Genomic DNA, 111,447 nt, shown 5'->3' with positions numbered 1-111,447 from the left:
AATCACAGCGCCAGGGACCCGGGTTCAATTCTGGCTTTGTGTCACTGTCTGTGCAGAGTCTGCACTTTCTCCCCGGGTCTGCGTGGGTTTCCTCCGGGTGATCGGGTTTCCTCCCACAGTCCAAAGATGTGCCGGTTAGGTGGATTGGCCGTGGTAAAATTGCTCCTTAATGCCAAGGATGTGCAGGTTAGGTTACAGGGTGTGGACCTGGGTAGAGTGTTATTTTGGAGGGTTGGTGCACACTCGATGGACAGAATGGCCTCGTTCTGTACTGTGGGGATTCTATGACTCTCATCCACCCTTTCCTAATAGTTACAATTCTCCATTCCTGGCAACATGCCTGGAAATCCCCTCTGTGGCCTCTCGAATGTGATCATCTTTTTGCTGTTGTTGGGATGGAGGTGATTATTGCCCTGCCCTGGTTCCTCCTGAGTTGGTGTCATGTTCCCATGATGGGGTTTCGGGATTGTTTTAAGCAGTGAGTCAGTTTACTTCATGTGAAGTTGTAACTGCAGCAACAGGCGGCTCTGTAGAGCAGCTTTCTGGAACCTCTCTCTCGCCCCTGCTTCCGTGTAAGTTGTGCTCAGGTCAGTAAAGTTCTGGAGCTTGTTTTATTTTAAGCGTTAAACTTTTTTTTTTTAAACTTGCTTCTCATTTCTTCCATGTCTCCCACTCCCAGTGACCGGGTTGGGCCGGGCCACACTCTCTGTCCAGCTTGGAGCTGCTGGTGCTCCGGGCTACCGGCCCAGGCACTCCCTTCAAAAGGAGCAGCCCCGGTGATCACCCCGCAGCCCAGCTGGGGAAATGCTCAGATCACCCAGCCAGACAGACAGGTTGAGGAGCAGCCCAGAGGGAGCTGAAAGCCCGGGGCCAGTAACAGGGGAGAGTAACAGGAACATCTCTGCAATGTCGCTTCCCCAGTTCCGCTCTTTACGGCTTGCAGACTTTGCTGAGAAATCCCCCAGAGATAAATGAAACCCACATCTGGGAGCTAGTGACCGCACTCCTGTTACTGCTCCTTCCTCCTAACTCTCTGCAGCTGAACTATTCTGGATAACTTTTAGCTATGAGTAAAGATTGGATAGTTATTTTCTTTGGGACATGTTGGGAGTTGTATTGAACTTTGAGGTCACAGCTGGGGTACTATGTACAATTCTGGTCGCCACATTATAGGACGGATGTAATTGCACTGGGGGGGGGGGGGGGGGGGGAAGGTGCAGAGGAGATTCACCAGGATGTTGCCTCGGATGGAACATTTAAGTTCTGAAGAGAGGTTGGATAGGCTTGGGTTGTTTTCGTTGGAGTAGAGAAGACCGAGGGGCGACCTGATTGAGGTGGACAAGATTATAAGGGGCATGGTCAGGGTGGAGAGGGAGCAGCTGTTCCCCTTAGTTGATGGGTCAGTTACGAGGGGGACACAAGTTCAAGGTGAGGGCCAGGAGGTTTTGGAGAGATTTGAGGGAAAACATGTTTACCCAGAGGGTCTGGAATGCACTGCCTGGGGGGGGGGGGGGGGGGGGGGTAGAGGCGGGTTGCCTCACATCCTTTAAAAAGTACCTGGATGGGCACTTTGCACGTCATAACATTCAACGCTATGGGCCAAATGGGATTAGGCAGGCTGGTCAGGTGTTTTTCAGGTGTCGGTGCAGACTCGATGGGCCGAAGGGCCTCTTCTGCACTGTAGTATTCTGTGATTCTGAGGCTACCTCTTTTAATCCCCCACCACTAAAAAATTGAATTCCTCCCATTTTCTCGCTGCTCCTGCTGGAGTCTTGACTCGACCTCGTCACCTCACAGTGCCTCCTCCAACCCCTGCCCATCTCCTCGTCAATTTTCCCCGGCCCCATCCGCACCAAAATACTTGCCTCCTCGCTTCCACCCAGCCCCACTGGGTGGCCACTACCCACTCCAGACAATCCCAATTGAAACGCTGGAAAAACTCAGCAGGTCTGGCAGCATCTGTGTAGAGAGAAACAGAGTTTGAAAAAAAATTTAGAGTACCCAATTATTTTTTCCAATCAAGGGGCAATTTAGCGTGGCCAATCCACCTACCCTGCACATCTTTGGGTTTGTGTGGGTGAGACCCACGCAGACACGGGGAGAATGTGCAAACTCCACACGGGCAGTGATCCGGGCCTGGGATCGAACCTGGGACCTCGGTGCCCTGAGGCAGCAGTGCTAACCACTGCACAACCATGTTGCCCACGGGAGAGAAACAGAATTACCTTTGGAGTCCACTCTCAAATCATAAAGAAATGTTGGTTCTGTCTCCTCTCCACAGATGCTGCCAGACCTGCTGTGTTTATCCAGCATTTTTTGTATTTATTTCAGATTTCCAGCATCCGCAGTATTTTGCTTTTATTCAGTTTATGACTGATATAAAATTCCACCTTAAGCAACAGCAGCGGGAAAATTTAAATAATGTGTTTTAGAATCATTGAATAGAATCTCTATAGTGCAGAAGGAGGCCTTTTGGCCCATCGAGTCTGCACCGACGATTGGAAAGAGTACCCTGCCTAGGCCCATGCCCTGACCCTAATCTTTTGGACACTAAGGGGCAAATTATCATGGCCAATTCGCCTAACCTGCACATCTTTGGACTCTGGGAGGAAACTGGAGCACCCGGAGGAAACCCACGTAGACACGGGGAGGAAGGGCAAACTCCACGCAGTCACCCAAGGTTGGAATTGAATCCATGTCCCTGGCGCTGTGAGGCAGCAGTACTAACCACCATGCCGCCCACGTGTCTAGACAAACACAAATCAGGAAATCAGTCATCACAATCCGAAGGTCACTGATGGGCCACATTTTAGTATTTGTACTGGAGGCAGTTTAGAGACTTCACCAGGTAGATTTGTCTTTTAAGGAAAGGTTGTGCCTATTTACTCAATGGAGTTGAAAGAATGAGAGAGAGTTTATTTTGAGAGGTGTTGACAGGGTAGATGCTGAGAGGGTGTTTCCCCTCCTGGGGAAATCTAGAACTAGGGGCAGTTACAGAATAAGAGGGCCAATTTAAGATGGAGATGAGGGATTTCTTCTCTCAGAAGGTTGTTAGTGTTTGAAATTCTCTTCCCCAGTTAGCAGTGAAAGTTGTGAGACATTTAATAATAATATTATAATTGTCACAAGTAGGTTTACATTAACACTGCAATGAAATCCCCTAGTTGCCACACTCCGGTGCCTGTTCGGGTACCCAGAGGGAGAATTCAGAATGTCCAAATTACCTAACAGTACGTCTTTCAGGACTTGTGGGAGGAAACCGGAGCACCCGGAGGAAACCCACGCAGACACAGGGAGAACGTGCAGACTCCGCACAGACAGTGACCCAAGCTGGGAATCGAACCCGGGTCCCTGGCGCTGTGAAGCAACAGTGTTGACCACTGTGCTACCGTGCCATTATTGAATATACTCGAGGCTAAGTTAGACAGATTCTTGAATGTTAGCAGAGTCGAGGGTTATGGGGATAGACAGGAAAGTGCTGTTGAGGCTAAGCTTAGTCCATGATCCTTTTGAATAGCAGAACAGACACGAGACCAACTCATGCCTCTATTCCATATGTTCTTTGTGCTCATCTTGTGTCCTTAAGGATATAGGCTTTATAAAACACATCCAGATTTAGTATCAAATGTGACAACTTAATGAACAATTAGTGAGAAGAGAACCTGCGTGTATGAAACCAAATTGTGGCTGCGATTCTGTTGCGATTCCCCAATTCTGTTCTTTTGTTTGAATAGCCACTCACCCAGGAAGCCCAGTTCATGATGAAACACTGATGTAGACTTCAGACTCCAGTATGGTTAGTTATAGTTTAGTAAAAATGTTTTATTGGTCTTGTTCTGAAGAATCATATATCCTGTTAGTAGGTGAGAGGAGATTCACAAGGTTTAAAAGTGGATGGCTGCTGAGATTTCCTCCTAACGTTCAGTAGTTCAGCTATAATTTGCGATACGAGTTACCGGAGTAGAGCTGAGGGCAGGTCAGCACCTGTGTGTTTATTGCTTTACAAGGCTTCAACAGTTCAATACCGCCTTCCCTCCTTGTACCCAGCAATAATAAATTATCTTTATTAGTGTCACAAGTGACTCAACACTGCAATGAAGTTACTGTGAAAATCCCTTAGTTGCCACACTCCAGCGCCTGTTTGGGTACACTTGAGGGAAAATTCAGAATGTCCAATTCACCTAACAAGCACGTCTTTCGGGGCTTATGGGAGGAAACCGGAGCACCCGGAGGAAACCCACGCAGATACGGGGAGAACATGCAGACACTGCACACATTGACCCAAGCCGGGAATCGAACCCGGATCCTTGGTGCTGTGAAGTAACAGCTTTAAAAAAATATAAATTTAGAATACCCAATTCTTTTTTCCCCTCCAATTAAGGGGCATAACCTCAGAGTTGAGAGTCCTGTCAGCAGAGCTATGGCTGTGGATGGATTACATTAACAAGAGAATGGCATTAGTGGAAAGATTTGTGGTTAGTAGAATATGCAGCCTTTTTCACAGTGGTCAGTGAGAGTGCTGAATGGGTTCCGGGTGCGGCGATGACCAGCTGAGTCGCACGTTTCGGCAGCTCCCGGTGAAACGGACTTTTGGGCTCTTGATAGGAGCCCCAACGGCAATTTTGACGGCTAAAAACACTGTGCGGTAAACCAGAAGGGAATCCCCCCTGGATACGGATGAAAAAAGGAGGAGAAAGTGGCCGGATTGCAGTGGATCCTTTAGAACAGCGGCAAGGAAGGCAAGCAAAAACCAAGATGGCGTCGGAAGGTGGCAGTTTAACATGGGGCCCTGAACAACAAGAGTTCTTGAAATGCTGTGTGGAAGAGCTCAAAAAGGAAATGAAGAAAGAGCTGTTGGCCCCGATACTACAGGCGATCGAAGGGCTAAAGGAGGAACAAAAGACCCAGGAGCGGGAGCTTCGGGTCGTGAAGGCAAAGGCAGCCGAGAATGAGGACGACATACAGGGCCTGGTGGTGAAGATGGAGATGCATGAGGCACATCAGAAACGATGTGTGGAAAGGTTGGAGGCACTGGAGAACAACGCAAGGAGGAACAACCTGAGGATTCTTGGTCTTCCTGAAGGTGCGGAGGGAGCGGACGTCGGGGCATATGTGAGCACGATGCTGCACTTGTTAATGGGAGCGGAGGCCCCGGCGGGTCCGTTGGAGGTGGAGGGAGCATACCGAGTGATGGCGCGAGGACCGAGAGCAGGAGAAATTCCCAGAGCCATAGTGGTGAGATTCCTCCGTTTTAAGGATAGAGAAATGGTCCTTAGATGGGCAAAGAAAAATCGGAGCAGTAAATGGGAGAACGCGGTGATCCGCGTTTATCAAGACTGGAGTGCGGAGGTGGCGAGAAGGAGGGCGAGCTTTAATCGGGCCAAGGCGGTGCTTCATAAAAAGAAGATAAAATTTGGAATGCTGCAACCGTCAAGACTGTGGGTCACATATCGAGGGAGGCACCACTACTTTGAGACGGCGGATGAAGCGTGGACTTTTATTGTGGAAGAAAAACTGGAATGAGCGGGTTATTAAAAAGAACATTTGAACAAAGTGGTGGGGCGAATGTGGGGGGCGAAGAGGGGGGTTAAAAAGGGGGGAAAGAGGAGTTTTATGTACTAATCCTGCGATGTGGTAACTGATCTCTCTTCCACAGGTGGTGATGGGGGAGGAGGGGAGGTGGAGGAGATGGGGCGTTGGCCATTGGGGGCGGGGCCAAGGGAGAAGCGCGGGCTTGGTTCCCACGCTATGATAATCATGGCGGGAATAGAGAAGCAGGAAGGAGGGGGCGTCGCACGGTGCGAGCCGAGGTCACGGGGGGAAGCCGAGGTCGGCCAGAGTTTGCTGACTTCTGGGAGCAACATGGGGGGAGTAATTACGCTAGCGGGGGATCTAGCGGGGGGTGGGGGGGTGGGAGGGGGGAATTACTGGGTTGCTGCTGCTGGGGAGAGGGGGGAGCTGGTATGGGAGGGGATGGGCGGGGGGGGCACCGCCTGGGGGAGATACAGCTGCGTGGGAACCGGGTGAGGAGCTGGAAAAAGGGGATGGCTAATCGACAAGGGGGGGGGTAGGAAGGCCCCCAACCCGGCTGATCACGTGGAACGTGAGAGGGCTGAACGGGCCGATAAAGAGGGCACGGGTACTCGCACACCTTAAGAAACTTAAGGCAGATGTGGTTATGTTACAGGAAACGCACCTGAAACTGATAGACCAGGTTAGGCTACGCAAAGGATGGGTGGGGCAGGTGTTCCATTCGGGGCTAGATGCTAAAACAGGGGGGTGGCTATATTAGTGGGGAAGCGGGTAATGTTCGAGGCAAAGACTATAGTGGCGGATAACAGGGGCAGATACGTGATGGTGAGTGGCAAACTACAGGGGGAGACGGTGGTTTTGGTAAACGTATATGCCCCGAACTGGGATGATGCCAATTTTATGAGGCGGATGCTAGGACGCATTCCAGACCTAGAGATGGGAAAGCTGATAATGGGGGGAGATTTTAATACGGTGTTGGAACCAGGGCTGGATAGGTCGAAGTCCAGGACTGGAAGGAGGCCGGCAGCAGCCAAGGTACTTAAAGATTTTATGGAGCAGATGGGAGGTGTAGACCCGTGGAGATTTAGCAGACCTAGGAGTAAGGAGTTCTCGTTTTTCTCCTATGTCCATAAAGTCTACTCGCGAATAGACTTTTTTTGTGCTGGGAAGGGCGTTGATCCCGAAGGTGAGGGGAACGGAGTATACGGCTATAGCCATTTTGGATCACGCTCCACACTGGGTATACTTGGAGATAGGGGAGGAAACAAGAGGGCGCCCACCCTGGAGAATGGACATGGGACTAATGGCAGATGAGGGGGTGTGTCTAAGGGTGAGGGGGTGCATTGAAAAGTACTTGGAACTCAATGATAATGGGGAGGACCAGGTGGGAGTGGTCTGGGAGGCGCTGAAGGCAGTGGTTAGAGGGGAGCTGATATCAATAAGGGCACATAAAAGGAAGCAGGAGAGTAAGGAACGGGAGCGGTTGCTGCAAGAACTTTTGAGGGTGGACAGACAATATGCGGAAGCACCGGAGGAGGGACTGTACAGGGAAAGGCAAAAGCTACATGTAGAATTTGACTTGCTGACTACGGGCACTGCAGAGGCACAATGGAGGAAGGCACAGGGTGTACAGCGGGAAAGGCCCCGGGACCGGATGGATTCCCAGTCGAATTCTATAGAAAATATGTGGACTTGCTCGCCCCGGTATTGACGAGGACCTTTAATGAGGCAAAGGAAAGGGGAAAATTGCCCCCGACTGTCTGAAGCAACGATATCGCTTCTCTTAAAGAAGGAAAAGGACCCGCTACAATGCGGGTCCTATAGACCTATTTCCCTCCTAAATGTAGATGCCAAGATCCTGGCCAAGGTAATGGCAATGAGAATAGAGGAATGTGTCCCGGGGGTGGTCCACGAGGACCAAACTGGGTTTGTGAAGGGGAGACAGCTGAACACGAATATACGGAGGCTGTTAGGGGTAATGATGATGGCCCCACCAGAGGGGGAAACGGAGATAGTAGTGGCGATGGATGCCGAGAAAGCATTTGATAGAGTGGAGTGGGATTATTTGTGGGAGGTGTTGAGGAGATTTGGTTTTGGAGAGGGGTATGTTAGATGGGTGCAGCTGTTGTATAGGGCCCCGATGGCGAGCGTGGTCACGAATGGACTGGGATCTGCATATTTTCGGCTCCATAGAGGGACATGGCAGGGATGCCCTCTGTCCCCATTATTGTTTGCACTGGCGATTGAGCCCCTGGCGATAGCGTTGAGGGGTTCCAAGAAGTGGAGGGGAGTACTTAGAGGAGGAGAAGAACACCGGGTATCTTTGTATGCGGACGATTTGCTACTATACGTGGCAGACCCGGCGGAGGGGATGCCAGAAATAATGCGGATACTTGGGGAGTTTGGGGATTTTTCAGGGTATAAATTGAACATGGGGAAAAGTGAGTTGTTTGTGGTGCATCCAGGGGAGCAGAGTAGAGAAATAGAGGACCTACCGTTGAGGAAGGTAACAAGGGACTTTCGTTACCTGGGGATCCAGATAGCCAAGAATTGGGGCACATTGCATAGGTTAAATTTAACGCGGTTGGCGGAACAAATGGAGGAGGATTTCAAGAGATGGGATATGGTATCCCTGTCACTGGCAGGGAGGGTGCAGGCGGTTAAGATGGTGGTCCTCCCGAGATTCCTCTTTGTGTTTCAGTGCCTCCTGGTGGTGATCACGAAGGCTTTTTTTAAAAGGATTGAAAAGAGCATCATGGGTTTTGTGTGGGCCGGGACGACCCCGAGAGTGAGGAAGGGATTCTTACAGCGTAGCAGGGATAGGGGGGGGGCTGGCACTACCGAGCCTAAGTTAGTATTATTGGGCCGCTAATATTTCAATGGTGAGTAAGTGGATGGGAGAGGAGGAGAGAGCGGCGTGGAAGAGATTAGAGAGGGCGTCCTGTAGGGGGACTAGCCTACAGGCTATGGTGACAGCTCCATTGCCGTTCTCACCGAGGAACTACACCACAAGCCCGGTGGTGGTGGCTACACTGAAGATTTGGGCACAGTGGAGACGGCATAGGGGAAAGACTGGAGCCTTGGGGGGGGTCCCCGATAAGAAACAACCATAGGTTTGCCCCGGGGGGAATGGATGGGGGATATGGAATGTGGCAAAGAGCAGGAATAACACAACTGAAAGATCTGTTTGTGGATGGGAAGTTCGCGAGTCTGGGAGTGCTGACCGAGAAATATGGGTTGCCCCAAGGGAATGCATTCAGGTATATGCAACTGAGGGCTTTTGCGAGGCAACAGGTGAGGGAATTCCCCCAGCTCCCGACACGAGGTGCAGGACAGAGTGATCTCAAAGACATGGGTGGGGGATGGTAAGGTGTCAGATATATATAGGGAAATGAGGGACGAAGGGGAGACTATGGTAGATGAACTAAAAGTGAAATGGGAAGAAGAGCTGGGGGAGGAGATCGAGGTGGGGCTGTGGGCAGATGCCCTAAGCAGGGTAAACTCGTCGTCCTCGTGTGCCAGGCTAAGCCTGATTCAGTTTAAGGTATTACACAGGGCGCATATGACTGGAGCACGGGGGGAGGAGGGGGGGAGGGGGGGGGGAGGAGGGGGGGGAGGAGGGGGGGAGGAGGGGGAGGAGGAGGGGGGGGAGGGGGGGAGGAGGAGGGGGGGAGGGGGGGGAGGAGGGGGGGGAGGAGGGGGGGAGGGGAGGGGGGGGAGGAGGAGGGGTGGTGGGGGGGGAGGGGGGGTGGTGGGGAGGGGGGGTGGTGGGGGGGGGAGGGGGGGTGGTGGGGGGGGGGGAGGGTGGGGGGGAGGGGGGGGAGGGGGGGTGGTGGGGGGGGGAGGGGGGGTGGTGGGGGGGGAGGGGGGGTGGTGGGGGGGGGTGGTGGGGGGTTGGAGGGGGGGTGGTGGGGGTTGTGGGGGGGGGGTGGGGGGGGTTGTGGGGGTTGGGGTGGGGGGGGTTGGGGGGGGTGGGGGTGGGGGGGGTTGGGGGGGAGGAGGAACCAGAAGGACTCTCAGGGTTGTTAATATATACTGTATAATATGTATAGGTCGTTGCGACAGATAATTATATATCGGACTGTTAAATTATATTTTTGGAGAGTGTTACTTGTGATAAGGCAGTTGCCATTCAGGGTTAGTTTTCATTTTTGTTTCTTTATTATTTATTCATTTTTTGTTTATAAAATAGGTCATTGTTATTTGTGTTGTTATAATATTGTGTAAAGGATGCACAATGTACTGTGTTGGTTGACCAAAAATTTTCAATAAAATATTTATTAAAAAAAAAAGAGAGTGCTGAATGGTACATCCCGTAAATGAAAATAAAATGTTTCCCATGTTGCCAGGGTGGAGGACATTACAGAACTGGCAGAAAACCCTCCCGTGATACAAGGGAGAGCAGCCAAAGAAGCACACATTGAACCCGATAAAATTAAGTTTATTTGACAGTCATGACTCATGAATCTGCCTGGAGACAGTAGTAGAGTATTCAAAGGGCCTTAATTAGACAGAGTCTCTCTCGGTAATAAGTTTGGAACGGCAGTTTAGATAATAATCAAGTGTGAATATCTTGCGGAGGAGAAACAGATTATAGACAACTGGGAAGGTCCCTGAGATATACATAAGTTAATATATAGTTAAGGAAGTTGATAGGGGCTGACAGCCAAATACACAGAAATGAAATAGGGTTGTTAAGAAGGCGTAAGGTGTGTTGGCTTTCAATAACAGGGGGATTGAGTTTAAGAGCCTGCAGCTTTATAAAACTCTAGTTAGACCACACCTGGAATATTGTGTCCAGTTCTGGTTGCCTCATTGTAGGAAGGATGTGGATGCTTTGGAGAGGGTACAGAGGTTATTTACCAGGATGCTGCCTGGACTGGAGGGTATGTCTTATGAAGAAAGGCTAGGGCTTTTCTCACTGGAGTGAAGAAGGCAGAGAGGTGACTTGATGGAGGTGTACACGGTGATGAGAGGCATGGATAGAGTGGATAGCCAGAGACTTTTCCCCAGGATGGAAATGGCAGTCACGAGGGGACATAATTTTACGGTGATTGGAGGAAGGTATAGGGGGGAGATGTCAGAGGTAGGTTCTTTACATAGAGTAGTGAGTGTGTGGAATGCACTGCCAGCAGAGGTGGTGGAGTCAGAGGCATTAGGGACATTTAAGCGACTCTTAGACAGGCACATGGACAGCAGTAAATTGAAGGGGTGTAGGTTCGGTTGATCTTAGATTAGGATAAATGGTCGGCACAACATCGTGGGCTGAAGGGCCTGTACTGTGCTGTTCTATGTTCTAAAACTATACACCCCCATGAACCAGTGTTCAAAGTTGGGATACCCTCGCAAATAACATCAGCGTGCTCTGAGAGGTCTTCCATGGGAAATTTAAGGCGTTATATGGACTGAAAAACAAGGCCAGAAGGAAGGTAATCTCTGGATAAGGGCTGTGCCACATAATGCACAGGTTAAGTAGAGGAAGATTATGAAGGGCAGCTGTAGCACAAGAGGGGAAGAGATTGACATTCTTGGGTCATTGGAGTGAGATTTCGAACTAGGACAAAAACTTTCATCTGAAGCAAAGTGCTTACAGAGTCCAGCAAATGGGGAAGGAATTAAGATACCATGCTTAGGATTGACACTAAAGAGGAAAATCAAGAATGAAGATGTTGACACAGTAGCAGAAGGCTCATCCCGGGAAATAATAGGATAATAATACATGTGTCAAAACAGGAAACTTAATGTTCTTGCTGGAAAACTGACAATCTTGTGCCTCTAAATTCAAAGACATCACCTAACTTTCCTATAGTTTATTCATTACCAGATATCTTTAACATGGTTTCATTTTAATAGATTTCCCTCTGGCTTACCTGTTGGGAATATCTGGGATCTTGCCATCAGTACATGGAGTGATTTGGACCTATCCTTTAGATATATCTTGTGCTTTCCTTGACTCTTGTCTAAGTGTTTACTTTGATTGCAAAATATGTTGGAAATGCATCAGGCGGGGTTTATTTGGCGTTTGGTTCCAGTTGGTGTTGATATTCCCCCCGAGCTCTCCCTATTTTTCTGGGGCATTTGCGTCAGTTTTGTGACTAATTGGATTGTTGTCAGTCAGAATATTCAACTCCTGGTCTACATTTAGTTATGATCCTCTTTTAGAGAAAATAATTCCAGGAGTCATCACATGGTGGATATTGGTGATGTTCCTACCCTGAGGTTTTGGTAATGTGAACCCTCCCTCTGATGGGAGGAGCTTCCCTGGCTGCTCCTGACGAGGACGATGGCTAGAGAGCGACAATTTTCTCAGCTGGCTGGAACCTTCCTAACTTTCTCTGCCTTTGTGGATTTCGGTTCGATTTTACTGACGCTGTTTGTCCTCGGAGATGTTTGCTGCACGGGTATCTGAGAAAAACAGACTAGCATGATCTGTTTTACTCGGATGTTTGGGGAATTTCAGTTCCTGTTCGAACTTGGCTTTACCTGGAGTCCTTTAATTCCTGCAGTTCTTACTTCAGAGTGAACGATCCTTTTGCCTTTCAGCTGGTGTCACCATATTTCTTTCTCGGTGAGTTTCCCTGCAGTATTGAATTTCTGGCTCCTATAAATGAGTTGAGCTGAATTTCGACTTAAGGTTTTGTAACACCTGGGCACTAGTATTTCCCTTTGGGAAAATGGTTGATTTATTTACACTGTGCTTTGCTTTGTGCGAATTGTGGTTTTAAATTTCACCTCCCTTTGTTGGGCTGTTTCTTCGGTCCTTCTTTGAAGTTCAGCCTCAACATCCCGATTCCGGCCTTTTTAAAGTTTTAACTTTGCAAGTCCAAGTATATAGTCCTTCTGGTTCAATCCAGCGTTTTAGTTACTTGCTGTTATGTACCTTGAGAGAGCCATCCAGTAATTAATCTAATATTCCTGTCATCCTGTTCATTAACTATAAACATTGGTTGTTTGGCTTTTAATTTGCTGAACCTAATTCCTAGCTATAAGCATTTACTCTCTCCAAATGTACAGACTGGAAATATACTCTGCTTCTCTCTCTCTACAGATGCTGCAAGACTTGCTGAGTTTTTCCAGCATTTTGTTATTATAAAAATAATATTGTTCGGTTTGTGCCAGTTCCCCACGTGGAAGATATTTGCAATCTTTGTAGACAATGTCTTCTCTTAAGCCACTCTTTAATACTTCAGCTGATGCAAGTTATGTTTTCAGTAATATCAATTCAGCACCTTATTTGTTTCTTCAGTGGGGCTGGTGTTTATTTGTGAAAGTTCTACAAGTAGAGAACTTTATTCAGCTTCTTACATCTTCAGTTCTTGGCCCAAAGGCAGATCCCACAGCACCAAAATCTCCACCATGGTTAGGGGCAGAAGATAGGTCCCGAATCCACTCCCACCGGAATAGGGATCAAATTCAGTGGCACCAATCTCATCCACATGGTCTTGAAGTGATTTATATCCCTAAATCCTTGTTGGAGCCATCTCAGGTCAGGAGCACCCCCTTAATAATCACCTTCACCTGAGTTTAAAAGAGTCATTTGCTGCAGATACTTGATTTGGGTCTAAGCACCATTTCTCCGTCAAGGAAGATAACCAAGGCATATTGCCTTCTTCCAGATAGCCTTTATGAATCATTATCAGCCAGGATGCATATAATTATCCAGATATTATTATTTTTCCAATTAAGGGGCAATTTAGCTTGACCAATCCACCTACATCTTTGGGTTGTGGGAGACCCATGGAGAATGTGCAAACTCCACATGGACAGTGACCCGGGGCCGGGATCGAACCTGGATATTTGGTGGCGTGAGGCAGCAGTGCTAACTGTGCTGATCCAGGTATTTTAATGGTGGAAGGTCTCTCTTCATAACATTGTAACTCTCCACTTCAGGAGCATACGAGAGGCATGGTGGCACAGTGGTTAGCACTGCTGAATCACGGCGCCGAGGACCTGGATTCGATCCTGGCCCCGGGTCACTGTCCGTCTGAAGTTTGCACATTTTTCCCGTGTTTGCGTGGGTCTCACCCCCACAACTCAAAGATGTGCAGGGTAGATGGATTGGCCACACTAAATTGCCCCTGAATTGGGAATTTTCTTTCTTAAAAAGGAGGATACAAGAGGGGGCCCTCAAAGTTGCACACAGAATACTATGTGAGATGTTATATTTTACTAAATTATTTTCAAGTTTACTAAAGAACTGTAATATGCATAACTGTTTAAAGTGGATAAGGATATCGCAACATTAAAAACTACAAAGATAGAAAATATTATCTTGGTTTTAATATAGAATCCAGTAAAAAGACTAATGCTTCAGAAGGCAGCTCACCAACCTCTCAAGGGCAATTTGGGATGGGCAATATATGCTGGCCTAGCCAGCGACACCCACATCCCGTAAATGAATGAAAAATGTTGTGGGATAACCATCAAATATTTAAAGCAAAGTGTTGCCTTAAATTCTGAGTGGTTTAGCTGTCTGAATGAATAGCAGGACACAGAAACCGCTCTATTCACCTGGCCAAGCTCTTCAACAGCTTCAGAAGCACTGGACTGGTTACTGTTTCTACTCAATACTTCTGAGTTTCCGTGCCAATCTTGTATCCCATTGAACTAAATTACATCCTCCTTAGCAGCTATGGATGTTACTTCATTGTTTAAGCTTCTTTTTTGATTAACCTTTTATCATTCACTATTAGTGATCATTATTTATTGCTTGAATATTGCCTTATGTAAACGTTGTGAGTGTTGATCTGGTCAATAAATGTTTGCAATGTGTTCGAATCACAACCCTAATTCATTTCACTTGTTTCTATACTTCAATAGTGATTTTTAAATTTGAACAGGGAAATTATAATTTTTAATGATATTTTTTCCTTTTAGCTCAACTGGGGAGGCAGTGGTGTAATGGTATTGTCACTGCACTTGTAATCCCGAGACTCAGGGTAATGCTCTGGGGACATGGGTTCGAATCCCACCAGGGCAGATGTGGAATTTGAATTCAATAATAATGTTTTTAAAAATCTGGAATGAAAACCCTAAGGATGACCATGAAATCATTGTTGTAAAAACCAATCTGGTTCACGAATGATCTTTAGGGAAGGAAATCTGACGTCCTTACCTGGTCTGGCCTACATGTGACTCCAGACCCACAGCAATGTGCTTGACTCTTAACTTCCCTCAGGGATGGGTAATAAATGTTGGCCCAGCGACGCCCACATCCCATGAACGAATAAAAAAAAAAGGCTACTCTTATAGCATCTATCCTTTGTAAAAGATATCAGATAATGTTCAATTCTTACTCTTGGAAGCCCACTAACATAGAATTTACAGTGCAGAAGGAGGCCATTCGGCCCATCGAGTCTGCACCGGCTCTTGGAAAGAACACCCTACCCAAGGTCAACACCTCCACCCTATCCCTATAACCAGTAACCCCACCCAACACTAAGGGCAATTTTGGACACTAAGGACAATTTATCATGGCCAATCCACCTAACTTGCACATCTTTGGGCTGTGGGAGGAAACCGGAGCACCCAGAGGAAACCCACGCACACACTGGGAGGATGTGCAGACTCCGCACAGTCAGTGACCCAAGCCGGAATCGAACCTGGGACCCTGGAGCTGTGAAGCAATTGTGCTATCCACAATGCTACCGTGCTAACCTTTCATTTCCTGGGGCTGTTTACAACAGGGCTAAATCGCTGGCTTTGAAAGCAGACCAAGGCAGGCCAGCAGCACGGTTCAATTCCTGTAACAGCCTCCCTGAACAGGCGCGGAATGTGGTGACTAGGGGCTTTTCATAGTAACTTCATTTGAAGCCTACTTGTGACAATAAGCGATTTTCATTTCATTTCATATCCTGAGCTCGATTTTAAGAATCCTTTCTACTAGAATCTAATTATGATTATCAGGTGTTACCACCACCTTTTTAAACATTCCTTTGGTAAAGAATAAAGTATTTAAAATTGTGCAAAGGTAGTCCTTATCAATACTTGTGTCCAAAAAAGGCCTTTCCAAAATTCCAGTGGATTGTACACAAAGTAATGTTCATCTATCTTAATTAAAATCAGTGCCTCCTCTCTTTCCCCCCCCCCCCCCCAAACCCCCGATGTGTGCCCGTGTCCTGTGCCGTTGTGCGAGAGCTTCTGGGTAAAAAGCTGCCCCTCACCATTTCATCAGTTTAAAGTATAATTATTTATGAATTCTACCTAATAGCTATATTCTACCTAACTATCTCTATAATCCAAGACAGGATGTCCAGCCAGCCAAACACCAAGACATCACTATGGCAATGTGCAGTGGTCCAGAGTTATAAATAACAGTGGAAGCTCCAATGTCCTTTTCATCACTGACCAGGAATCTCTCCCGCTCTTACTGCCTTTCATCAGCATCTGCTGGAAGAATTTGTCACTTGGTAGTTTGGCCACATTATTCCTTGGCCTTCAAGTCCTGAAGTGGGATTCAAACGTGAAGCTTCTGGCTCCCAGGCAGGGACGTTACCCACTGCACCAGACTTCCTTTTATTCAGTAAATAAATAATGAAGAAACAGGTCAAAGAAACATTTCTTAAAGCCATACCCTAAATCTCCCATAAGAACATAAACAAGAACTAGGAGCAGGAGTAGGCCATCTGGCCCCTCGAGCCTGCTCCGCCATTCAATGAGATCATGGCTGATCTTTTGTGGACTCAGCTCCACTTTCCGGCCCGAACACCATAACCCTTAATCCCTTTATTCTTCAAAAAACTATCGATCTTTGTCTTTAAAACATTTCATGAAGGAGCCTCTACTGCTTCACTGGGCAAGGAATTCCATAGATTCACAACCCTTTGGGTGAAGAGGTTCCTCCTAAACTCAGTCCTAAATCTACTTCCCCTTATTTTGAGGCTATGCCCCCTAGTTCTGCTTTCACCTGCCAGTGGAAACAACCTGCCAACATCTATCCTATCTAGTCACTTCATAATTTTCTATAAGATCCCCCCCTCATCCTTCTAAATTCTGAGTACAGTCCCAGTCTACTCAACCTCTCCTCGTAATCCAACCCCTTCAGCTCTGGGATTAACCCAGTGAATCTCCTCTGCACACCCTCCAGTGCCAGTACGTCCTTTCTCAAGTAAGGAGACCAAAACTGAACACAATACTCCAGGTGTGGTCTCACTAACACCTTATACAATTGCAGCATAACCTCACTAGTCTTAAACTCCATCCCTCTAGCACTGAAGGGCATCTTCAATGAAAGGGGACTGACGGTAGAATATTTGGGATTCAAACTAGCTAGAGGAAAAAATTAATATACAGGGTGATCAACATATGGGATAAGGGGTTCTGGATATGGCGGACAGCAGGGATTGAGAGGATGGGGGATATGTTTATAGAGGGGAGCTTTCCGAGTATGAGGGTACTGGAGAAGTTTGGGTTGGCGAGGGGAAATGAATTCGGGTATCTGCAGGTGCGGGACTTCCTGCATAAACAGGTGTCAACCTTCCCGCTCCTACCGCTAAGGGGGATTCAGGACAGGGTAGTTTCCAGAGGGTGAGTAGGAGAAGGAAGCATCTCGGACATTTACAAGGAACTTATGGGGTCAGAGGATACACAGACTAAGGAGCTGAAGCGCAAGTGGGAGGAGGAGCTGGGAGGAGAAATAGAGGATGGTCTATGGGCGGACGCGTTGAGTAGAGTCAACGCGTCCTCAACTTGTGCCAGGCTCAGCCTGATACAATTTAAGGTCGTTCACCGGCTCACATGACAGTGGCCCGGATGAGCAGATTCTTTGGGGTGGAAGACAGGTGTGCAAAATGTTCGGGAGGACCAGCGAACCATGTCCACATGTTCTGGGCATGTCCGAAGCTCAGGGGATTCTGGCAGGGGTTTGCAGATATCATGTCCACGGTGTTAAAAACAAGGGTGGCGCTGAGTCCCGTAGTGGCGATTTTTGGGATGTCGGAAGACCCGGGAATCCAGGAGGAGAAAGAGGCAGACGTTCTGGCCTTTGCTTCCCTGGTAGCCCAGAGACGGATACTATTAGCTTGGAGGGACTCAAAGCCCCCGAAGTCGGAGACCTGGCTATCGGACATGGCCAGCTTTCTCTGTTTGAAGAAAATCAAATTCGCCGAGAGGGTCACTGTTAGGGTGCGCCCGGAGGTGGCAACCGTTTGTCGACTTTGTCGCGGAAAATTAATCGTCAGCAGAAGCGCGGGGGGGGGGTAGTTTAGCTTAGAGTAGGGGGTTAATAAAGGTGGGACCTGGAAGGGAGGGAAACAGCTTTTGCACTATGTTTATAGTTTCATGTACATTGTTTATTGTGTTGTTATAATACCAATAAATACCTCAATAAAATGTTTATTGAAAGAAACATATGGGATAAGGAAGGTAGTGCAAGCAAACACCCTTAATTTATTTAGAAGCACCTTGGATGATGCAATTGAAGATTCTAATGATTGATGTGCTAAAATAACCTAATGATTTTCCTTATCCATATCTGACTTGTCAGTAAAAAAAAATATCAAAACTCACTAAACTCTTGATCTCAGTTGATGTTTAATGTGGTGGAGGGTGGGCTTCACTGGACTAAAGCTACAGCAGATTATTTCCTCACTGTTTCCAACTATTTTTTGAAACAAAATTAAATAAACATACACACGATTGTCAGGTACAGGAATCTCGGCTGTTTTCCCCACCCGCTACATTGTTGAGACACTGAAGCTAATTATATCATAATGGCCTCCATTACAGCTAAGATGAGCTATTTCAGCACAGTGCATTTATCGGAAGTAACATTAGACACCAAACCTTTAATAGCCTGATTTATAATGCATGAAGATATGTATCGCATAATGGTTAGGAGTCAGAGCTTTACCTTATCAATCTTGTTCCCCTCCACTCCAAACCCAGAATTTCCAATTAATGTTTTAATGTGAAATATAAGAATTGCCCTAAATTTCTCTGTGCAAATCAGGTGATTTGGTTAGACAAGAACAAATCTGTTCTGCCCCCAAATTTGACCACACCCTCCCTACAGCTCATCATTTCAAATCTCCCTGCGCAACCAAGCTTAATGTAGGAGATCAAAAAAGGAATCTCGTCAACCTCCTGAGCACCCGACACATCTCTGACCACTGACTTCAGCTTCAGACAGTGGCGCTCATTTTCATCCCAGTTCTACCATTATTCAATCTCCCTCCATCTTGGAGAGGAGTCTCCCAGGGTCCTGGCCAACATTCCTCCCAGTCAAATTGACCAGAAATAGATTAACTGATCATCTGCTGTAGATGGATCTCACTTATTCGTCCAAACAGCAACAATAACGACATCGTTTAATTATGTGCATGAAACATTTTGAGAATCTTTGCGAAAAGTAGTAATGGATTTAAATGACTCCAATGCCGTTGCATTACATCAGATGATTTTCTTTTATTTGCCAGTTTTCATCTCGACGTCTCAAAACATTTGTTTGCAATTCACTAAACCCAGTAACCACCTGTGACTAGAGTCAGCAACCTTTGTGCCACTTTAACCTGTTGTTGCTCTCCACCCTCCACCCAATAACGGCTCTCTCCCATTATTCAACATCCAGGTAAGAAGAAAGATCTTCACAAGACATGTTAACCTGTGTGCTTTCCTTTCAGGTCCAAATTTAATTCAAAAGTTATACAGAGAGACTGCAGGTACCACAGGAGAATTTTTGTTCCCAGAAGCTCCAAGTTTGGAGTCATTTGTGTCAAAGTGGGAATATGGGAGGATCGGCCAGCCACCTCTCAAAGGAGCAACTTTCTGAATATCAGGTGAAATTTTACTTTCCAAAGTATTTTATTACAACTCTTTCAATAATCGCTAAGCCAGTCTGGATGGCAGTCGGTGGCCATTCCAGTCTTAGTTTAATATTGGATCAAAGTCTCATAAACCCAAATATGAGATGTTGGCTCCTATTAGTATCTTAGCCAAGAGAATTAGGCTGCGCAGCAACAGCATCATTAAGATCATCAGGAGCAGAAAATATTCCCTTGGAAGGTAAACAGGACATCCCAAAGTGCATCTCATCACACCCACTACTTTTTGAAGCGCAGTACTTGGTGTAAAAGCAGCACACGGTAATATTTCACAAATAGTACATGAGATTAATATCAGTTAATGTATTTTTGACTGTCAAGGGAGGAGAGTGGAGCAATGTTGACCAGGTCACTGGAGCTCCCTATTTTTCTTTGTGATAGTTCTGCAGGACCTTTTGCATCCACCCAAACAAACTAACAATTTCTTTTAGAGTACCCAATTATTTATTTTCCAATTAAGGGGCAATTTAGCGTGGCTAATCCACCTACCCTGCACATCTTTGGGTTGTGGGGGTGAAACCCACGCAGACACGGGGAGAATGTGCAAACTCCACACAGACAGTGACCCAGGGCCGGGATTCGAACCCGGGTCCTCAGCGCCATAGGCAGCAGTGCTAATCACTACAAACTGACAATTTACCATATTGTCTGATAATGCTGCACAGAGGGTCAGCCTGGGAGTGGCGCTTGATCCTAGAGGCAAAAAGGTCAACTCTGCCAAACTGATAATTAATTGAAAAGCAAAATCCTATGGATGCTGGAAATCGGATGGAAGAGCAGAAAGTGTTGGGAAATAATCAAGTCAGGCAGCATCTATAGAGAGAGAAACCAAATTATTGAAATGTTAACTCATCTCTCCATTGATGCTGCCTGACCAGCTGAGTATATACAGCATTTTCTGTAATTGAATTGTGATAGGGGTGGGTACAAGGCGTTTTTCTCTCTTGTGCAGCAAAGACCGAGAACATCCATCTTTAGTCAGTTGTTGGATCATAAATAGCTTGACTTGCTCGAGTGACTCAGACTGTAACAATGGTTAATCTTTGTGGCAGCAATGTTGAAGTGTTTTTTTTCTTTCTCTCCCTTTATTTTAGGAACTAACGTTTCTAACAAAGCAAGACATTCTGCAGTAAGTAGAAGATTTTATATTTTGTTCCTGGAGAATATTGAAAATATCCATCAAATCACCACAGTGGGATTTGACATCTCAGCAATTGCTGAAGCGCTGTGGTGCGGGCCTACTCGCTAAATACACGTCCTACTATAGCAATAGCTCTTCCAGAACAGTAATAGTCAAAGATTCAGTCCTTGAATTATGCTGCTCTCAGCAAAGTTAGCAGCTCTGACAATGCAATTGGCTGCTTTGTTCCTCAATAAGGAGGAAGAAACATCAGCCAGAGTTCTTGCTCCTCTTTGCTCTATAGTGACCATTGCACATGTGTAGCTGTACAGTGAGTATAACAGGCTTAGGATGAGGCCTCCACAGTCAAATAACCATCACCATTCACTATCCGGGCTCACACAAGAATAGCTTGGGTGAGGTAACAGATGAATTTCTGTACCTGTGGAACTATACCTCGGAAAGGAGTTAACACCACAGGTACGGAGCGATGGATGATAAATACAGCTGCTTGTAATGATGGTGATCACTTCATGAATTCCGCCTCTTAATCAGCAGCTTTTTCAACTGAATCAATGCATATTCCCATGGACACAAGTGCTGGAGAATAATGGTTCTTTGCTTTGCGTTAAACATTCACGTGCATTGCATTGTGACTGGCAGTTCTGGTTTTAAAATTTTCATAGATTGTTTTGTAACATTCCAAAGACAAAGTTTAACATAGTAATGTCCATTTAACTCTTCTATCCACTAAGTGCTTATCGAATATTCACGGAACTGCTTTCAAAAGATTTGGTTGACTTCCAAAACATACGAATTGCAAAGGAGAGATTCTGCGAGTTACCAGAACTGAAGGTATGGAAAGATCCCAATGCAGTCTCCAGAATTCCAGTAATGTGAGATGGTCGGTCTGTGGACAACTCTCCTTTTGCTCCAATAGTTTGCAACTGGAAAGCTCTTCAGCAAGGGCGCTAATGTTACCACTCTGGCATCTGTAGTGTTGGCGCAGAAATTAATTCTGTGTAAGCAAACGGGTTCGAAACAGAAAATAGGCACAGGAGCAGGCAATTTGGCCCTTTTGAGCCTGCTCCGCCATTCATTATGATCACGGCTGATCATCCAACTCCAAAGCCTAATCCCCCCATATCCTTTGAACCCCTTCGCCCTAAGTGCTATATCTAACTGCTTCTTGAAAACATGCAATGTTTAGGCCTCAACTACTTCCTGTGGTAATAAATTCCACAGGTTCACCACTCTCTGGGTGAAGAAATGTCTCCTCATCTGTGTCCTAAATGGTCTACCCCGTTTCCTCAGACTGTGACCCTTGATTCTGGACGCACCCACCATCGGGAACATCCTTCCTGCATCAACCCTGTCCAATCCTGTTAGAATTTTATGGGTTTCTATGAGATTCACCCCTCATTCTTCTAAATTCCAGCGAATTCAAGCCTAACCGATTCAATCTCTCCTCATACGTCAGTCCCGCCAGCTCAGGAATCAGTCTGGTAAACCTTTGCTGCACTCCCTCTACAGCAAGAACAACCTTCCTCAGATAAGGAGACCAAAACTGCACACACATTCCAGGTGTGGCCTCACCAAGGCCCTGCAAAATTGCAGCAAGATATCCCTGCTCCTGTACTCAAATCCTCTTGCTCTGAATGCCAACGGATCATTTGCCTTCTTTACCGCCTGCTATACTTGCATGCTTACCTTCAGTGACTGGAGTACGAGGTCACCCAGGTCTTGTTGCACATTCCCCTCTCCTAATTCATGGCCATTCAGATAATAGTCTGCCTTCTCGCTTTTGCTACCAAAATGGATAGCCCCGCATTTCTCCAAATTATACTGCGTCTGCCATTCATTTGTCCACTCACTCAACTTGTCCAAATCACACTGAAGGATCTCTGCATCCTCCTCACAGCTCACCCTTCCACCCAACTGGTGTCATCTACAAATTTGGAGATATTACATTTTGTTCCCTCATCTAAATCATTAATACATATTGTGAATAGCTGGGGTCCTAACATAAATCTCTGCAGTAACCCACTAGTCACTGGCTGTCAATTTAAAAAGACCCGTTAATTTCTACTTTATTTCATGTCTGCCAACCAGTTTTCTATCCATCTCAATACACTACCCCGAATCCTATGTGCTTTAATTTTACACACTAATCTCTTATGCCACCTTTGTCAAAAGCCTTCTGAGAGTCCAAATATACCATATCCACTGCCTCCCCCTCATCAACTCTATTAGTTCCATCCTCAAGAATTCCAGATTTGTCAAGCATGATTTCCCCTTCATAAATTCATGCTGACTCTGTCTGGTCCTGCCACTATTTTCAAATTGCTCTGCTATAAAATCTTAGCCATGATGTGGAGATGCTGGCATTGGACTGGGGTGAGCACAGTAAGAAGTCTTAACAGCTTAAAGTCCAACAGGTTTGTTTCAAATCTTAGTCAAATCTTGCTTCAATAAAATCTTAGTTAATGGATTCTAGAATATTTCCCATTACCGACATCAGGCTTACTGGAGTTAGTGTTGAAAGTTTTCTGGGTTCAAGAGGAGGAAATGTCCTGATTGCTTCTCATTATCTGCTGGAATCTGCCTCTCTAGACACTGAGAAGAGGATTGATTTTGGCTGTGTTGGCCCTAATGTTAGTTCAGCCTCTAAGCACTTATGGTCTTGAGTCTCCTACAGAGAACATACAAACTAGGAGCAGGAGGAGGCCATTCAGCCCCTCGAGCCTGCTCCGCCATTCAATTATAGTTGATCTGATTGTAATCTCAACTCCATATTCCCGCCTAATCCCCGATAACCTTTCACCCCCTTGCTTAGCAAGAATCTATTTAGTTCTGCCGTAAAAAATATTCAAAGACTGCTTCTATCAAATTTTAAGGAAGAGAGTTCCAAAGGCTCATGAGTCTTAAAAATAAATTCTCCTCATCTCGGTCTTAAATAGGTGATTCTTTACTTTTAAACAATGACCCCTAGTTATAGTGTCTCCCACAATAGGATTCTTTCCACATTTACCCTGTCAAGACCCCTCAGCATCAATCAAATCGCCTCTCGCTCTTAGAACCTCCAGCAGTCTGGCCAGCCTTTCCTCATACGACAACCCGTCCATTCCTGGTGTTAGTCTAGTGAACTTTCTCTGAACTGCACAGAATGGCTGCTGAATGTTCCTCTGATGATTTAGGACAGAATTGGTCTTGGATGTGGATAACCTCCAGACGGGTAACCAATCACCACTCAGTCAAGACTGCATAGATGAGTCACAAAGGCAGTAAACTATTTTAAGTTACTTTGTTTTTGTATTTTGATTTTAGGCTAACCCTTTTCGAGAAAGAATCTGTCTGGTGTTCTCGACTGCGATTGAAAAGGATGGCAGTGTATCCTTTGAGGATTTCTTGGACATGCTCAGTGCTTTTAGTGATTCGGCAACTCTTGAGATCAAGTCTCACTACGCCTTCAGGATTTTTGGTTAGTCTGATCTTTTAGGCGGGGTTAGACCTTTTTATTCGTTCATTGGACGTGGGTGTCACAGGCTGGGCATTTATTGCCCATCCCTAATTGCCCTTTAGGGGGCAGGTAATAGTCAATTACATTGATGTGGGTCGAGAGTCACATGTACGCCAGACCACACAAGGACGGTAGATTTCCTTCCCTAAAAGACATTCAATGCAGTGCTCCTGCAATACAATGAGGTCCACTTGCAGGCCACCCTGGTAGACATGCTCTGAGCTTCTATATGTAGATCTGTCTGTCTGTGGGTTCCTGACCAAGTTCAGATTCAGTGCTGAGCCCTGTGTTCCCAGTAAGAGGAAATATAAGAGAATTCCTATCTTGTATTTAGGGACCAACTGACTGCCCTCCATTAAAAGGTTAAAGCTAAGATAAGTAGCTGAAATAATTGTTCCTGTCCCTGCAGGGAAACTGTCTGACCTCTGCACAGTGGATTAAAATGGAGAGCACATGGGTACATGTATGAGCCCACCTATTTGCCGCACAGCATGATGGGATTGTTTGAGAGTCAGCTCCACGAGAAAAGATTGCAACTGTGGTCTGTGAGTGACACGGACCTAATGTAGAGCATGTTTAAAACATTCATTCTTTTGACACTTGTTTACAGATTTTGATGATGATGGCACTTTAGACAAAGAGGATTTGAAGAACTTGGTGAATTGTCTGACAGGAGGCACATCTGATACTCAACTGTCAGAGGCAGAAATGAACCAGCTGATTCAAAACGTAAGGGAAACTCTTCTTGAAAAACTGCACATTTTAATACTAAAAACTAACAGCGTCATTAATTTAAACTGGAAACCTAGGTACAAAGCCAGAACACTGACTTCCCACTCGAGAAGATAGTGATGCCAACTGTGGAAGTGCTTCCTTCAGTCTTCTCTTCCTCCTCCCAAGCCCACAGATGTAGGAGGAAGGAAAGAGTTAATGGGTGCTGGGAAATAATTAGAATCGGAGGCAATGGAATGAGCTCAGTGAGAGTTTAGAGAAGAGCACTAGAATTGTGTATTTATAGCTCAGAGAGGGAGATATTAAGGTAAATATTAATCCCAATTTGCTTTGCACAAATTGGCTGCTGCATTTTCTATATTAAAATCGTGCCTACACTTAAAGTACCTCAATCAGCCACGCAGTGCTTTGCTACGTCGAGGTCATGAAAGGTGCTATTTTAAATCACGCTCTATTTATTTCATCTACAATTTTGTCTGGTTTCATCATTCTTTATGCATCAACTTCCCCCTGATATTGCAGGCCAATAACCTGCTTCTTGGTCTCTGAAAATATCACTGTCAATGGAGAGCTGGAGCGATGAGACAGTAATGTATTTAAATATTTCATGATCTTTTATAGTGTAACTGCACCTTTGGCACAGGTTATTCCAATCAAAATATAGTTGGACAACAGTTACCTGAAGGAAGTACTATAGAGGGTCATTGAGTAGCCACAAACGTGTAATTAGCCAGGCTAGTTACAAGTTCTGCCACCATACAGACCGAGAAGGAGGACATCAGACAGTATTACCGACCCCATTGGGATCGGAGTTCCGGTGCCGGACCAGAAGTATAAGAAATGAAATGAAAATGAAAATCGCTTATTGTCACAAGTCGGCTTCAAATGAAGCTACTGTGAAAAGCCCCTAGTCGCCACATTACGGCGCCTGTTCGGGGAGGCTGGTACAGGAATTGACCGTGCGGCTGGCCTGCCTTGGTCTGCTTTCAAAGCCAGCGATTTAGCCCTGTGATAAATCAGCCCCTCATGGACACTGTTATAGAAGAGCCCAAGTGGGCCGCCCACCCACTGAGAAAAGCCACCTATGTGGCAACACAGACCTTCTATAACAAGAAATATAAGAATTTGATTGTGAGAAGAGTGACTGACCAATGAGGTCGACAAAACACTACGCTGTGAGACATCCGAGTCGGGCACCTTCATTGAAGGGGTCACAATCAAGACAGGACATCAGTCAAAGAGGTGATTATCCACCACCCCATTGACGGGTTGTTTTGCAGGCTACGCAGCACCCTCCTCCTCTCAGTCGGCTTATTTAACATCCATATGACCAAAAGGCACCAGGTCAAGAACCTCTGAACCAAATGTTCACGCTGCTGCAAAACTGAAAAATGCCACGCCACCTCCTGCCATTACGCTAAATATAGCAGCGAAAGGCAACCTTTTCCAACAGAGGCCTAATGCAGTGAGTCAAACAACTATTCACAACCAAGATTGGTCTCGGCCAGCATGAAAGGCATAGACATGCCGGTCCATGAAACAAAAAATGCCTCAAAGCCTTGAAACCATGTCCAAGCCAGGAAGGAGAGACTACAAGTGGTCTGAGGAGGAGGATGCCCTCCTACGGGAACTTGTAGTGAGATGTGAAGGACGGCAGTATATGAACAAAGAAATTACAAGTGTCCTTAAAACAAAAGCCACAAAGCAAATCTCAGACAAACACAGAAACCTGAAGAACACCCAGATGGAGGCCCAAATAACAACTACAGATTTCCCAGAAACTGAGCCACAAGCAGAGACCAGCAACTCTGACTAGTTGGGCCCACAAGAGTTCTAAGACCTCCGGCTACCATCCCGAAACATTGGGGCGTAGATGATCAGCTCACTCAAGCAGAGGTCCTCATGGACGCGAAGGACGACCCCGACAGCCGGGCTCAGGGCACTGAGCTAGTGGAGAGTATCACCGAACTACTGATGGGCAGGGGCCAATCTCCAAGGTCAGCAAAGAAAGAATAAGACAGAAAAGTGCAATGGTTTCACCGGTGCAAAGAAAAGACAGGAAAAAAAATGTTAAATACTATTTAACATTGCATGGGATCCTCTGGTATGCTCCCTGGAGAAGACCAACCATGATCCTGGGGCCGCAGATGAGTCAAGTGCTCTGCATTGGCCTTCGAAGATGACATTGCCCTTCTGAGTGATCCTCCCGGTGGGATGAACAGAATCTGTTGGTTTTGCCTAATCAATAGTCGATTACTTTGATGTCACCTATTTCCACACGGATGACCCTTAGAAGGGGCCTTCAAATACTGTCAATCATGTCAGAGGTGCGCAGCTCCAAACAAAACTATCGCTCACATTTCTGGTTGCTGCCCGTGTGTAAATAATGTAAGGATTAAACAAGATAAGAACATAAGAACTAGGAACAGGAGTAGGCCATCTGGCCCCTCGAGCCTGCTCCGCCATTCAATGAGATCATGGCTGATCTTTGTGGACTCAGCTCCACTCTCCGGCCCGTACACCATATCCCCGAATCCCTTTATTCTTTAGAAAGGTATCTCTTTTTCTTAACTTTTAAAGAAGGAGCCTCAACTGCTTCACTGGGCAAGGAATTCCAGAGATTCACAACCCTTTGGGTGAAGAAGTTCCTCCTAAACTCGGTCCTAAATCTACTTCCCCTTATTTTGAGGCTATGCCCCCTAGTTCTGCTTTCCCCGACCAGTGGAAACAACCTGCCCGCATCTATCCCATCTATTCCCTTCATAATTGTATATGTTTCAATAAGATCCCCCCCCGCATCCTTCTAAACTCCAATGAGTACAGTCCCAGTCTACTCAACCTCTCAACTCTGGGGTCAACCCAGTGAATCTCCTCTGCACTCCCCCCAGTGCCAATATGTCCTTTCTCAGGTAAGGAGACCAAAACTGAACACAATACTCCAAATGTGGCCTCACCAACATCTTATACAATTGCAGCATATCCTCCCTAGTCTTGAACTCCATCCCTCTAGCAATGAAAGACAAAACTCGATTAGCCTTCTTAATCACCTGTTGCACCTGCACATCAACTTTTTGCGACTCGTGCACCAGCACACCCAGGTCCCTCTGCACAGCAGCATGTTTTAACATCTTACCGTTTAAATAATAATCCATTCTGCTGTTATTCCTCCCAAAATGGATAGCCTCACACTTGGCAACATTGAATTCCATCTGCCAGACCCTAGCCCATTCACCTAACCTATCCAAATCCTTTGCAGACTTCCGGTATCCTCTGCATTTTTTGCTTTACCATTCATCTTAAAGTGTCGTCTGCAAACTTTGCCACATTGTACTTGGTCCCCAACTCCAAATCATCTATGTAAATTGTGAACAACTGCGGGCCCAACACTGATCCTTGAGGGACCCCACTAGTTACAGGTTGCCAACCAGAGAAACACCCATTTATCCCCACTCTCTGCTTTCTGTTAGTTAACCAATCCTCTACCCATGCTACCACTTTACCCTCAATGCCATGCATCTTTAGTTTATGCAGCAACCTTTTGTGTGGCACCTTGTCAAAAGCTTTCTGGAAATCCAGATAAACCACACCCATTGGCTCCCCGTTATCTACTGCACTGGTAACGTCCTCAAAAAATTCTACCAAATTAGTCAGACACGACCTACCCTTTATGAACCCATGCTGCGTCTGCCCAATGGGACAATTTCCCTCCAGGTGCCCCGCTATTTCCTCCTTAATGACAGATTCCAGCATTTTCCCTACAACCGAAGTTAAGCTTACCGGCCTATAATTACCCGCTTTCTGCCGACCTCCTTTTTTAAACAGTGGTGTCACGTTTGCTACTTTCCAATCCTCTGGGACCACCCCAGAGTCTAGTGAATTTTGATAAATTATCACTAGTGCATTTACAATTTCCCTAGCCATCTCTTTTAACACTCTGGGATGCATCCCATCAGGGCCAGGAGACTTGTCTACCTTTAGCCCCATTAGCTTGCCCAATACTGCCTCCTTCGTGATTACAATCATCTCAAGGTCCTCACCTATCATATCTTTATTTCCATCAGTCACTGGCATGTTATTTGTGTCTTCCACTGTGAAGACTGACCCAAAAAACCTGATCAGCTCCTCAGCCATTTCCCGTCTCCTATTATTAAATCTCCCTTCTCATCTTCCAAAGGACCAATATTTACCTTAGCCACTTTTTTGTCTTATATATTTGTAGAAGCTTTTACTATCTTCTTTTATGTTCTGAGCAAGTTTACTTTCATAGTCTACCTTGCTCTTCTTTATAGCTTTTTTAGTAGCTTTCTGTTGTCCCCTAAAGACTTCCCAGTCCTCTAGTCTCCCACTAATTTTTGCCATTTTGTATGTTTTTTCCTTCAATTTGATACTCTCCCTCACCTCCTTAGATAGCCACGGTCGATTTTTCCCCTTTCTACCGTCTTTCTTTTTTGTCGGTATGAACCTTTCCTGAACACTGTGAAAGGTCGCTCGGAAGGTTCTCCACTGTTCCTCAACTGCTTCACCATAAAGTCTTTGCTCCCAGTCTACCTTAGCTAGTTCTTCTCTCATCCCATTGTAATCGCCTTTGTTTAAGCACAAAACACTAGTGTTTGATTTTACCTTGACATCCTCCAACTGTATTTTAAATTCCACCATATTGTGGTCGCTCCTTCCAAGAGGATCCCGAACTATGAACTAAGATATGGAACAACTATGTCAGTATGTCCCTAAGAAACACTGGACATTATACCAGAAGCCGAAGCTCGTGGCCAAAGATGTTCCTTATGGAAACCCGATATATCCAGGAAATATCAAAGTTGCGTTGGTCGATGTCACAGTCTGGTACGAAGGCAAAAACAAGGCAAACTCCACAGGGACAGGGACCCGAGGCCGGGATTGAACCCGGGTCCTCGGTGCCGTGAGGCAGCAATGCTAACCACCCAGCAAATCTTCAGACTCTCAATATCCCTGACGCTTGAAATGCTGCAAATCTTCAGTAACAGGTAAGCTGGATTCCATCTCTTTATAGCCCAGCTTCATGCTGGTTGTGACAAGCCAATCCTCGGTTCCAAAGTGTGGCCTTCCGATCAAGGACAGCATGTGGTGGGCACCTACACGGAGCAAAATGGTGACCGAAAAAACAAACTGGTGGCAGAAGACTTGCAAATAATTGGTGCAGTTAATTAGTTGGTGGCGGGACGTTGTTACGGCACATTCAAATGATGAGATTTGTGGTAAAAGTCTTTGAACAACTAACCCAGACGGTGCTCAGGTACGTGCTTCTCCAAACTGAACAACACGCCTGATAATACTGAAGAGGCGGTCCTAACCAGTGTCCCTCAGAACAACACACCTGGTACCTCGGAAGAGTCAGCCCAAATCTGTGTGACTCCAGTGATCCCTACCTCCCTTGCTGTGGCAATGCTAGAGGTTTAGAAAATGTGGATGAACCACGTAACGACTCGGATAAGGCACTCGTGTGAGTGTTTTCAAATAGCCATGAACATAGGCTTGTCAGCTTATTCTTATTTGCTGGGCATAAATAAACTTCCTTACTTTTCCCCCCCTTTGTCTGAATCTTCTCCACTCTTCTGCAATACAGACTGTAGCTGGGTTACGGGTACACAGGTTTCCATTCTTTGTGAGCAGTCTGCTAACATTCACAAGCTAAGTAGAAGAAGCACACCAACCAAGCTAGGTCCTTGTCAAAACCACATGTACACTTTCAACAGGAGTCACTGGCCTATGAATGACTGATAACCATATTAAACTGGAGATAAATTTCTGTTTTATAATGAACAACAGTTGTACAGGAATAAGTAACTTTCTTTATACCCATCGGACAGTAATTTTCAAAGGCAGTTGTTATGGAACCTACAGGAGGTTTGTGGTAGTGAAGGACAGAATTCAGCAAATCATTCACTGCTTCAGTAAGAAAATCAGCTGAGATTTCACAAGTTACAGTAAGTAATTCATTTCATGGGAGCTCCTAGTGGTTTACTTTGATGCAAAATAATTTTAATTTTATATATAAATTCAATCCTCCCAAGAATTAAATATATTCCAATGGTTGGATCCTTGGGTATACTCGAGTCTTCGACCTCCCTCACATAGAAACTGCAACAAAAGTAAAATACTGCAGATGCTGGAAACACTCAAAATCTGGCAACATCAGTGACAAGGAACAGAGCCTCTGGTTGATGTGAGGCTACTGTGTCTGATCTCTTAGTTTAGTTGCAGCTAGTAGGGTATTAATTAATTCTGATACCCTTGATTCCACAAGTAGTTGACCGTGATTTTATAGCTTCAAAATTGAGGACTTATGTTACTGATGTTAAGGGGCGGCACAGCGGTTAACATTGTGCCTCTGTGCCAGGGACCTGGGTTCAATTCTGGCCTTGACTATCTGTGTGGTGTTTGCACTTTCTCCCAGTGTCTGCATGGGTTTCCTGCGGGTGCTCCGGTTTCCTCCTAGGGTCCAGAAAATGTGCGGGTTAGGTGGATTGGCTATGCTGAGTTGCCTCTTAGTGTCCAAAAAGGTTAGGTGCACTTATGTGGATAGGGTGGGGATATGAGCCTAGGTGGGGTGCTGTTTTTTAAACAATGTTACTGATGTTAAATTCCATTATATGGAGTTATGCAGATTTGTATTTTTATTTTAAAGCTTCTGTATGTGCCATTGAGATTTTGTTTATTTCCACATGGAAACCACTGCTGTGACTGTGTAATAAGCCTACTAGCATAGACAGTGGCTGTGGGATAGACATACTATCTCAAGCTTCATGATCAATGGAGGATTGGTGGCAAGTGTCAAAGGGCAGATATTAAAATTAGAAACAAGAGGCAGTTTGCCTTGTGTGTGTAACTAATCAATATTCTGTGAATAAAATGCCGGCTTTGGCACATTTAAAGTACTAGTTTATTGCTGTTCATTGATCATGATTGTGATGTTTTGATGCTAATCTGGTTTGTTCCTTTTAAGGCCACTAGCAAATGAACACATTAAGGTTAACTGTCGCTAGCTATAAATTTCAAGATCCAGGTTGGAAAAATCCAGAATTAAATAACTAGCTTTTATTCTCCTTTTTTAAGACGGTTTTGTCACTTTAGCATCAGGGAGTGACATGGGTGTATGCCTGACCCACTTTTAAAATACTTTAAATATACTTATTGTGTCACCCAGATTTTGGAAGAAGCCGATATTGATAAAGATGGGACTGTGAATCTCTCAGAATTTCAGCATGTCATCTCCAGATCGCCTGACTTTGTGAGGTATGGTGAACAGAATTTAATGGCTCTTCTTCTTTCACGAACGCACACTTTAACTGAAACACAATTTAATCCTATCAATAACCTGAGCAGGAGCAGAAAGGGACACTAAGTCAGATATATGGTTTCTGAGAAATGAAATGCTATTGCGAATACTAAATCTAAATTGATCAAGGGACCAGGTTTGATTTCTAGTCAGTGATTCATCAAACATAACTGGGCCAACAGTTCAAGAACTGTAATTGGTCTCTGGTGAAGAATGTGTGTGTGTATAAGTGAATTACTCGCTAGGACACAACTAATTTTAACTCGCTCTGTCCAGCATAAAGTGGGCAGTAAATGTCCTGCGAAGCTGACACTCTGATTCAATCATATTTCGACTGAATGAAAGCAGGGGTGAAAATAGCCAGAGTGCCTGTTCCAGATGAGATACCTCTAGCAATAGGCAAGTCAGGGTCACATGGCACACCTGAAACCAGTTTCCACTTTAAGGTACAAATGGAGTGTGAGCCGCACACTTTCATCCTCTTGTAAGTTTGTTGTACAGCCAGCTGAGGCCAGGAAGAGTAATGCCACCTCCTGTATCCACAGAAAGCACTGCCTTGCCTCCCACCCGCCCAAATAGAAATAGTTCAGGTGCAGATTTCCTTCTTTAATGATTTTGATGAATGTTTGTTTGCCTTTCAGCTCCTTTAAGATTGTTCTATAAATAATCGCGGATCATCAGTAATGGGGAAAGTCATTTTACCTCCCTGGAAATCTTTGGCCTGTGGACAAGATTGGTGTTCTCCTAATTCCAGAAACACTCTGCCTTTAATATTTTTGGAGTGGCGAAGGGAATTTTTCATCTGTATTGCATCGACATCAATTTCTAAAGCTACAGTTACAGTATTCAAAATATTCATGTTTCAAAATGTTTGATTTACACCAGGGGGGGGGAGAAAAGAATCTTTTATATTTTTGACTAGAATGCTTCCAATGACAAACTCAGCATTTTTACTGTGCAATAAAAGTATTTTCATTCTAACCATTCACTGTGCAAGACGCATTGGTTTTAAATCTAAAATTCCATCCCCCATTCTACAAAGTGTTTTACCAATTGATGTCAGTTAGCTCGGGCTAAATAGGGAAACAGTCAAGAAGCTGATAATTTCTCAAAACGGCAAAACAGTTGGAATGTTTCTAAAAGTATGAACGAGAGCAGGATCCATGCAATGCTATAGGCCACTGAAACATACCAACACTGTACCTTGGGTTACAGGACAGAGACAGGCTTAGAAAAAGCTGAGACTGCAAAGATCACCTCACCACATCAAGCCAAGTCATAAAAAAATTATGGAATGAAAAAGGAAGCATGCCTTCACATGCCAGCACAACCAGAACCATTTTGTCAGGAACCTAAAGAATAATGGACTATAATCAAACACAGCTTTCTTGGCCCAAATAGTTGTTGCTGCTGTATTGCAGAATGGGAGAGCCCCAGGAGAGGCTCCCATGACCAAATAGAAGCTCAGGAAAGCACTTGGGAAACAATGCTCTTGGCAGCTGGGATACTCACCAAACTGTTGATGCTGGGCTAATTCCTGAGGTGTTGGAAGCATAAAATGAATTGTAAAATCTGGTCCACAAATCAGACAAAGATCCTTGTGATTACCAACCTCATTGTGGTCCGCTGTCTGGGTAGGTGCTGGACAAAGTCACCACATTCTGTCTCTCGTAACGACCCAAGGACATTGGTCTTCCACTCCAGCCTGACCAGTGTTAAGGAGAGGAAGCACTAGAGTGATACCTTGCAGCAGCTTTCAGAAAGTATCCTTAAAGGGCACATTGGATTTTGAATTTCCTGGCAGAGAACACAACTGGTGTGAAAAGGAACGCATTCCACCAGGGTTTTACTGAATGTTGGGAATTCCACAGCGCTCACTGATCATCTGTATCTTTCATGTCGCTGGCAAGGACAGCATTTGTTGCTCATTCCTAAGAGCCCGTGAACGGAGTGGTTTGCCAGCTAGGCCATTGCAATTAACAGTTCACAACTAGATTTCTTTCTCGAAAGGACATCAGTGAGCCAAATATTGACAATAATATTGTTATGGTCACTATTGCTGAGACTAGCTTTAAATTCCAGATTTGATTAATTGAATTTAAATTGCACCAGCTGCCTGGTCAGCCTCCATATGCGACTCCAGACCCACAGCAATGTGATTGACTCTTAACTGCCCCTCAAGCGCAATTAGGGATGTGCACAGTATCTATAGACATCAAACAATAGGGTAAGGCTTCAGAGGACTCGAAAACATATGCAAAGCAAAGCCTAGTCCAGAAAAAATACACCAGGAAAGGATTACCCATCACCATCAATGTTGATAGAGGAAGAAGGCAAAATTTCACATTTACAGCAGGTGCTGACTTTGGCAAAAATCTAATCTCAGGGATTCTTTAGCAGGACCCAGCAAAGCCGATGGCAATAAAATTTACTCCCCAGTCAGAATAACGTTGCAAATCCCAGTAACCATATAAAAAGGATGTGAAAATGGCAACAAACTTTAGGCTGTCCAGTAAAATCAGCATTATGCACAAATATAGAAGGAATGAGTGAATCATAGGCTGGGTAAAAAGATCTCAGGGGATGGATTCAGTCCACAAGCCATCAACTTGGACACTCCCTCACCACAGAAGTGATGAGTGAGCGATTCGATAAATATGCCTGCAAACTAATTCACAGACAAGTTAATTCAGTCCACTGAAAATCGAATGTTAGTTTAGTTTGAGCGCATGAATGTTAGGGGTTGATAGAAAATACAATTCCATTGATATGAAATATGTAATTTTAATACTGCGTTAATATTTAGGTGCACATTAGGGTTCAGATAATGTCCATGAGCTGAGAGTGCGCGTCAGGAAACAGCTTAAGACAAGGTGATCAGATAGGGTTTTTTGAAGGTAGAGAGATGAGGCAGGTTGGAGGGGGGGATAGTGAGGAAATCAAAGTAGACCAGAGTTGAGACGTTGCAACAATATACATGTGAAACTAAGCAGTATGGCAGGAAATCTGATTCGTACACAATGTGTGCTACATCAATAGAAATTATTAAGTTAACCAAGTCTCCAGCTTATTTTTGTCTTTTATAAACATTTTCTGATTCTCGTCAGTTGCTCCATTCCAGATCAGACATGTTGTTCTGGCACCAAAGGTTTAAATTTGGCGACACTTTCTTTTCCCAAAAGTGCTAACTTCTGCAGGTTCACAGTCCCATGAGCATTTTAGTTCCTCCAATACTTCATCCATGTGATCATTCTTCTCAAAGTCTAGATAAAAATCATCAGCAGACTAACTTTATCACAGAAGTAACCACAATTCTGTCCTTATCAGATGCCTGCATATGTACAGCTTCATATACAGGTCACTGGATAATAAATCAGCAGCAGGAAACAACGTCTATTTGCCTCCTTCCTAACCCATGACTATGCCAACTAGTGCCCTTGGACAGGTAATAACAGCATCGATTGGGGATCAAAATACAACAATTCCAGTTAATGTGACTCAGTACATGATTACTCATGAGGCCACTGAGCTAATTGCCACACGATCGTACACACACTGCCAGTGATTGACAGAACACAATTCATCCAACGTTTAAAATTATTCCTGTCGTGCAAACACAAACGTGTTCCATGGTCCACAGACAACATCCAGAACAGAAAGATGGTTTTGTACAAAGTACTCAACAAGCTGTGGAAGATCAGAACTATCAGTATGTCCGTGGCCAAGTTGCCCATAGGTACCTGGAAAATATAAATAAACATTCTGTAAAATTTACTATGAAAACAACGAGCGGGATTCTCCGACCCCGTGGCGGGGGGCCACAGGAATCGCGCCACGTCGCCGGGATGTGATTCTCCGGCCTGGATGGGCCGAGCTGCCGTGACAAAAAACACGAGTCCCTCCAGCGCCGTTCTAACATGCTCTGAGCCAGCGGGACCTCGGCGTTGAACGGTCCGGGAACAGCCTGTGGGGGGCGAGGGGGCGTCCGACCCGGGGGGGGGGGGGGGGGCGTCCGTTATGGCCTGGCCCACCGATCGGCAGGCCGGCCTCTCGGGCCGGGGGCCTCCTTTCTTCCGCGCCGGCCCCTGTAGCCCTGCGCCATTTGGCGTTGGGGCCGGCGCGGAGAAGTGAACCACTGCGCATGCGCGGCCCCCACGGCACCCAGTTGACGCCGGGGTCAGCAGCTGGAGCGGCATAGGCTGCTCCAGCGCCGTGCTGGCCCCCTGTGGCCCAGAGAATCTGGTGCCAAAAGGCCTGTTGACGCCAGAGTAAAACACTCCCGTTTTTACGCCGGCGTCAACACTTAGCCGCATGATCTGTGAATCCCGCCCAATGTACTTGTATCCATACGGGAAAGTCTGAAGACACTTGATCCATGAATTGTTTCTGAAGCACGGTGACTATTATACGGGAAATCGTAGTAGTCCCCATGCTACATCAGCAAAATCCCAGCACCCATGCTACATCAGCAAAATCCCAGCGCCCATCACTGAGATGGTTGGCTCAATTAGTCGGTTTGATTTGGTGATGATTGGGCTGAAGGACACAAGGAGAGTTGCACACTTTTTTTTTAAAAAGAGTACCCAATTTTTTTTCCCCCCAATTAAGGGGCAATTTAGCGTGGCCAATCCACCTACCCTGTACATCTTTGGGTTGTGGGGATGAGACCCACGCAGACACGGGGAGAATGTGCAAACTCCACACAGACAGTGACAAGGGTCCGGGATCGAACCAGGGACCTCAACGCTGTAGACAGCGGTGCTAACCACTGTGCCACCTTGCCGCCCAGAGGTGCCCACTCTTTAAATAATCATGATATCTATTATCTATAGAAACTGATTTGCAAGAGAGTATCTAGAACAAAGCTGAATATTACATGATTGGCAAGTTAGGTTAAAAACTCAAACTCACAACTTTCTAGTCCACAGAAGACTGCCAAAATCAACACTAAAGCTTTTTTCAATTGCCAATTTGATTAATACTTACCCCAGCCCCAGGTGAAGAGTTTACCTCCTCCTGGAAAAGAGGGAAAATGACATGGTTATGCCTGAATCTATTATTAAGGTGATAGCAGGATATCATAATGGGATACAGCAAAGTCAACATGGTTTTATGAAAGGAAAATCATGTTTAATTTATTAGAGTTATTTGATGAAGGTAACAAGCAAGGTGGACAGGATAACCTATAGATGTAGTGTACTTGGATTTACAAGACACTTGATGAGTTACCATATCAAAGGTTACTGCACTAAATAAGAGCTTGTGGTATAGGGAGTAACATTTTAGCATTGATAAAATATTGGTTAGCTAACAGGTTACAGTGATCAGGGATAAAAGCAAATTATGCAGATGTTGGAATTTGAAACAAAACCAGAAAATACTGGACAATCTCAGCAGGTCAGAGAGAAGGGAGCTAACGTTTCGAGTCTGGATGACTCTTTGTCAGGGATAAATGGGTCTTTTTTTGGGTTGGCAAGCTATAATTAGTGGAGTGCCACAGGGATCAATGCTAGGACCTGTTTGCAATGGCTTGAATGAAGGAACTGAATGTAGCTAAATTTGCTGATAACACCAAGACAGATAGGAAAGTAAATTGTCAAGAGGAGATATAGAGTCTACAAAGGGATGTAGATAGTGGACAGAAAAATAGTAGATGGAGTATAATGTGGGAAAATGTGAACTTATCCACTTTGGCAGAAAAAATAGCAAAGCCGTATACTATTCAAATGTTGAATATTGTGGTGCAGAGGGGTCTGTATATCCTGGTACATGAATCACAGGATGTTAGTACGCAGGTACAGTAAGTAATTAGGAAGGCAAACAGAGGGGCAACATGGTTGGCGCAGTGGTTAGCATTCAGGACCTGGGTTCGATCCTGGCCCCAGGTCACTGTCCGTGTGGAGTTTGCACATTCTCCCCAAATTTGCGTGGGTCTCACCCCCACAACCCAAAAAGATGTGCAGGGCAGGTGGATTGGCCATGCTAAATTGTCTCTTAATCTACTCCAGTTCCTATAAAAAACATTTTTTTTTAAGGCAAATGGAATGTTAGTGTTTATAGGAACTGGAGTACGCCATTCAGCCCTCCGAGCCTGTGATCTTACATCCTGAGGGGACTTATAGAGTGGATACTAGGAGGATGTTTCCTCTTATGGGCCCAGGTGCAGTCGAGACCACAATCAGATCAGCCAGCCATGATTTTAATGAAAAAGCGGAGAAGACTTAAAGAACCAAATGGCCTACTCTTAAATCCTAGGTTCCCACGGTTTAATAATCAAAATTGAAGTTATGTCAAAACTACTTAGGAGCTTTCTCTGAGTTCTCATGTTAAAATCTTATATAGTCATACATACAAAATATCAAGATTAGGTCACATTTTGCCAAGTCTACAAACTGAATTTCAAATGCAAATTCAAATTCTATGGTTTGTTCGCGATTAAACCAATGATCATATCTCAATAACTAATGCCTCCACATGATGAAAGAAATGAAAAGAAATCCAACAATTTTTAGAATGGACTATTGCTCACTGATTTATCCCATAGAAATTTCTAAACAGTGTATTCAAATAGCAACATCTTGACTAAAACTGCTTCTACAGCTCACGACCAACACAAAAGTGCCATCAAGAGAGACTGCACCAGCATCTGAAGGCAGGTTCTGAACATTCCCTTTCAGGTGAACTCAAAATATCCCACAGTACTACCTTTATCCAAAGCAGAAAAATTCTCCCTGGTGCCCTGAATAACATTTAAGACAATAAGAAATAGGAACAGGGTTAGGCCAGTCGGCCCCTCGAGCCTGCTCCCCCATTCAATAGGATCATGGCTGATCACGTCCACGTTCCTGTCCTTTCCCCCTAACCCTTGATTCCCTGACAGATCAAGAATCTATCTCAACTTTAAATAGACACAAGGACTCTGCCCCCAGATCTCTCTGTGACAAGGAATTCCAAAAGCTCACAACCCTCTGAGAGAAGAAATTCCTCCTCCTCCTCAGTCTTAAATTGGCTCCCCTTTATTCTGAGACTCTGCCTTCTGGTCCTAGACCCTCCCATGAGGGGGAAACATCCTCTCAGCATTTACCCTGTCAAAGCCCTTTCAGAATCTGACATGTTTCAATCAGATCATCTCTCATTCTTCTAAATTCCAATGAGTAGAGTGCAAACTTGTATCATCCTAGTGACCCCTCTCTAAACCGCCTCCAATGAAATAATATCTCTCCTTAAATAAGGGGACCAAAACTGTTCACAATACTCCAGATGTGGTCCCACCAGTGCTCCAGATGTGGTCCCACCAGTACCTTGTACAGTTGCAGCAAGACTTCCTGACTTATACTCCAACCCCCTTGAAATAATGGCCAACATTCCAATAACTTTCCTGATTATCTGCTGCCCCTGTGTGCGAGCTTTCTGTGTTTCATGCACAAGTACCCCAAGACCCTTTGTGTTGCGACTTTCGCGAGTTTTTCTCCATTTAAATAATACTGTTCTTTTGTTCTCCTTTCCAAAGTAAACTTCAAATTTTCCCACATTATACTCCATTTGCCAACTTACTTAACTCTTTGCAATCTGCTTGTATCCATCTCGCAATTTGCCTTTCCACCTATTTTTGTCGTCTGCTAATTTGACTACAGTACATTTGCTTCCTTCCTCCAAGTCATTAAAATATTTACGTCAATAAAATTTATCCCCTCAACTAACATCACAAAAACACATTATTTGGTAATTATCACATTGCTGTTTGTGAGAGTTTACTAGGACACCCAAATCCCAGTTAGGAACGATATAAGGCACCCTCCAGAGTTTTCCATCTGGACAGTGTGGGAGGAAAGGGCAAGACTGTTAATTTCTGTTAAAAATTCCACATTAGCACAGCATTAAAAGGGACTCATTATATAATGGAGTTTAGTGGTTACACATTGAGAAACCATCAAAACAAAATTTATTTTATTCAGACCAGTTTACCAAGAAAAGTGTAACCGTTATTCAGATACGTACTGGTGATGGCCGCAGTATGTCGTGACCCACAGCTGACCCTGCCGACCTCTGACTCTTCTGGCAAATCCAGCAGTGCAGGAAATGCCTGGATTGAGATAAAAGTATTCAAATCTCCCTCGGCTGCTTTTTCACTTTTGAATTTTATAACGGTGTCGCGTGCATCACTGGGAGATGGTGTGTCTGTGTGTAAAATCAAATTAAGAGATTAAATTTAACATTAATATGCAAACACCAGCTAACCCTTACAAACACTGAATTTTTATTGCTGTTTAAATTAAAATAATTGCTATCATTAACAGTGATGGCTACTTAATGAATCACATTAAATGAAAACATGAAATGGAGTAATTTGCTGGTTCCATTGATGCTCAACCTGTCTCCATTATATGCTGGGCAGATTCTGCAACAACTATCCGAGTATAAGGATCACAGATATCTAGTTGCTCTGAATAACTCATAACACTATTCTGCATGTGCTAATCTCACACATGTAGTTAGCACAAAACCAATTTTGCAACTTTGCACTATCTGCGGGGAAACCACACTGTTGTCCTGTGGAGACATGCGGGGAATTCCAAAAATGTAGGCAAATTAAAAATGCCATTGGGAGCTTTTGGTTCAAGACAGAGAGAGAAATCACCATTCTGGGAGAGATTTGCTACTTCCAATGGCATAAATGTCTCAACTGCCTCTGATGCTGGACATACTGTTAGAGACAATACTGTAACACAAAATCTGATAAAATCTGAATTAGCACATATTTAAAACAGTTGAACATGGATAGTTTGGTCAGTTAAGACAGCAGGTAGCTGAGCCACACTGACCAGGGAGGTTTCAGAATTGGTCAGTCAATTGTAGTGAGTTAATGAAACCATAGTAAGGATGTTGCAATTGTGTTCAGCCTTTCTACATTTCGAGAGAGAAAAAATTCTGAATTTTATCAAGCAACCCCTGCTTGAAAATGTAAATGTACACCAGATCAGGGTAAGTTCTGCTGTGTCACAAAGCCAAACTGCTGAAATGGAAACTTTTTTTTAGTCTTTCCAATTAGGGAGCAATTTAGCGTGGCCAATCCGCCAATCCTGCACATCTTTTGGGTTGTGGGAGTGAGACCCACGAAGACATGGGGAGAATGTGCAAACTCCACAGTGACCCGGAGCCGGGATCAACCCAGGTCCTCGGCACATGAAGCAGCAGTGCTAACCAAAGATGTGCGGGTTAGGTGGATTGGCCATGCTAAATTGCCCATAGTGTCCAAAATTGCCCTTAGTGTAGGGTGGGGTTACTGGGTTATGGGGATAGGGTGGAGGTGTGGACCTTGGGTAGGGTGCTCTTTCCAAGAGCCGGTGCAGACTCGATGGGCCGAACGGCCTCCTTCTGCACTGTAAATTCTATGATAAAACCACTGTGCCGCCCAAGATACTGTGTAAACTCGGAATGATCACTCAGGTGAGGTGTTGGAGGGCAAGAAGTACATATGGAATGGTATCTCTACAGATGTTTTTAGGAGAGAAGAGTGGTGAAAAAGTCAATACTGTGAATTGGCATAATTAAAATGCCATTTACTAGTAAGGACTATTTGTTTCTTATTATGATTACAAAGTAACACAGTGGTGCTCTGCATTCCATAATAGTGTAAACACCTTAGAATGATAGAATCCATACAGTGGAGGAGGCCATTCAGCCCATCAAGTCTGCACCGGCCCTCTGAAAGAGCACCCTACTTCATCCGAATACCCCACCCTATCCATGTAAACCCATATAGGGGCAATTTGGCAAGGCAATCCATTTAACCTGCACATCTTTGGACTGTGGTAGGAAACCAGAGCACCCAGAGGAAACCCAAGCAGACATGGGAAGAATGTGCAAACTCCACACAGTCACCCAAGGTGGGATTCAAATCCAGGTCTCTGGTGCTGTGAGGCAGCAGTGCTAACCACTGTGCCACCCCTACTGCAACAAAGTTTGAAAGAGCATTTTCAACAAAAAGTAAAAACGACAACAAGGCATTTCTGATATGATCAAAGTCATGTAACAAACATATACCATTTTTCTGTATGATCGTTTAAGCAAGGGGCAAACTATGTTCACAAAGTTTTCACACTCTAACAAGAGACCTCCATACACACTGTTTCAAAGAGGGAAAGGGGAATATGAAACACAATCAAAGAGGTTGTATTTTCCTCTGCCTATTGTTAGTGAAGAACTCACACAAATTTTATAACATTAGCAAAGTAGCAAGATATAGCCCTGCTTGTGTGAGTTAACACTCTTCTAAACTAGTAAAGTGGCTCAGCCAGTCTCTGCACTACACACATTCGTATTTATCAAGGGTGCAGAGCGTCAATGTAACCAGGAAATATGAAGCACTTTTAAGGACAAATCCTGCAACTTAATTCTTGTTGGAAATTTTCTTACTTTTCAAAGGAACACAACGTCTTACCCTCTCCCTCTGCAATCAGCCCCTTCTGCTGAGAGGGATTCTGATGTTCCTCTGAATATGACTTTGTTGGCAATCCCAACTGTCCTGACTCATTCCATCCCCACACATACAGGTCTCCCGATGCTAAGGATTAAAAAAAAAAGAAAATATAAGCTCTAATCACGACACATTATTATGATGTACATTGCTAAACCAGACTTGTATTTTTAACTCATGGCAGGTGTGGATTTAGCTTTTATCATAGTGGTGTTTTCGATCCCTGTGGTTTCTCACTCACTGAGACCATAATGCCTCACTCAGTGGGCCATTGATGTATCCTCAACAAAATACTATTAGAAGCTGCAAAAATTGGGTACATGCATGTTGTTGTACTAGAGTACACAGAGCAGGAAGCCCCATGGTTGATCCTTGCTCTGTCCCAAGTTAGCTGATCCCAGTAAAGTCATCAGGTGATCTCAGAAGAAAAAGGAGCCAGTGTTTCTGCTCATGATTATTTACCCTAAAACTACTGCTAGAAAATGCCCATCCCCGGACATGCAAGTAAGAATAAGATTAGGCTCAGTTGTGACGGCTTCCTTAGTTGAATAACCTGCTCTCCTTCAATGTTTAGGCTCACAAAGAAATGGCTATTTGGACAATTTATCAGGTGCATGTGATGCCCCAGTATGAGGCAAAGAGGAGAAACTGGAGGAAAGGTTGCTTTGGCACAGCCAAGTAGATGCAACAGTCGCTCAATCTCAGATCGCCATGCAGTAAAAAATGGAACTAGAATGAAATGCAACAACCACTGTTTCAGTCTGCTCCTATAAATAGGAGAACAGGTGAACCCCCAGTTAAAGCCCACCATCTGAGTAGAAGCAAGATTTAATTTAAACAATTAACAGCAGGGCCTGCCTCCAGGGCATAGAGTTAAGTACACCTTATCAGCAGGCAGTCGTGAGGATATGGATGCAGTTTCCCAATGAAGAAGATAAACTCCACACTATTATTTGCCTCCAGTATAGCAGGAGACCAGTGTTGGGGAGCTGTGTATGAGAGGAGTACCAGGTGTTAGTAAATATATCACAAATACAATGTCGCTGCAGTGATGAATCTTACCACTTGCACTCACAGAATGCCAGCTCCCAGCTGCTACTTCAGCCATTGCCAGCCCGTGTAATGCCTCCACAATGCGTGGCTCTGCTTCATCCTCAACACTACCATGTCCCAACTGACCATGTCTGTAAAAATATCACATTGCTGAAAAACAAGCACTACTTGGATATTTACCACCTCAAGTTATTTACCAAAGTAAAGGTCCCAAGAGGGTTCACAGAGAAGAGAAACAGACAACAAGAGTGGGAGTGGCAGCATAAGAGAAAAGCTTGATATTGAGGATGCTTTTAAAATTGGGCAAGAGGGAACGGTGGGGGTATTTATAGAATAGGGTTAAAACAGATGGGAGTTTGATGGAGGAAGATTTGTACTCAAATGCATCATAGGGTGCTATCAAAAATGTTTTAAAAATCACAACGCCTGTTGGAATGTCAAATTAGTTCCATGTCAACACCCACAAAGCATTTTCCCAAATGAAAGAAATTCCAAAAATGTGCAGGTTAGGTGGATTGGCCGTGCTATAAATTACTCGCTAACCTAACCAAAAGGTTAGGTGGGGTGACTAGGTTACAGGGATAGGGTGGAGTTGTGAGCTTAAGTAGGGAGCTCTTTCCAAGGGCCGGTGAAGACTCGATGGGCCAAATGGCCTCCTTCTGCACTGTAAATTCTAGGATTCTCCCGCCAATATTCTCTTCTCTATCCTGAAGTTGCAACTGGTGCTCACTGCCCTCCAGCGACTCATGCTGTTCAACTAATAACAGCAGGTTACTGTATTTACTTGTGGGATTTTTTTTATAGCCAAGTTTAATGCTGCCAAAATGTGTTCCAAAAGGATCAGTGGATATTATGCAGCAGCTGGAACCTCGGCTGGTACTAATCTTATTGGCCCAAGGGCAGTCATCCCAATGGTAACATCCAGCAGAACTTGTTGCGATTCAACAACTCAGCAAAAGCATGCAATCAAATTAGACCTTCTGGTTTTTATGGCTTTTATTATCCAATGGGCCATCAGAAATGCTCATTGTAGCCACTTTATGTAACATTATCTGCACATTTCAGATGTGAAACGATTGTGGGATGGTTAATTTTAAGCTTGCTCCAGTCAAAGCTATACAGTCCCATTGCTAATCTGAATCAATATATAACTTGTATGCTACTGCTGCTGAGGTTAGGGCATGACCATATTTTCAGAGATCCAGTCAAAATGATTTGGGTCAAATATCAAAAAGTGCATAATGTACAGAAAAACATAATACAATCATATAATATCAAAGATTAAATCTGGAATTATTAGGGACTGAAATAATGATACGAAAGATAAAGCAGAACTGATCTTAAAGACAATAAAAGCACAATTACTGAATTTAAAACTTAATTAGAAAGTTTAATTTCCAAGAAGACAACATGTATTTACATAGCACATTTAATGTAGTTAAACGGCAGAGACAAAAACTGACACCCAGCCTTATAAGGAAAATATTTTTATATTTTGCATCAATTTGTTATGAGCAGCAGTGAGATATGAGAATTTAATCATCTGTTCAAACTGAGGTGAAAAACAATGTTTTAACCCACATGGGTGCCACACCGATCCCTCAGGATTAGATACAAAAGCACATTTGAGTGACAAGTTTCAAACCACAAACCTGACTGCTATTGAATCCTTTAACAAATATATATCTTGAGCCTACAACCCAGAACATGGTTCATTAATGTGCTCGCATATACACAACTACTGAATTAATCTTACCGTCCTGAGCCCCAGGAATGCAGTGTCCAATCAAAACTCAGTAAGAGAGCGTGCTCAGTGCCGAGTGCCAGCTTCCTTGCACGGAGCTGTGGTGACAATGGTTTGTAAAATGGAGGAGCTGTTGTAACATAGCCATCAGGGATCAATGGAAGCGCTGTGAGGGTGAAAACAGAGGGGGTGTTTTACCTCCGCTGGTAATTAAAGGAAAGTAGCTGTGAGTAGAGAAGATCCAAAGTTTGATTCAGGGTCCACGGCGAGTTAACGCATTCATCTGGATTAACAACAAGGTGTTTCCGATGGCCTCTGTGGACCTAGAGAGCAGTAACAGCTCAACTTCCTTCTCCTGGTCACTATCCAACAATCCCATTCTCAACACATGATAAAGCTGTAAATAGATAGGTCCATCAGCAACAGTAAAACAAAGTTAAGTTACTGCATTGGGTAGCCTATTCAAAAATACTTGGGAGACCTGCTACATTTTCCAGCATGATCCAGTTTTACTCTTGCTTCCTAAATTAGGGAGATTGAGGTTAAATTTAGCACCCCTACCATCTTGGCATCGCATCAGAGACTGTCAGGGCCAACGTGCCCTGTCGTTAATGTCAGCCATATATGTTGAGCTGCAAGCCCCAGTCAGGTTCAATTCTCTTTTTGACAAGGAAATTAATATAGATGGTATAACTCAGTCATACACGACTTCCGGGTGCGGCGATGACCAGCTGAGTCGCACGTTTCGGCAGCTCCCGGTGAAACGGACTTTTGGGCTCTTGATAGGAGCCCCAACGGCAATTTTGACGGCTAAAAACACTGTGCGGTAAACCAGAAGGGAATCCCCACTGGATACGGATGAAAAAAGGAGGAGAAAGTGGCCGGATTGCAGTGGATCCTTTAGAACAGCGGCAAGGAAGGCAAGCAAAAACCAAGATGGCGTCGGAAGGTGGCAGTTTAACATGGGGCCCTGAACAACAAGAGTTCTTGAAATGCTGTGTGGAAGAGCTCAAAAAGGAAATGAAGAAAGAGCTGTTGGCCCCGATACTACAGGCGATCGAAGGGCTAAAGGAGGAACAAAAGACCCAGGAGCGGGAGCTTCGGGTCGTGAAGGCAAAGGCAGCCGAGAATGAGGACGACATACAGGGCCTGGTGGTGAAGACGGAGACGCATGAGGCACATCAGAAACGATGTGTGGAAAGGTTGGAGGCACTGGAGAACAACGCAAGGAGGAACAACCTGAGGATTCTTGGTCTTCCTGAAGGTGTGGAGGGAGCGGACGTCGGGGCATATGTGAGCACGATGCTGCACTTGTTAATGGGAGCGGAGGCCCCGGCGGGTCCGTTGGAGGTGGAGGGAGCATACCGAGTGATGGCGCGAGGACCGAGAGCAGGAGAAATTCCCAGAGCCATAGTGGTGAGATTCCTCCGTTTTAAGGATAGAGAAATGGTCCTTAGATGGGCAAAGAAAACTCGGAGCAGTAAATGGGAGAACGCGGTGATCCGCGTTTATCAAGACTGGAGTGCGGAGGTGGCGAGAAGGAGGGCGAGCTTTAATCGGGCCAAGGCGGTGCTTCATAAAAAGAAGATAAAATTTGGAATGCTGCAACTGGCAAGACTGTGGGTCACATATCGAGGGAGGCACCACTACTTTGAGACGGCGGATGAAGCGTGGACTTTTATTGTGGAAGAAAAACTGGAATGAGCGGGTTATTAAAAAGAACGTTTGAACAAAGTGGTGGGGCGAATGTGGGGGGCGAAGAGGGGGGTTAAAAAGGGGGGAAAGAGGAGTTTTATGTACTAATCCTGCGATGTGGTAACTTTTCTCTCTTCCACAGGTGGTGATGGGGGGAGGAGGGGAGGTGGAGGAGATGGGGCGTTGGCCATTGGGGGCGGGGCCAAGGGAGAAGCGCAGGCTTGGTTCCCGCGCTATGATAATCATGGCGGGAATAGAGAAGCAGGAAGGAGGGGGCGTCGCACGGTGCGAGCCGAGGTCACGGGGGGAAGCCGAGGTCACGGGGGGAAGCCGAGGTCGGCCAGAGTTTGCTGACTTCTGGGAGCAACATGGGGGGAGTAATTACGCTAGCGGGGGATCTAGCGGGGGGGGTGGGAGGGGGGAATTACTGGGTTGCTGCTGCTGGGGAGAGGGGGGAGCTGGTATGGGAGGGGATGGGCGGGGGGGGCACCGCCTGGGGGAGATACAGCTGCGTGGGAACCGGGTGAGGAGCTGGAAAAAGGGGATGGCTAATCGACAAGGGTAGGAAGCCCCCCAACCCGGCTGATCACGTGGAACGTGAGAGGGCTGAACGGGCCGATAAAGAGGGCACGGGTACTCGCACACCTTAAGAAACTTAAGGCAGATGTGGTTATGTTACAGGAAACGCACCTGAAACTGATAGACCAGGTTAGGCTACGCAAAGGATGGGTGGGGCAGGTGTTCCATTCGGGGCTAGATGCGAAAAACAGGGGGGGTGGCTATATTAGTGGGGAAGCGGGTAATGTTCGAGGCAAAGACTATAGTGGCGGATAACGGGGGCAGATCCGTGATGGTGAGTGGCAAACTACAGGGGGAGACGGTGGTTTTGGTAAACGTATATGCCCCGAACTGGGATGATGCCAATTTTATGAGGCGGATGCTAGGACGCATTCCGGACCTAGAGATGGGAAAGCTGATAATGGGGGGAGATTTTAATACGGTGTTGGAACCAGGGCTGGATAGGTCGAAGTCCAGGACTGGAAGGAGGCCGGCAGCAGCCAAGGTACTTAAAGATTTTATGGAGCAGATGGGAGGTGTAGACCCGTGGAGATTTAGCAGACCTAGGAGTAAGGAGTTTTCGTTTTTCTCCTATGTCCATAAAGTCTACTCGCGAATAGACTTTTTTGTGCTGGGAAGGGCGTTGATCCCGAAGGTGAGGGGAACGGAGTATACGGCTATAGCCATTTCGGATCACGCTCCACACTGGGTAGACTTGGAGATAGGGGAGGAAACAGGAGGGCGCCCACCCTGGAGAATGGACATGGGACTAATGGCAGATGAGGGGGTGTGTCTAAGGGTGAGGGGGTGCATTGAAAAGTACTTGGAACTCAATGATAATGGGGAGGGCCAGGTGGGAGTGGTCTGGGAGGCGCTGAAGGCAGTGGTTAGAGGGGAGCTGATATCAATAAGGGCACATAAAGGGAAGCAGGAGAGTAAGGAACGGGAGCGGTTGCTGCAAGAACTTTTGAGGGTGGACAGACAATATGCGGAAGCACCGGAGGAGGGACTGGTCATGGAAAGGCAAAGGCTACATGTAGAATTTGACTTGCTGACTACGGGCACTGCAGAGGCACAATGGAGGAAGGCACAGGGTGTACAGTACGAATATGGGGAGAAGGCGAGCAGGTTGCTGGCACACCAATTGAGGAAAAGGGGAGCAGCGAGGGAAATAGGGGGAGTGAGGGATGAGGAAGGAGAGATGGAGCGGGGAGCGGAGAGAGTGAATGGAGTGTTCAAGACATTTTATAAAAAATTATATGAAGCTCAACCCCCGGATGGGAGGGAGAGAATGATGGGCTTCTTGGATCGGCTGGAATTTCCCAAGGTGGAAGAGCAGGAAAGGGTGGGACTGGGAGCACAGATCGAGGTAGAAGAAGTGGTGAAAGGAATTAGGAGCATGCAGGCGGGAAAGGCCCCGGGACCGGACGGATTCCCAGTCGAATTCTATAGAAAATATGTGGACTTGCTCGCCCCGGTACTGACGAGGACCTTTAATGAGGCAAAGGAAAGGGGACAACTGCCCCCGACTATGTCTGAAGCAACGATATCGCTTCTCTTAAAGAAGGAAAAGGACCCGCTACAATGCGGGTCCTATAGACCTATTTCCCTCCTAAATGTAGATGCCAAGATCCTGGCCAAGGTAATGGCAATGAGAATAGAGGAATGTGTCCCGGGGGTGGTCCACGAGGACCAAACTGCGTTTGTGAAGGGGAGACAGCTGAACACGAATATACGGAGGTTGTTAGGGGTAATGATGATGGCCCCACCAGAGGGGGAAACGGAGATAGTAGTGGCGATGGATGCCAAGAAAGCATTTGATAGAGTGGAGTGGGATTATTTGTGGGAGGTGTTGAGGAGATTTGGTTTTGGAGAGGGGTATGTTAGATGGGTGCAGCTGTTGTATAGGGCCCCAGTGGCGAGCGTGGTCACGAATGGACGGGGATCTGCATATTTTCGGCTCCATAGAGGGACAAGGCAGGGATGCCCTCTGTCCCCATTATTGTTTGCACTGGCGATTGAGCCCCTGGCGATAGCGTTGAGGGGTTCCAAGAAGTGGAGGGGAGTACTTAGAGGAGGAGAAGAACACCGGGTATCTTTGTATGCGGACGATTTGCTACTATACGTGGCAGACCCGGCGGAGGGGATGCCAGAAATAATGCGGATACTTGGGGAGTTTGGGGATTTTTCAGGGTATAATTTGAACATGGGGAAAAGTGAGTTGTTTGTGGTGCATCCAGGGGAGCAGAGTAGAGAAATAGAGGACCTACCGTTGAGGAAGGTAACAAGGGACTTTCGTTACCTGGGGATCCAGATAGCCAAGAATTGGGGCACATTGCATAGGTTAAATTTAACGCGGTTGGTGGAACAAATGGAGGAGGATTTCAAGAGATGGGATATGGTATCCCTGTCACTGGCAGGGAGGGTGCAGGCGGTTAAGATGGTGGTCCTCCCGAGATTCCTCTTTGTGTTTCAGTGCCTCCCGGTGGTGATCACGAAGGCTTTTTTTAAAAGGATTGAAAAGAGCATCATGGGTTTTGTGTGGGCCGGGAAGACCCCGAGAGTGAGGAAGGGATTCTTACAGCGTAGCAGGGATAGGGGGGGGGGGCTGGCACTACCGAGCCTAAGTGAGTATTATTGGGCCGCTAATATTTCAATGGTGAGTAAGTGGATGGGAGAGGAGGAGGGAGCGGCGTGGAAGAGATTAGAGAGGGCGTCCTGTAGGGGGACTAGCCTACAGGCTATGGTGACAGCCCCATTGCCGTTCTCACCGAGGAACTACACCACAAGCCCGGTGGTGGTGGCTACACTGAAGATTTGGGGACAGTGGAGACGGTATAGGGGAAAGACTGGAGCCTTGGGGGGGTCCCCGATAAGAAACAACCATAGATTTGCCCCGGGGGGAATGGATGGGGGATATGGAATGTGGCAAAGAGCAGGAATAACGCAACTGAAAGATCTGTTTGTGGATGGGAAGTTCGCGAGTCTGGGAGCGCTGACCGAGAAATATGGGTTGCCCCAAGGGAATGCATTCAGGTATATGCAACTGAGGGCTTTTGCGAGGCAACAGGTGAGGGAATTCCCGCAGCTCCCGACACAAGAGGTGCAGGACAGAGTGTTCTCAAAGACATGGGTGGGGGATGGTAAGGTGTCAGATATATATAGGGAAATGAGGGACGAAGGGGAGACTATGGTAGATGAACTAAAAGGGAAATGGGAAGAGGAGCTGGGGGAGGAGATCGAGGAGGGGCTGTGGGCAGATGCCCTAAGCAGGGTAAACTCGTCGTCCTCGTGTGCCAGGCTAAGCCTGATTCAGTTTAAGGTATTACACAGGGCGCATATGACTGGAGCACGGCTGAGTAAATTTTTTGGGGTGGAGGATAGGTGTGCGAGGTGCTCGAGAAGCCCAGCGAATCATACCCATATGTTTTGGTCATGCCCGGCACTACAGGGGTTTTGGATGGGGGTGACAAAGGTGCTTTCAAAAGTAGTAGGGGTCCGGGTCGAACCAAGCTGGGGGTTGGCTATATTTGGGGTTGCACAAGAGCCGGGAGTGCAGGAGGCGAGAGAGGCCGATGTTTTGGCCTTTGCGTCCCTAGTAGCCCGGCGCAGGATATTGCTAATGTGGAAAGAAGCCAAGCCCCCGGGGGTGGAGACCTGGATAAATGACATGGCGGGGTCTATAAAGCTAGAGCGGATTAAGTTCGTCCTAAGGTGGTCGGCTCAAGGGTTCACCAGGCGGTGGCAACCGTTCGTCGAATACCTCGCAGAAAGATAGACGGAATGGAAAAAAGAAGGAAGCAGCAGCAGCCCAGGATCGGGGGGGGGGGGGGGGGGGGGGGGGGGGAGGAGGAGGAACCAGAAGGACTCTCAGGGTTGTTAATATATACTGTATAATATGTATAGGTCGTTGCTACAGATAATTATATATTGGACTGTTAAATTATATTTTTGGAGAGTGTTACTTGTGACAAGGCAGTTGCCAATTAGGGCTAGTTTTCATTTTTGTTATTTATTATTTATTCATTTTTTGTTTATAAAATAGGTCATTGTTATTTGTGTTGTTATAATATTGTGTAAAGGATGCACAATGTACTGTGTTGGTTGACCAAAAATTTTCAATAAAATATTTATTTTAAAAAAAACTCAGTCATACACCTTGGGCAATGAGAGGGGAGCATTAACTCATCTACGACTGATTTACATCGGGATACAAACACACCACTCAGTGCGTCCTTGACTCAAAAGCTCCCATTCAATTTCCTGTGTTTACTCTCAATAGAAAAGCTAACTCTGCAGTATGAACTGTATAGGGTATTAGACTTGTACAGCAGAATTAAATTCATTGTCATTGTGGAGCATGTTTATACAGCTGCTCCGCCATTAGATTATAAGCAAGTGGGCGTCACGGTAGCACAGTGGTTAGCACTGACGCTTCACAGCTCCAGGGTCCCAGGTTCGATTCCCGGCTTGGGTCACTGTCATTGCAGAGTCTGCACGTTTTCCCCATGTCTGCGTGGGATTCCTCCGGGTGCTCCGGTTTCCTCCCACAAGTCCCAAAAGACGTGTTGTTAGGAAATTTGGACATTCTGAATTCTCCATCTGTGTACCCGAACAAGCGCCGGAATGTGGTGACACAGGGCTTTTCACAATAATTTCATTGCAGTGTTAATGTAAGCCTACTTGTGACAGTAAAGATTATTATTATTAGGAGGATGCCCATTCCTCACTCACAAACAGAATTTAAATGTTCACAGCCTGGCTGCTGTACAGTGCAGCTTACATCTACAGTAGTTGACATACTACACTCTCAGACTGAACTGTTTTTCCTAGTGTCTTGATGTGCACTACACCAATTAATATTAATCCAGTCGGAAAGCATTCACATTGTTTTAATTACAAGCACTCAACAAAAAATTAGCTTGTTCAGTGGGTGTAACAACTGTTGTAGAGCAATGTTATTGACTAGCAGCGCTAAGAGTCACAATCTCATCAACGTCTTACTCAAGACCTGCTCCATCAAATGCATTATTACAAATAACAGGACATAGGTATGTCCCTGCAGTTTTCCAGATGATGCCAGTAACCTTCCCCACACGAAAAGAGAGAAAAAAACAAAATAAACATCTCAGTTACACAGTGTCAGTTTAAAAGGGGAAGCCTCATTCATTGTACAGATACTGGGACAGGTCTGCCTCTTGCTGGTGAGGGAACAATGTCAGATCTTAAGCTTGAGCCGCACACCAAAGTTTCAATGGTAATGAATGGAGACCAAGAGACACAAGGAGCAGCAAGTCTTCTGACGGCCATACTGCAAGTACCAAGTTTATTACTTCAATGAAATAAACTTGAGGTTGTATGAATGTGAACCACCACTATCCAATTCCAATGACCATCATCCCACCACAATCTCTCCACCAGACTAACTAAATGTGTAGAACTCGTATTGTAAAAAAACATCTGGAGACCCACAATGCTTAAGGAAACCTTGGTTAAAGGCAAGAAGCTCTGACTGCAAAGCTCTATTAGCTCAGTTACATTAATTAGAAGCTAAGCTACTCTCACTCAAAAGCTCAACTTTATCTCTGCTGACTGAAGTTGGTCTCAGTTGGTAGGGGTTATGGCAACTGCCTTAAACAATAGGAGGGAAGAAATAAGCATGTTTAGAAAAGGGTCAGGGTACCTGCTGCAAATCTAGTAACTGTCGAGAAGGGTAAAAGTAATGGCGGGACAATTCACATCTCCAATTGACACTGTGTCACATGGGTCGAATGAAGAAGTGACACCTGGGCAAACATAAACAGCAAGGAAACATAGCCCGGTAAGGCAGACAACATTAGGTTATAAGAAGCAAAGGAGAGCTGTGGGATTAGGATCCGGTAAAGATCCTGCATTGCATTTTAATTTATACCTGAACACCGCTCCTCTTCTTCCTTCAACTTCTTCGTCCAAGTCACATCACCAACGGCCTCGCCAGTGTAAAGGTTTTGGATATCCCAGCATTCCACTCTGTCCTGCCATAACATTAGCAAGTATTTCTCAGAGGACAGGATGTCTGTGCAACCTTGGTGGCCTTGGTTACTCGTGCACGCCTGATGCCAAGGGTGACCACCAACAAAACCGAAGAAATAAACAGATCCATCACCTAAAACAAAACTGAAACAAAGTAAATTAGATGGAAAGTGTTGTACAGGGTTCAGTTTGACCTGCAAGAGTAGAATGGAACATAATGATAAACCTGCACATTTTCCCTCTCCTGAAGGTACTGGTCCTGGCATCACTCCAATACTTTGTTCAATCGACCGTATTTCATCTTAATAGAAGAATTGTTCTTTCCAGCACAATTGTGATACTATGTTACAATTTCTTTGAGGCAGGAAATAGCACTATTACAACAAAGTAGACAAGCTATTTCAAGCCTCAGATTGATAAATTATTTTAGTACAGATGTCAAGAGATATGAAGTAAAGACCCTGTCCCTGGAGAAAGTACCACAGTATAGTTGGGAGGGTGTGGGCCCTGGAGTCCTCAACATTGATTCTAGACCTGATAAAGTCTCATGGAATCAGATCAAACACGAGCACAAAACCTGCTGATTACCACCTACCACACTCCCTCAGCCAGAGCAGTATTCTCCCATGGTGAACTCCACTGAAGAAGCATTAAATGTAGCAAGGACAAAGAATGTGCTCTGGGAGACTTCAATGTCCATCACCAAACGTGGCTCAGTAGCACAACTTACCGAGTCCTGAAGGACGTAACTGCCAGGCCGGTTTGTGGCAGGTGGCAAGAATACCAACATGAGTTAGGAATCTACTTGGCTGAATCCTCACCAATCGATCTGCCGCAAACGTGCCTGCCCATGAAACTATGAATTAGGAGAAGTAGACCATTCGGCCCCTCAAGCTTGCTCCGTCATCCAATAAAATCATGACTGGTCTGTTTGTGTTTCCAGTTCCACATTCTCATCTGTCCCCGATAACCTTCGATTTCCTCGCCTAACAAGAATCTACCACTGCTGAAAAAAATATTCAGTGACCCCACCATCTTCTGAGGCAGAGTCGCACAACCCTCAGAGAAATAAATTCTCCTCATCTCTCTTAAAAGAGTGCTACCTAATTTTAAAACAGTGCTCCTTAGTTCTGGACTCACCCCAAGAGGAAACATCCTTTCCACGTCTACCTTGTCAATAGCATTCAGGATCTTACACACTTCAATCAAGTCACCCCCTCACTCTTCTAAATTCTGTGGAAACCAGCCCAGTTGTCTAACCTTTCCTCACAAGACAACCCACTCGCTCCAGGTATCAATCTAGTAATAATCCTCTGAACTGCCTCAAACGCATTTACATGGGCAGCACGGTAGCACAAGTGGATAGCACTGTGGCTTCACAGCGCCAGGGTCCCAGGTTCAATTCCCCACTGGGTCACTGTCTGTGCGGAGTTTGCACATTCTCCCCGTGTCTGCATGGGTTTCCTCCGGTTTCCTCCCACAGTCCAAAGACGTACAGGTTAGGTGGATTGGCCATGTTAAATTGCCCTTAGTGTCCAAAAAGGCCAGGAGGGGTTACTGGGTTACGGGGATAAGGTGGAAGTGAGGGCTTAAGTGGGTCAGTGCAGACTCGATGGGCCGAATGGTCTCCTTCTGCACTGTATGTTCTATCCTTCCTTAAACAATATGACTACAACTGAACAGTATTCGAGATGCGGTCTCACCAATGCCCTGCAGAACTGAAGCATCACATTAATTACTTTTATGTTCAATTCTTTTAGTAATGAAGAATAGCATTCCATTGGCCTTCTTGATTACATGCTGCACCTGCACACTAATCTTTGTGACACATGCACAAGAACACCTGAATCCCTCTGCACCTCAAACACAGTCATTCTGCATTTAAATAACTTCATTTTCCCACTTATACTCCATCTGTCAGGTTTTTTCCCACTCACTCAAACTATCTATAACAGACTGCAAACTCTGTTTGTTTTCTATTATAAGGTCCGGAAAGGAGTCCACACCGAGCTGAACATAAGACATAGGAGCAGAATTAGGCCATTCGGTTTTGGGTATTCCAAATATTAAAAAAATCAAATGGATGACACTCTCCCTCATGTTGTGTAGCATTACTACCTTACTAACTAGGACAGTCATAAAAATGTGTTTTATGCTAAATAATGATTGTGAATCCATCAGTTGAAAGCATGAATTGAACTTTTTTTAAAAATACAGATCAAAAGTGACTTAACTTACAGCCAAGTTGGTTGCCTAATTTACATTATTGTACATTCCAACTCCCATTGAAATGGAGACAACATGTCTGCAGAAACCTGTGAAAGACCTCTGGGCAATGTGTGGGACTCATCTCCTGTATCACTAACAGGGCATCTATGGCATCACCTTAGGTGTTCAATTGTTGGGAGTCAGACCATTAAAGAGAAATTGCTTGGACAATGGGTCCCTGGTTTAAGATCGCTTTCCAGGTATTAGCTAATCAAATTTCACTTGAAACGTATGTTCATGTTTGAATTATGGCAGTGGAGAGGGCAGTCATGTGACAAGCCAACCCTATTTATGTATTTTAAACACATGCGTTGTCTGCAGAACTGGACAAGCAGCTGAGAGAACTCCTTGCCTCTCTCTCTCCACACAACTTGCAGCTTTCGGCCCTGGCTGCTACTGTTGACTCTCTGTTCATGTGCAGCAGGCAAAGAAAGATCTGGGGCTGGATTCTCTGGTCGCCAACGCTGATATCGCGTTCGGCGAACAGCCTGAGAATCCGAGTTGCTGACCAAATTGGGGGCGGCGCCGCTTTCACGATGCTCCGTCACCTCCAAAGCAGCATACTCTAGGAGTACGCCCCACCACGTATCGACGGTGTCATGTGAGAGTACCTTTAAGAAATGGGTGTTTATAAATGGGGTGTATATAAATATCTGTAGTGAGAGTACCTTTAAGAAATGGGTGTTTATTACTGCAGTGATGTCAGAGACTGGGTGGAGTTGGACTGTCTTGCAGTTTTTTACTTTCGTTTTAGGCTGTTTGCTGCAGGGTGTGTTTTAGTTTCGTTTTCAGAGCTGGAATCTTCAGTCACAGCCAGAAGGTGTATGAGTCTCTCTCTGTAATACAAAGACTGTAAATCGATCCTTTGGTGATTTAAAACTAATAACTGTTCTCAATAGTGAATTTAAACCTGATCTTTGTGTTTTAAAGGTTTTTTTAAAAGTCTTATGGATGCTAAAAGGAAAGCTTCAAGGATTACTTAGTGTTGTATTCTTTGGGGGTTGTATTTGAATTGATGGTTGCTAAGATGTTCACTGTATGTTTTAAAAAGGTTAACTTGAGTTAATAGAATAAACATTGTTTTGCTTTAAAAAATACTTTTCCATTTCTGCTGTCCCACACCTGTAGAGTGGGCCGTGTGCTCCCCATACCACAATCTATTAAAAGATGTGGGTCAGGTGAACTCCATGATACACTTTGGGGTTCTCTAAACCCTGGCCCATAACAACAGCCTCAGGACATTGCCTGAGGCCCGCCCCCGACCAGCCGAGTTCCCGACGGCGTGGGTCGCACCTGTCGGAAACTCGGCATGGCGGCTGCGGACTCAGTCAAGCGCCGCCAGTCGGAGGGCGGATCCACGGGCAGGTAGGGACATTATTCGAGGCTGGTGCCGCTTTTGGGGGGGGGGGCGCGAGCCGGCCGAATTGGGGGGGTGGGGGGGTGCTACTTCACGGGCTGGGTCACTGGCAATTCCCCAGGACATATTGGCAGCTGGAGCCAGGTGCTCTACGCTGCTGTCCTGCTAACCCCCAGCAAAACGGGAATCGGTGGCCGCTTTGCATCAGTTTTTCTTGCATAAAACACCAGCGTTACCAGGCCGGCATGGGGACATAGCCCCAGAATCGGAGAATCCAGCCCCTCAACTCCCTAGCTGTGACTCCAAAAGACCAGCTGCAATTTTAAACCACCATGATGCTGAAAGCAAAAAACCACCAGAATCAGTCTGAAGCCAGCAGAATTACAAAAGTAACTGTACCTTTTTTAGGGACCCTTAATTTGGCCAATCTATCCTTCCCGACTGTAATTTGTATGTGAGCAAAAGTCAGTGCATTTTGTATTCTACTTGGTACGTCTGACATAGAGGGGAAATATACCGTAAATGGTAAAACTCTTAGGAATATAGAAAGTCAGAGAGATCTGGGCGTGCAGGTCCACACATCTTTGAAGGTGGCAACGCAAGTGGACAAGGTAGTCAAGAAAGCATACGGAATGCTTGCCTTCATTGCAAGGGGCATCGAGTATAAAAAGAGGCAAGTCATGCTACAGTTGTATAGAACCTTAGTAAGGCCGCACTTGAAATATTGCGCACAATTCTGGTCGCCACACTACCAGAAATTGTGGAGGCTTTGGATAGGGTGCAGAGGAGGGTTACCAGGATATAGCCTGGTCTGGAGGGTGTTAGCTATGTGGAGAGGCTGAATAGACTGTTTTCATTAGAAAGACGGCGGTTGAGGGGTGACCTGGTAGAGGTCTCCAAGATTATGAGGGGCATGGATAGAGTGGTTGGGCAGACACTCTTTCCCAGGGTAGAGGGGTCAGTTACCATGGGGCATAGGTTTAAGGTCCGTGGGGCAAAGTTTAGAGGAGGTGTGCGAGGCAGGTTTTTTACGCAGAGTGCATGGAACGTGTTGCCAGAGGAAGTTTAAAAAAAAACAATTTAGAGTACCCAATTCATTTTTTCCAATTAAGGGGCAATTTAGCGTGGCCAATCCACCTACCCTGCACATCTTTGGGTTGTGGGGTGAAACCCACGCAAACACAGGGAGAATGTGCAAACTCCACATGGACAGTGACCCAGAGCCGGGATCGAACCTGGGACCTCGGCACCGTGAGGCAACAGGGCTAACCCACTGCGCCACCGTGCTGCCCTTTGCCAGAGGAAGTTGTGGAAGCAGATACATTAATGAAACGAAAATAGCTTATTGTCACAAGTAGGCTTCAAATGAAGTTATTGTGAAAAGCACCTAGTCGCCACATTCCGGCACCTGTTCGGGGAGGCTGGTACGGGAATTGAACCGTGCTGCTGGCTTGTTTTAAAAGCCAGCTCTTTGGCCCTGTGCTAAACTGCGTTCAAAAAGGCACCTTGACAAATACATAGATAGGATGGGTACAGAGGGATACGGCACAAGGACGTGCTGAGCGTTTTGGCAAAGGTTGGTATCATGACTGGTGCAGGCTTGGAGGGGCGGTTCCTGTGCTGTATTGTTCTTTTTACTTAGATTGGTTTAAATATAATAAAACTGACCTGTTTCTTTGTTAAAGAAAGACAAACAGTCTGACTGTTGTTAAATAGTTAAGTACTCATTGAATTGGCAAGTACAGGGAATCCTTTTCAAAAGAAATAAGCCCCTGACACCCTGCCCCTCTTTGACACCCCGTCTCTGACCCCACTCCCTCTCTGACACCCTGCCCTCTCTCTCAGACATCATGCCCCCTCTCTCTCTGATCCAACCCCCTCTCTGACACCATGCCCCCTCTCTCTTTGACACACCGCCCTCTCTCTCAGACATCCTGTCCCTTCTCTCTCTGACACCCTGCCCTCTCTCTGACCCCACCATCTCTCTCAGATATCCTGTCCCTTCTCTCTCTGACACTCCGCCCTCTCTCAGACACCCCATCTCCTCTCTCTGACACCCCGTACCCTCTCTCTGACACTCACCCCCTCTCTCAGGCACCCCGCCCCCTCTCTCTGACCCCACCCTCTGAGACACCCCGTCCCCTCTCTCAGACACACCGCCCTCTGACACCCTGCCCGCTTTCTGACACCATGCCCCCTCTCTCTCTGACACACCGCCCTCTCTCTAACCCCACCCTCTCTCTGACACCATGTCCCCTCTCTCTCTGACACCCCACCCTCTCTCTCAGACACCCTGTCCTTTCTCTCTCTGATGCCCTACCCTCTCTCTGACACCTGCCCCCTCTCTCAGACACCATGCCCCCTCTCTCTCTGAACCCACCCTCTCTCAGACACACCGCCCCCTCTCTCAGACACCATGCACCCTCTCTCTGAACCCATCCTCTCTCAGACACCCCGTCCCCTCTCTCGGACACACCGCCCTCTCTGACCCCACCCTCTCTCTCAGACACCATGTCCCCTCTCTCTCTGACACCATGTCCCCTCTCTCTCTGGCAACCCACACTCTATGTGACACCCCACCCCCTCTCTCTGACTCCCCGCCCACTCTTTCTGACACCCCGCCCTCTCTCTGGCACCCCATCCCCTCTCTCTGACACCCCACCCCCTTTCTCTGACACCCCGCCCCCACTTTCCGACACCCCGCCCCCTCTCTGTGACACCCCACCCTCTCTGACACCCGCCCCCTCTTTCTGACACCCCACCCTCTCTCTGACACCCCGCCCCCTCTTTCTGACACCCCGCCCCTCTCTCTGACACCCCACCCCCTCTGACACCCTGCCCCCTCTCTCTGACACCCCGCCCCCTCTTTCTGACACCCTGTCCCCTCTCTCTGACACCCCGCCCCCTCTCTCTGACACCTCACCCTCTCTGACACCCCGCCCCCTCTCTCTGACACCCCGCCCCCTCTTTCTGACACCCCGCCCTCTCTCTGACACCCGCCCCCTCTCTGACACCCGCCCCCTCTCTGACACCACACCCTCTGACACGCTGCCCCCTCTCTGACACCCCACTCACCCTCTCTGACACCCCACTCCGACACCCCGCCTCTCTCTCTCTGATGCCCCCTCTCGGACACCCCACTCACCCTCTCTGACACCCCGTCCCCTCTCTGACACCCCACTCCGACACCCCGCCCCCCCCTTTTTTTTAAAGAATATTTTATTGAAAATTTTTGGCCAATCATCACAGTACATTGTGTATCCTTTACACAGTAATATAACAATATAAGTAACAATGGCCAGTTTTATAAACAAGAAATAAATAATATATAAACAAAAACAAAACTAAATGGCAACTGCCTTGTCCCAGATAAATATTCTCCAAAAATATGTTTTAACAGTCCAATATATAATTATCTATAACAACAACCTATACATATTATACTTATATATTACCATCCCTGAGAATCCCTCTGGTTCCTCCTCCCCCCCCCCCCCCCCCCCCGGGTTGCTGCTGCTGTCTTCTTCTTTTCCATTCCCTCTATCTTTCTGTGAGGTATTCGACGAACAGTTGCCACCGCCTGGTGAACCCTTGAGATCCCCTTAGGACGAACTTAATCCGTTCCAGCTTTATAAACCCTGCCATGACATTTATCCAGGTCTCCACACCCGGGGGCTTGGCTTCCTTCCACATCAACAGTATCCTGCGCCGGGCTACTAGGGACGCAAAGGCCAAAACATCAGCCTCTCTCGCCTCCTGCACTCCCGGCTCTTCTGCAACCCCAAATATAGCCAACCCCCAGCTTGGTTCGACCTGGACCCCCACTACCTTCGAAAGCACCTTTGTCACCCCCACCCAAAACCCCTGTAGTGCCGGACATGACCAGAACATGTGGGTGTGATTCGCTGGGCTTTTCGAGCATCTCGCACACCTATCCTCTACTCCAAAAAATTTGCTAAGCCGTGTTCCAGTCATATGCGCCCTGTGTAACACCTTAAATTGTATCAGGCTTAACCTGGCACACGAGGACGATGAGTTTACCCTACTTAGGGCATCAGCCTACAGCCCCTCCTCAATCTCCTCCCCCAGCTCTTCTTCCCATTTCCCTTTCAGCTCATCTACCATATTCTCCCCCTCGTCTCTCATCTCCCTATATATGTCTGACACCTTACCGTCCCCCACCCATGTCTTTGAGATCACTCTGTCCTGCACCTTCTGCGTCGGGAGCTGCGGGAATTCCCTCACCTGTTGCCTCGTAAAAGCCCTCAGTTGCATATACCGGAATGCATTCCCTTGGGGCAACCCATATTTTTCGGTCAGCGCTCCCAGACTTGCAAACGTCCCATCTACAAACAGATCTCTCAATTGTGTTACTCCTGCTCTTTGCCATGTTCCAAATCCCCCATCCATTCTCCCCGGAGCAAACCTATGATTATTTCTTATCGGGGACCACACCGAGGCCCCCGTCTTTCCCCTATGCCGTCTCCATTGCCCCCAAATTTTCAGAGTAGCCACCACCACCGGGCTTGTGGTGCATTTCTTCAGTGAGAACGGCAACGGCGCCGTCACCATGGCTTGTAGGCAAGTCCCCCTACAGGACGCCTTCTCCAATCTCTTCCACGCCGCTCCCTCCTCTTCTCCCATCCACTTACATACCATTGAGATGTTGGCAGCCCAGTAGTACTCACTCAGGCTCGGTAGCGCCAGCCCCCCCCCTATCTCTACTACGCTGCAAAAATCCCTTCCTCACTCTCGGGGTCTTCCCGGCCCACACAAAACTCATGATACTCTTCTCAATCCTTTTGAAAAAAGCCTTCATGATCACCACCGGGAGGCACTGAAACACAAAGAGGAATCTCGGGAGGACCACCATTTTAACCGCTTGTACCCTCCCTGCCAGTGACAGGGATACCATGTCCCATCTCTTGAAGTCCTCCTCCATCTGTTCCACCAACCGCGTTAAGTTTAACCTATGCAATGTACCCCAATTCTTGGCTATCTGGATCCCCAAGTAGCAAATGTCCCTTGTTACCTTCCTCAGCGGTAAGTCCTCTATTTCTCTGCTCTGCTCCCCGGGATGCACCACAAACAGCTCACTTTTCCCCATGTTCAGCTTATATCCTGAAAATTCTCCAAACTCCCGAAGTGTCCGCATTATCTCTGGCATCCCCTCCGCCGGGTCCGCCACATACACCAATAAATCGTCCGCGTAAAGAGATACCCGGTGTTCCTCTCCTCCCCTGAGTACTCCCCTCCACATCCTAGAACCCCTCAATGCTATTGCCAGGGGCTCAATCGCCAGTGCAAACAATAATGGGGACAGAGGACATCCCTGCCTCGTCCCTCTATGGAGCCGAAAATACGCAGACCCCCGTCCATTCGTGACCACGCTCGCCATCGGGGCCCTATACAGCAGCTGTACCCATCGAATATACTCATCTCCAAAGCCAAATCTCCTCAACATCTCCCACAAATAATCCCGCTCGACTCTATCAAATGTTTTCTTGGCATCCATCGCCACCACTATCTCCGCTTCACCCTCTGGTGGGGGCATCATCATTACCCCTAGCAGCCTCCGTATATTCGTATTCAGCTGTCTCCCCTTCACAAACCCAGTTTGGTCCTCATGGACGACCCCCGGGACACAATCCTCTATCCTCATTGCCATTACCTTGGCCAGAATCTTAGCGTCTACATTTAGGAGGGAAATAGGTCTATAGGACCCGCATTGCAGCGGGTCTTTTTCCTTCTTTAGGAGAAGCGATATCGTTGCCTCAGACATAGTCGGGGGCAGTTGTCCCCTTTCCTTCGCCTCATTAAAGGTTCTCATCAGTAGCGGGGCAAGCAAGTCCACATATTTCCTATAAAATTCGACTGGAAATCCATCCGGTCCCGGAGCCTTCGCCGCCTGCATACTCCTAATTCCTTTCACTACATCCTCTATCTCGATCTGTGCTCCCAGTTCCACCCTCTCCTGCTCCTCCACCCTAGGAAATTCCAGCCGGTCCAGGAAGCACATCATTCTCTCCTTCCCATCCGGGGGCTGAGCTTCGTATAATCTTTTATAGAATGCCTTGAACATTCCATTCACTCTCTCCGCTCCCCGCTCTATCTCTCCTTCCTCATCCCTCACTCCCCCAATTTCCCTCGCTGCTCCCCTTTTCCTCAATTGATGGGCCAGCAACCTGCTCGCCTTCTCCCCATACTCATACTGTACACGCTATGCCTTCCTCCACTGTGCTTCTGCAGTACCCTTTGTCAGCAAGTCAAATTCCATGTGTAACCTTTGCCTTTCCCTGTACAGTCCCTCCTCCGGTGCCTCCGCATATTGCCTGTCCACCCTCAGAAGTTCTTGCAGCAACCGCTCCCGTTCCCTACTCTCCTGCTTTCCTTTATGTGCCCTTATTGATATCAGCTCCCCTCTAACCACTGCCTTCAGCACCTCCCAGACCACTCCCACCTGGACCTCCCCGTTATCATTGAGTTCCAAGTATTTTTCAATGCACCCCCTCACCCTTAGACACACCCCTTCATCTGCCATTAGTCCCATGTCCATTCTCCAGGGTGGACGCCCTTCTGTTTCCTCCCCTATCTCCAACTCTACCCAATGTGGAGCGTGATCCGAAATGGCTATAGCCGTATACTCCGTCCCCCTCACCTTCGGGATCAACGCCCTTCCCAAAACAAAAAAGTCTATTCGCGAATAAACTTTGTGGACATAGGAGAAAAACGAAAACTCCTTACTCCTAGGTCTGCTAAATCTCCACGGGTCTACTCCTCCCATCTGCTACATAAAATCTTTAAGCACCTTGGCTGCAGCCGGCCTCCTTCCAGTCCTGGACCTCGACCTGTCCAGCCCTGGCTCCAGCACCGTATTAAAACCTCCCCCCATTACCAGCTTTCCCACCTCTAGGTCCGGGATGCGTCCTAGCATGCGCCTCATAAAATTGGCATCATCCCAGTTCGGGGCATATACGTTTACCAAGACCACCACCTCCCCCTGTAATTTGCCACTCACCATCACGTATCTGCCCCCGCTATCCGCCACTATGGTCTTTGCCTCAAACATAGCCCGCTTCACCACTAGTATAGCCACCCCCCTGTTTTTCGCATCTAGCCCCGAATGAAACACCTGCCCCACCCATCCTTTGCGTAGTCTAACCTGGTCTATAAGTTTCAAGTGCGTCTCTTGTAACATAACCACGTCTGCCTTAAGTTTCTTAAGGTGTGCGAGTACTCGTGCCCTCTTTATCGGCCCGTTCAGCCCTCTCACATTCCACGTGATCAACCGGGTTGTGGGGCTTTTTACCCCCCCCTTGTCGATTAGCCATCCCCTTTTTCCAGCTCCTCACCCGGTTCCCACGCAGTTGTGTCCCCCCCAGGCGGTGCCCCCCCCTCCCACCCCACCCCGGCTCCCCCCTCTCCCCAGCAGCAGCAACCCAGTAACCCCCCCCCTCCCACCCCCCCCCCCCCCCCCGCTAGATCCCCCACTAGCGTAGTTACACCCCCCATGTTGCTCCCAGAAGTCAGCAAACTCTGGCCGACCTCGGCTTCCCCCCGTGACTTCGGCTCGCACCGTGCGACGCCCCTCCTTCCTGCTTCCCTATTCCCGCCATGATTATCATAGCGCGGGAACAAAGCCCGCGCTTCCCTTTTGGCCCCACCCCCCATGGCCAACGCCCCATCTCCTCCACCTCCCTCCACCACCACCTGTGGAAGAGAGAAAAGTTACCGCATCGCAGGATTAATAACATAAAACTCATCGTTCCCCCCCTTTTTCCCCCCCTCTTCGCCCCACCACTTTGTTTCAAGCGTTCTTTTTTAATAACCCGCTTATTCCAGATTTTCTTCCACAATAAAAGTCCACGCCTCATCCGCCGTCTCAAAGTAGTGGTGCCTCCCTTGATATGTGACCCACAGTCTTGCCGGTTGCAGCATTCCAAATTTTATCTTCTTTTTGTGAAGCACCGCCTTGGCCCGATTAAAGCTCGCCCTCCTTCTCGCCACCTCCGCACTCCAGTCTTGATATACGCAGATCACCGCGTTCTCCCACCTACTGCTCCGAGTTTTCTTTGCCCATCTAAGGACCATCTCTCTGTCCTTAAAACGGAGGAATCTCACCACTATGGCTCTAGGAATTTCTCCTGCTCTCGGTCCTCGCGCCATCACTCGGTATGCTCCCTCCACCCCCAGGGCCTCCGCTCCCATTAACGAGTGCAGCATCGTGCTCACATATGCCCCGACGTCTGCTCCTTCAGGAAGACCAAGACTCCTTAAATTATTCCTCCTCCCGTTATTCTCCAGCACCTCCAGTCTTTCCACACATCGTTTATGGTGTGCCTCATGCATTTCCGTCTTTACCACCAGGCCCTGTATATCGTCCTCGTTCTCGGCAGCCTTTGCCTTCACGACCCGAAGCTCCCGCTCCTGGGCCTTTTGCTCATCCTTTAGCCCTTCGATCGCCTGTAATATCGGGGCCAACAGCTCCTTCTTCATTTCCTTTTTAAGTTCTTCCACGCAACATTTCAAAAACTCTTGTTGTTCAGGGCCCCATGTTAAACTGCCACCTTCCGTCGCCATCTTGGTTCTTGCTTGCCTTCCTTGCCGCTGCTCCAAAGGATCCACTGCAATCTGGCCACTTCCCTCTCCTTTTTCCATCCGTTTCCAGGGGGGATACCCTTCTGGTTTACCGCACAGTGCTTCTAGCCGTTAAAATTGCCGTTGGGGCTCTTATTAAGAGCCCAAAAGTCCGTTCCACCGGGAGCTGCCGAAACGTGCGACTTAGCTGGTCATCGCCGCACCCGGAAGTCCCTCCCTGCCCCCTCTCTGACACCCCGCCCTCTCTCTCTGACACCCCGCCCCCTCTCTCTGACACCCGCCCCCTCTCTCTGACACCCGCCCCCTCTCTCTGACACCCCGCCCCCTCTCTGACACCCCACCTCCTCTGACACCCCGCCCCCTCTCTGACACCCCGCCTTCTGACACCGCACCCTCTCTCTGACACCCCACTCTGACACCCCACCCTCTCTCTCTGACACCCCGCCCCCGACACCCCACCCTCTCTGACACCCCGCCCTCTCTCTCTGACACCCCGCCCTCTCTCTGACACCCCGCCCTCTCTCTGACACCCCGCCCTCTCTCTCTGACACCCCGCCCCCGACACCCCGCCCTCTCTCTGACACCCCGCCCTCTCTGACACCCCGCCCTCTGACACCCCGCCCTCTCTCTGACACCCCGCCCTCTCTCTGACACCCCGCCCTCTCTCTGACACCCCGCCCCCGACACCCCGCCCTCTCTCTCTGACACCCCGCCCCTGACACCCCGCCCTCTCTCTCTGACACCCCGCCCCCGACACCCCGCCCTCGACACCCCGCCCTCTCTCTGACACCCCGCCCCCGACCTCTCTCTCTGACACCCCGCCCTCTCTCTCTGACACCCCGCCCTCTCTGACACCCCGCCCTCTCTCTGACACCCCGCCCTCTCTCTGACACCCCGCCCTCTCTCTCTGACACCCCGCCCTCTCTCTGACACCCCGCCCCCGACACCCCGCCCTCTCTCTCTGACACCCCGCCCCCGACACCCCGCCCTCTCTCTGACACCCCGCCCCCGACACCCCGCCCTCTCTCTCTGACACCCCGCCCCCGACACCCCGCCCTCTCTCTGACACCCCGCCCTCTCTCTCTGACACCCCGCCCTCTCTCTCTGACACCCCGCCCTCTCTCTGACACCCCGCCCTCTCTCTCTGACACCCCGCCCCCGACACCCCGCCCTCTCTCTGACACCCCGCCCTCTCTCTCTGACACCCCGCCCCCGACACCCCGCCCTCTGACACCCCGCCCTCTCTCTGACACCCCGCCCTCTCTCTGACACCCCGCCCCCTCTCTGACACCCCGCCCTCTCTCTGACACCCCGCCCTCTCTCTCTGACACCCCGCCCCCGACACCCCGCCCCCGACACCCCGCCCTCTCTCTCTGACACCCCGCCCCCGTCACCCCGCCCTCTCTCTCTGACACCCCGTCCCCGACACCCCGCCCTCTCTCTCTGACACCCCGCCCCCGACACCCCGCCCTCTCTCTCTGACACCCCGCCCTCTCTCTCTGACACCCCGCCCTCTCTCTGACACCCCGCCCCCGACACCCCGCCCTCTCTCTCTGACACCCCGCCCTCTCTCTGACACCCCGCCCTCTCTCTCTGACACCCCGTCCCCGACACCCCGCCCCCGACACCCCGCCCTCTCTCTCTGACACCCCGCCCCCGACACCCCGCCCTCTCTCTCTGACACCCCGCCCTCTCTCTCTGACACCCCGCCCTCTCTCTGACACCCCGCCCTCTCTCTCTGACACCCCGCCCTCTCTCTCTGACACCCCGCCCTCTCTCTCTGACACCCCGCCCTCTCTCTGACACCCCGCCCCCGACACCCCGCCCACTGTATAACCGGCAGACACAAACCTGTCAGGTAGGCGGTGTGACTCCAGGCGGGGCTGATCTGAGGGGGACGTTGGGCCGGACGGTGCCCCCCGCGGCCGGCGGCTGCCCTCGCGCTGCCCGAGGCCGGCCTCTCCACCTCGCCTTGCCGCGGGCTCTGAGCGGGGACAGTCACCGCGCGGGGCTCCGAGACCGTCCCGTCCGCTTCGTGCTCCCTCCGGTTAACAATCTGCCCGAAGCGATTAAACCCGAAGCCAAACCAGCGGCCGGGCGCCGCCATCGCCGAAGCCGCCAAATTCAAACCCACTCTCGCGCACAGGCTCAAGAACCGCCACCTGGGGACCTCACACCCAGCAAGCACTGCGCGACATTCCGACCTCACCCCCAGCAAGCACCGCGCTACAACCCGGCCTCGCTCCCAGAATCCCTTGCGCCACACCCCATTCCCCAGCACAGGGTGAGCAGTAAGTCCAGCCACTGGATACAATTAAGTGACTTTATTTTGGTTCTTTATAAAATTGCAGCTCTACATTGCTTCCAGGAAGGATTAAGCATATAAATGTGGGGCTTACATTATTTTTGCACTTCATAGCATAATTGACAACTTTTTTCGAAAGTGCAAGAATGTATAACATATAGAAACGTAGTTCACTATTAGCCACAGAACCAGCTTAACACGTGAATTCTTCAGCCTTAAAATCTTCCTACCTGCTGAGGGAATGTTAGTTTCAGAAATACATACAATGATGGTGATCAGGTTTCTTGATCCATACATGCTGAATGAAACCCCCTCTCCTGTGCTCTAAACTTCTACCATGCTTTTTAAAAAAGCAATCCTGAGCTTTTCTGGAGGTCAAACAGATGAATGCCTTGCCTGGTGCGGCAGTGAGCTATGTCCGTGAGGCAATGACAGCAACATGATTTACATTGACCACCAGATGAGGTCGTTGAACCTCTTCCTGCACTGTGCAGCATGTTAGAAGAGCAGGCTGTACTAACGACAAATTCTACATGTACAGCTCATCTCGCCTTCCACCAGCTCTGTTGGATGAGGCAACATTTCCTAAAATTAAACATTAATGCTACTTGGCATTTATTTAATTTTAATGTTGATGGGAACTGTACAGTAAACGTGAAGCATAATTCTGAAATATAATGGAAAATTCCTCTCTAAAATAGTCAGCAATCTTGTTTATTCAGATACTGCCTTTATTTCTCTGTTTCTCTTGAAGACTTTATTTTGTTCCACAGCTGTTGGCAGCTTTTATGGAGCTCAGTTAAGTGACCATTTGTGCATGTGATTTTGTTTGTTTTGCAACTAAATCCTTTTCTTCTGCTACTTTTCTAACACAGTCGCATCACTGGTATTACACTTTCGGATTTTAGACTCTGACTAGTGGGATTTTATCACCTTGAATTACACTTAAACGTTTGGATGTATTGATTGCAGATTGTAAACATGTTGACATCCAGTGAAATCCCATCAGCATTGAACCTGTAGAGTGCAAGCTGCAGACAAGTAGGACTAGTCTGGATGTTGAGTGTTCCTCCTTTCCTGGAGAGGAGTGAGTCTCCAGAATGAGCTGCCACCTGGTGTGGTGGCTAGTGATCTCTGCCCATTTTCAAGAGGGAGTTGGACTAGTTCCTGACTGGGACGGAGGTCATATCATACAGAAGTGTCTCTTTAGATTGCCCGATTCTTTTTTTTTTTCCAATTAAGGGGCAATTTAGCGTGGCCAATGTACCTACCCTGCACATCTTTGGGTTGTGGGGGTGAGACCCACGCAGACACAGGGAGAATGTGCAAACTCCACACGGACAGTGACCCAGGGTCGGGATCAAACCCGAGTCCTTGGCCCCGTGAGACAGCAGTGCTAACACTGCACCACCTCGCTGCCCCTTTTTTGGTTAGACTTGGGCCCTATCATTTCCTGGACTGGTTTGGGTCAGAGGGGAATTCCTTCCCTTAGTGTCCCTGAGTCTACCCTTGGCTATTATTTGCCTCTTCCTCAAGAGATTACATGGCTGTGGGTAAGAGCGGGAATAAGTATTTCACCTTGATGGACCATCTAGTCTTTTCCTATCTGTCACACGTATCTCGCCCTAAATATAAAAGGCACAGCCACAGTGCAGGCCAAGCTTTGACTGATTCTGGTTAATTAAACACAAGGCATCGTTAATAATGATAATCAGTCTTCGTTTAACTTAAGTGAAAACAAATAAATGAATGTGTAAGGCGAACAATGTAGACAAAACACATTTCGATAATTAAACAAGAGTCATCACCTTTCATTTCACACAGCTGGTTTTTAGAAAGCCACTAATGCTAGTCTGAATTCACACCACAAGTTTAGTATTGATGTGCAGCAGCGTCAGTTGTGAAAGCCGGGTACCAACTCTCAAACTGACTCCAAAGCTGAATCAGAGCTCCCAGGTTCCTCCCAACAAGTGTCTTGCTAAATATCTGCCCTGTAGTAGCAGCACAAATTAAACTGACCTTCAAAGCCAATAATGAAAGTGCTGCAAACTATGCTAAAGTGAATAGGTGTAAAATATTAGACTGGATTCAATAAAGGTGCCATGGACTACAATATTCACTGAAGTATTCTGATCAAAAATTACAACTTCCCAAGCTGGACCAGAGGCAGATCTTCCCAAGTGTTCCACTCACATTAATATTCCGTCTAGTTCTCCCTTTTTAAAAATAAATTTAGAGTATCCAATTCATTTTTTTTTCCAATTAAGGGGCAATTTAGCATGGCCAATTCACCTACCCTGGGTTGTGGGGGTGAGACCCACGCAGACACGGGGAGAATGTGCAAACTCCACACGGACAGTGGCCCGGGGCTAGGATCGAAGCCGGATTCTAGGCGCCATGAGGCAGCCTTGCTAAACACTGCGCCACCGTGCCGTCCCAATATTCTGTCTAGTTATATTAAAAACTGCCCAAAGAGAAACTTGCAATCGCCCCTCTTGTGTTAGCTTGGGAGGTGAAATTGACCTCAGCATTCCCACGGTCAGGGGAAGAAATTGACCAGAAGCAAACCAGCTGCACACCCATCCTGCAGCTGAGACTAAGATCACACTTGGTCTACACTGGCCTCCATTGTCAATTATCCCACTAACTTTCACTCCTCCGAGACCAAAGATATAGAGTGGTCAACTGGGGCCAGGGGTCAGAGGGTCTGGGCAGCCATGGGAATGAACCAAAAACTAGCATAAGATGGAGAGGTGAGCATAAGAATACCCAATGGATTCTGAACCATGAGGCTCTTTCTCTTGAAGTGATTTTGATACTGCTGGAAATTCCTTCAATACCTTCATTATACAATATGACAGGAGCCAAGTCCTGGAGGTGGGGAGGTGCCCCATGCAACAAAACACTGTGATTGAAAGATGCAGCACTCATTGTGCAGGATTGTTTACGATCCGAAGATTAGTAGTGAGCCGTGTGCCACATAGTAGCAGTGTTTCTCGCCTGCAAGCTGGTCCATGTGTCCCTGGAATATCTTGCGTTTGCTTTCACTAGGGACTGGTCTCCTCCTCCGTGGGTTTTATTAGTCGGTACTCCACTGCTTGGGCAAGGCAATCTTTGGCAACAGCCGCCACTTTAGATTTCTTCTCGTCTCCGCCCCTGCTCAAAGCAGACAGGATTTCCAACATCTCCGTCTCCATGAGCAGGGCTGCGAGCTCTCGCCCTGCGTTCATCAAGTTGAGTGTGATGACAAGCCCTCGGTGTTGCAGGTCAAGGTTCGAGCTCAGCACGAGTGCTTGAAGGATCTCCAACCAGTGGCTCGTCTGTCAGGAGGGGTGGAAGAGAATAAAGCACAAAGATGTAACTTCCAGCTGCAGTGCAAATTTGTTTCAAAAGGAACAGGGCAGAGAAGAGGAGTGTGCCAATTATCTCTCTTCATATGGTTCCTGCCAAGTTCCACAGACACTGGCTGCTCTCCTAATGATTGTTCTCTGACTGCGAGTTGAGGGGGTGTGTCTGCAAGCTATTTGACCATGAGAGCTCATACAAACTCGGTGTCAGCTTTGGGTAGCTTTCACCTCTTGAGCTCTTGAGTCAGTAGGTTGAGGGTTCAAATCCCACTCCAGGACATGGGCACAGAATTTAAACATCACTAACAAAACAGATCATCTGGTTATTATTATCTCCATAAAATAGAGTCCTTGCAGTGCAGAAGGTGGGCAATCAGTCCATCAACTCTGCACCGACCCTCTGAAAGAAAGAGCACCCTACCTAGGCACCCCCCCCCCCCCCCCCCCCCCCCCCCCCCCCCGCACAAAACCTTTGGACACTAAGGGCAATTTAGCATGGCCAATCCACCTAATCTGCACATCTTTGGACTGTGTAAGGAAACCGGAGCACCCGGAGGAAACCCACGCGCACACGGGTAGAAAGTGCAAACTCCACACAGTCACCCAAGGCTGGAATCAAACCCGGGTCCCTGGTGCTGTGAGGCAGCAGTGCTAACCACCGTGCCGCTCCTAGATGTCTGTAGGCTTTCGGCATTGGTATTTCATTTGCGACCAAATGTAGGGATTTCACCTCCACTCCTGTCCCAGGATACACGCCAATCAAAGCACCGCAGCTGGTGCCTGGACTGTGATCAGCGAACTTTCCACTGGCAGGGATTAAACCTGGGAATTCCCTGCCCTGTTAAATGGCTGCACATTTAAGCACTGTCTCATTGTGGACCATCACCTATAATAGTTGTAGTTTTAACACACCCATTTTTAATGGTACACTAGGTGAAATGGACACCACACCTTGTCTGGAGAGACAGTGCTATCTGCACTGGTTGTGGATTTCCATAGGAGTTAAATACTCTCATCACAGTGTTCTCTACGTAGTGGTTCATCCAGAATTGAAATTTAAAACCACACGTCTGAATTCTCACTGCCTGAACACAAAGTAGCAGTCGCCGCTCAGTGTCAATTTGTGTTGGAAAAGTTTGAATTTGATCTATAGGTTCTCTTGTGCTGTCCCTTGACTTTGCTATTTTTATTTTGAACGTTTTGACAATTGATACTGCACACCCTCACCCACATCCTGATGCAAATCAGACATTACTGAACCTCGCAAGTCCAATCTCTGGACTGTGCTTTTAAAGGCCCTGGTGTGGGGTGGTGATGGCAGTAGGAGCTACAACCAGCCTCCGTACCTCTGGATTGAGCCACTTAATAGACATGGTCAGATGGAGTTCCCATTCCTGATCGCTATGTAGCATTCCATCTAGACTGAGAGTGAAGTGACAACAAGTTCAGGGTCATTGGTGATGCCCTCTTCAATCGAACATCTTACTGACAGACATGGTCTAGGCTCACAGGCAAAGAATACCACCTGGACAGGATATCAGAGGGGCAACAGATATTGGCATCCCCACTGGAGTTAGTGCCCTTGGGAGAGGAGGGGAGCAGACTGCAAGCAGGAAGGAAGGAAGGAATGAGTAAGTTAGTGGCAGCACAATGAGGCTGCAGGGAAGAACAGGATGCAGAGTCACTCACCACTTGCGTCACTTTGGTACAGAGCTCTGGCTGCAGCGATGTGAGGAAAGCTACAGCCCCTGCAGCTGCACACCTCAGCTTCTCGTCATCTTCCCCGCTGTACAGCACCAGCAGTTTGAGACGATCTGTTCCCTCAGCCAGGAACAGTTTCTGGACCTGGAACAAGATCCAAACAGAACACGGTAAGACTGCCGAAAGTGTGCACCCCCGCCCGCCCCGCCCCCGCCCCAACAAAACAAGAATCCAAGGGACAAATTTTCTTTTGGCTCGTCACATTTTCAAAATGTTTTCCTCTGCTCTCTTTGCTGGGAGTCAGTTGTCTGTACATTAGTTCTAGCTCACCCACGTGACTATTTCAGCTATGAGTGTCAGCAAGCTACTTGACCCGCAGGAGTTAATCTCACCCAATGTCCAAACACCTGCGTTTTCCTCTCACTGGACGATGATCACGATTAGGCATTTGGGCTGGAAGCCAAGTGTCATTCCCCTAGCTCTGCCCCAGGTGAGTTACCAGAGAGTGGGGAAATGAAAAAATGAAAATCGCTTATTGTCCCAAGTAGGTTTCAATGAAGTTACTGTGAAAAGCCCCTAGTCGCCACATTCCGGCGCCTGTTTGGGAAGGCTGGTACGGGAATTGAACCGTGCTGCTGGCCTGCCTTGGTCTGCTTTAAAAGCCAGCGATTTAGCCCAGTGTGCTAAACCAGCCCTATACCTGGTCCCTCCCTGATTGCCATGCTTCATACCCATATTATATTCCCATTATAGGAACTCTATAACAGCCACAGATCAAACTGCTGCAAAGTGAAAAGAAAGCAGCAACACTCTGTATCCAGCACCAACGCACCTCCTCACTCAGGACCATGTTGCACATGCACTCAGTCGCTGCCAATCGGATCATCTCGTGGTCTTCAAACATGTAGCTCTCAATCATTGGAATGGCCTTTTCCTTAATTATCTTCTGGCTGAAAGAAGTCACGAGATTAATCAGTAAATTAGTGCCAGCCTCAGAATGAAACACAGCGCGGGACCCCGGCCAATGGGAGGGCCCCATACTGAGGGGTGACTGTCTGTGTCCCCAAAAGTGTAAGTCCACCTCTGCTGCGAAGCGTTCAGCAAGGTGAGGAGGCAGCGATGACCAACGGCCGTCGAGGGGAGCAGCGGGCGACTCTCAACCTCCAGGCCATGGCCGAGGAGGGTGGGCGGCAACCATCCAAAAAGAGAAGTCACCAGGCCAGAGAGCCAGCAGCAGCAGCCAGGTACCGGCTAGGAGCACACACAGTCGTTGAGGCCTGGCCACCCACGCAAGAGCGGAGAGGTGAGCAGCAGTCGGGAGGTATGAAGAAGGCCAGACAAGCACCGGCATACTGTCTCGGGGAATCAGGGAGCTAGCTTGAGTGAGGTGACCAGCTAAAGTGGGGCAACTCGACCAGAGGCCAGGCAGGCAGAGCTGAGAATGGGGGGGCTGGGCAGCAACCGGACCGGGCAGCGAGGGTGAGATTTGGGGTTTCTGTGCCTTGCATTGTGTGAGCTGGGGGTGGGCAGGGTCAGGAGGGTAGCGCTTGGGGGGGGGGGGGGGGGGGGGGGCGCGCAGCGCAAGGTTCGCCATCACCGGGGGGGGCGGTGTGATATGGGACCCCCCCAAAAAGAGGGAGGGGGCACGAGAAAGCGGAAAAATTTGTACAAACTGTATGGTTATGTGTTGGTAAGTTTGTTGCCTGAATTGTTTATATGTTGTAACTTTTCTTTTACGTTTGGAATAAAATACATTTTTTTTTAAAAAGACTTGGAATTCAAGTGTGTTTTGCGACTTTAGGACATCCGAAAATCACCTCATAATCTTTAATTAATTCTGAAATGTAGTCACTTCAAATAATTCTGAAATGTTGTCACTTCACCAATTAATGCCACGAGAGGATACAGGGAAAATAACTCAACGCAAAGACTCGGGGCGGTACGGCGATGCAGTGGTTAGCACTGCTGCCTCATGGCGCTGAGGATCCGGGTTCGATCCCGGCCCCGGGTCACTGTCCGTGTGGGATTTGCCCATTCTCCCCGCGTCTATGTGGGCCTCACCCCCACAAACCCAAAGATGTGTAGGGCAGGTGGATTGGCCACGCTAAATTGCCCCTTCATTGGAAAATAATAATTGGGTACTCTAAAATTGAAAAAAAAGCAAAGACTCAAAGATATAAAAACTTAACATAAGAACTAGGAGCAGGCGTCGGCAATTCAGCCTCTCGGGCCTTCTCCGCCATTCAATACGATTGTGGTTAATGTCCTCTTGCCCATTCTCCATAACCCTTCAACCCATTACTAATGAAAACCGGTCTATCTCCTCCTTAACTTTACTCAATGTCCCGCACTCTGGGGTAGTGAATTCCACAGATTCACGATCTTTGAGAGGTCATTTTTCCTCATCTTGGTTTAAATCTGCTACCCCTCATCCTAAAACTATGACCTCTCGTTCGAGAATGCCCCACAAGAGGAAGCATCCGCTCTAAGGGATTGAGGTTGGTTTCTTTTTAAGAGGAGTGATCAAGGTGACCTAATTAAAGATTGTAAGAGTTGACAAAGACGGTTCTGGTTACTATAGTGAAGGAGCTTTTTCAACCAATGCTAAAGAGATACAGAAACAGTTATAGGGAAGGAAGGTGGAGATTCATCGTTTAAAAGGGGGATCGTTTTATCCAACTGAACTACTGGAGGAGCCCCTCCCACAGCACATTTTCCCCCAGTCACTTACCGCAGCCTCTCACTGATCCCAGCCAAATTGGTCAATGCCATCAGCGACTCAAAGTTCTGCAACCCCGTGCGGTCAAGGTGCAAAAGGCCAACCAAAGGTCTGATTACCTCATAAACCTGAAGGAATGAAGAGCCCAAAACAGAAATGTTTATTCAATGGCCACTTCCATAACTCAACAATAATGTGCCAAGCCTCCAAACTTCAGCAGAGTGCCTCCTACTGTACCAATGTGGCTTTTTTTGAAACCAACCAGCCTTACACTTTTGTGAAGGTGATGGCGATATAGGGATAGATTTGCGCTGAAGGCCATGTTCACCGAGAACTGGATTAAAGACTATCTAAACCTATTTTATGTTGAATTTTAACAGTAAGGTGGAGAGGTATCCATCCCCTTGCTTGGGACTGAAATTCGACCCAGTTTCCAGAGGGACAAGGAGCACTGTTGCTTCACAGTGCCTGGGTCCCAGGTTCGATTCCTGGCTTGGGTCACTGTCTGTGCGGAGTTTGCACGTTCTCCCAGTGTCTGCGTGGGTTTCCTCCGGGTGCTCCGGTTTCCTCCCACAAGTCCCGAAAGACGTGCTGTTAGGTGAATTGGATATTTTGAATTCTCCCTCTGTATACCCGAACAGGCACCGGAATGTGGCGACTAGGGGATTTTCACAGTAACTTCATTGCAGTGTTAATGTTATCCTACTTGTGACAATAATAAAGGTTATTACATTATCATTGTACCATCAATATCTTTAAAATGGATCAACACAATATGACATTTTCTGCTGAATAGTTTGAATAAGACTATCTTTTAAGAAAAATGTTACGGCAGTGCATATAAATGGTCAGGTCTCACCCTCTCTCCAGGGAAAGCAATCTCGGGGTTAGAGGTGACTGTGATCTTTGCCAATGCCTGAGCTGCCTTGGTCTTGCCAACCTCTGTGCCTTCTGACGCCAAAGGGAGCAGAGCCTGTGGGAATGAAGGAAATAATAAACTAGGTTATTAAATGTGATCATAGAAATGTATAAAATAGGAAGAGGAGGCCATTCAGCCCTTCAAGCCTGCTCCGCCATTCATTATGATCACGGCTGACCATCCACTCAATAACCTAATCCCGCTTTCCCCTCAAATCCTTTGATCTCCTTCGCCCTAAGTGCTATATCTAACTGCTTCTTGAAAACATACAATGTTTTGGCCTCAACTATTTCCTGTGATAATGAATTCCACAGGTTCACCACTCTCTGGGTGAAGAAATTTCTTCTCATCGGTGTCCTAAATGGTCTACCCCGTATCCTCAGACTGTGACCCCTGGTTCTGGATACACCCACCATCGGGAACATCCTCCCGGTCTAGACTGGTTAGAATTTTATAGATTTCTTTGAGATTCCCCCATCATTCGTCTAACTCCAGTGAATACGATCCTATCCGATTCAATTGCTCCTCGAACATCAGTCCTGCCATCACAGGAATTTGGTAAATCTTTGCTGTACTCCCTCGAGAGCAAGAACATCCTTCCCCAGATAAGGAGACCAAAACTGCACACAATATTCCTGGTGTGGCCTCACCAAGGCCCTGTATAATTGCAACAACACATCCCTGCTCCTGTATTTGAATCCTGTCACAATGGAGCCCAACATACCATTTGCCTTCATGCTGCACCTGCATGATTACCTTCAGTGACTGGAGTACGAGGACACCAAGGTCTTGTTGCACATTCCCCTCTCCTGATTCATGGCCATTCAGATAATAGTCTGCCTTCTCACTTTTGCTACCAAGGTGGATAACCTCGCATTTCTCCAAATTATACTGCATCTGCCATTCATTTGCCCACTCTCAACTTGTCCAAATCACACTGAAGGATCTCTGCATCCTCCTCACAGCTCACCCTCCCACCCAACTTGGTGTCAGCTGCATTCGTGCTATCCTGAAAATTTTAATCTGATCATAATCATGCTGGTAGTAGAGGCGCTAAAGATCCGTTACAGTTTCCTCACAAGATGTGCTATTCCAGAAAGCCAGTTTATGAAGGATAGAACTGGAGCCAATCTTTACACACTCTAATATCTATTTTCAGAGTTCCACATTACAAGCATACAGCTTCTACCTCAATAACCACAATTTCAGGCTATTTCTATTATATAGCTCAAGTGAAATTCCCAGTTAATGCCCACTAACTGCATAAAATTAAATACAAATATACAATTAACAATAGGGATCTCTAAGTTAGACACAGCTCTCATAGAGAATATATTTCCACTTATGAGAAGTCAAAATTAGGAACCAAAAATATACGGTAGTCACTAATAACACCAATGGGAAACTCAGGAGAAACTGGTTTACCCGGAGAGTGGTCAGAAAGGTGACTTTGCTCCCACTGGGAGTAGTTGAGGTGAAGAGCGTGGATGTGTTTACCTAGCTTCCCCTTAAACATGAAGGAGAAAGTAATTGAGGGACAGGTTGTGGGGTGAAATTCTGTAGGCCAGGAGGGAGCTCATGTGGAGTATAAACACTATCATAGACATTGACCTACTTCGGTGCTTTATATTTTATGCTTAGAGGCCATTTGGCCCATCGAGTCTGCACCCACCCACTTAAGCCCTCACTTCCACCCAATCCTCCCAACCCAATAACCCCTCCTAACCTTTATGGACACTAAGGGCAATTTAGCATGGCCAATCCACCTAACCTGCACGTCTTTGGACTGTGGGAGGAAACCAGAGCACCCCCAGGAAACCCACACAGTCATGGGGAGAACGTGCAGACTCCGCACAGACAGTGACCCAGCGGGGAATCGAACCTGGGACCCTGGCGCTGTGAGGCAACAATGCTAACCACTATGCTACCATGCTGCTCTGAATATGTAGGATCGGATTGAGTGGTGGTAGCCTTCACTTGGGGATTTTGCTTTGCCAAAAGGAACGTGAACTTGAGCGACATAGCAGGGCAGTTGACACCCACACCATCATATTTTAGCAGCAGACAGTACTTTCAGACAAGGGAATTAATACCTACAGGTGCTAATGGATCTTAGACATCTTGTTGTCTTCTCACTGTTGTCTCCACTCTTTATCCCACAAGGGCTACATTGCATTTTTATAAAGAGTCAGAAATTACAAGGCCCACTGATTTGGGGAAATGCCGAGGAGCTAACATGCTCACTGTCACACTCACCTTGCCTCCACCCTGAGCTACCACGATTCCACGATCCTCTGGGGCCTCAACCAGAGACAGGATCACCCTGAAATACAGAAAGGCTTTGAAGCTCTCAGTTTTACACTGCTTCCACTCTCTGGTATAGGGCTGCTAGGTAATGCAGTAAGCAAGACTATTTAACTCGGATGCGAGTGACCAAAACCTTGAAGCACTGTACACCAGCACAAACCAGCTTGGAGTTGGTAATGTTTTTTTTTAATATAAATTTAGAGTACCCAATTCATTTTTTCCAATTAAGGGGCAATTTAGCGTGGGCAATCCACCTACCCTGCACATCTTTGGGTTGTGGGGGCGAAACCCACGCAAACACGGGGAGAATGTGCAAACTCCACATGGACAGTGACCCAGAGCTGGGATCGAACCTGGGACCTCGGCGCCATGAGGCAGCAGCACTAACCACTACGCCACCCTGCTGCCCAGGAGTTGGTAATGTTGAGATCGACCTCCAAGCAAGAAAGATTACTCGTTAGTGGCAGCATCGCTAACCAAGCATTAAATGTGGGGCTTTTGCTCAGTGCCATCGAGGTATTAAATTTATAAACTGAGCCATGGGCAGGTTCGGGGGCAAGAGTTCAAATTCCTCTAACCCCGAGTTTGCTTTCCCTGGAGAGAGGTTGGGATCTGAGGATTTAGATGCACTGCCTTAACAGGCATTTAATTTTTATACATTAAATTGAAATTAATCCTCTAACCAAATCTATGACTTCTCAAATCTATCTACTGAGAAACCTCAATAGTGTTTGCTCGCTAGTTAATGAATACACAAGTCTGCCTCAGACTTAAAGCTTTACAGCACCTAGTAGAGAAGGTAATGCTTTGGGACCAGGTGTATGTAGAGATACCACTTGTTCTGCCAGAACATTCTCAATCCCTGGGGATAAATCAGGCTGATTACTAAAGCCAGTAATACAACAGGCCCAGTTTTGTTGTGTTACACATCAGTTTGGTTCAGTGGTAGCACTCTCATCTTTCAGTCAGAAGGTTGTGAGGCCAGGCCCTATTCCAAAGACTGGTGTAATTCAGTGCTTTACTAAGGGAGCTCTGCAATGCCGTCTTTCTTTCTTGGCTCAAGTCCCACTCCAGGGCTTGCTTGAGCCTTCTGTGTCTTGCTGAGGGAGTTAAAGGACTGATGCCCTCTCTGTTTGATGCAGTGATTCAGGCAGACGAAAGATCCCGTGTCACTATTTGAAGAGCAGGGAGCCCTTCTGGAATCCTTCCTCAGACATCCTGAAAATGAAATGAAATGAAAATCGCTTATTGTCACAAGTAGGCTTCAATGAAGTTACTGTGAAAAGCCACTAGTCGCCACATTCTGGCGCCTGTTCGGGGAGGCTGTTATGGGAATTGAACCGTGCTGCTGGCCTGCCTTGGTCTGCTTTCAAAGCCAGTGATTTAGCCCAGTGTGCTAAACAGCCCCTGTAGCCATTTGTGGCATCTTGCTGTGCACAATATAGCTTCAATGTTTTCCCACATCAAGGCACTAAGTAAGTCAGTCACTGCGTGTGAAACACTCCCTATGCAACAATAGTTTGATTAATGCCAGTGTAGGGGCCACACACATACCGAGAAATCATCTCCTTGCAGGAATCGGTCAGCACCGGACTCTCCTTCTTTGTCATACACACCAGTGCCGACACCACCCCTGCCTTCAGCAGTTTCCCAATCCGTTTCCCCACATGCTTGGGTTTATCCTGCAAATCATAAAATGTCATTGTTAGCGCCAAATCAGTTCTCAAAAGGAATTGAGGCGCGGGATGGAAAAAACGTCCTTAAGCTCATGGGGTGGTTAGAAATTGAAACTCCCAACAGCCAGTAAGCCAGAGGGAGCCGAAAGTCACGACACAACAACAAATGCAAACAAAGTGGGGGGGGGGGGGGAAACAAAGAAGCAGGGAGCCCAACCAGGCTCAGCAAATAACAAAATACACTGCGCTATGCCAACCAAACAGGAACAAGACATAGAAGCTGAAGAGGGAAGAAGGCGCGCCAGATGGGGAGGGGGGTCAGGAAGAAAAGGCGGGAGAGGAAGGTTGGGGACCCAGTTGGACATAAGCACCTACTGGAGAACGCAGAGCAAGAGGCCGCAACTGACGTAAATAACAAAAGACAACTGACACATATTTATTTTTTTCCCTCTTTTTTTTTCTTTTCCTTTTCTTTTCTGTTATTTTCAATGTATGTTCACGGTTGCCTTTGTTTTGTACAACATAAAAATCCTTAGTAAAAAAAAATTTTTTTTAAGTGAAACTCTCTGCCAGAAACCACTGATATGCACTGAAAAAAGGGAAGCATTGCTTCACAAGGATTGACATCTGGAACTTCCTCCCTATATGAAGGGATAAGGAATAGCGATGGGTATGGGGTTCAGGAGAAGATCAGCCATGGTCTAATTGAATTGTAGAACAGGTTCAAGGGGTCGCCTCCTGTTCCTACAATTTTACTTCTTTAAAAAAAAGTTACAGTCGTTTGGAAAACAAAAAAGAGGAATATTAAAGTGAGCAGGAAAATGGGATTACAGTAACTGAGATTTTAAAAGCGCCGGGAGTGGAATTAAACTAGGCGAGATGTAGAGACAATCAGCTGCACAGATTTGATGGACAACAAGGGGTGTTCCTGTGATCATTCTGGGAAGGGTTAACAGCCCCACCTGCTCACCTAAGGCTGTTTTTAGTGAGTGGACTGAGACAGAGAGTCAGCAGGCTACTCGATGGACTGTACAGGAAAGTCACAGCTGTGTTCAATCAGGTTTCCACTAACGCCCTCACAGGCACAATCCTCACAGAAGTCAGGGATAGAAGCAGGGGTGATTATTTCCTCTGCCTGTTACAAGCAGCACAGAGGACCATCTAACTCAGCACAGACTGTGGGGAGGATCCGATTCGGCTCACAGGCAGAGCAAGAGTAACACGCATCGTTCCCTGTAAAGACGGGCAGTGACTATTGTACCTTTGGATGCTCCTCTGGCACATGCTGCTTGGCATACTTGGCCAGTTCCAGAAGCTGTGGATCAGGGGTCTCCTTATCGTAGCTGTTTGTGCAGTTTACAAGGGTTGACGCGACTGCAAAGAGTGCGGTTTTTTCTTCTGACTGGGAAGGGAACAAAAGCAAAACATTGTTGCGCACAAAACAGGAAGGACAGAAGATCAGCAAACACAGATCATTCATCTCACAATGATTCAGAAAATAGAAATGTTGGATTTTGTCATAAGCAACCGAGGTAGATTAGTAGAAAATGCTGGACAATCTCAGCTGGTCTGAGACCTTCCGAGATTGTCCCACATTTTCTGTTTTTGTTTCAGATTCCAGCATCCGCAGTAATTTGCTTTTATTAGATCATCTGTAGATTATGTTTCAAACTCCCATTGTCTCCCAACTGGGGCTCCTCCTGATGATATTCAGTTCCACACACCCACCCACCCACCCACACCCACCCACAAACACACCCACACACTCTCACCCACCCACCCACCCACAAACACACACGCTCACCCACCCACCCACTCACACCCACCCACACAAAAGTTCACTGGTGGGCTTGAACATAATTTCTGTATAACGTCATGGAAAGCCAAACACATGTTGCCCCTTGATGGGTGCACATGTCACAGCTGCTCCGGCAATCGAAAGGGTGAAGCCAGAGGCTGGGATCCAGACCACTGAACACACTTGGCTTCGGCTTTTTCCTTTAACGGGCTCTCTGTCGGCCGTTTACCTTTGCCAGTTCAAACATAGCCTGTACCGCAGGCTGATCGTCCACAAACTCCTCCTTCACGTCAGCGTCAAAGGTCAGATAGGCCAGTCCCTCCATCGCCCATCGCCGCGTGCTGGGCTGAATCGAGTCGTTGCATAGCCACCTGGCGGGAGTGGAAGAGCAGTGCAATCAGCAAGAGCCTCATCTACCGCTTTACACCACCTCGTTCAGTTCAAAGCCCATTAACAGCCACTGCAACAGTAGTTAACATAGTTGCACTTTCAGTTTCTGTCCCCACTGCTCTCCTCTCTCGGGCAGTTTTTATATTGTTCACGTATTGTGGATCTGATACAGTTAAGAAATCAAAATAAACCAGGCTGAACCGTCTGGAGATCTGAAAGCCCAGGTTGAAGGGGTGACCCGATAGAGGTCTTTACAATTATTAAGAGTTCCAATAGGGTAGATCAAGAAAAGATGTTTCCACTCGTTGGGAACACCAGAACTAGGGGCCGTAAACCCGAATAAGAATACAGGAGAAACCTGTTTAATCAGAGAGTGGCGAGAATATAGAAATCGTTATCTGTAGCCGAGGTGAATAGTATGGATAAATTTATGGGGAAACTGGATACACACTTGGGAGCGGATGATAGGATGGGGTGAATAGGAGTGGGAGGAAGCTCACGTGGAGCATAAACACCGTACGTCCTGGTTCTGTGTTGTAGGCTGTGTGTAATTGTACTTAATCTTTTCAAATCAAACTGATATTGATCTCCATAAAGCCAGTGAAACTTCTATTTGGAGCGCAGCAGTGTCATTTGCCCTTTTATGTATTTTCTTTTTTATTATTTTCATGTATTAAGTGATCTGTTTGAGCTGCTCGCAGAAAAATACTTGTCACTGTACCTCAGCACATGTGACAATAAACAAATCCAATCCAATCATTTGGCCAGGTCGCAACGCCATGAATACGGACACATACCCACAAAAACGCACCAAAAGGTCACCGCAATTTGCCCCTGCAGACTAACGAACCCACAAAATCTAATTCCTGCTAATTATCCAAGTTCAGCACAAAACTCTTCTTAGTCGGCAATCTCATCGAGAGGAACCAGAGTATACATGGTGTGGGAAGTGCAAAAATGCCACACTGATGCAGTAGGAGGTATTCTTCGGAGGTTGGAACTAAAGCACATTGTTCAGGGCAAAGTAGAGGGTGCTTTTTAAAATAGGACGTTCTATTCCCCAGCATCCCACATAAGCAAGAATTATTGAGATTCCTCTTTCTCGAAAGGATTCTTCTCCATCCTCAGTTAAAAGGCACAGGAGCCTGCTCTTTCACTCTCCCTGCAATCGATTCATAGCATCACAACTGCACTCACAGCACCAGAATAGCAGACACCAGCTCACCTGCGGCACTGCTTTGCCAGTTTGCAGGTTGAACCTTCAGCAAACTGCTTCATGCTATAGTCTGTTCCACCCGCAGACCCCACCTTGCACAGACCCTGTAAAAGGAAGCGGATAAAGCGCTGGGGTTACATGACACAGGCTCAACCTTCAAAGTTTGGACCGTGTCTATAAGATGGTGAAGCCAGAATCAAAGTGTCCTCTGTGTAGAAAATCTCAGTAATCTCCCGCTGTTAATCAGATGGGTCGGAGAAGAGACGCTCCAGAATGTGGACAGCATTTTATGTTCGAAGTGTTCTCTCTCTAATATTTTTAACAAATATTATTTCCAACCCTGTCTGCCCCCCTCCACACCATTCCTGATGGTACTGACTCATTGGAGTAAAGTAACCTCTCTTCACAAGTGAAACTAGACTGCATTTTAGCAATTATTCAACAAGGGGCAAAATCTGATATTCAGACATGTGCAATTGTCAGTAGTGGTGCTGTAACAATCAAAGTCACCCCTACAGAATCCAGGGGTATTGTAGCACCTTTCGTACCAATTTGGCAGGGATGGGTTAACTCATTACAGATCCATTAGATCATTAAATCACTACAGCCCGGAGGAATCAGGGTGCTATGTGATAGGGCAGGGAGTTTATTTTTTAACCTCCTCTCTTCGTTTTGGGAAGGAGAAATGAAACAAGACGAGTTGCGTGGCTGTCCATAAAACGTTTGCCGCCCACTACCCTAAACGTTTGCCCAATGAAATTGTCATAACCTTACCACCAGAGCACGAATCTTGATTTGATCACTTTCATTCCTCTTGTAGATGTCCTTCAGCAGGGTCACCCCGTTTGCAGTGATGAACGAAGCCCGCTTCGACTTGCCTGCAGCGTGAATAAGAGCTTCCACAGCAACCAGCTGGTCGATCTCCCGTTCGGAGCTGCACAACGCGATCATACACTCCAAGATCCCGCTCATCTCGAGCACCCGATTTCCAACTTCCGAGGGTCCCTGGAGCAGGGTGGACACAGTCTGGACGGCTTGCAGCTTTCCGTCCATTCCGGAAGACTCAAAGCGGTCCCTGCGCAGAAAAGAGTTTCAGCTGCAGTTTTTTTTTCTCTACTTTATTCCAAGAGAACCTCCTGTTACCAAGTCAGGCGAGGAGATATTAGAATCGGTGAGAAGACGCTTGCTTAGAAAGGTAGGTTTAAGGAGAGTCTTAAACGAGGAAGGTAGAGAGGTGAAGACATTTAGTAAGGGAATGTGGGGAGACGGTGGTGTAGTGGTATTGTGACAGGACTAGTAATCCACACACCCGGGATAATGCTCCGGGGTACCAGGTTCGAATCCCACAAGGCAGATGAGGAAATTTGAATTCAATAAAAATCTGGAATGAAAAGTCTAATGATGACCATGAAACCATTGCTGATTTTCTGGTTCACTAATGTCCTTCAGGGAAGGAAATCTGCCATCCTAACCTGGTCTGGCCTACACGTGACTCCAGACCCACTCAACAATGCAGTTGATTCTTAACTGCCCCCATTGAAATGGCCGAGCAAGACACTTAAGTCAAGGGCAATTAGGGATGGGCAACAAATGCTGGCCCCGCCCATGACACCCACGTCTCAAGAACAAATCAAAACAAAAGATCATGGGGTCTGGGCAGCTGAAAGCACAACAACCAATGGGGATTCAAATCAGGGATGCTCAAGAAGCCAGGATTGGAGAGGTGCGAGGAACTCAGAGGGTTGTAGAGCTGCGGAGGCGACAGAGAAATGGAGGGGGAAAGGTCAGGGAGGAATTTTAATACTGGGACAAGTGTTCAACTGTGAGGACCAAGCCTCAACAGGTTCCTCTTCCAGCAGGAGTCGCTGGTTAGATATCAGAACTGTGGCTGATTTTCTCTTACTGTGAAGAGGGACGCTATTGAGGGACACTACCGTGGGCAGCACGATAGCACAAGTGGATAGCACTGTGGCTTCACAGCGCCAGGGTCCCAGGTTCGATTCCCCACTGGATCACTATCTGTGCGGAGTCTGCACGTTCTCCTCGTGTCTGCATGGGTTTCCTCCGGGTGTTCCGGTTTCCTCCCACAGTCCAAAGACGTGCAGGTTAGGTGGCTTGGCCATGATAAATTGCCCTTAGTGACCAAAAAGGTTAGGAGGGGTCATTGGGTTACGGGGATAGGGTGGAAGTGAGGGCTTAAGTGGGTCGGTGCAGACTCGATGGGCCGAATGGCCTCCTTCTGCACTGTTCTATGTTCTGTTGTTATCAGATCACCTCAACACAGGGTGGCGCATTGGTTAGCACCGCTGCATCACGGCGCCAGATCACTGTCCGTATGGAGTTTGCACATTCTCCCCGTGTCTGCAAGGGTCTCACCCCCACAACCCAAAAAGATGTGCAGGGTAGGCGGATTGGCCAAGCTAAAATTGTCCTTTAATTGGTAAAGATAATTGGATACTCTAAATTTATTTTTTTTAAAAGCTACCCTCAGCACAGAGCACGAACTGAAGTACCTTCCAGTCCCCTTTGTCATTCAATTCTCTACCTGACATAATCTTCACAGAGTTTGTTAAAGGCTTCTCGCTCTGCATCACATTTGAGATCGTCGTAAAGTTTGTTTAGCAGCACCGACACGCTCATCCGACCACTGTCCGTTACTGAAAGGCTGTCAGGAATTTCCGAAACTGTACCAGCCACTTCCAGAATCATCTTCATTCCTGATCACCACAGACAGAAGACAATTAGATACATTGATAGAGTGGGATAGAGAAATGAGGAGGCTCATGTGGCGTATAAACATCAACATACGAATTGTTGGACCAAGCAGCTAGTTTCTGTGCTGAAAACTCCATATATTTCAACGTAATTGAATTAAACGGCATCCACGTTGGAATACCCCCACCTCACAAAAGCCTTTCCGCCCTCTTTGCTCTAACCTTGTATGCAGTAAAGAGACCTTCTCAAAGCACACACCCCTCTGCTGCATTTGGACAGGGAATAGAAATTAGTCATCAGACTAGGCCAGCTTCTCCGTGAAGGCGAGGTGATGTCTCTCTACCAGCTCTGTAAATTCCTCCTCACTACGGCCGCATACAATGCTCACAGGTTTATGTCTTAAACCTCTGGTCACGATGCACCATGCCACAACATAACTCCTCAAGGAATGTCTATATATTTTAGTTTCATTTTGTCAGTGGGACAGGCACCTCCACAAGCTGCCAATGGGATCAGATAGTCAGACCCTCTAAACCCAGGTAGCCCGTTCCAATGCAAGATCATCAACCTGAAATGTCAGTGCCTCTCTGCACTTATGCAGCCAAACCTGCTGAGTGTTTTCAGCCATTTCTAGTTTTATTTTTATTCTGACCCTATTGATTGCTTACTCCCTGCTTGATCTCATTTGAGTCTTGGATTGGAGGTTTGAAAAGAGCTCCTCTTAACATTGTTACCGCACTGGTAAATAAATCCAAAACCAGAACGGCATTAGTTAGGGTCTGTGGCTCAGGGAATCTACAAATTAACAGCACATAGGTTTGAACGTTGTCACCAAAAGAGAAAATGCTGGCAAATCTCAAGCAGGTCTGGCAGCTTCTGTCAAGAGAGAAGAGAGCTAACGTAACCCTTTGTCAAAGCTGAATGTTGTACCTGATCAGCCTTGTAAAACAGGGGAATGGTAGCATCATGATTATGTTACTGGACCAGTAATCCAGACGCCTGGACTAACAATCCAGAGACATGAATTTAAATCCCACCATAGACCTTAAAATCAGGTACTCAAACCAAATCTGGAGTAATAAATCGGGATCAAATCAGTAATTGTGAATATGAACCACTGGTTTGTCACAACAATCAATTCAGTTCACTAGTGCCCTTTTTGGATGAAATTCTGTTGCCTGGCCAAATCGGACTCTGGACCCACAATAATAAATGTTAGCCACACCAAACACGTATTAAACAAGTGGCTTCTCCAACACAGGCAAAACCACGCAGGCACCTGGTTCCCTCAGTTTATGCCTTACCTTGATCGATTACCCAGATCGTCATAGCATTGTTGGGGTCCCGTAAGGATTTCCGTGGAACGTTCTTAATCAGGAGGTTTGTGGAATTGTCTCGGCCATGGGTGGAAACCTGGCGCTGAATCAACATCTCCAGTAGTTGGTGCACCATCATTTTCAAATCTTTCATAGGTTCTAAAGATCAATGAAAAATCATCAGTTATTTGACAATGCGGATTAATTTGTATTCAAGTCATGGTCAAACATTTCCCTGTGTGGACCCAGTACAACACGCTACAGAGTACCCCCCCCCCCCCCAATTCAACACATCCTCAGGGGCCCCTTTCTAAAGGACAATGCCAGATATCTAAAATAAAACTGCACTTTTGCTGCAGAAAACAGATAGCGACAGTCAAACTCCTGCTACAAAGAACGAGATTCTATTCTCACACAAGAGTCACATCACTCACCGACAACCAGTGCCTCCTCTTTGCCTCGGAGATCACTTTTTATTCCGCCTTGCAGTGAATCGAACATGCCTTGCAGGACATTGCACGCTGCCAGGGAAACCTGCTCCTCGTCACTGCCCATCACACGACAGAACCTGTCCATCCCTATTGCATGCAAAATCACCACCGTCTGCAAACAGGAATCAAACCTTAACACAGGCTTTTTAGATAAACACTTAAGTGTTCTATAAATGCAAATTATTTCCACAACCAAACAGCTAAACGGGATTCATTTCTGATGATGGTGGAGTGTCATTTGCACAGAACATTAGCAGTCATCACTGATGGATGATTGACTCAAAAATTCACAGCAGGAGCAAAAATAATTATAAATATATTTTACAAAGCTCTCACTTCCTACCCAGAGACATTACTTCCTGCAGCCAAATTTTGTTTGATGACATTTCTGTGAAGCTCCTGAAAGCTTTTGACTACACTAAAGGAATTATATAAATAGAAATTGAATTTAAAATTTCCAATTCAGTTTTGCTGCACCATCTGTCAAGATGGAATCTCTGGTCACTAGGTGGCTCTGTAGAGTGGCACGGTAGCACAGTGGTTAGCACTGTTACTTCACAGCACCAGGGTCACTGTCTGTGCGGAGTCTGCACGTTCTCCCTGTGTCTGCGTGGGTTTCCTCCGGGTGCTCCGGTTTCCTCCCACAAGTCCTGAAAGACGTGCTGTTAGGTGAATTGGACATTCTGAATTCTCCCTCAGTGTTCCCAAATAGGCGCCGGAGTGTGGCGACTAGGGGCTTTTCACAGTAACTTCATTGCAGTGTTAATGTAAGCCTACTTGTGACAATAAAGATTATTATTATAGAGCAAAGATGCCAGCTTCATGGATAATTAATTATTTAAAAAGAATGGAGGGTAGTTTTTCGTTTCTTTCAAACTTTCTCTGCCTGACTAACCCGGGATTGGTGGCCTGAACACAACCCCACTAGAGTCCGCAGCGAAGCCAGCACCATCTCCACATTCCCAGTGTCCAACATCTTCTGGAGGAGACGCACTCCATCGCTGCGAAAAATCCTTTCAGCTCCTGCATCTTCCCGAGCAAGAACAATCAGATTCTGAATAGCCTAGAGAGGAAAGAAAATATTAAAGATCATTGTCTCAGAAATGGAAACTCTCGGTTTCAAAAATTTATATTTTTATTTAAATTTCAGCTGCGGCTCAATTGATAGCATTGTTAACTCAAGAGTCAGAATGTCAAACTCCATGTCAGGACGTGACAACTAACTCAAGTTTTATAGTACGATATTTTACAACTCCAGTTAAAAGTCCAACAGCTTTGTTTCGAATCGCTAGTTTTCGGAGCGCAGCTCCTCCCTCAGGTGAATCCTGAGGAAGGAGCTGCGTTCCGAAAGCTAGTGATTCGAAACAAACCTGTTGGGACTTCAACCTGGTGTTGTAAGACTTCTCACTGTGCCCACCCCAGTCCAACGCCAGCATCTCCACATTTAAGTTTTACATGTGAAATGAAATGAAATGAAAATGAAATGAAATGTGTGGGTTATTGTAGTTGTGTGCAATTTCTCTTTAAGATCAGAGTCACATGACATTTTCGGCTACTTTGTGGGCTTTTAGGGATCGATTCCCAAACCTTGTACAGTGAAAACCGATTCAATAAACCTCTGTTAATCTTGCATCAAACCCACGTGCTTCTGCAATCCTATTGTTTTTGTACTTTTGGTCTAAAGATATAACAAAAGTGCCCTTAGTGCAGAACGGAGGGAGTGTTGCACTATCAAGGAGCATTCTCTCGGTTGAGATTATCATAGAATTTACAGTGCAGAAGGAGGCCATTCGGCCCATCGCGTCTGCACTGGCTCTTGGAAAGAGCACCCGACCCAAGGTAAACACCTTCATTCTAACCCCAGAACCCAGTAAGCTCACCCAACACTAAGGGCAATTTTGGACACTAAGGACAATTTATCATGGCCAATCCACCTAACCTGCACAACTGTGGACTGTGGGAGGAAACCGGAGCACCCAGAGGAAATCCACGCAGACACGGGGAGGATGTGCAGACTCCGCACAGACAGTGACCCAAGCCGGAATCGAACCTGGGACCCTGGAGCTGTGAAGCAATTGTGCCATCCACAATGCTACTGTGCTGCCCCTGAAGAGTACCCAATTCATTTTTCCAATTAAGGGGCAATTTAGCGTGGCCAATCCACCTACCCTGCACATCTTTGGGTTGTGGGGGCGAAACCCACGCAAACACGGGGAGAATGTGCAAACTCCACACGGACAGTGACCCAGAGCCGGGATCGAACCTTTGACCTCGGCGCCGTGAGGCAGCAGTGCTAACCTACTGTGCCACCGTGCTGCCCTTCGGTTGAGATTGTTAAACCAACTTTCTCAAGAAATTGCAAAGGATGCCACGAGTCAGAGAAAAGCAGGGATTTTTTTCAATATCCAGCTGGAATTTATCATTCAGTGAACATGATCAAAACTAACTACCTGGTCATTAACTAATGCTACAAGACTCATTATGGTTCAATCCATGCAGGAGAGGAAAGAATTTAAAATTACATTGCCGACTGCTTCTCCACAGTTCAAGGAGAATACAGAATGAAAACATTGTACACCTGGCATTACACTGTATTGCAAACCAAGGAACAGCTATCGCTGACCCAGACATTCGCGACCTGCATCAAGTACTGAACAAACAGTTTCAGGAAAGCACATACCTTCTGCTTCTTCTCAGAGTCTTTCTCACCAGGATCCAAGAGGATGTTAAACATCTGCTCCACACGGGCATCAGTGGAAGACTGTAGTCGGACCTGGAATGGAGGAAGACATTCAACACATTGGGGACCTCACACTGGGAATAAAAAGAACACATCAGCAGACTAAAGCTCAACAGTCCTGGGTGATATTAGGCATCTTTGATAATTGGTGCAACTTCAATATTTTGAGGGAATTGTTTTTTAAATTTACACTTCAATATTGAGCGATATGCTTCTTGCAAACAAATCCAAGAACTCTCTCAAAACAGCGCAAATTTGAAATGATAGACTCTAGAATTGTATGAATATTTCACATGCCCTGTTATAATTTATTTAAGCACAGTGATAACACAGTGAATGCATGGGTAAGCTGCCTTGTCAGGTTCCGTACTGTATTAAGAAACTGAAGTCAATCTTCATACCATGAGATACTGACAATACGAAGACCCGGGTTAAAAGGACAAAGACAATTGCAGTTCGGAATCTTCACTATCATATCTTAGAAGCACACACACTTCTCTCCCTTGCCAATCTGACTCTTCCAACTATTTAGTTCCCTGCTCCCCCAATCCGACTCCTCCTTCTATCCATCGATCCATTCATCCCTTACCTTTTCCTGGACCTTTGTCGCAATTTGTCGCAGCGATTCCTGAAATACTTTATTCTTTGGTTCCAGAACAGCACATCTCTGGATATCAGCAAATGCCTGATCCAGTCTCCCCAGTTCTTGCAGGGCCTGGCTCCTACGGAACAGAGCCTTCACATCCTTCCCATTCACCGCAATCACTGAGAACAAACAGACAATCATTGCCTGAGAGTCAATGAGGAACTCTACAGAGATTTAACAACCTTAATCAAGGGGAACTAACGGTTAGCATCTACTGCCCACTGGGGAATGAATCGAGAGATAATTTGGATAGATTTTTTGGGGGTGGACGTTTCTGGACTGGCCAAGTTCAGAACAGTGCTTGTCCTCATGGTGCAATCTGAATAATCCCATCAGCCCCCTCAAAGTGAGTGGTGCACACACACACGAACGGTATTCAGGTGATTCCCGATTAAAACATTCGAGGACAGCCAAGTAAACATGGCAACCCTGATATGTGATAAATGCAAAGTTTATTTCTCATCACCCACCTCTTGCAGCATCAGCTTCAGCTTTTTCATACTCGTCCTAATAAATAATGGAAGTAATCACACAAAAATAAACAACAGGACTGAGCAGATTAAGCAATCAGTAACTACAATTACTTGATTAACCAGATTTCAAAAGGTCATCTGTAAAATTTTCGTCCTTGTATTTGTACTCACAAGTTTAAGGTAGCAGGCTGCTCTATTTCGGTGAAGAATCATGCCCTCTGAAACGTCCCGGGAAAGCTCAATTGCCTGTGTATAGCAGGACAACGCGCTCTCGTAGTCTCCCAATTTAAAATGTTTGTTGCCATCCTCCCGCAGCACAGCCACACTGGTCTGCAACAAGAAAATTCTGCAACCTTAGGCAGTTTCTATCTAGTTCTTTATGGGTAATCGTGGGAATAACTGGCCCTTATTTAGTACTGAATTGGTGAACTCTGTATCTAACCCCGGTCTGTACCTATCCTGGGAGTGTTTGATGGGGACAGTGTAGAGGGAGCTTTACTCTGTATCTAACCCCGTGCTGTACCTGTCCTGGGAGTGTTTGATGGGGACAGTGTAGAGGGAGCTTTACTCTGTATCTAACCCTGTGCTGTACCTGTCCTGGGAGTGTTTGATGGGGACGGTGTAGAGGGAGCTTTACTCTGTATCTAACCCCATGCTGTACCTGTCCTGGGAATGTTTGATGGGGACAGTGTAGAGGGAGCTTTACTCTGTATCTAACCCTGTGCTGTACCTGTACTGGGAATGTTTGATGGGGACAGTGTAGAGGGAGCTTTACTCTGTATCTAACCCTGTGCTGTACCTGTCCTGGGAGTGTTTGATGGGGACAGTGTAGAGGGAGTTTTACTCTGTATCTAACCCCGTGATGTACCAGTCCTGGGAGTGTTTGATGGGGACAGTGTAGAGGGAGCTTTACTCTGTATCTAACCCTGTGCTGTACCTGTCCTGGGAGTGTTTGATGGGGACAGTGTAGAGGGAGCTTTACTCTGTATCTAACCCCGTGCTGTACCTGTCCTGGGAGTGTTTGATGGGGACAGTGTAGAGGGAGCTTTACTCTGTATCTAACTCCGTGCTGTACCTGTCCTGGGAGTGTTTGATGGGGACAGTGTAGAGGGAGCTTTACTCTGTATCTAACTCCGTGCTGTACCTGTCCTGGGAGTGTTTGATGGGGACAGTGTAGAGGGAGCTTTACTCTGTATCTAACCCTGTGCTGTACCTGTCCTGGGAATGTTTGATGGGGACAGTGTAGAGGGAGCTTTACTCTGTATCTAACCCTGTGCTGTACCTGTCCTGGGAGTGTTTGATGGGGACAGTGTAGAGGGAGCTTTACTCTGTATCTAACCCCGTGCTGTACCTGTCCTGGGAGTGTTTGATGGGTACAGTGTAGAGGGAGCTTTACTCTGTATCTAACCCCGTGCTGTACCTGTCCTGGGAGTGTTTGATGGGGACAGTGTAGAGGGAGCTTTACTCTGTATCTAACCCCGTGCTGTACCTGTCCTGGGAGTGTTTGATGGGGACAGTGTAGAGGGAGCTTTACTCTGTATCTAACCCCGTGCTGTACCTGTCCAGGGAGTGTTTGATGGGGACAGTGTAGAGGGAGGTTTACTCTGTATCTAACCCCGTGCTGTACCTGCCCTGGGAGTGTTTGATGGGGACAGTGTAGAGGGAGGTTTACTCTGTATCTAACCCCGTGCTGTACCTGCCCTGGGAGTGTTTGATGGGGACCGTATAGAGGGAGCTTCACTCTGTATCTAGCCACACCCCTGCCTCTGGGATTGGGGAAGAATCAGGAGGAAGCCTCAGGACTCCCCGAGCTCCCGTGAATTTATTCCCCCGGCCCCGCCTTCAGCTCCCTCTCCCCTCCCAGGCCCCAGGCCCACCCCGAAGTCTTCCTACCTTCTCCGCCATCTTTACTCGGGTTGCCCTGGCGATTGAGGCCGGACCTGCGTCGCGCATTGATGACGTCACGGGACGGAGCTGTCAATCGCGGTCAGGGGGCGTGTCCGGGGCTGGCAGTGGCGCTGGGGCATGTCCAATCCAACAGGACAGTCCATGTGAAACACAGCTGCCAACATCTGTATCCAGCATTGTGACCTTTAAGATTTAACTTCATACAACTGCATTAATTGAAATGAAAACCCAGAGGAAGTTTCTTCTGCAAATGTCTTATTTATTATCTCTGCAACTGTAGAGTAATATCTGGAGGCAGTGTCAAATCCTTAGTGCTGTTTGCATCAGAATGTTTAAATGCAATGTCACTGTAATGAGCATTGTGATTGGAGTGAGGTTCCCAAACGGGCTGTACTGTATTTAACCAATTGTGTGGTGTTCTTTACAGAATGTCAAACTTGCATTTTATGAGGGGGCCGCACGGTGGTGCAGTGGTTAGCACTACTGCCTCATGGCACCAAGGACCCAGGTTCGATCCTGGTGCCGGGTGACTGTGTGGTGTTTGCTCATCCTCCCCGTGTCTGCGTGGTTCTCACACCCACAATCCAAAAAGATGTGCAGAGTAGGTGAATTGGCCACGCTAAATTGTCCCTTAATAGGAAAAAGAAAAGAATTGGGTACTCTCAATTTATTTTTTAAAAACATGCATTGTATTACTTTTTTAATAAAGTATATTCCTGGGGGAGAAAATCGACTGATTGACTGTTGTCACGTAACATCGTCTCACTGCTACTCTTGCACTCAATGGTGCTCCTCTGTTGCACCAACATCGACTGGGGCGAGGAATCTGTCATCATATAAAAATAGTCCTTTTTAAAATAATTTTTTTAACATTTTGCCAATTAAAGGGGCAATTTAGTGTCTCCAATCAACCTATCCTGCATATCTTTGGGTTGTGGGGGTGAGACCCACGCAGACACGGGGAGAACGTGCAAACTACACACGGACAGTGACCTGGGGCCGGGATCGAACCTGGGACCTCATCACCGTGCACCGCAGCAGTGTTAACCACTGCGCCACTATGCCGCCCATAAATAATCCTTTTTGGCAGGTTCAGACAACGACTCCTCACTGTAATCCGATTCTGAACACAGTGTATAAGCACACAGAGTCTCAGCTGACCATTGTGTCTGCTTCAATATGTGGACCCATTACAGGCAAAGATGGGAGAATTTATAATGGAGAATAGGGAACTGGTGAAGAAACTAAACAATAACTTTGTATCTGTCTTCACTGAGAAAATCTACCGGAAATATTAGGCAACCAAGGGACTTGTGAAAATTATTAAACAAATATGTAAAAATAAAGAGGTGGCTCTTGAAAAAGTAATTGGATTGAAGGATGATAAACCCCCTCGACCTGAGGAGCTGCATTGCAGAGTGTTGAAAGAGGTAGCCGTGAAGATAGTGAATTTCAAAATTCTATAGGTTCTGGAAAGGTTCCTGTCGACTGGAAAGTAGCAAATGTAACCCCACTGTTAAAGAAAGGGTTGGAGAGAGAAAGCAGAGAACGCCAGGCCTGTTAGTTTGATGTGAATAATAGGGTGGGCAGCACGGTAGCACAGTGGTTAGCACTGTTGCTTCACAGCACCAGGGTCCCGGGTTCGATTCCCGGCTTGGGTCACTGTCTGTGCGGAGACTGCACGTTTTCCCCGTGTCTGCGTGGGTTTCCTCCGGGTGCTCCGGTTTCCTCCCACAAGTCCCGAAAGACGTACTTGTTAGGTGAATTGGACATTCTGAATTCTCCCTCGGTGTACCCGAACAGGCGCCGGAGTGTGGCGACTAAGGGCTTTTCACAGTAACTCCATTGCAGTGTTAATGTAAGCCTGCTTGTGCCACTAATAAAGATTATAAAATGTTAGAATCTGTTATAAAGGATGTGATAAATGGACATCTGGAATAATATGTCCAGTTTTGGTCGCCTTGTCTAATGAAGGAGATGCAATAAAGGTTCACCAGACAGAATTGTCTCATGAGTAGAGATTGAGGAGATTGGATTCACTAAAGTTTTGAAACTTAGAAAATCTTCACAGGACGTGACAGGGTAAATGGATGTTCCCCCTGACTGGTGAGTCTAGAACCAGAGGACACAGTTTCAGAATAAGGGACAGGCCATTTAGGACTGAGCTGAGGAGGACTCTCATTAATCAGAAATCTTTGGAATTCTCTACCCCAGAGGGATGTGGAAGATCAGTAATTGTGCACGTTCAAGACAGAAATAGATAGATTTCTGGATACTAATTACATCAAGGGATATGAGCATAGTGGGAAAAAAAGAGGTAAATTTTTTTAGAATTTAGGGTACCCAATTCTTTTTCCAATTAAGGGGCAATTTAGTGTGACTAATCCACCTACCCTGCACATCATTCTGGGTATCTGGGGTGAGGCCCACTCAGACACAGTGTCATGTGCGAGTACCTTTTATAAATGGGTGTGTATATAAATATCTGTAGTGAGAGTACCTTTAAGAAATGGGTGTTTATTACTGCAGTGCTGTCAGAGAGTGGGTGGAGCTGGGCTGTCTGTCAGCTTTTTACTTTCGTTTTAGGCTGTTTGCTGCAGGGTGTGTTTTAGTTTCGTTTTCAGAGCTGGATAGCTGCAGTTACAGCCAGAAGGTGTATGAGTCTGTAATCTAAAGACTGTAAATCAATCCTTTGGTGATTTAAAACTAATAACTGCTCTCAATAGTGACTTTAATCTGATGTGCTTCTGTTTAAAGTTTTTTTTAAAGTCTTATGGATGTTAAAAGGACAGCTTAAGGATTACTTAGTGTTGTATTCTTTGGGGGTTATATTTGAATTGATGGTTGCTAAGATGTTCACTGTATGTTTTAAAAAGGTTAACTTGAGTTAATAGAATAAACATTGTTTTGCTTTAAAAAATTATTTCCCATTTCTGCTGTCCCACACCTGTAGAGTGGGCCGTGTGCTCCCCATACCACAATCTAGTAAAAGTTGTGGGTCAGGTGAACTCCATGATACACTTTGGGGTTCTCTAAACCCTGGCCCATAACAACGGGGAGAATGTGCAAACTCCACACGGACTGTAACCCGGGGCCGGGATTGAACCCGGGTCCTCAGCGCCGCAGTCCCAGTGCTATCCACTGTGCCACATGCCGCCCTAACCTGCTGATTTTTAATGTTTCCTCTTAATAACTGAACCATTTAGTGCAGTGAAAGCTCTGTACCTGGTTCAACGTTAGAAAACACAAGTTAATTTTCCCTAGCCTCCCCACCTCCCAAAGTAAGCAGGTCCAACATCCGGAACTATTTCTAATAATGAACCTGCAGAGAATTGTCCCAGAAACAGGTTATTTGATCCCATGTTAATGTTTATGTTCTACGTGGGCCTCCTTCCATCGTACTTAAGTGGCTGGATTCTCCGATTTGGAGACTATGTCCCCACGCTGGCGTGGGAACGGCAGGAAAACTGGCGCAAAGCGGACACTGATTCCCCGTGTTGCTGGGGGCTAGCAGCCAGGCAGCGTAGAGCACACGGCTCTCGCTGCCGATGTGCCCTGGGGAATTGCCGGTTCCGTGGCCACGCATGTGCATGGCGGCAGTCTGCAGCAGCCGTGCCGTGCTTCATGGCGGATGCCGCTCACGGATCTGGCCTGCGAAGTAGGCCCTGCTTAGGCTGGCTCTCACGCCCCGGACCGCCCCACCACAGTGCCCCCAGCCCCGAATATGTCCAACCCTGCCCGCAGATCGACCCTCACCCGACTGTGGCGGCGCTGGACTGAGTTCACAGCCGCCACGCTGAGTCCCCGGCGGGTGAGACCATGAGAGACCCACGCCGTCGGGAACTCGGCCGGTCAGGGACGGAGCATCGTGGATCAGGCCTCAGGCAACGTACGGAGGCCGTGGATACGGTGTGCAACGTACTCGCAGAATACGCTGCTTTTCAGGGGGCGGAAAGTGGTGCCGCCCCCGATTTCAGCGTCATCGGGGATTCTCACCCCCGTCGCCGAACACGATTTCGGTGTCGGGGATCGGAGAATCTAGCCCAAGGTCCGCAATGCACTGCTTGAGAGCATGGTGGAGTCAGATTCAATCGAGGCTGTAAAGGAGGAATGTGCAAGGTTACGGTGAGAAGGCTAGAATGACGCCTGGATGAATTGCCCATTTGGAGAGCTGCGACAAACGTGATGGGCCAAATGGCTTCCTTCTGCAGCGTAACGATTTTTTGATACGTTGTCAGACAAGTTACATAAACTGCCATCGCAGAATTCGGGAGAGAAATGGTGCTTAACCGTCTGCAGAAAATCTTAGGCCTAGCTTCATTAGCTGATGTGATTAGGGGGGGATCGGGGATGAGAAACACAATAGTCATGATCGAATGGCGGAGCAGACTCAATGGGCCGAATGGCCTAATTCTGCTCCTATATCTTTTTTTAAATTTAAATTTAGAGTACCCAATTAATTTTTTCCAATTAAGGGGCAATTTAGCGTGGCCAATCCACCTACCCTGCACATCTTTGGGATGTGGGGGCGTAACCCACGCAAACACGAGGAGAATGTACAAACTCCACACGGACAGTGACCCAGAGCCGGGATCGAACCTGGGACCTCGGCACCATGAGGCTGCAGTGCTAACCACTGCGCCACCGTGCCCTCTGCTCCTATATCTTATGGTCTGGATTTCTCCAAAATCATCCCTCATCTCACCCGATCGACATATCTTACTATTCCTTTTTCCCTCATGTACTTATCCAGATTCCCTTTACTGATGGAATAATCTTCACTGCTTATCTCTGTACCTCTGACCAAGAGCAACATTTATTCTGTAAGCGATTGAATGAACAGTTTACACAGGTACAGATAATATTATGAGGCGAATAAATAAATCCCTGTTGCTATTGTTAAATACGAGGTGCACAGAACCTGCAGCGATATGAAGAGTCCAATAAATCATATTTTATTCTATTATCTGCAACAGTGATTAATACATAGCATCCTGTGGGTTTATCGGCATAATCATCAAATTTACAGACTGTACGTTCAAAGAATTGGTGCTGGTTTGTCTCAATTTGTGACACTCCATTTGATTATTTGAGACCTAATCCAGTGCAGTACTGAGGGAGTGCTGCTCTGTCAGAGATGTCCTGCTTCGGTTCTGCTATTCAGCTGCGAGCACCGACTGCCTGTTCTGGGGTTTGAGTTGAGGTTAAAGGACCAACAGGACTATTCAAAGAAGGGCCGGGGGTTCCTCCAGTGTCCCGGCCAGTATTCATCACCCCCTCGCCAAGATGACCAAAAAACACTAACTGCCCGTTCATTGGCGACTCGTCGCAGACTTGATGGGCCGAATGGCCTCCTTCTGCACCGTCGGAATTCTACGGTTCTGGGGAGTGCTGGTCAGTGGGATTCCCTGGGTGTTGAAGGATTGTTGCATTTTGCTGTACAACAAGGAAGGAAGTCATGCAGGAAGCTCTGAAAGTCTTTAAAGTAATTCAGTGCTGTATGAATTAGGTTTTAGCTCAAGTCTGTAAAAGGTACTTAATCAGGAGTGGGGAAGGAACAGAAATCTGTTCATTCCTGAGCTGTGAGGCAGAAACACAATCCTGAGCTGAAGAAAAGAAGACTTGCATTTCTGTAGCACCTTTTATGAGCTTGGAATATCCCAGAATGCTTTACAGTCACGCCTGAAGGGCAGTCACTGCACTAAGTGTGGCTGTTTCCACACAGCAAGATCCCACAAACTGCAATGCGACAATGACCATATCATAGAATCATAGAATTTACAGTGCAGAAGGAGGCCATTCAGCCCATCGAGTCTGCACCAGCCCTTGGAAAGAGCACCCTACTCAAGCCCACACCTCCACCCGATCCAGCAACCCTACTTATCCTTTTTTTTGGGACATTAAAGGCAATTTAGCATGGCCAATCCACCTAACCTGCCCATCTTTGGTAGGAAACCGGAGCACCCGGAGGAAACCCACGCAGACACAGGGAGGACGTGCAGACTCCGCACAGACAGTGACCCAAGCCAGGAATCGAACCTGGGACCCTGGAGCTGTGAAGCAACAGTGCTAACCACTGTGCTACCATGCTGCCCTGTTTTCTGTTTTAAGTGATGTTGATTGAGGGATATGGATTGGTCAGGCCGTTAGAGAGACCTCCACTGCCCTTCTTCAAAACAAAGCCACTAGAGAGGGTAGATGGGATCTTGGTTTATTGCCTCTCCTGAAAGACAGCAGCCCTGACATTGCAGCACTCCCTCAATGCTGCATTGGCAACGTCAGCCTGGACATCTTTAGTCTCAAGGGGCTTAAATCTCCAATCACAACTGACTCAGCTAATTCAATATATTAATGAGCATTTGAGTAATCTAATTAAATTTTAAAAATCTAATTTTTAAGCGTGCCCCTTTACAGTTCGAGAAATACCAGAGGAAGGTTCTGGGTCTGTCACCACGCTCACCGCGACCTGAACGAAAATCAAAAACTGAGCTTCTCAATGAATTCATGAGACATGAACTGAGATGGTTTGGTGGCTGAGTGAGTTACCCCCGACAGTCAGTCAACCCCTGCTTCGATACCCGGCCTCAGGGGACACGGCAGTATTGGCACAGGGTTGGGGTGGGGGGGCGGTCAGTAAAAGCTAATTCAGTGACCCGGTGAGGGCCAAAAGGAGTCAGCCCGGGTCCTGTGCAGAATCACAGTCAGGGGCTGGTTTAGCACACTGGGCTAAATAGTTGGCTTGTAATGCAGAACTAGTCAGCAGCGCGGGTTCAATTCCTGTACCAGCCTCCCCGAACAGGTGCCAGAATGTGGCGACTAGGGGCTTTTCACAGTAACTTGAAGCCTACTTGTGACAATAAGCGATTATTATTAATGATTCCTATTGGGAAGTGGATGGCAGAGGAGAAATCAATGTCAACAGAACTGAGGCTCCTGCACGATGAGCTGGAACTAGGAAAGGTGCTGAGTAGGCTGTGCCAATTCTCATTGGAGTTCAGGCGAATCAGAAGGGATCTTATTGAAATATGTGATTCTGAGCGGAATCCGGAGCAGAAGTCGGCCATTCAGCCCCTCGAGTCCGCTCCGCCATTCAATCAGATCCTGGCTGATCTCTTCCTGGTCTCAAATCCACCTCCCTACCTGCTGGGATGGAGAGCAGCCTCTCCACCCAGTGCCCTGGCGTGGCAGGGGGACCTGTTGGAATACTTGACCCTTGAGAAGGTTAAGTTCGAACTGAGGGGAAGCTCGGAGGGGTTCTACAAGTCATGGGCACTATTTATTATGCACTTTCAAGAACTGGATAACATCGAACATTAGTTGGGGGGGTGGGTGGGGGGGAGGGGGGCTGTGTAGATTAAGGGTGACTATGGGTAATCCCTGATTCCTTTGTGTCATTTGTTTATGTAAACATGTGGGCTGAGGTTTGGGGGTTGGTGGGCGGATGGGATCGTTGTTATTATGGGGATTGACATATCTTGCTGACTATTGTTTATTGTTGATGGGTGTAAATGTGGGAGAAAATGTGAAAAAGGAAAATAAAAATATATATATTTTTTTAAATAAAAATATCCAGAGTACCCAATTCATTTTTTTCCCAATTAAGGGGCAATTTATCGTGGCCAATCCGCCTACCCTGTACATTTTTGGGTTGTGGGGCTGAGACACGCTCAAACACGGGGAGAATGTGCAAACTCCACACGGACAGTGACCCAGAGCCGGGATCGAACCCAGGTCCTTGGAGTTTTGAGGCAGCAGTGCTAACCACTGCGCCACCCTGCCGCCCTTTCTATCTCCTTCTTAAAACCATTTAATGACTCAGATTCCACCCCACGATGGGGCAGCGAGTTCCACAAATTCTCCACCCTCAGCGAGAAGTAGTTCCTCCTCACCTCAGTTCTAAATCTAACGTTTGTGCGGAGAGAGAAACAGAGTTAACATTTCGGGCCTGTGTGACTCTTCACGAAGACTGAGTTCAGTACTTTTTCTCCCTCCACAGTCGCTGCTGGATGTGCTGGGTTTTTCCAGAACTTTCCGTTTATATTTCAGTTTTCCAACATCTGCAGTATTTTGCTTTTATTCCAAATCCTCCTGTTTCTCTCAAACACACTGCACACATCAAGTCTCAGATTATTCAGATACCACATCGCAAAATGTCACTTTCTGAAAGGAATCTACTGAATCTGTGTTGTCTGAACGGAACCAAACCACAGTCACCCGGCAGGTAGTGTGATTTGTATCTTAGTAAAAATAGCTGCCATGAGACAGCCTGGAGACTGAGGCATAAGAAGAAATAAAAAGTTGCATTTATATAGCATCTTTCACCATCACAGTGTGTCCCAAAGTGCTTGACAACCAGTGAAGTACTTTTTGAAGCACAGTGACTGTTGCAATGTGGGAAATGCAGCAGCCAATCTGTGCACAGCAAGCTCCCACAAACAGCAATGAGATGACGCCCAGATAATCAGTGACACTAGCTAAGGGTTAAATATTAATTAAGAGAGAATACTCCCATGCTCTTCTTCAAGTGGCACTGCAGGAGCTTGTGGTAGTCACCACTGTTGTATATAGTGCATGTATAAGAGGTAATACGGTAAGGCTCCTGTACTACAGGTATGGGGGTAGATCCCGGCCTGCTGGCTCCGCCCAGTAGGCGGAGTATAAATGTGTGTGCTCACCGAGCTGCAGCCATTTCAGCAGCAGCTGCAGGAGGCCACACATCTCTGCGTAATAAAGCCTCGATTATCCTCTACTCTCGTCTCGTCGTAATTGATAGTGCATCAGAGCTTTTAAAACAACCCAAGAGAAGAAACAAGACCATGACTGCAATATTGAATCCTCTAACCCTGCTCCTCCATTAAGATCAGTTGGATGTCGGCATTTCCCCCAGTGCAAACGGCAACACTCAATCGCTACCCAGTCACGTCCGAAATGAAAGGACCTTTAGCTGGCAGGAGATGCCAAGCCACCTGATGGAATGTTGGCCCGGTGACGACCTTTGACCCAGCGATGACTGTTGACCCACGATGATGACCAGTGACCCAGTGATGATGGCCCCCGTCTCAGGGTTGTGCCTGAGTTTGGTTTCCATCGCCATCATTGCCGCATCCACTGAAGCACCAGGGAGGTTGGTGCTGCCAGAGATTTTGTCGGTCTGGAGAGCGGTAATGCAGCAGATCTGTCAACAACAAGGCCACGACACACATACCGTACAAAAGGACTGCAATCATTGATCCGTATTTACTATAGTGGGGGGAGCAGAAAAGGCAACAGATTAGTCATTAGTGATTAACAAAGGGAATAAGCGTAATACAGACAACCTCTATCACAGAGTCAAACTACAACAAAACAACCTCTCCTATTTCCAATGGTCATTGGTTAGAAAGGACAGAGGCTTGATCCCCAGTCTGTCCTTAGTCAGCTGACCTCAGCCATGGCAACCAAGGCAAGAAATTTGGCATCCGTGCCCCAGGGTTCTCACCCCCACGCCCATAAACACTTTCACTTTCCCACAGGAGGTTACTAATGGGCCGAATGTCACAGTGCCAAGGTCCCAGGTTCGATCCCGGCGCTGGGTCACTGTCTGCGTGGAGTTTGCACATTCTCCCCGTGTCTGCGTGGGTTTCACCCCCACAACCCAAAAGATGTGCAGGGTAGGTGGATTGGCCACGCTAAATTGCCCCTCAATTGGAAAAAGAAATGAATTGGGTACTCTACATTTATTTAAAAATTAATGGGCCGAATGGTCCTCCTCATGTTTTTTATGATCTTATTGGGTAGCATACAGAAGCAGCAACAATGGTGGAACCCACCCCCCATCTCCGAGACCAGTTGGTACAACTCATCGTCTGCCAGGTCAGCATAGGCTGGGGTTTAAAAACCTTCCACAAACAAGGATGATCATCCTTCTACCCTCCTCCCCTCTCCAACACCACCCTTCCACCACGCCACCCCCCACCCTGCCATCACCCCATCCACCCCCATGACATCACCCCAAATATCTCCCATCTCACAACCCATCCCCACCCCTCCCATCTACGAATGCTCCTCTCCTTCCTAGTCTTGTTCAACACCCCCAATTTTCCTTTTAACTAGGGGGCCCCTTGTAGATACACTAAAGACCCTCCTCCGAAGACATCACTAGCTAGATACCAGTCCTACTAACCCGTACTATCACTCCATTAAACAATCACAACTTGCACTTTGATGCGTGCCATGGTCATACTCACAAAGTACCCGTTTCGGGTGCTGTCTGGTTGAACTTCATTGTGCTCTGAAATTCAGACTCATTGCAGCAATATTTCAGTGTCTGATCGCTCTGCCGACAGCAGTAGATGTGTTTCTGTTCTTCATTAAGCCGTGGACAGTAGAATCCGTAGTGATACATTTTTGCAGCATCTAAGTATGGCTCACAGGTTCTGTATTTAGAGGCAGAAACTGGACAACGAAAGATTATTGTCAGGACACTGCACGTTGTGGCTTCATAGCAGCACAGCACAACTGATTAACAATAACGTAAACGGGGACAGTGGACTAAAAGGCACAGAGGTGTCCATGATCGTATTGAATGGTGGAGCAGGCTTGACAGGCTGAAAGGCTCCAATGTTCTGAACTGTAATTCAGGGCAACAACATGGCCATATACAGGAGACCTTGAATAATTTCAGAAAATGGGCCAGCAGATGGCCAACGCAGTTTGAAAACCCAGAAATAATTAGTCATAAAAATTCATTTTGTTCTTTTCCTGCCTCTTCTATATCATCCCTTCCTCAGTGCAAGGACACATTCCATCTGATGTATCATCCAGCTCTGGTATTTTACCAAGAGCCTATTTCTAATGCATCAGTTGGACAGCAAGTGTGGACAGCATTTAGACTTGTTGAGGAAATGACTAAAGGCGCCTCTCTTGTCCCAGTGTCAGTGAGTGAACAGTAATGAGGATTAAGGGCAGTGCCACCCAAAGCACAATGGGCCGAACTTTCAATCTGAGTCAGAAGATTATAACCTAGGCTGATAGTCCCAGCACAGCACTGAGAACGTACTGCACTGTCAGAGGTGCCATCTTCTGGATGAGATCTTAAACCCAGACGTCGACTGCTCTTTCGGGTGGACATGAAAGATCTCATGGGGCTATAAGAGAAAGGAAGCTCTCCCCAGTATCCTGGCTCTCCATTGTGTATGGATTGTGTATAATTCTATGCAACTGGTGGACATTAACCGGTGATTTTCCTGGATCTGTACAGACATAGGCTGAAGCTCTGGTTGTTGGGTTAGGAAGCAAATGCTTGTAATGAGTAACTCGGTAAGTAAATGTGAAACTATGTAAAGTTTGGCTCCGGTTCTATCCTTCAGCAACTGGTTTTCTGGAATTTAACACTGGCCAATACTTATCCCTTAATCAATATCACTGAAACAGATTATCCGGTTATTTGTCACATTGGTATTTGTGAGTTTGCTGTGTAAAAGTTGGGTGTTACATATCTTACGTTAACAATTTAACAAGTACTTTATTGGCTGGAAAGCACTTTGGGGCATTCTGAAGTAATATACAATTCTATATATACACATATATATATTGCAATGTATTCCTTTACATACCTGTTATCAGTAATTCACACAGCAGCAATACGGTCAGGAGTTGGCTGGAGCGTGACATTGTAGCATCCACAACCTGGATCTCTAATTGTCATCCTAAGAGATGGTGGTGCTGCCTTAAAACAAAGCACTCCATTTATTTCCAGTCCAATATCTCAACACTTCCGTCTGCTACTATCCCCCCCAAATGTGGTCAGACCTCCTCATTGCCCAGAGTTACACAAACAAAACAAGAGAGAGACAGAGAGAACGAGAAACAGAGAGGGGGACAGAGAGAGAAAGACAGACAGGGAGAGCAGGAGGGAGACAGAGGGACAGAGAGAGAAAGACAAACAGAGAGAGAGACACACACACACAGAGACAAAGAGAGAGAAAGACAGACAGACAGAGAGAGAGAGAGAGACAGGGACCGAGAAAGACAGACAGGCAGAGAGTGAGAGGGACCGAGAGAGAAAGAGAGAGAGAGACAGAGAGAGACAGGGACAGAGAGAGAAAGACGCACAGAGAGGGACAGGGAGAAAGACAGACAGAGAGAGAGGGACTGAGAGAGACAGAGCGGGACAGAGAGAGAAAGACAAATGGAGAGAGACACAGAGACAGTGGGTGAGAGAGAGACAGTGAGAGAGAGAGAAAGACAGAGACAGGAAGCGTGGTAAAAATAGAATGAAATGGAAGAGGACAAGGAAAAAGAAAAGCGAAAGAACAGAGAGAGGAGATAGTTTGGAGAGAGAATAATAATCTTTATTAGTATCACAAGTAGGCTTACATTAACACTGTAATGAAGTTACCGTGAAAACCACTGTGCTACTGTGCCACTCAAAAAGACATTGGGTAAGGCCAGCTGAGATTCCGGTCAAATAGCCTGTCAATAATCACAGTTTAGGCTTTGAGGAAACAATGGGTAGTTGAGAGAGGAACCAGGTGGCACAGTAGCACAGTGGTTAGCACTGTTGCTTCACCGCGCCAGGGCCCCAGGTTCGATTCCCGGATTGGGTCACTGCCTGTGCGGAGTCTGCACGTTCTCCCCGTGTCTGCGTGGGTTTCATCCGGGTGCTCCGGTTTCCTCCCACAAGTCCCGAAAGACACGCTGTTAGGTGAATTGGACAGTCTGAATTCTCCCTCTGTGTACCCGAACAGGCGCCGGAATGTAGCGACTAAGGGCTTTTCCCAGTAACTTCATTGCAGTGTTAATGTAAGCCTTCTTGTGACAATAATGAAGATTATTAGATGGTGTCCACAAAACCTTACACCAGCAAGAGTCACCATCTTCAGGAGAAAAAAGAGGTGAAAGGAGAGATTTTACAGAAGATGCAACCTGATGAGTTAATCTCGTCATTCCAGATCAACCATCATTCCAGATCAATCAACATTCCAGATCAATCGTCATTCCAGATCAATCGTCATTCCAGATCAATCGTCATTCTAGATCAATCATCATTCCAGATCAACCATCATTCCAGATCAACCATCATTCCAGATCAACCATCATTCCAGATCAACCATCATTCCAGATCAATCATCATTCCAGATCAATCATCATTCCAGATCAATCGTCATTCCAGATCAATCAGATCAACCATCATTCCAGATCAATCATCATTCCAGATCAACCATCATTCCAGATCAATCATCATTCCAGATCAATCATCATTCCAGATCGATCGTCATTCCAGATCAATCATCATTCCAGATCAATCATCATTCCAGATCAATCATCATTCCAGATCAATCATCATTCCAGATCAACCATCATTCCAGATCAATCATCATTCCAGATCAATCATCATTCCAGATCAACCATCATTCCAGATCAATCATCATTCCAGATCAACCATCATTCCAGATCAATCATCATTCCAGATCAGTCATCATTCCAGATCAACTATCATTGCAGATCAATCATCATTCCAGATCAATCATCATTCCAGATCAACCATCATTCCAGATCATTCATCATTCCAGATCAATCATCATTCCAGATCAATCGTCATTCCAGATCGATCATCATTCCAGATCAACCATCATTCCAGATCAACCATCATTCCAGATCAATCGTCATTCCAGATCAATCAGATCACCATCGTTCCAGATCAATCATCATTCCAGATCAATCATCATTCCAGATCAACCATCATTCCAGACCAACCATCATTCCAGATCAACCATCATTCCAGATCAATCATCATTCCAGATCAACCATCATTCCAGATCAATCATCATTCCAGATCAACCATCATTCCAGATCAATCATCATTCCAGATCAATCATCATTCCAGATCAACAATCATTCCAGATCAACCATCATTCCAGATCAATCATCATTCCAGATCAATCATCATTCCAGATCAACCATCATTCCAGATCAATCATCATTCCAGATCAACCATCATTCCAGATCAATCATCATTCCAGATCAACCATCATTCCAGATCAATCATCATTCCAGATCAACAATCATTCCAGATCAATCATCATTCCAGATCAACCATCATTTCAGATCAATCATCGTTCCAGATCAATCATCATTCCAGATCAATCATCATTTTAATGTATTGTTAGTTGATCTTTCATGATATTGCATTTGGGGAGTTCAAATAGCTTTGTCTGGAGGTGATGGATTGAGACACCAGTGAATCATTAGATCAGAGAATGTAGTGCAGCACAGTGGCACAGTGGTTAGCACTGCTGCCCCACAGCGATGAGGTCCCAGGTTCGATCCCGGCCCCGGGTCACTGTCCGTGTGGAGTTTGCACATTCTCCCTATCTCTGCGTGGGTCTCACCCCCACAACCCAAAGATGTGCAGGCTAGGTGGATTGGCCGCGCTAAATTGCCCCTTAGTTGGAAAAAATGAATTGGGTACTCTAAATTTAAATTTAAAAAAAGATCAGAGCATGCAGACACAATTCAGTCCCCATTTTAAAATAATGTATTCAGTCTTTCAATAGTCTGGTTTAGCTCAATTGGGTGGGCAGCAGCGCGGGTTCAATTCCCGTAATTGCGGAGGTTATTCATGAAGACCCCACCTTCTCAATCTTGCCCCCTTGCCTGAGGTGTGGTGACCCTCAGGTTAAATCACCACTAGTCAGCTCCCCCCCCCCCCCTCAAAGGGGGAAAAGCAGCTTGTGGCCATCTGGGACTATGGAGACTTTACTTTAAATCATAGAATCCTATAGTGCAGAAGGAGGCCATTCGACCCATTTAAAGTGTGGACTGACTGTTCAAAAGAGTGGCCCACTTCCCCACCCTCTCCCTGAAACCTAACCAGTACATCCCTGCATGCCCAATCCACCTAACCCACACATCTTTGGACTGTGGGAGGAAACCGGAGCACCCGGAGGAAACCCACGCAGACACTGGGAAAACGTGCAGACTTCACATAGACAGTGACCCAAGGCTGGAATCGAACCTGGGACCCTGGCGCTGTGAGGCAGCAGTGCTAACCACTGTGCCCCACTCATATAAATTGTTTCCACTGTAAATTCTTACATCAATATTCATCATGAAAATAGGGCAGCATGGCAGTGCAGTGGTTAGCATTGTTGCCTCACGGCGCCGAGGTCCCAGGTTCAATCCCTGCTCTGGGTCACTGCCCGTGGGGAGTTTGCACATTCTCCCAGTGTTTCCGTTGGTTTCGCTCCCACTACCCAAAAATGTGCAGGGTAGGTGGATTGGCCACGCTAAATTGCCCCTTAATTGTAAAAAAATAATTGGGTACTCTAAATTTAAAGAAAATATATTTATCATGAAAATTACCTGTGTAAACTTGTCACAATGCAATTACAGCCGCCATCCAGTGACGGCACTGTAGCAGCTCCTCTGGTGGGAGGGTATTTCATGGTGTGGCATGTTTACATAGGTAATTTCCATTGTAGCTGTGGACAGGATTTTCATACTATTTGCATGCAGGCTGAATCCCTCATCATTTAAGACTGAAAGCTATAACTAAAACTTACAGCCTGAAATCTTAAAAAAAAAACTTACTGTAACATAACAATGCACTTATTCAAACTGGGGTACAACTCCTCGGGTAACGGAGTTCATTTCAGAATGGGTTGCCGGATAAATCCCTGGCGCCAAACTGCAGCAATGAGGACATTTTTTGCAAAGCCAACAATAGTGAAAAGTTAGTCATTTGTTTTCAGAAATGTAACTCGAGTAACAGAAGGGGGGGGGGGGGGGGGGTATTGTGCGTTTAGAATGTTTAAATTGGTTGTCTGCGAATGGAAGTAAAGCAGATTTCGTTCACCGACGAGTATTTGTTTTTAATTGTGTTGGGATTTAAAAATCACAAAGAGACCTGTACCAACCAACCACTAATCTCAAAAGAGCTATTTGACTACAGGGGCATCGCAGCCGGCCGAACATGCAGCAGAGTAGCTGAATGGGGGGGGTCATGCTTGGTAATTTCTGGCTAGCTTTGGGTTCGAATCCTGACAACACATCACAACCTGAGTTTTTTTAAAAAGAGCTGGTAATTACAATGGAATAGTGACAAGCTAAATTAACTGAATCTAAAAATCCCCGAATAAATGAGACAGATAATTCACGTTTAGGCTGACGAGGAATTCGCCGGAGATGGGATAAATCAGACCGAGTCGCAAGTGCGAGCAGATTTGCCCTTCCTCCAGAAGGACCTTACCTGTCTCAGGTGAGCCTCGCCCAGGTCAGTTCAGGTGAGGAATGATGCCTTTTTGGTCACTCTGATGCAATGCTCTCGGCTGCCTTTGTCCCGAATTGTCTGGAGTTTCAGCACAGGCTGGCCCGACTAGATATCTCCGTCCTGCAGCTTGTTACAACTCTCAGTGACCCCCCTCATCCTTACCCCAGGATGTCTGCTGCCTGCGGTGGAGCCTATTTCAATTTGATCTCCGTCCACTCTAGATCCCTGTGTTGCTCTCTGATCTGACCGAGTGCATTTTCAAAGTGCATCCTGCACTCAGAATGGGCTTTAAAAAAAAATAAATTACAGCGTTATGTTCAGTTGGCAGTTTGACAAGCCCTGCCCTCTTCCCCAGGGAAGGTGTGTTCTAATTATATTTCCATGTAACTGACTCAGTCCCTTGGCAGATATCACCCAGTGACGCCTCTCACTCACCCAGCAACGTGCCCGAGTTCCCAGTTATTTATTGATTCTTGCACTGACTCCCCAGATATTCCCCACACACCTTCCTCCCCCTGCACTAATTTGACCACCGAATTCGTGTTGAGGCAGACGAGAAGTTCACCTGCGAGTTAACAAGCCAACTTTTACTCAACAACGCCAACCCCTGTCCTCTCTCAGGAGGGTGGGGGCTACGCATGGCAGGTGCTATTCGACTGCAGGAGCATCGCAGCCCGTCAATGTGGAAATTGCACTGCCCCCAGGTGCTTGGTGCAATTTCTAAAAT

General features: G+C 46.8%; 4 protein-coding genes across 8 annotated transcripts; 1 reads left to right on the top strand and 3 right to left on the bottom strand.

The window, feature by feature from the left end:
• Positions 1-436: 436 nt before the first annotated feature.
• Positions 437-33,020, top strand: LOC140404331 (calcium and integrin-binding protein 1-like). Of its 4 annotated transcripts, none has more exons than XM_072492711.1 (8): positions 437-587; positions 19,152-19,307; positions 20,447-20,481; positions 21,228-21,327; positions 23,800-23,953; positions 24,603-24,721; positions 31,908-31,996; positions 32,681-33,020. In XM_072492711.1, exons 2-8 carry the CDS (start codon positions 19,257-19,259, stop codon positions 32,700-32,702), a joined length of 570 nt encoding a protein of 189 aa, XP_072348812.1. In that variant the 5' UTR covers positions 437-587; positions 19,152-19,256; the 3' UTR covers positions 32,703-33,020. The 4 variants fall into 4 exon arrangements, with proteins under 4 accessions (XP_072348812.1, XP_072348814.1, XP_072348813.1 ...); XM_072492713.1 differs by lacking the exon at positions 437-587 and adding an exon at positions 3,745-3,796; XM_072492712.1 differs by lacking the exon at positions 437-587 and adding an exon at positions 11,817-12,100.
• A 1,783-nt stretch (positions 33,021-34,803) lies between these two features.
• On the bottom strand, positions 34,804-67,968 carry LOC140404330 (RCC1 domain-containing protein 1-like). Its single transcript, XM_072492710.1, has 8 exons — positions 67,653-67,968; positions 53,478-53,711; positions 45,326-45,479; positions 43,579-43,700; positions 42,481-42,603; positions 40,038-40,217; positions 37,026-37,055; positions 34,804-35,779 (listed from the first exon to the last, which is right to left on the bottom strand). Exons 1-8 carry the CDS (start codon positions 67,906-67,908, stop codon positions 35,637-35,639), a joined length of 1,242 nt encoding a protein of 413 aa, XP_072348811.1. The 5' UTR covers positions 67,909-67,968; the 3' UTR covers positions 34,804-35,636.
• Positions 67,969-68,110: 142 nt separating this feature from the next.
• LOC140404329 (protein unc-45 homolog A-like) lies at positions 68,111-94,520 on the bottom strand. Of its 2 annotated transcripts, XM_072492708.1 has the most exons (20): positions 94,454-94,514; positions 92,732-92,890; positions 92,558-92,594; positions 92,031-92,206; positions 91,382-91,474; positions 89,597-89,764; positions 88,645-88,813; positions 88,199-88,369; positions 86,725-86,896; positions 84,954-85,254; positions 84,189-84,283; positions 82,803-82,944; positions 82,037-82,177; positions 80,654-80,781; positions 79,049-79,115; positions 76,733-76,846; positions 75,886-76,001; positions 73,987-74,104; positions 73,143-73,298; positions 68,111-71,426 (listed from the first exon to the last, which is right to left on the bottom strand). In XM_072492708.1, exons 1-20 carry the CDS (start codon positions 94,511-94,513, stop codon positions 71,154-71,156), a joined length of 2,856 nt encoding a protein of 951 aa, XP_072348809.1. In that variant the 5' UTR covers position 94,514; the 3' UTR covers positions 68,111-71,153. The 2 variants fall into 2 exon arrangements, with proteins under 2 accessions (XP_072348809.1, XP_072348810.1); XM_072492709.1 differs by lacking the exon at positions 92,558-92,594 and having other exon boundaries at positions 94,454-94,520.
• Positions 94,521-99,402: 4,882 nt separating this feature from the next.
• On the bottom strand, positions 99,403-110,990 carry LOC140404328 (protein shisa-like-1a). The gene is made up of 4 exons (XM_072492706.1): positions 110,700-110,990; positions 106,063-106,175; positions 104,695-104,902; positions 99,403-103,708 (listed from the first exon to the last, which is right to left on the bottom strand). Exons 2-4 carry the CDS (start codon positions 106,118-106,120, stop codon positions 103,528-103,530), a joined length of 447 nt encoding a protein of 148 aa, XP_072348807.1. The 5' UTR covers positions 106,121-106,175; positions 110,700-110,990; the 3' UTR covers positions 99,403-103,527.
• Positions 110,991-111,447: the final 457 nt, after the last annotated feature.

The sequence above is a fragment of the Scyliorhinus torazame genome, chromosome 30 (assembly GCF_047496885.1).
Source record: "Scyliorhinus torazame isolate Kashiwa2021f chromosome 30, sScyTor2.1, whole genome shotgun sequence".
NCBI classification, from domain to species: domain Eukaryota; kingdom Metazoa; phylum Chordata; class Chondrichthyes; order Carcharhiniformes; family Scyliorhinidae; genus Scyliorhinus; species Scyliorhinus torazame.
The sequence above is the reverse complement of the archived record's forward strand: the minus strand, read 5'-3'. Positions and strand labels throughout refer to the sequence as shown.

Coding starts and splice junctions, on each gene's coding strand:
- LOC140404331 (XM_072492711.1), top strand. CDS start 19,257: ATGGGAGGATCGGCCAGCCACCTCTCAAAGGAGCAACTTTCTGAATAT. Junction 20,482..21,227: donor ACAAAGCAAGACATTCTGCA/GTAAGTAGAAGA, acceptor CTATCCACTAAG/TGCTTATCGAATATTCACGG. Junction 31,997..32,680: donor AGATCGCCTGACTTTGTGAG/GTATGGTGAACA, acceptor TTTGCCTTTCAG/CTCCTTTAAGATTGTTCTAT.
- LOC140404330 (XM_072492710.1), bottom strand. CDS start 67,908: ATGGCGGCGCCCGGCCGCTGGTTTGGCTTCGGGTTTAATCGCTTCGGG. Junction 45,480..53,477: donor AGAAGAGGAGCGGTGTTCAG/GTATAAATTAAA, acceptor TCACCCTCACAG/CGCTTCCATTGATCCCTGAT. Junction 42,604..43,578: donor GCATTCTGTGAGTGCAAGTG/GTAAGATTCATC, acceptor TTTAATCCTTAG/CATCGGGAGACCTGTATGTG.
- LOC140404329 (XM_072492708.1), bottom strand. CDS start 94,513: ATGCGCGACGCAGGTCCGGCCTCAATCGCCAGGGCAACCCGAGTAAAG. Junction 92,891..94,453: donor GAGTAAAGATGGCGGAGAAG/GTAGGAAGACTT, acceptor TTCTTGTTGCAG/ACCAGTGTGGCTGTGCTGCG. Junction 80,782..82,036: donor TGCCAGAGGAGCATCCAAAG/GTACAATAGTCA, acceptor TATGATTTGCAG/GATAAACCCAAGCATGTGGG.
- LOC140404328 (XM_072492706.1), bottom strand. CDS start 106,120: ATGTCACGCTCCAGCCAACTCCTGACCGTATTGCTGCTGTGTGAATTA. Junction 104,903..106,062: donor GTGTGAATTACTGATAACAG/GTATGTAAAGGA, acceptor TTCGTTGTCCAG/TTTCTGCCTCTAAATACAGA. Junction 103,709..104,694: donor GCACCCGAAACGGGTACTTT/GTGAGTATGACC, acceptor CCCCCACTATAG/TAAATACGGATCAATGATTG.